Here is a 109,431-nt window from a genome sequence, read left to right on the forward strand (position 1 = left end):
GTTTTTCTTTCTCTGTCTGACTTATCTCACTTAGCATAATGCCACCAAGGCCCATCCATGTTGCCGCAAGTGGTAGGATTTCATTGTTCTTCATGGCTGAATAATATTCCACTGTGTGTGTGTGTGTGTGTGTGTGTGTGTGTATACACTTAGTTGTCCATATCTTGGTGATTGTAAATAATGTTGCTATGAACATGAGGGTTCAGATATGTTTTTTTTGTTTGTTTGTTTTTTTTTTTACGTCCTTCGGGCTCTCCCTAGGACTGTGGTGTATGTGTCTAGCACGACCCCACGTTTTTATTTATTTTTTTTTATTGCAGTAACATTGGTTTATAACATTGCAAAAATTTCAGGTGTACATCATTGTACTTCTATTTCTGCATGGACTACATCATGTTCACCACCAAAATACTAATTACAACCCATCACCACACACATGTACCGAATTATCCCTTTCACCCTCCACCCTCGCCCCTTCCCCTCTGGTAACCACCAATCCAATCTCTGTCCCTATGTGTTTGTTTATTGTTGTTATTATCTACTACTTAATGAAGGGAATCATACGGTATTTGGCCTTCTCCCTCTGACTTATTTCACTTTGCATTATACCCTCAATGTCCATCCATGTTGTCACAAATGGCTGGGTTTCGTCGTTTCTTATGGCTGAGTAGTATTCCATTGTGTATATATACCACAGCTTCTTTATCCATTCGTCCCTTGATGGGCACTTAGGTTGCTTCCAAGTCTTGGCTATTGTGAATAAGGCTGCAATGAACACAGGGGTGCATGTACCTTTGCAAATTGGTGTTTTCAAGTTCTTTGGATAAACACCCAACAGTGGAATAGCTGGATCATATGGTAGTTCTATCCTTGATTTTTTGAGGAATCTCCATACTGTTTTCCATAGTGGCTGCACCAGTTTGCACTCCCACCAGCAGTGTATGAGAGTTCCCTTCTCTCCACATCCTCTCCAACACATGTTGTTTCCTGTCTTGTTAATTATAGCCATTCTGACAGGCGTGAGGTGATATCTCATTGTAGTTTTGATTTGCATTTCCCTGATAGTTAGTGATTTTGAACATCTTTTCATGTGTCTGTTGGCCATCTGTATATCTTCTTTGGAGAAATGTCTGTTCAGGTCTTTTGCCCATTTTTTAATTGGGTTGGTAGTTTTTTGTTGTTGAGATGCATGAGTTCTTTATATATTTTGGAGATTAAGCCCTTATCAGATGTATGGTTTGCAAATATCTTCTCCCAATTGTTAGGTTGTCTTTTCGTTTTGTTGATGGTTTCCTTTGCTGTGCAGAAGCTTTTTAGTTTGATGTAGTCCCATTTGTTTATTTTTTCTATTGTTTCTCTTGCCCGGTCAGATGTGGTGTTAGAAAAGATGTTGCTAAGACCGATGTCGAAGAGCGTACTGCCTATGTTTTCTTCTAGAACTTTCACAGTTTCAGGTCTTACATTCAAGTCTTTAATCCATTTGGAGTTAATTTTTGTGTATGGTGTAAGGTAAGGATCTACTTTCATTTTTGCATATGGCTATCCAGTTTTCCCAACACCATTTGTTGAAGAGACTTTCTTTTCCCCATTGTATGTTCTTGGCTCCTTTGTCAAAGATTAGCTGTCCATAGATGTGTGGGTTTATTTCTGGGCTTTCGATTCTATTCCATTGATCTGTGTGTCTGTTTTCGTGCCAGTACCATGCTGTTTTGGTTACTATAGCTTTGTAGTCTATTTTGATATCAGGGAGTGTGATACCTCCAGCTTTGTTATTTTTTCTCAGGATTCCTTTAGCTATTCGGGGTCTTTTGTTGTTCCATATGAATTTTAGGATTCTTTGTTCTATTTCTGTGAAAAATGTTGTTGGAACTTTGATAGGGATTGCATTGAATCTATAGATGGCTTTAGGAAGTATGGACATCTTAACTATGTTAATTCTTCCAATCCAAGAGCACGGAATATCTTTCCATTTCTTTGTGTCTTCTTCAATTTCTTTCAGAAATATTTTATAGTTTTCGGTGTACAGATCTTTCACCTCTTTGGTTAAATTTATTCCTAGGTATTTTATTCTTTTTGTTGCAATTGTAAATGGGATGGTATTCTTAATTTCTCTTTCTGCTACTTCGTTGTTAGTGTACAGAAATGTAACTGATTTTTGTATGTTGATTTTGTATCCTGCAACTTTACCATATTCGTTTATTACTTCTAAAAGTTTTCTGGTGGATTCTTTAGGGTTTTCTATATATAAAATCATGTCATCTGCAAATAGTGACAGTTTCACTTCTTCCTTTCCAATTTGGATCCCTTTTATTTCTTTCTCTTGCCTGATTGCTCTGGCTAGGACTTCCAATACTATGTTAAATAGGAGTGGTGACAGTGGGCATCCTTGTCTGGTTCCTGTTCTTAGAGGGATAGCTTTCAGTTTTTCACCATTGAGGATGATATTAGCTGTGGGTTTCTCATATATGGTCTTTATTATGTTGAGGTACTTTCCTTCTATACCCATTTTATTCAGAGTTTTTATCATAAATGGATGCTGTATCTTGTCAAATGCTTTCTCTGCATCTATTGAGATGATCATGTGATTTTTGTTCTTCATTTTATTAATGTGGTGTATTACGTTGATTGATTTGCGAATGTTAAACCATACCTGCATCCCTGGAATAAATCCCACTTGATCATGGTGTATAATCTTTTTAACGTATTGTTGTATGCGATTTGCTAGTATTTTGTTGAGGATTTTCGCATCGATGTTCATCAGTGATATTGGCCTGTAATTTTCTTTTTTTGTGTTGTCCTTGTCTGGTTTTGGTATCAGGGTAATGTCAGCTTCGTAGAATGAGTTAGGGAGCTTCCCCCCCTCCTCAATTTTTTGGAAGAGTTTGAGAAGGATAGGTATTAATTCTTCTTTGAATGTTTGGTAGAATTCACCAGGGAAGCCATCTGGTCCTGGACTTTTATTTTTGGGGAGGTTTTTGATTACTGTTTCGATCTCCTTACTGGTGATTGGTCTATTCAAATTCTCCACTTCTTCTTGATCCAGTTTTGGAAGGTTGTATGATTCTAAGAACTTATCCATTTCTTCCAGATTGTCGAATTGGTTGGCATACAGTTTTTCATAGTATTCTCTTATAATCTTTTGTATTTCTGAGGTGTCTGTTGTAACCTCTCCTCTTTCATTTCTGATTTTACTTATTTGTGCCTTCTCTCTTTTTTTCTTGGTGAGTCTAGCTAAAGATTTGTCTATTTTGTTGATCTTTTCAAAGAACCAGCTCTTGGTTTTATTAATTTTTCTATTGTTTTTTGGTCTCTATTTCATTTATTTCTGCTCTGATTTTTATTATTTCCCTTCTTCTACTGATTTTGGGCTTTGTTTGTTCTTCTTTTTCCAGTTCCTTTAGGTGCATTGTTAGATTGTTTATTTGAGATTTTTCTTGTTTGTTGAGATAGGCCTGTATCGCTATAAACTTCCCTCTTAGAACCGCTTTTGCTGTATCCCATAAATTCTGGCATGTCGTATTTTCATTTTCATTTGTCTCCAGGTATTTTTTGATTTCTTCTTTGATTTCTTCGTTAACCCAGTCGTTGTTCAGTAGCATTTTGTTTAATCTCCATGTATTTGTGGCTTTTCTGATTTTCTTCCTATAGTTGATTTCTAGTTTCAAACCGTTGTGGTCAGAAAAGATGCTTGGTATTATTTCAATCTTCTTAAATTTATGGAGACTTGTTTTGTGGCCTAATATGTGATCAATCTTGGAGAATGTTCCATGTGCATTTGAAAAGAACGTGTATTTCGGTTTTTGGATGGAATGCTCTGTATATATCTACTAGGTCCATCTGTTCTAAGGTGTCGTTTAAGGCCAATGTTTCCTTATTGATATTCTGTTTGGATGATCTATCTGTTGGTGTAAGTGGAGTGTTAAAGTCCCCTACTATTATTGTGTTACTGTCTATTTCTGTTTTTATGTCTGTTAATAATTGCTTTATATATTTAGGTGCACCTACATTGGGTGCGTAGATATTTACAAGTGTTATATCCTCTTGTTGGATTGTTCCCTTGATCATTATGTAATGCCCTTCTTTGTCTCTTTTTACAGTTTTTGTTTTAAAGTCTATTTTGTCTGATATGAGTACTGCTACCCCAGCTTTCTTTTCATTGCCATTTGCGTGGAGTATCTTTTTCCATCCCTTCACTTTCAGTTTGTGAGTGTCTTTAGGTCTGAAGTGTGTCTCTTGTATGCAGCATATATATGGGTCTTGTTTTTATCCAGTCAGCCACCCTATGCCTTTTAATTGGGGCTTTTAGTCCATTGACGTTTAAAGTAGCTATTGATAAGTATGTACTTACTCCCATTTTTTAACTTTTTTTTTTTTTCCTCAGTGTTTAAGTAGTCCTTCTCTGTTCCTTACTTCTTCTATACAGAATTGATGGTCACTTTAGTTTGACCTCTGTCTGAAAGCTGTACTCTTTAACTACCCTCCTCCCTCCTTTTATGTTTTTGATATCATATCTAACCTCTTTTTGTGCATTTGTATCCATTACGTTCTAATCGTGGAAATAGATAATTTTTCCTATTTGTGGTCTTCTCTTTTCCCCTTAAATCAGTCCCTTTAACATTTCTTGTAACACTGGTTTCTTGGTGACAAACTCCTTTAATTTTTGCTTATCTGGGAAAATTTTGATCTCTCCTTCCATTTTGAACGATAACCTTGCTGGGTAGAGTATTCTTGGCTGTAAGTTTTTTCCTTTTAGCACTTTAAATATATCGTGCCATTCTCTTCTAGCCTGTAAGGTTTCTGCTGAGAAGTCAGCTGATAGCCTTATGGGGTTTCCTTTGTATGTAACTTGACATTCTCTTGCGGCTTTTAGGATTCTCTCTTTATCTTTAATTCTGGACATTTTGATTATGATGTGTCTTGGTGTGGGCCTCTTTGGGTTTATCTTGTTTGGGGCTCTCTGTGCCTCCTGTACCTGGATGTCTGTTTCCTTCCTTAGGTTAGGGAAGTTTTCATCTATTATTTCTTGAAATAGATTCTCTGCCCCCTTGTCTCGCTCTTCTCCTTCCGGGACACCTATAACACGGATGTTAGTGCGCTTGATGTTGTCCCAGAGGTCCCTTAGACTGTCCTCACTCTTTTTAATTCTTTTCTCTTTTACCTGTTCACCTTGGGTAATTTCTTCTAGTCTTTCTTCCAGCTCACTGATCCGTTCTTCTGTATCCTCTACTCTGCTTTTGAGTCCCTCTAATGAGTTTTTCATTTCCAGTATTGTATTCTTCATTTCTGATTGGTTCTTTTTTATATCTTCCATTTCTTTGTTGACATTCTCACTGAGTTCATCTATTCTTCTCCCCAGATCAGTGAGCATCCTTAACACTCTTAGTTTGAACTCTCTGTCAGGTAGGTTGCTCATTTCTGTTTCACTTAGTTCCTTTTCTGGGGTTTTGTCCTGTTCCCTTACTTGGAATGTATTCTTTTGCCTCCTCATTTTGCCTCTTTCCCTGTGCTTGTGTCTACGTATTAGGTAGGTCAGCTACGTCTCCTGCTCTTGGATAGGTGACCTTATGTAAGTGATGGCTTAGGAGGCTTCCAGTGTGCTTCCCTCAGTTCTCAATGTTCCAGGGGTTGCCCCTATGTGGGCTACGTGTGTCCTTCTATTGTGGCCTGTTAGCTCTCCCTATAGGCGCCCAGGGAGGCTGAGTTATGCTCCTGGCCAGCTGTTGTAATGCTCAGCTGCTTGTAGTTGTTGTGGGCCCTTCAGTCTCTTTATCAGGTGTGGGGAGCCCCAGCACAGTTGGCTGTAAGTTCTAATACCACACTTGTGTTGCAGTATTTCTTTTAAGTGAGTAGGCCCCCAGTGTGGCAGGTTGTTAGGCTCAGGGCCTTAGAATTGCTGTAAACCTCTAGCCTATTAGGTCTCTTGTTAGCTCTCTGAGGATTGCAGCTGGGTGGGGCTGGCCTCAGGCACAGGAGCACCCAATTGTTTCAGGCTTTGGAAGGTGGGGCAAACCTCCTATGTGGGTCTTTGAGAAGCACAAGTCTTCTGCAGCTGACAAGCCCTGCCGCCCAGAGGTCCACACACACAGTCAACACAGTCCTGCCCCGTGTGAGCGCCCCGACCTCCCCAAGCGGACCCAGTCTCTCCACGGCGGGAGCCCCACACACTCCGCCACCACCCCACACTCTCCACCCGCTCCTTGTGTACACCCTGCCCCGCTCAAGTCAGCTCAGTTGCCAGGCTGCAGAAAATCCAGTCACCAATCTATGCAGGCCCACACGTTGCCTGAGGGCTTGTTGTTAGGTGGGGCCAGTCTCTAGGGTGGGCTGCCTGCCATGGCTGAGCTGGATTAAATCGGTGCTCTAGTGGGTGGAGCAGACCCTGGGCTAGCAGGTCTCAGGGAAAACTCCAATGGCGTCTGTGTCAGCACGCTCACACCAGGCCACAACAATGGCCGCCGCCAATGTCCCAGTCCCTGGAGAGGTCTCACCCCTCACCGAGATGCACTCAGGGCCTATTAGGTGAGTCTCTTGTCACCAAAGCAGTGTGCACCTTTCTTTCTGGTGATTTTAGGATGCTTTCTGGAACGGGTGAGTTTATGCGCGGGCCCTTTAAGAGCCAGTTTTAGTTTCTTTGTGAACCGGGTTTTCTGGGGGTGCTCCCCAATGCTTTAGTAGCAGGCAAGGTCAGATATTATGCCACTGGTGTCAATTGTGCTGGGTCCACAAAATGCCCACAGCGGGGGCGCTCCCCGGCTCAGGGCCCCGCGCCTCCCGGGAGGCTGCGTACCTGTGAGCTGCTCCCGGCGGCCGTGACGCTGGCGGCTTGTGAAGGCGGCGATTTTCCTCTCCGGAAGGGAGTCTCTGCCTCTTCCACCCCAGTTAGGATTGTCCGTTGTTGCAGGAGTTCCTCTCATCCAGTTTTCAGTTCTGTCTCAGGGGTAATTTTTCCACGAGTAGTTGTAAATTGGCTGTGTCCACGGGAGGAGGTGAGTTCAGAGTCTGCCTACGCCGCCATCTTGACTCCCACGACCTCAGATATGTTTTCAAGTTAGTGTTTTCATTATCTTTGAATATATTCCCAGAAGTAGAATTGCTGGATCACATGGTAGTTATATTTTTAGTTTTTTGATGATCTTCCATACAATTTTCCATAGTGGCTGTACCAACTTATAACCCCACCAAGAGTGCACAAGGGTTCCCTTTTCTTCATATCCAAGCCAGCATTTGTTGTCTCTTGTCTTTTTAATGATGGCCATTCTAACAGCTGTGAGGTGATAGCTCATTGTGGTTTTAATTTGCAATTACCTAATGACTAGTGATGTTGAACTTTCATGTTGACGTTTCACATGTCTTCTTTGGAGAAGTGTTTATTCAGATCTTTTGTCCGTTTTTTAATTGGGTTATTTTTTTTCCTATTGAATTGTATGAGTTTTTATATATTTTGGATATTAACCCCTTATCAAATATATGGTTTACAAATACTTCTTCCCATCCCATAGATTGTCTTTTCACCTTGTTGATGGTTTCTTTGCTGTGTAGAAGCTTTTTAGTTTGATGTAGTCCTAGTTGTTTATTTTGATTTTGTTGCTTGTGCTTTAGGCATCATATCCAAAAAATCATTACCAGGACCCATGTCAAAGAGCTTTATTCCTATGTTTTCTTTTATGACTTTTGTGGTTTTATGTCTTAAATTGAAGTCTTTAATCCATTTTCAGTTAATTTTTGTGAGTGGTGTAAGATATGGGTCCAGTTTAATTCTTTTACATATGAATATCCAATTTTCCAAGCACCATTTATTGAAGAGACTGTCTTTTCTTCATTGAGCATTCTTGGCTCCATTGTCAAATATTAGTTTACTGTTTACGCTTAGGTTTATTTCTAGGCTCTCAATTCTGTCCCATTTGTCTATTTGTCTGTTTTTATGCCTGTAACATACTGTTTTGATGACTATAGCTTTATAGTATAGCTTGAAATCAGAAAATGTGATGCCTCTTGTGTGGTTCTTCTTTATCAGGATTTCTTTGGCTATTTGGGGTCTTTTGTGGTTTCACATAAATTTTATGAGTGTTTTTATACCTCTATAAAAAATGCCATTGGGATCTTGATAGGGATTGCATTTAATCTATAGATGGCTTTTGGTAGTATTGACATTTTAACAATGTTATTTCTTCCAAACCATGAACACAGGGTACCTTTCCATCTGTACGTATGTTCTTCAATTTCTTTTCTCAATGTCTTGTAGTTTTCGGCATACAGATATTTCACCTCCTTAGTTAAATGTATTCCTAGGTATTTTATTGTTTTTGATGCTATTGTAAATGTGATCAATTTTTTAATTTCCTTTTCATAAATTTTGTTGTTTGTATATAGATACACTACTAATTTTTGTATGTTAATTTTACATTCTGCAACTTTACTGAATTCATTGATTAGATCTAGCAGTTTTTTTTCTGTTGATTCTTTAGGATTTTCTATATATAAAATCATACCATCTTCAAATGGAGACAATTTTATTTCTTCCTTTCCAATTCTGATACCGTTTTATTTCTTTTTTTTTGCCTGGTTGCTCTGGCTAGTATTTCCAGCACTATATTGAAGTGATAGCGAGTTCCCTTGTCTTGTTACTGATCTTAGAGGAAAAGTTTTCGACCTTTCACCATTGAGTATGATGTGAGCTGTGAGCTTGTCATATATGGCCTTTATTAAATTGATATGTTCTTTCTATGCCTAATTTATTAAGAGTTTTTATGATGAACGGATGTTGAATTTTGTCAAACGCTTTGTCTGCATCTACTGAGATGATCATATGGTTTTTTCTTTCATTTTACTAATGTGATGTATCACATTCGTTGATTTGCATATCTTGAACCATCCTTGCATCTCAGGGATAAATCTGACATTATCTTTTAAATGTGCTGCTGAATTCAATTTCCTAGTATTTTATTGAGAATTTTTGCATCTATAGTCGTTGGGGATGTTGACCTATAGTTACGAGACATATTTTTAACAAGCAAATGTGTGGTTGTATAATTTATCAATTTAAAATAAGACATAAAACTTTTAAGTCATTTAAATGAGATATTAATACCAGCTCTATTTATAGAGACAATTGAACAATTTTAAGGAACTTAATAAAATTAAAAGCAAAAATTAATATAAGGTAATCTAATGTTGGTATAATAATGGAAATAACTAATATTTGCATAAATAATTACTTTGCACGTAGAAGTATATGAAGGGCATTTTTTGTTAGGTATTTCCAGTAGACCACATAATGTGTCGGGTGCTTTATCTGCTTTATCTCATGGAATCCTCCCAAAACCTGGTGAGAATAACTATGTTCATATTATAAAAATCTTAATGGATGTGTCCAACATCATAAAACTAATAACTGTAAATTTGTTAGAGAATTCCCACCTCAACACGCTCTTGTTTGATTGGAATTACTAGGGTGAAAGCAATGGGGAGTAGCAAGAATGAAAAAGAGTAACATATGTAAGTTCAAGACTCAAGATATAGGAGGTACTCAATGAATATTAGCTAGGCAGATATTTTACTGTTGTTTAACAGTACTGGACTGTATCATTGGCCAGAGACCAGCAGATTTACTCTTTTAGAAAGGACCTCTAAATACAATCAGCATCACTCACTTTTTCATCATTAGGAATTCAGGAACATCAGCAAGAAGGCTGGCAGTCTAAATACAGGCATACCTCAGAGATATTGTGTGTTCCATTCCAGACCACCACAATAAGGTGAATTTCACAATAAAGCAAGTCATATGAATTTTTTGGTTTCCCACTGCATATAAAAGTTATGTTTACACTATTCTGTAGTCTAAGTGTGCAATAGCATTATGTTTTAAAAATCAATGCACATAACTTAATTAAAAATACTTTATTGCTAAAATAAATGCCAATCATCATCTGAACCTTCAGCAAGTCATAATCTTTTTGCTGATAGAGGTTCTTGTAAAAAGGGCAATATCTGCGAAGTGCAACAAAGCAAAGCTCAATAAAATGAGGTTTGCCTGTAGTACTAATACTAAGCAAAAAATAAAAAGCAGAACAGAGAGAGCTGATAAGTTTAAATTGGGTGGGGAAAGGGGAAGAAAGCATCCAAGTTAGCTGTTTCCTAAGTCAGTTCTTCAAGGGCACATGTGATTTGCTTCAACAAGAAATATTGGTTCACAGCTCAGGATAGAATTCTCCACTGTTCAGGTTTCAGCTTCCTGCACCCTGAGGAGTAGCTATTTTGCATTTCATCCAGGTAGGTAGAATTATGAGAATCTTCAATTAAAACCATTTTAGTGTTCTTTATTCCTTTGGAGAAACTTTTCTGTCTTCTGCTTGATTCCTAGCTTGCTCTTGCACTATTCCTCAGAAGGATAAGAACAAAAAGGACATATGTTCAGTTCTATCAACCTCTCAAAGAAGGAAGTGGTTTGAACTTGCAGCCAGAGGCAAATGTGCAGCTCATTTTATGATTTTTCAATTTACTATCTATACAATTTTTGTTGTTATTACCTTTAAATAAGTTTGTTCTTAGAATATGTACTGTGGAATAATATGATGCCTGGAATTTACCTCCAAATAATCCACTGGAGGCAGGAGAGTGAGTAAAGGTGTAGATGAAATAAAAGTGGTCACAAGTTTGTAATTATTATAGCAGAGTGATTGATACTCAGAGGTTCGGCTGACTGTTTTTCTACTTTTTAGTATGTTTGAAATTTTCTATTAAACAGTAAAAAATTAAGATATTTCACAAAGTCACAGAGCCAGTGAGTGGCAGAGCTAGGATTCAAATTTAGTTGTGTTAAACTCCAAGACCAGTGATGCAATTTCAGGCCAGCCTGGAAGTGAAGATGGATTTAAGCTACTTCAAAAGAAGCAAGATCCTGAACTGTGAAGAACTAATAGTGTCTGAATAAAGACAGCCAGATCCACGGAGTTTCTTCATAAGATGTATCTTATAAAATGGATGGGAATACATGGTCTAATATGTGTGCCTGTTATTTTCTATCTGTGTAGATTTTGATCCCCATACTAAAAGCCTGCTGCTATCAATTCTTCAGGAAGCTTCTGGAAAATAAAAGGGGAAATCTGTGCCCCCCCACCCCGAGGTCCTGTGGGAAAGTCTAAGAGCCTGTCTAGAAGGAAACACTGGGATGTTGCTAGACACCATGGGGCCATAGGAGAGAGGCCATTTAACCAAGTGGAAGTAGCTATTCCTGTGGGTGCTCTGGATCTTATTCTTCAGCCATGTTCACCTTGTGCGTCTCTGTTCTAGGGCTCTGTGTCCTGCTAATATCGTTGGGAGGTGTTTCCAAGAAGACTGGAGGTGAGTATGTTCAAACAAATCCCATCCATCACCTGAAGCTGAGGAAAGGAACTTGACACTAGCAAAGACATTCCTGGGAGTGGTCTTCTTAGGCTTTGAGAAACTGACCCTGCTTCTTCTCTAAACTTCTGGTCTATTACCAAGGGCTCTTCTTTGTATGAAGACAGGCATCTCTTCCCTCCCCACCCTCCACCTTCTTGTTCTCAACTGGCAGCTGGCATCTTATAAGGGCCTTCAAACCCATATGACCATTACCCACAGCTCCCTGTGCTCGGTGCCTATGGAATGCGTATTGTACCAATGCCACTTTCTGCTGCTGTGACACTAGATTCACTTCTCTGTCTGGAAAGACCATCTTTAGCAATCCCCCGGAGGTCTGTACAGGTAAAGAGGCTAACGGATGGTTGAGGGGGTCATCAGAAATTTGGGGACATCTAGAGTCCTCAGACCATGAAGCAGACTGAAGTTCTTTGCCAAGGGTAGGAGAGAGGAGCCAAGAAACAGGGCAATCAGGTCTCATGGTCAATGGGTATAGTGTTTAGAGCTTAGGATTTGGAGCTGGACTGTCTGAATTCTAGCTGTATTACTGACCAGCTGTGTGAGCCCAAGCAAATTGTTTCACCTCCCAGTGTCTCAATTTCCTTATCCATAAATCAAGAGTAATGATAGTATCAACTCATTTATTTATTATGTGCTTTAAATTAATTAATACATATATGTGGCATCCATAGAAACACAAAGCAATTGGTAATTGCCAGGTGCTGGGTGAGTGGGGAATGGGGAGTGACTACTTAATGGGTAGGAGGTTTTTTTGGAGTGATAAAAATGTTTTGGAACTAGATAGTGGTGGTGGTTGCAAAACATTGTGAATGTGCTAAACACCAGTGAATTGTTCAATTTAAAATGGTTGATTTTATGTAAATTTCACCTTAATAAAAAAACATATAAATGATAAATTAATACATGCAAAACACTTAGAACTGTGTCTTGCACTTGATAATAAGTCAATACATTTTGTTGCTCTTGTTGTTAATTGGTCAAAGACAGAGGCAGCATGGTGAAGGAGGAAGATAGGGAGAGGACCATGCAGTGATCAGAGATTTGGGATGTTCCACCAACTCTAGTACTAGTTTGCAAGAAACTCCTTTTAAGCCAGAATCTCAGTTCCTCCATCCAAAATTAACTACGACATGAAATCACATGCCAGGATGGCCATTTGCCATTTGTAAAACACTATTTCTGAAATTAAAATTAATTTAAACCACACAATAACCAGATGAGTGGATACTATTATTATTCCTGATTTATGGATAAGGAAACTGAGACTTTGGGAGGTAGCTTGCTCAGGCTCACACAAATAGTCATACAGCTGGAATTCAGAAAGTGTTAATTTGAAGTTCATAAAGCTCTCAAACACTGCCCCCTAAGAGGCTCAGATCAACCCCTTGAGAAAGCCACTGCTGGTGCCATATTATACGTGAGGAAACTTGGGCCCTGAGAGGTGAAGTAACTCATCCAAAGTCACACAACGAGGAAGTGGTGACTCTGGACCCACATCTCAAACTACAGCATTCTGACTCCTGTCCAGTTGGCCATGAGTTGGATGAAATCAGAAATATTCCTACCATGGCATATCTATAGGCATTAAAATCATTTCTTATTTTTACATAGAAAAGTAGTCACAAAATATTTTAAAATCCTGGAATAACTTATGTATACCAAAATCTGTGGTCTGACTCCAGGGGAGGTGAGGGATAGGTGAAAAAATAGTCGTGCTGTCTTCATAATTGGTAAAGCTGAGTGATAGGTACACGTGTGTTCATTATACTGTTTTCCTCTTAAAAATTTTTTTTCATTCTCACTGGTTGGATATTTATGTGTTTTATGCATTTTCTGCTTTCCAAGTTTTCTCCTGTAAACACAGTATTTTGTTTAAAAAGAAAATACAAGTGGTAAAATTATTTAAATATGGTCGCTACCAATCCTAACCAGAATTTTGGATGCTCCTAGCAGTTCCCACTTGTGTTCCAGATATCAATGAGTGTGGCCCACCTTTACACATGTCTTGCAGAAGCCTGGAAGATTGTCACAACGTAGAGGGAAGTCACTACTGTGAGTGCAACTCTGGGTATGAGCTCCTTTCACAAGGCACAAAATTCAGAAGTGAGAAGGACAACACTTGTCAGGGTGAGTAGCTTCCCATGTCACATGTTCCCTCCACCTCTCTTCCCATGACACTCCCACACTCCACCTCATCGTGTCAACTCTAAGGAGCCTTGGAGCCGTTGTCACTTAGGTCTGAGAACACAGGATTGAGCTCCCTGGGGTCTGTTAGGGGCCCAATCCTCCAATTTCCTGTTCTTGTTTACACTTACAATGACATGTTAGGGTGTATTCAGAAGGTTCTTTATTGCAACATCATATGCAATAGTTAAAGATTGTAAACAACTGATGCTGAATAATGGAGAATAATTTAAGGTACAAAGATAAGTTCAGAACCTTTTCATTGACTTTTATTTTCCTTTTTGTGGACACTTCTATGAATTTTAACACATGTATAGATTTGGGTTACCACCACCACAATGAGGATCCAGAACAACGAGTTCCATTACCATAAAACACTCCCTCATCCTGTCTCTTTATACATATTGTCACCTCTACACCCCCAGGAATCCCTAATCTAGTTCCTTTCACCTATAGTAGTGTCTTTTGAGAATGTTATATAAATGGAATAATATAATATGTAGCCTTTTGAGTCAGGTTTTCTCCACTGAGTACAATGTTTTTGAGGTTCATCCATGTTTTGCATATCAATAATTCATCCCCTTTTATTGCTAAGTAATATTTCATTGTATGGCAATACCATAGTTTGTCCATTCACCCACTGAAGGATATTTGGGTTGTTTCCACTTTGGGGATAATTATGAATAGAGCTAAATGAGAAAGCTCTTGATGAACTAAATTGAAATGCTTTCCAAGCTCTGTTTAAAATAGAAAAACATGCTGCCAAGTGGTAACTATTGTATGCCAATGACTTTTCTTCTCCCTAATCTTTCTTCTTATTCATCTCAAGCATTTCTTCATAAATATATTTCAATCTTAAAACTCTTCACACCCCTTTTAGTAGTATTTAGACGATACTGTCACCATTGGTATGATTCGATTGTCTGTCACTGCTCTGAGCTGTGTGCCAAGGACTGCAAATCAACCTGTAAAAGATAATCCTAGTCTCCCGGAGCTTGTTCTCCAGTGAGCAGACAGACCTGTAGACAAATGCAATATCAATCAAAGAACTGTGAAAAGAAATAGTTGCCATTCATAAACCTTCCACTGCATGAGTAGATAGTGTCTTTCTCACAACTGCACTCCAGTGCCTAGTACACAGAAGGCACTCTAGAAATATGCATAAATGAATAACTAGGAAGAACTCTGGTCAGTAATCAGAGCTGTGGTCATACCTTGGCCCTGACACTTAGCTTTGATTTTGGCCAAGATTTTTGAAATTTATGGTGCTAGTTTCCCCATCTGTAAGTCAGGAACAATAATACCTACACTTGAAGAGGTTAAGTTTTTAAAAAACTGAATATTAAGCTGTTTATCTTATAAAGTTGAGTACAATACACTTTTAAGAAAAGTTTAATATACAGATTAATTGATGATTTTTAAATACATTATTAATTTTCACATAATTTCCACATAATATTTTTATTATTTATATAGTTGAGCAATGTTTTAAAGCATTTGAAATGACTAAGAGACAAGGGATATTTAGTATACACAAAAAGAAAAGTAAATTTTAAATCTTTCAACATCTCTTCAACGTTTTAAATCTTTTCAACATTTTCACATTAAGAAATGTGACAGCAATGTATTTGCTTTGAAAGGATTTCGTTTTTAAACATCAGTCTTGCTGGGAGCTTTATACTGTTTATAAGCTATTCACCATCCCCAAAGAAGAAAAATCTCTAATCTTAAGTTAAAAGGTGCTCTTCCTACACCACCATCTAAGTTACAGACAGAAAAAACTGTCACAAATATTGTCCAAGCTCCACTCTACTGGTCGCCAAATTAGCAAAAGAGGATCAAATTTCTCTCCTAACTAGAGAAGAGGGGAAGATAGATTTGAAGACACCCTCCCTTACTCAGCGCTACAACCACAATCATGTGGCTTCCTCATTTCTCATCCAGAAACTGCTCTGAGAAGGAACTTCCCCTAGATGAGAAGATAGCAGGGATGCCTGAGACATGTTGGGGCCAAAACCAGTTCCCCCTGGGTATGGCATTTATAACAGACCCACTCCACAGGCTGTGGGAAATTCTGAGGGCTGTGTGAGCCCAGAAACCTGGAGGGTAGAGCTATGGCTGGAGCAACAGAAGGTTGAAGGGAAGCATTACCAATGGGGTTGGGGGTTTGTGAGCTAGACAAGCACAGCTCCACATCACCCACCAAACACCTGTAGCAACACTAGCTGCTGATACCAATGCCATTTGGCTGGAAGCAATTCCCAGATAACTGAATGGACCACTGTTTTCGTCTCCTATTGCTAATATAACAAGTTACCACAGACTTAGCAGTTTAAAACAATATAAATTTATTCTCTTACAGTTTTGGAGGTCACAAATTTTAAATGGTTCCTTCTAGAGGCTCTAGGGGAGAATCTGTTTCCTTGCCTTTTCTGGCAGCCAGAGGCTGCTCACATGCCTTGGTTTAAGAATTCTTTTTCCTCCAATGCCAGCACCATATCTATCATCTCCTCTCCTCTCTGAACTCTTCCCTCCATCTTATAAGGTTCCTTGTCATTACATCAGGGACACCCAGATCATCCAGATTAATCCTCCTATCTCAAGACCCTGTTACAAAGTTCAAAATTCCTTTTGCATGAAAGGTAACATATTCACTGCTTCCAGGGATTAGGACTTGGACATCTTTGAAGATTATTCTATCATATCTATTATTCTATCATCCACCAAGCATCTCTGACCTGAGATATAACACACGTGCACACACACACACACTCAGTCACATACTTCCCCCTCTTACCTACCTTGCTTCAATGTAGGGACCAGCAAGCCCCTTCTGTAAAGGACCAGATAGTAAATATCTTAGGCTTTGTGGGCCAGAAGGTCCTTGTCACAACTACTCAACTCTGCCATTATATTGTGAAAGCAGCCACAGACAACATGTAAATGAATAGGTGTGATTACCTTCCAATAAGTTTTATCTATGGATACTAAAAGTTGAATTTCATATAATATTCCTGTGTCACAAAAAATGGCTCTTCTTTTGATTTTACTTTTGACCATTTAAAAACATAAAAAGCATTCTTAGGTCATGGACTATACAGAGACAGGCAGTCGCTGGGTTTGGCCTGTGGATGGTAGTTTGCCAACCCCTGCTCTCAGGTTGTTGGAGAGTAGAGAGCGCTATCACCAGATGGTGTCCATCTCCGCTGCGGTGGACTCCTTGATGGCTGACCTTGAGAAGATGGGGAAGGGAAGTAAGGCTGGGGGTGATGAGTAGACAGGAGGCCTGGGCAGGGCTGGGATAGGAGACTGACCCTCCTTTTTATGTCTCCAGACGTGGATGAGTGCAGCTCTGGAAAATACCATTGCCACAACTCCACCCACTGCATCAGTGTGAGGGGCAGCTACAGATGCCACTGCCGCCACAACTGAGTGGAGAGGTCTGGGCCTTTGAATGGTCCAAACTCTACTGTCTGTGAAGGTATATGGTCTGGACACACAAGTATGCCACATGTGCACACATACGTATGCACTCTCACACATACATTCACAAAAGGCAGGCACACACAAGCATGCTCACACACTCACAAGCATGCACGCACACACATGCCAATGGTACTCTTGCCTCTTTTCCCTACAGAGGTCCCTTTCTCCTCATGGACACAACCTTCTGAAGTCAACAGCCAGGTGAGTGAAGCCTCAGCGGAAGACCAGGAAGCAGAGAGAACTTCGCCAACACCATCTTGCGTCCGCCCTCTTCCCCAGCTCCCCCTTCAGGATCTCTGACCACCCCCATGTCCCCTCTCCCCAGAGCCTCTCCCACTTCTTTGACGAAGTCCAGCAGCTATTCCAAGACTTCAAGCCAGCCTTGGCCAAGAACACCAGCCAGGTAATTTCGGAACCAAAAAAGAGACAAGATATGGGAATCCTATAAAGACCTGGGTTACTTTGGTAGGGGTGGAGCTAAGTTCCCTTGTATGGACACTGAAACTGGCCCCTCACCCATGGGGGAGAGAAGGCTGGGCACTCAGATGTTTAGAAGCACTTCTAAAGACACCCAGGTGCACTAATTTATGGTTCTTTCCCTATTGCTGGTTCTGGATTTCGGGTGTATGTGATCTTTGGCATTCCCAGCCCAGTGTGGCCTCTGAGTGGCTGAGATCTAAGCAGCAAGGACCATCCAAGGAATCTAATTCAGTGCCACTGTTATTCTCTGAATAGATAGTCTCTAGTGTCTGTTCTCTGCGCTGGGTGGCAGGGTCTTCATGCAGACCCTTTGGTCCATTGCTCACTGGTTCTGTGTCCCTATCCCCCCAGGATGTCATAAAAGAGGTGTATAAGCTACTGGAGACCCCCGGGGACCTAGAGGTCCTGCCCCCTTCAAAGAAGCACTGTGTGGCCACTAACCTGCTCATTGGCCTGGACGATGTCCTGAGAGGGTTAAGCAAGGCCCTTTCCAATTGGTTGACCTTGAGTGCTCCTGCAGGCACAGGTAAGTACCTGGGTCTGCTCCAGGCTCCTGCTCTACCTGTTCACCACCTAACTCCTTCCTCTTCTAGAAAGACTGTCCCATTGGAGCCAAGTGACCACACTCATATCTCAGGATTTTATTCAGAAGAATTCAGAACTCACATAATAAAATGAAGCCCTGGGAAACAAATTCCTTTTTGTTTCAACCACAAAAGCTTAAAAAATTGAAAATTGATAAGCAAAAATAAACATATACAAATATCAATAACTATATCATTACAATATATCATTTATATAATTATAACATAAAATACCAGCAATTGTATTAATAAAAATAAGGTATTCAAACATAAACTAAACACTGCTTGGAAATGAAGAGAACACAAGTAAGCACGGAAAGTTGAAAATTACATAACTATTTTATCTATTTTAAGTACAATCTTAAATAACATTATATCAGTGGTTTCATTGTTGAAACACACGTTTATTTTTGTGCAATTTTCCCAGCTCTTTAAGCACCGGTAATATCCGGGGAGATGGTGGGTAGAATATTAAAAGCTGGCCACAAAATTGTCCTCTGACTCCTTTATCCTGAAATAATCTGGTAATTGTTTAATACTTTTCCACCTTTTCGGACTTTATTCCAGGCATTTTGAAAGGACTGCAATCATTTTATTAATGATTCTTATTTTTGTTTTAAAGAAAGCACGTCCAGACTTTTTTTTAACTTCACCATATGTAGATGGCAATTACTGGGCAGACTCACCTCGATCAAGTGCTTTTCAACAGTGTCATTGAGATAAAATTTACATACCATAAATTCACTCACTTGAAATGTGTAAGGCAATGGTTTTTAGTGTAATCACAAAGTCATGCAACTATCACCACTGAATAACTTTAGAACATTCTCATCATCCCAAAAAGAAATCACATACCCATTAGCAGTTGCTCCCCAGTCCCCACAACCCTCAGCCCCTGGAAACCACTAATCTGCTTTCTGTCTGTATAGATTTGCCTGTTATGGACATTTTATACAAATGGAATCATACAACATGTGGTCTTATGTGATTGGCTTCTTTCACTCAGCTTAGTATTTTTGAAGTTCATCTATGTTGTAGCCTATATCAGTGCTTCATTCCTTTGCTTTGCCAAATAATATGTCATTATATGGTTATACACCTTATATTTGTCTATTCCCCAGTTGGTGGACATTTGGCTTGTTTCTGATTTGGGGCTGTTATGAATAATAAAGCAATTAACATTCATGTCTTTGTATGGACATATGTTTTCATATCTTCAGGGTAGATACCTAGGAGTGGAATTGCTAGGTCATATAGTAACTGTATGTTTAACATTTTGAGAAACTGCCTAACTTTTCCAGAGTGCACCATTTATATTGCCACCAGCAATGTATAAGAGTTCCAGTTTCTCCATAGTGTTGCCAACACTTGTTATTTTTTTAGGTTTTGATTACAGCCATCTGAGTAGGTGTGAAGTGGTTATCTCACTGTGGTTTTAATTGTCATTTACCTAATAACTAATGATGTTAAGGATCTTTTCATGTTCTTATTGGCACTTTCTATATCTTCTTTGGAGAAATATATATTCAAATCTTTCACTTGTTTTTAGATTGGGTTATTTGTCTTGTTATTGAGATGTAAGTACTCTTTACATATTCCGGATACTAGACCCTTGTCAGACTTTGAATTGCAAATACCCACCTCAGATTTAACAGTCACTGCAATAGAAGCCTTGCCTTGTCCATTACCATTTTCTTCCTTTTCTTGTGATTAACAGGCTTAGTAGAATGCTTTCTAAATAACTGCAACCTTTGCAGACACTTTGGCTTTCAGCTTTTAAAAATGCTCAAATAACAGTGTTAAACCAGCGACATTACTCTTATTGCAGTACTTAAAGTTCCTGTGGTTTATCAGCATACTGAAAAATCTAATCCCATTATTCAAAGAAATAACCTGACTTTGTCCCATCCCCCAAGCCATTGCTGCTACTACAGAACTGTCTCTGAAGGTGCAGGAGCAAGGATTTGGTGATTCACCTTGGACCAAAGCTATGCAAAGATGCAGTTGAACTGGGACGTGGCACAGGAATCCAGTGACTCTGGTAATGGCTGAGTGGGGGAGGGGAAGGCCACTGAGATCTTGCAATGAGACAAGACAGCCAGGATGTGACACACAGAGATCTAGAGATTAAAGGAAAGTGTAGGGTGGGTGGAGCCAAAAATGAAGAGTCCATCTGAGCAGAAAATGTGTGGGGGAGGGGGCCCTGGTGGGGACTCTGAGATGTCAGTCTTGCCCTCGTCCTGCAGGCCCTTCTATGGTGCACCTTGTCTCCACACCAGGGATGGGTAAGTTGCTGGCTGAGGCCCCCCTGGTCCTGGAGCCTGGGGAGCAGGCAGTTGTACATGAGACACACAAGGACTTGCTGCAGGAAGTCTCCTCTGTCCTGCTCTCAGATGTCGTCACCGCCTTTATGAGCAACAATGACACCCAGAACCTCGGCTTCCGAGTCACCTTCATGTTTAACCACATGAGTCCAGGTGGGATGGAGGTGTGGGTGTGGAAGAGTCCTGAGTCCTGGGCACAGCCTCGGGGTTCAGGGGTGCTCCCCTGTGGATTCATCATCTCCCCAGGAAAGCCCTTAATGAGCCAGGTTAGGTCATCATTTCTGAGCACCGGAACCACTAGCTCACACCTTCACCCTGTTCCTACAGTCAGTGACCCCTGGGCCAAGGTAGAGGGTGTTCTGTGTCTTCTGGGAGCATGGCCAGAATGGAAGTGGTCATTGGGCCACCACAGGCTGCAGGGTGGTGGACACCAGAGACACCAGCACCACCTGCCACTGCACCCACCTCAGCAGCTTCACCGTCCTCATGGTCCCCTATGGCGTGCAGGTGAGGGCCCTGAGAGGAGCCATGGAGACAGGGATGCCTGAAGCTGCAGGGACCAGAAAGAAAACATGTGATGAGGGAGATCAGAGGGGAGCCAGTGAGACAGCTGCATCAAGGCTCAAAGTATTCTCCTCTCCTGGCCAGGTGATACGGCTACTCCTTTGGCAGCATCACCAGGAACTGAGATTCACCCAGGTGACCTTAAGTAATGGGGATCCACGTGAAACAAGGATGCGAACTCTCAGCTAAATGGACAGGCCTCATGGTCACCCAGAGAAATTCAAAGAATACCCCCAAAACAGTGTGTTTCTTCCTGCCACTTTGCCATAGACTAGAATGCATCATGCAAGTTTTCTAATTTAAATTTGTGAAGAAATAAAAATATTCACATAGTTTAAAACTCAAAAGGATCAGAGGGGTAACACTGAAAAGTCCCTTTCCCACCCCTCTTCCCCCATGACCAAGGTCTTTCTTAGAAGGAATCTCAGTTTCTTCTGAGCCCTTTTAGAGATATTTTGTGTATAAACAAGCAAATACACAATATGTAATTTTGTTTTCACTCAAGCCATTGCATACCATATTCACTCTTTTTCACTTAAAATATGAGAGATTTGACACCAATACATAAACAACTTTCTCCTACATTTTTACATTTACATAGCTTTCCATTCTGTGAGTGTTCCAGACTTTAACAAGTCTCTAATTTTAAACATGTTCTTTTCAATATTTTGCTTCTACAGTTTGGAAATAACATTGCTGGGTCAACTTGTAGCTGTAAATTTTTTGCGTACGTGTAAGGAAGATCAGCCCTGTGCTAACATCTGCTAATCCTCCTCTTTTTTTTTTTTTTTTTTTTTTGCTGAGGAAGACTGGCCCTGGACTAACATCCGTGCCCATCTTCCTCCACTCTGTATGGGACGCCACCACATCATGGCTCGACAAGCGGTGCGTCAGTGCGTGCCCGGGATCCGAACTGGTGAACCCCGGGCCACCGCAGCTGAGCGCTCACACTTAACTGCTTGCGCCACCGGGCCAGCCCTTGTAGCTGTAATTTTGATAAGTATTGCCATATTTCAACATATTTCTGTAGCTGCCCAATGGATTCATTCACAATTTCATGTTTGGTAACTGTACTAACTCCCACCCACCCATGCAAGGTGTTTCTTTAAAGTGTGTAAATTCGATGTTTCTTTTATTTTTGAAAATATGTCTTGAAATCTCTTTTTCAATATTTGCTCTCTTCGTTAACTGGATTTTCTTTGTTAAAGACCACACTTATGCGTATTGTGGCTCTCCTTTGCCTAATTCCCATATTTCTTTTTCCTGTGGTTCTTTTTTACCTCTTTCCTTACCTTAACTTAATTTTGCTCATTTTTTTCATTCCTGTCCTCTATTTCCCTTAAACTGTGTTTCAATCATGGTCCATTCTTAATGTGACCTCTATAATTTTTTCCTTAATTGCTAGTGTTTTCTTTCTTCCATTTATTTATTGAGATTTGCTCTTTTTTTCCTTTTTCTTTTCTTTTTTTTTGAGGAAGATTGATCCTGAGCTAACATCTGTTGCCAATCTTCCTCTTTTTTATTTTTTTCCTTTTTTTGTTCTCCCCAAAGCCCCAGTACATAGTTGTATATCACAGTTGTAGAGTTGTAGCTCTTCTATATGGGACACCACCTCAGCACGGGTAGGTCCGCGCCCGGGATCCAAACTGGCAAACCCCAGGCCACTGAAGTGGAATGTGCATACTTAACCGATGTGCCACTGGGCCAGCCCCCTGCTCTTTTTTTCCTTTGTAACATTTTTAAATTTTTTTATTTTACATATATAGTATTTATTCATTTATTTATTTACATTGGTTAATTGGTTAATATTACACAAATTTCAGGTGTACGTTATTATATTTCAGTTTCTATATGGATGACATTGTGTTCTCCACCACTAGTCTAGTTTCCATCACTCACCACACATACATACCCCTTTACCCCTTTCAAAGCCCTCTCACCCACTTCCTCTCTACTAACCACAAATCTATTCTCCTTATCTACGTGTTTATTTGCTTACCTTCCACGAATGAGTGAAGTCATACTGCATTGTCTTTCTGCATTTGATTTATTTCCCTCAGCATAATACACTCAAGGCTCAACCATGTTGTCACAAATGGCACAGTTTTGTCTTTTTTTACTGCCAAGCAGTACTCCATAGTATATATATACACCACATCGTCCTTATCTATTAATCCATTGGTAGGCACTTAGGTTGCTTACAAGTCTTGGCTATTGCGAATAATGCTGCAATGAACACGAGTGTGAATATATCTTTTCAAATTAGTGTTTTCATGTTCTTTGGATAAATACCCAGAAGTGGAATAGTTGAATCCTATTATATTTCTATTTTTAACTTCTTGAGAAATCTCCATACTGTTTTCCATAGTGGCTGCACCAATTTACATTCACACCAGCAGTGTACAAGTGTTCTTTTTTCTCCATATCCTCTCCAACACTTGTTATTTCTTGTTGTTTTTTTTTTTAATAATAGCTATTTGGACAGGTATGAGATGATATCTCATGGTAGTTTTGATTTGCATTTACCTAAAATTAGTGATGTTAAACATCTTTTCATGTATCTGTTGTCCATCTGTATATCTTCCTTATAAAAGTGTCTGTTCACATCCTCTGCCCACTTTTTGATCAGGTTGCTCGTTTTCTGCTGTTGAGTTTTATGAGTTCTTTATATATTTTGGATGTTACCCTTTATTGGATATGTGATTTGCAAATGTTTTGTCCCAGTTTATAGATTGTCTTTCATTTTGTTGATGGTTTTCTTTGCTGTGCAGAAGCTTTTTAGTTTGATGTAGTATATTTGTTTATTTTTTCTTGTGTTTCTCTTGCCTGAAGAGACACGATATTCAAAAAATTACTGCTAAGACCAATGTCAAAGAGCGTACTGCCTAAGTTTTCTTCTAGGAATTTTGTGGTTTCAGGTCTTACATTCAAGTTGTTAATCCATTTTGAGTTAATTTTTGTGTATGGTGTCAGATAATGGTCTACATTCACTCTTTTGCATGTGGCTGTCCAATTTTCCCAGCACCATTTATTGAAGAGACTTTCCTTTACCCACTGTATGTTCTTGGCTCCTTTGAAAGAATTAGGTATCCATACATGTGGGTTAATTTCTGGGCTCTCAGTTCTGTTCCTTTGATCTGTGTATCTGTTTTTTGCCAATACCATGCTGTTTTGATTACTATAGCTTTGTAGTATAATTTGAAATCAGGGAGTGTATTATCTCCACCTTTGTTCTTTTTTCTCAGGATTGTTTTGGCTGTCCCAGGTCTTTTGCTGTTCCATATAAAGTTTAGGATTCTTTATTCTTTTTTTGCGTGTGAAAAATGTCATTGGGATTGCATTGAATCTATATATTACCTTTGGTAATATGGACGTTTTAACTATGTTTATTCTTCGAACCCATGAGCACACACTATCTTTCCATTTCTTTATGTTTTCTTCAACTTCTTTCAATAATATCTTATAGTTTTCAGTGTATAGGTTTTTCACCTCCTTGGTTAAATTTATTCCTAGGTATTTTATTCTTTTTCTTGCAATTGTAAACGGGATATATTCTTGATTTGTCTTTCTGCTAGTTTGTTGTTAGTGTGTAGAAAAGTAACTAATTTTTGTATGTTGATTTTGTACCCTGCAACTTTACTGTATTCACTATTTCTACTAGCTTTTTTGGTGGATTCTTTAGGATTTTCTGTATAAAAAATCATGTCATCTCAAATAATGACAGTTTCACTTCTTCCTTTCGAATTTGGATACATTTTATTTCTTTTTCTTGCCTAATTGTTCTAGCTAGGACTTTCAATACCATGTCAAGTAAGAGTGGCAAGAGTGGGCATCCTTGTCTTGTTCCTATTTTCAGAGGAATAGCTTTCTGATTTTCACCATTGGGTACAATGTTGGCTGTGGGTTTGTAATATATGGCCTTTATTATGTTGAGGTACTTTTCTTCTATACCCATTTTATTGAGAGTTGTTTTTTATCATAAATAGATGTTGAATCTTGTCAAATGCTATCTCTGCATCTATTTAGATGATCATGTGAATTTTATTCTCGATTTTTTAATGTGGTGTATCACATTAATTGATTTGCAGATGTTGAACCATCCCTGTATCCCTGGGATAAATCCCACTTGATCATGGTGTATGATCCTTTTAATGTGTTGTATTTGATTTGCTAGTATTTTGTTGAAGATTTTTGCATCTATGTTCATCAGAGATACTGGCCTGTAAATTTCTTTTTCTGTGTTATCCTCATCTGGTTTTGGTATCAGGATAACGTTGACCTTATAAAATGAGTTAGGAAGTGTCCTGTCCTCTTCAGTTTTTTGGAAGAGTTTGAGAAAGATAGGTATTGAATCTTCATGAATGTTTGGTAGAAATCACTAAGGAAACCATCTGGCCCTGGACTTTTGTTTTTTGGGAGGTCCTTGATTACTGTTTCAATCTCTTTATTTGTGATTTGTCTTTTCAGATTTTCTATTTCTTCTTGATTCAGTTTTGGAAAGTTTTATGATTCTAAGAATTTATTCATTTCTTGTAGGTTATCCAATTTGCTGGCATATGGGTTTTTCCTAGTGGTTCCTTGTAATCTTCTGTATTTCTGTGGTATCCATTGTAATTTCTCCTTTTTCATTTCTGATTTTATTTATCTGAGTCTTCTGTTTCTTTCTTAGTGAGTCTAGGTCAAGATTTGTCAATTGTTTATCTTTTCAAACAACCAGCTCTTAGTTTCATTGATCCTTTCTCTTGTCTTTTTAACCTCTACTTCATTTATTTCCACTCTGAATTTTATTGTTTCCTGCCTTCGACTTATTTTGGGCTTCATTTTTTCTTCATTCTCTAGTTCTTTTAGCTATAGTGTTAGATTGTTTATTAGATATGTTTATTGTTTTTTGAGGTAGGCCTGTATTGCCATATACTTCCCACTTAGTACTGCCTTTGCTGAATTCTGTAAGTTTTGGTATGTTGTGTTTTTGTTTGTGTCCAGGTATTTTTTTATTTCATCATTGATCCAGTAGTTGTTTAGTAGCATGTTGTTTAGTCTCCAGATATTTGTGACTTTTCCAGCTTTCTTCTTGTAGTTGATTTCTAGTCTCATACCATTGTGGTCAGAAAAGATGGTTGATATGATTTTGGTCTTCTTAAATTTATGAGGCTTCTTTTGTTTCCAAACATATGGTCTATCTTTGAGAATGTTCCATGTGAACTTGAGAAGAATGTATATTCTGCTGTTTTTGGATGAAATGTTCGATTTATATATCTAAAAAGTCCATCTGGTCTAGTGTTTCATTTAAGGCCCATTTTTTTTGTTGACTTTCTGTCTGGATGATCTATCCATTGATGTCACTGAAATAATAAAGTCCCCTACTATTATTGTGTTGCTGTCAATTTCTCCCTTTAGGTCTGTTAATAGTTGCTTTATGTACTTTGGAGCTCCAGTGTGAGGTGGTGATGTATTAATAAGCATTATGTCTCCTTGGTGGAAAGTCCCTTTTTTCATTATTTAATGTCCTTTCCTATCTCTTGTTATCTTTTTTGGCTTGATATCTATTTTGTCTGATATAATTTTGGCTACACCCACGTTCTTTTGGTTGACTTTTGCTTGAAGTATCATCTTCATCCCTTCGCTCTAAGCCTATGTTTGTCTTTAGAGCTGAGATGTGTTTCCTGGAGGCAGCATATTGTTGGGTCTTGTTTTTTCATCCATCCAGCCAATCTGTGTGAAAGGAAATTCAATCCATATACTTTTAGAGTGATTATTGATATATGAGTGCTTAATACTGCCATTTTGTCTTTTGTTCTTTGGTTATTCTATATTTCCATTATTCCTTTTTCCTTGTATATCTGTCTGCCATTTCAGTTTGGTAGGTTTTTGTGATTTTTTTCTCAGTTTCCTCTTTATGTTTTGTGACTGGCTCTGATTTTTCATTTTGTGGTTACCATGAGGTTTGTATAAAAGATCTCATAGATGAGATAGTCCTTTCTTTGCTGATAGCATCTATCTCTATTAGCCTATGCAGGTTCCATCCTTTTCCTCTTCTCTTTCTCCTTCTTCTTCTTGTGACAAATTATCCTCTTTTCTATTGTGAGTTTGTTACCAAATCGAAGAGGTGATAGTTATTTTTAATGCTTTCTTTCCCTTTAGACTTTATGTTATAATTAAGTGTTTACAAACCAACTCTGATATAGAGTTTCAATTTTCTGATTCTGTCTATCACTTTTTGTTTCAGGTAGGAGGGCTCCCCTCATCATTTCTTGTAAGGCAGGTCTAGTGGTGATGAACTCCCTCAGCTTTTGCTTGTCTGGGAAAGCCTTTGTTTCTCCTTTATATCTGAAGGATAACTTTGCTGCATAGAGTATTCTTGGATGATAGATTTTGTCTTTCAACATTTTGAATACATCATTCTACTCTCTCCTAGCCTGTAGAGTTTCTGCTGAGAAATCTGCTAATAGACTGATGTGGTTCTTTTGTAAATTATTTTCTTCTCTCTGGCTGCTCTTAATATTCTTTCTTTATCTTTGACTTTTGGCAGTTTTAATATTATGTGCCTTGGAGAAGTTCTTTTTGCATTGAGATAACTGGGAGTTCTATTAGCTTCATGTACTTGTATATCTAGTTCCCTCCCCATGTTTGGGAAGTTCTAAGCTATTATTGCTTTAAATAAGCTCTCTGCTCCTTTCTCCCTCTCTTCTCCTTCTGGGATACCCATTAGTCTTATGTTGCTTTTCCTGACTAAGTCAGATATTTCTCTTAGAATTTCTTCATTTTTAAAAATCTTAGTTCACTCTTCTCTTCCACCTGAATCATGTCTAGATTTCTTTCTCCAAGCTTGGTAATTCCCTTTTCCTTATGGTCTGCTCTGTTTCCAGTGCTTTCTATTTTATTTTTCATCTCATTAATGGTGTTATTCATCTCCAGAATTTCTGTTTATTTCTTGTTTTTTGTTTTTGTTTGAGTTTCAGTCTCTTTGGTGAAGTATTCTTTCTGTTCACTAATTTTGTTCCTGAGCTCAGTGAACTGTCTTTCTGAGTTTTCTTGTAACTCATTGAGTTTCTTTGTGACAGTTATTTGAATTCTCTGTCAGTTTGATCACAATTTTCTGTGCCTTCAATTTTGGTTTCTAGAGTGTTGTCTTTTTCTTTCTATTCTACTGTGTTACTATAGTTCTTCATGGTGCTTGGGGAGTTGCTCCTCTGATGACACATTTGTGGCGGTAAGCACCTTTTCTTATTTGGGTGAGGCTTTGTTTACCTTGATTCTGAGCTGCTTATGGTTGTATTGGAGAGCCTGCACTTTCCACCCTCCACTGCCTCTGCCAGAGGTGTCGTCAGTGCCCTCCTTGTGCTGCTTGTGCCTCTGAGGTTGCTGGTTACAATGTTGCCACTGGAGTCACCAGGCTATGAGCACCTCTGTTGCTTCTGGGGTGGCCTGTGTCTCGTGTTCCTCCACTGGCTCTCCATTTGCTCTCCACAAGCTTGGGTGCTGCTGCCACATGCACCACTTGTGCTGCTGTTCCTGGCTTATCTGGGGTGGTGGCAGCACTGCTGTCAGTGGGACTGGGGTCATGGATGTCGCTGCCATTGCCAGGGGCCTGGGATCTTGTATGCAGCCCCTGCTGCTGGTAGGGCTGTTTTCATGTTTACTACCACTGGGGGCTGGGTCACAGGTTTTGCTGTGGCTCTTGAACCCTCAGGTCACACTTGCCACCTGCCACTGCTAGGGAAGAGGTAGGGGCTGTGACATGAGCACCACTGCTGCTCCTGCAGCCTCTAGTTTCTGGCTCTGGTGGACTTTTTGAAACCTCAGGTCAGGGCACCGTGGACCCTTCTGGGGGTATCCATGTTTTGGATGTAACCCTTGCTGCTAGCAAAACTGGCACTGGAGTAGCTGTTGCCTGAGGAGGGGGAGGGGGCTTGGTCACTGGCACTGCTGTGTTTCCTGAAGCCTCATGTCATGGGCAGCACCTGCCACCACTGGGGGAGGGCCAGGAGCTGAGCCACGAGTGCTATTGCTATTCCTGTAGCCTCTGTTCTTCAGCACTGGTGCACTTTCTGAAATATCAGGTCAGGGCACCACTGCCACTGCCAGGGGTATCTGCATTTTGGGTCGCTGCCACTGTGGGAGGTGGAGGCTGCTGCTCTCCTAGTTCCACTGCCTCCTGGAGGTCCAGCCCACTCACGTTCAGATGTGTAGATGCATGGATCTCTCAGGTGTTCTAGTGTGCTGTGCAGGGACTCCTTTGTTGGTCAGTGGATGTCTGACTCTTTGTAACTTAGAGAGAGAGACAATGGGAACAACTCACTCTGCCTTGATGCTGATGTCGCTCCCCTACTGAGCTTTTCTAATGCACAATTTCACAAGGTCTCACTTCTCTGAGGTCTTGCATCTCTGCTCTCATCTCTTGCTTATAAGGGCAAGTGCTTCCTTACATTTTTTAATTCATGATGAGTAATGTCACACTTTCATCTGCTCCATGTTAACAGTTATTTGGTGAGTGTTCCTTACAATTTTTCCTTCTTTTTCCTTTTTTTACTGTAATATTTTGTATAGATAGTGTGTTTCTTCCATTTGATTACTTACCTTTAGAGCAGATGGGTTTTCCTGGAGGAGTTATTTCTAAGATAGTTATGTGAAAATGTGTTCAAGGCAATATTACAGGGTATCACAGAGTTTTTATGTGAGTTTTTAAAATTTATCCAAGCAAAATGAAATGTCAACTGTGGGGCTTTCATATACAAAATCTGTTTTCCTCGACAGCCAGAGTCAGACTTCTTCCTGCACATGTGATTTATCTGTGTATAATTACACACTTAGCTTCAACTCCCCTAAATTTTTAAACCAGTGGTGTAAGGAAACTCCTGCCCACATCATTCCCACTGTTGTGACCACAAAACAGATTATTCAGGTCTTGTCCCACGTGCACCTCTAGTCCATCTTCTCGGATTTCACCATCTCTTCCAGTTATTCTCTAGTTTGGCAGAAAATAGAAATGGTGATTTTGTTTCTCATTATACCTGTGGCATTTGGATTATTTCCAAGAGGAAGTGAATGTGTTTGTGTGCAAACTTTGGGCCACAGTCTTCAGTACCAAAATAATTGACTGTTTCTTTTAATCAAGGGATTCATTAAAATTTTGATAAATATTAGGATTGGGAATGAATTTTTAGCAAAGGAGAGAGGGAAGTAGAGAAAGAGAGCCAGATAAATGCATGAGTTTTTGTGGCCTGTTATTTTTCCCAGCCCAAGAATATTATTATTTTTTACTTGATCTGGTACAAATACTCATGCAGGAGACCTCAGGTAATTGTGGTGGGTAGGAAATGGTGCTCAAAAGGAGCCTCACTTCTAGGAGAGCAACATGTAAGCCTAATAAGCTTAGCAATGCACAAATTTCAGCATCAAAATACAGCCCTTGTATTTTGGATCGATGTCTTGAAGGAGGGGTACCCTATCACACAGGTGAAGAAGCAGTTTGCAGGAGCTCTACCTCCCTTCTGGACTTCAAACCCTCAAGTAAATCATTTTTTTAAGTCAGCTTGATCATGGTACAATATACACTCAATAAAATTCAGATTATAAGTGTACAGTCCATGAGTTTTGACAACTGAAAACACCGTGTAACTACAACCCCAATTGAGACAGAGAACCTTTCTGTAACCCCAGAATGTCCCTCATTACACTCTCAGTCAGTGCTCCCATCCCCACCTCCAGGAAACCACAGATCTGATTTTTATCACCATAGTTTATTTTGACTATTCTAGAATCATTCTATTCCATAATAGAATCATTCTCTTTTGTGTCTGTCTTCTTTATCTCACCATAATGTCTATCGGATTCTTCCGTGTTATTGTGTATGACCATACACAATAGTTTTTATTGCTATATAACATCCCGAGATATGACTACACCCCAATATGTTGGTCTGTTCCCTAGTTTATGGATGTTTGCATTGTTTCCAGATGGGCTATTATGAATAAAGCTTCTATGAACATTCTTAAAAATTCATTTTGTGGACATTTGTTTCATTTTAATTGAGTAAATACACAGAAATGGACTAGCTGGGTCATATGGTAAGTGTATGATTAACTTGATAAGAAATTGCCAAACTCCATTCCAAAATAGTTGTTACCTGTTATGTTCTCACCCGAGGGGCCTGAGAGCTCCAACTGCCCATTTTGCTGGCACTTGGTACTATCAGTGTTTTTAAGTTTTGCCATTCTAGTCTGTGTACTTTAAAACCACAATTTTAACCCAGAGCAGGAAAGTGTGACTGTGCTCTCTTTGCCATTCCTAGGAGGAGGACCCCGTGCTGGCTGTGATCACCTACGTGGGGCTGGGCCTTTCTCTGCTGTACCTCCTCCTGGCGGCCCTCACCTTCCTGCTGTGCAGAGCCATCCAGAACACCGGCACCTCGCTCCACCTGCAGCTCTCCCTCTGCCTCCCCCTGGCCCACCTCCTCTTCCTCATGGCCATCAACCAAACCTAGATCAAGGTAATGACCCTGACTCAGTGGGCCCTCTGCTCTGCCCCAGGGGGTGCTGAGTCCATGGATCCATGCTGTATTGGATACTGTAATAAAATGATCTTGTGTCTTGGGGAAGGCGAGAAGGGTGAGTAGCCAATTTCACATTGACTGATGCGACTGGAAAACAAACCCTCTCTGACAACTCCTTCATACACTTCAGAGTCCTCCCTAGGGGCAAGGTACAGGAGAGGTCCTGGGCCACCCTCCACCCTGAATGTCCCACCTGGTGACACCTTCCTCCGCCCCCAGGTGCTGTGCGCCCTCATCGCGGGTGCCTTACACTATCCCTACCTGGCCTCCTTCACCTGGATGCTGCTGGAGGGCCTGCAACTCTTCCTCACTGCTCGCGACCTGACGGTAGTCAACTACTGAAATGCGAGCAGGTTCATGAAAAAGTTCATGTTCCCTGTGGGCTACAGGGTCCCGGCTGTGATTGTGGCCCTTTCTGCAGCATCCAGGCCTCACCTTTATGGAACACCCACCCGGTAAATGCAAATTCCCTCCGTCATCTTCTCCAGCAAGACCATGGCCATCATAGAACCAACAGAGCACTTTACTTTTACCAGAATATTATAGGCAGAGAAAAACTCTGTAACCACTCCATAGACGTCTTCTTGGTGTCATGATTGTATTCATTGAAGTGACTGTTTTAAGTCCTCAAGATTTAATTGTTTTAAATGTTAATTATATATTATTTTAATAGTTATAAATTTATAAGATATTAACTGTGCATTATGTTAGTAACTATACACTAACATAAATAAATGATATATTAATAATTATCCAGCCCTGGTGGTCTAGTGGTTAAGCTTTGGCACTTTCACTGCCATGTCCTGGGTTCAATTCCCTGTAAGGTAACCACACCACCGGTCTGTCGGTTGTCACATTGTGGCAGCTCCATGTTGCTGTGATGCTGAAAGCTCTGCCACCAGGATTTCAAATGGCAGCAGGGTCACCCATGGTGGACACGTTTCAGCGGAGCTTCCAGACTAAGACAGACTAGGAAGAAGGACCTGGCCACCCACTTCCAAAAAACTTGTCCATGAAAACCCTATGAATGACGGTGGAGCATTGTCTGACACAGTGCTGAAAGGTGAGGGGATGGTGCAAAATGACCAGAGCACGATTACATTCTGCTTTACACAGGGTCACTAGGAGTTGGAATCCACTTGATGGCACTAACAACAAATACTAATAATTATAAATAAACATATAGTTAAAATAAATGAGGTGATTGTTTTTGATCTTTTACATTGGATTAATTTAAATATTAATTTTATATTAATGTCTGTATTATACTAATACCTATAATACATGATATTGCTTTGCATCTTATATACTAGTGATTGTATATTAATATAATATTCATTGCTTTATTTGAGGGGACTGTTTTATTTCTTCTAGAAAGCAAAGTGAAATAAAGGGGTGATATTGGTTTGGGTAACCTACTTCGCTCTCCTAATTCTAAAAAAAAATGGAGGACGATTTAGATGATGAAATTATTACCAAGCTAAGATTTATAATTACTTTTGATATGCAGTCACTGTCCTAAATATTTTCATGTATTATCTCAAATCATCCACCCGAGAACCTACTGAGATGGAAATTAGTATTGTGCCAGTTTTAAAGATGAAGAAACTGAGGCAGAGAAAGACTAACTAACATGGTCAAGATTGCACAGCTGGTTGGAGTTAGAACTGGGATCAAATCCCATCTAACAGTCACAACATACTCCTATACTAATAAAATTAATGTTCACCTGCATCAGACGAGCCCTGGCCAGCTAGCCTTTCTGGATAGCTCAGCATAGAGATCAGAAAACTTTTTCTGTAAAAAGTCACATGGTAAATATTTTTGGCTTTGTGGGCCGTATGGTCTCTGTTGCAGCTACTCAACTCAGCCCTTGAAACATGAAAGCAGCCATAGACAACACGTAAGGAAGTGAGTGCAGCTGTGTCCCAGGAAAACACACCCACAAGGTCAGGCGGCAGCCCGACTTGGCCACAGGCTGCAGTTTGCCGCCTTTCTTTTCCATTCTTCACACTTTCTCTTCCATTCTTCTTGGTGGATCCACCTCTCCATGGTCCTCACACCTCCCTCCTCACTCTCAGTCCCCTCTCTTGGATCAGATTCCAATTCTGTCATTTCTATCAGTGTGGCCTTGAGTTACTGCCTCTGTTCCCTTCAGCCTCAGATGCCTGACCTGTGAGGGTTTGAGTACCTATGTCCTCGTCAGGAAGAGAGTCTGTAAAGCACAGGATCCCTGATCAGTACTGTGTCAGGGTAACCGTTACTTTTCATTTCTCTTCTGTCATGTCCCAAATTTTTTCACCTTGCCTACACCTACTCATCTTTCTTATCTCAGTGTAAACACCGTTCATTTCTCTCAGGAAACCTTCCCAACCCTCTGAGTCTCTACACCCCAGACTAGGCTATGGTTCCAGCTCCACGTTCTCACAGATCCTCATATTTTGATCATAAAACTCCTCATTTTGACTGTTTCTATTGTCTAATTATTGACCTTCCACCCAGCTGGGACCTCCCTGAGGACTGAGAGCCCTCTATCTTAATCACAACTGGGGCTTCCAAGCCACACACAGATCCTGACACAGAGGAGATGCTTAATATTTGTCAAAAAAACACAAATTAATTAACTTATTGATTTTTTTCTTCTAAAAAACAGATTTCTGTCAAAATTTCTGGACATCAAGACTAAAAAGAGCCCCTGAAAAAAATTTATCTTTTTTTAAACCACATTATTGAGATATAAATGACATGTAAGAAGCTATACTTTTTTAATATATACAACCCAGTGAGTTTGGAGATAAGTATACACCCAGGAAACCATCACAATAGGCAAGGGCATATACAAAGTTTCAGTTATTCAAAATAAGTTCAGAAGAAATACTGTAGAGCATAGTGTATATAGCTAACAATGTACAGTATGCTTAAAATTTTCTAAGAGCGTAGCTCTTATGTTAATGTTCTTACCAGAAAGTAATAATAATAAAGGAGGCAGGAGGAAACTTTGGGAGGTGAGGGATATGTTTGTTTATCAATTCTTGATCCACAAAGGCCAACATATTCTTGAATCTCTTTCATCTCTTTCTTAGATGCTGGCTCCACACACACGAAGGATTTATATGGACCTTACTGGGCCCCATCTGCACCATCTTCTCTGTGAGTATGGATGACATCAGGGCCTCCTACCTGCCCAGCTGACCAGGTGTATAAGGAAGATTACAGGCAGAGTCAGGAATCGTTCCAGTTTGCCCAGGACTGCGGGGGCTTCCAGGATGTAGGATTTTCAGTTGTAAAGCCAGAACTGAAGCGTTTCCTGAGACATGAGATTTCAGAGCTAAAACTTGGAAATTCCTATGCAAACTGGGACGAGTTGGTCACCCAAGTTACAGGCCAAGAATGTGCCTGAGTTACCAAGTGTTAGGTCTGATTTTCTAGGACTGCTGTGAAATATGAATCTTCTCACCTGCTGGGTTAGGTGTTGGATGAGCTAGGAGGAAGGTTGAGCAGATGTGGAATGTATTTAGTATGCCTTGTGGGGATATTCTTCTGCAGATCAATTTGGCTTTCTTTCTGATGACCTTCTGGATCGTGAAAAACAAGCTCTCCTCACTCAACAGCGATGTGTCCACCCTCCAGAACACGAGGTGGGGATGGATCACAGGGTGCACACCATCCCCCCCACACCAAACATGGTCCAGGAACAAGGCCATATGGCCCCAAGCTCCTGAAGTCCTTTCACAGGGACTCTGAGGGGACTGGAGGATAGAAGTGCACCCACTCTTCTTGGAAGTCAGCTCTGATACTGTAGTTTGCTGCTGACACCCAAGCCGAAAGCAATCAGTCCATCCATAACCCCCAGCGTGAAAGCACCTGAGCTCCACAGAGACTTGACTTTGTTCTGATAAACAGGGATTCCTTTTGTGGCTCTATGGAAATGGTCCTAAGAACACTGATATCTTTATAACACACGGAGGAAATCCCACCACTGTTCCCAGTGCCCAGCATGCCCTTTCACTCCCACACCTCCATGCATGCTCTTCCCTCTGCCCTCTCCCACCCTTCCACCTGAGGAAATCAGGCTCCTTTGCCACTTATTACCTCTTCTAAGAGTTTGGGGGTGTCCTTTGCTTTCCTCAACTTTGCACAGAATTAAGGTCTGTATTCGGAGCAAAGGCTGCTCTGGGTCAGTTCATGGAGAAGGTGAGCAGGGGAACAGTACTGGAGGGGACCAGGGCAGAGTACGTTGCACGTCACAAATGTTGTAAGTGATTATTTGTTTTCGTCCTTCTATTAGACTGTGAGGTCTGTGAAAACAGAAGTCTTGTCTTTGTTGTTGTCAATGCCCAGGTCCCAGTGTAGGGCCAGGTGCACAGAGGATCCTCAGTACAGCTGGTTGAATGAAATTAGGGATCACCATGAAACGCCACGATGTTTCTGAAACCCACATGATGAGGTGTCACTACCATACTCAGTCCAAGTCAAAATGCCATCCTAGACCCAAATAGCAAGTCATTTTAGGGAATCATGGACAGTAGAGGTCAAAGTTGATCACACTTAGTCAGAGGATCCATGGAGTGCAGATGACAATGGTTTGATTGTGTTGCTCTGTGTGCATCATGAGCCTCCTTCCTCCTCCTCCCCAGGATGCTGACATTTAAAGCAACAGCTCAGCTCTTCATCCTGGACTACACGTGGTGTCTGGGAATCCTGCAGGTGGGTCCAGCCACCCACGTCATGGCCTACCTCGTCACCATCATCAACAGCCTGCAGGGCGTCTTCATCTTCTTGGTGTACTGTCTCCCCAGCCAGCAGGTACCACTGTCTGACTCCCACTCAAGACTCTGCCCATCTCACTCCTCTCAGTGAGCTGATCCAGAGCCTGCTTTGCCTCTTCAGGTCTGGGGGCAATACAGGAAATGGTGCAAAGGAGTCAGGAAAACCAAAGTGGAGTCTGAGAAGTACACACTCTCCAGCAGAGCTGTGTCTGAGGCCTCCAGACACAGTGTGGTAAGATCATGCACTGCTCCCAGAGCACTTGACTAACAGATCTGCTTGATCAGCCCATGCATCCCACATGGGACAACCTGGTATACAGCAGGGGATGCCCTGGGGTGGCCCACACTTGGTTTACTCCTGGACTCACTTAAGACACTTCCTGTCATGAAAGGAGGTCCTCCTGCACTTTTGTACTATGTTTCTATGCTCACCTTCACCCTTGCACATGGCTACCTTATTCCCTTATGTGTAGAGCACCCACCTTGTGAGACATGGTCCATGTGCTTTTTAATTTTCTTTGGTAAGAAGATAGAAAACATTTACTCATAAGCAGAGAAAGATGCTATAGTAAGCTCTATAGGCAGGAACTAATGATCTGAAGCAGTGGTGCATGAGTTTCTCAGAGACACAGCACCGTCCTTTCTCCCAAGTCATTCCATGCTACCGCTCTATAAAAAACAGTAAATATATGGTATATACAGTCATAAAAGTAACTTGAAATAAGTATTAAGTTGGACTTGAGACTGTCCTTGAACCCTGCAACCGTTCCTGGTGTTATCAGCACACACAAACAATGCAAAACCAGGAAGGAGAATCATAGAGGACATAGAAGGGATTCGAGCAATGTGAATCGTACCAAGCATTTGTATTTTGGGGGTTTATATAACTTTTTCTCATATTTTTCTTCACATGATGTTCAGGTCAGCCCTTGGAGGTAAGTATTATTATGTTTCCACTTGGTATGTGAAGAAAGTGAGACTCATGCGGTCTATATTGATTGTCAAAGACTTGAGCCAATTCACTCTTTCTCCCAACTTTCATGAACCTCCCCCCAACCTTCCCTGGCAAGCCTTCTGCATTTCTCTCGTCCACCTGCTTGTCTATCCTCTATAACTGCTCATTCCCAAATTCTCCACTCCTCAGAGGTCTCATCCTTCTAACTCTTTCTTGTTCCCAGCAGATGTTCCTACCAACTTCGTCACAGGGAAAATAAAGTCACTAGGAAGAAGCAAGGTCAATGTAGTGATTTCAAACACACCAGACATATGGCATCTGGTTCATTCTCTTCTCATTCCATCTTGTTCCCACAGACAGACAAAAAGTTCTTCCTACTTTTTAAGGTTAATCCCTCTACCTGTATTTGATTCCTGACACCCTTGACTTCTCAATACCCTTACATTATTGCTCATACATTCTCTCTCTGAACCTGCACAGTCTCATTTCTCAAACAGCATCTTTTCCACCTTCATTGAAACATAAGTCACTCTCATTACAAATATTAATGTTGTGCATTTGATCCCTCCCTCTTCTTCTTCTATACACTCAAAACTGGCTTTGCCTCCTTCATTCCACCATAACAGCTCTCTCTTAAGCCTCCAATGAGCTTCATATCACTGGATGAAATAAATATATGGTCCTTTCAGCAGTATTGGATGCTGTGGTTACTGCCTCCATCATGAATCTTCTCTTTTTTTCCTGGCTTCTATGTCTCAACACTCCCTGGAATTCTTCTTATCTCTCTAGATGAGCTTTCTGCATCTTCTTTAGATTTCATCTACTGTACCTGGCTTAGTTCTAGAAACACTTCTATTCTCACATTATACCTGCCTCATAGACAATCTTGTCCATAGGACTCAATGAGCCATGCAGGAAATGATGGTCAAATATATTTCTCTAGCCCTGAATTACCTATGAGCCCCAGACCACTAATTCCATTTGCCTACTTGGTACCTCCACTTAGACATCTCAGAAGCAGCCCACCATAGTCATAACAGAACTTATCATCTTTTTCACCCTTAATCCTCTTCAGGATTTCTCATCTCTTTGAGTGGCATCTCCATCCATCTCCTTGCACAGTCAGGACCTAGAACATCCTTGATATTATCGTCTTCCTTACCCTGTTCCATCCTAAACCAATCGATTGCTAAATTGTGCTAATATTTCCTCCTCCATAGCTTACAAATCTGTCTTGTTGACACTGTCTCCGTCATCATCTCCCTAATTCCAGCTGCCAGCTTCCCTTGGCTAGATTGTAATAACCTCCTAACTGGTCTCATCCATCTACTCCTCTCCCTCTTCCAGTTAGTTTTCCACATAAAATTCAGAGTTATCTTCTCAAAACAAAAATTTGATCATGTACCACCTTGCATGAAAATCCCTCTTATAGCTCCCCATTGCCACTAGGAGCAAGACCAAAATATATGATGTCCAATTTCCCCCACATCCTCACCAAGACTTCTTACTGTTTTTTTTTTTTTTACCTTAGTGGGTGTGATATGGTGTTTCCATTACGGTTTTCATTTGCATTTTTATAATGTCTAACGATGTTTAGAATTTTTTCATGTGCTTATTATCCACTTTCATGTCTTCTTTGGGGAAATATCTATTCAAATCATTTCTCTGTTTTTAATTGAGTCATTTCCCTGTTATTGATAGATAGTAATAATTCTATATTTATTCCGAATACAATCTCTTGTCACATATATGATTTGCAGTTATTTTCTCCCATTATGTGGGTTCACTTTCCACTCCCTTGATACTGTCCATTGATGCACAGAAGTTTTTAATTTTGATGAAGTCCAATTTATGGATTTTTTGTTGTTCACTTGTGTTTTGAGTGTCACATCTAAAAAATAATTGTGTAAACCAAGGTCACGATGATTTACAAGTATATTTTCTTCCAAGGCTTTTATAGATGTAATATAGTTATTACATTTAGGTAGATGACATGTTTGGAATTAATTTTTTAAATAGTGTGAGGTTTTTAATATGGTGTGAGGTCCAATTCTTTTGCATATGGATATTCAGTTGTCCCTTCATCAGTTATTGAAAAGATTATTCTTTTCCCCAATAAATTGCCTCGACATCCTTGTCACAATAAATTCACCATAAATGTAAGGGTTTAATTCTGGACCCTTGACTCTATTCCGTTCCTCTACCTTGGATACTGTAGCTTTGTAGTAAGTTTGAAATCGAGGATTTGACTCTACAAATTTGCTCTTCTTTTTCAAAATTGTGTCAGCTATTCCGGACCCCTTGAATTTCTGTATGAATTTTAAGGTGTGCTTGTCATTTTCTGAGAAAAATGTAACTGAGATATTGATAAGGATTGTGTTAAATCTGTAGATCAATATGGGGGGGTACTGCCATCTTAATTATATTAAGTCTTCTGATCCATGAAAATGGGATGTTTTTCCATTCCTTTAGGTCTTCTTTGAATTCTTTTGACGATGTTTTATAGTTTTCAGTGTTCAAGTCTTGCATTTTAACGCAGGATCACTTTTATACCTTCCTTTTCAGGAGAATTAAATTAACAGCTAAACCAGATGATCTTGTATCCTGGAAAATGAGGAAAATTCTGAACTGTGAACCTTTGAACAAAGAGTATAAAAAATACTTTCTCATGTTTATTACAAGCAACTCTTCATGGCACCATTGTGGGAGAAAATGTGCAGGAAATGTTTGACATTCAGTTGCTGGAGAATTGGGCTTTTCTCATCCATACAGCATGCTCATCTCACTCCAAGCTGTGACACAATTCCTCAATTGACTCAGATTAAACCTTCTGCTCTACAAACCTCTTTTTCTATGAAGATGTTCCTCAAGTTGAAGACATATAACAAGGAAAACCAGCCTCAGAGGACTTTCTTAAAATAGCATAAGAGGGGAAAGTAATGTTCACATTTCTGCATGCAGTGTAAACAAGTAATCCAGTTGCCCAACTTTCCTGGTTTTAGTACCAAATGTCCTATGTCCCACGAAACACTTGGGCTACAAGCAAACTAAGACAGTTAGTCTCCCTGCATACATGCTTCAACTTCTTCAATCTCTGTTTCTAAAGACTTACTAATTTTTTCATTCCAAAGTATGTTTTTATTGCTCACCATGTGCCACACACAGACCAAGACAGATCCAATTCCTGATTTCACTGAGCTTACAAGTAAAAAATAATATTTCTTCTCTTAGTGTAAAATGTGAGCCCTGTGAATACAGTTTCTCCATCCTTACAGTTTATAAGCAGAGCTCTGGAAAAAAGCGTATTTTAATACTACACACTATGTGAGGTGGCCTTTGTATATCACATTATTTCATCCTCAGCGTGCAATCTAGGCAAGATCTAAAGCCAGAGAATTTACACCTACAATAAATTCCCTGTGGGCTCCCACTGACCTAATTTGCATCGATTTGAACACCAAGGAAAATGACTGTAAAAGATTATAACATATTAAACAAAAAATATCCATGAATCCATAGTGATACCTAATAATCAACCAATAAATGTGGAAGATATGATAAAATTAGAATATCAAATTTTTTTTCAACGTCCAGTAAATGGTCACTAAAAGCATTGGATGAAAGGCTGTTGGACAGGCCATGCCCACAGTGTCAAAGAATCACCTCACAGATTACTGATTCATTACAATGGCCAAGGTGTACATCTACAATGTGGAGATCTGACGGTCACCATCTGAGCTTAATGCTCAGGCTTTTCATCATCAATAGTGGGCAACCTGACGTTAGATATCTCCTGATAAGACATGAAGTTACAACATCCTATTTGTGGTAAATAAAGATTTACTTACAAATAAGTCTAACCTGAACCTAATCCAGCCTCTAGACCAAGGGCTGACAAACTGTAGCCTGCAGGACAAATGCAGGCAGCTGTCTGCTTTTGTAAATAAAGTTTTATTTGAACACAGCCACACCCATTCACTGATGTATTGTCTATGGCTGCTTTCATGCTACAGTGTCAGAGTTGAGTAGTTGTGACAGAGACTGTAAGGCCACAATGCTGAAAAAACATACTACCTGGCTCCTTATAGTCAAGCTTGCTGGTAGCTGTTCTTTCAGACCTAACTTTCAGTATTCATGAAATACAGGGGACAGAAGAACCAGTTAAATGACAATAATAAGAAACAATCAGGCAAGTCGAGAACTTGGGGCATTCAACCAGCCAATGGGCCCGGACCCTTCTAAAGTCAATATCATTTTAAAAAGTGACTGGAGGCTACTCTAGATTAAAAGAGACAAAAGCAACATAATAATCAAATTCAACATCAATTTTAGTGGGACTCTGGTTCAGACATACAGCCTTAAATGACATTTTGTAGGTAATTGGGGTGATTTAAGTATGTATAGGACATTAAAAGTTATTCTGCAATTGTTAATTTTCTTGGGAGTAATAATAGTAATGTGGTTATATAGAGAATATGCTTTGAAATCTTCAAAGTTTGTTGAATAAATATTGAAGAATGGAGCATCATGATGTCTGCCAGTGACCATCAAATGTTTTAGCATGACAATGTATTCATGTGTGCATATAAATTGATAAACATTTTTTACTGTGGCACTATGTTAATAATTGTCAAATCTACATGGAAAGTATATGAGTGTTTATTGCATCATTCTTCCAAATTTTCTCTATTTTTAAAAAGTATTGTAAATAAATGGTTTCAGAAATGTAAATAAATGTAGTAATTAGTTATTAATTCATTAAAGATATACCCTCATAGCTTCCTAAATGTTCAGATCAAGTGCCTTTTCCTCTGCACAAAACTAATTTTGTGAATAGATATTTTCTTAAATTGTGAATATTCATGGCTGTATAATGATGGATTTAAACCCTAAAAGTTAAAAATAAAGCAAAATTATTAAACATCAGGAGAAAATGGAGGCAATCTCCTTGTCCAGCTAGGAAGTAGAAAATGGAAATGAGTATCACTCCCAAACTAACGGTAAGAAAAATTTATATAAATTTAAAAATCATTAGTTTTCTTGAACCCATACGAAACCTGAGGCAACAGGACAACAAAATAGCCTAAATCTAAGAAGAGACAGGGTCGTCTGAGGACAGACTGTCAGGATCACTGGCCCCGCTATGGCAGAGCACAAGAGGTGGTGATCTGGGTGCCATACAAATTTCGTCTAATTTTTTTAGTGAATTGCTAAGCACCAAGTATAGCATGAAAGCATAGAATCTCTGAGGGAGAGGCAAGAATGTGCAGAGACCCTCTCTGACCTGCAGCCACACTGGGCAGATCTGCAGCTGAAGGTGGAGGAAGGAGGAAAACCCTCTGGCAAAACAGCCCCTCTGAGAGCACAGGATCACAAGGTAACGCGAGAGTAAATTGAAGCCCAGGGTGCAACAACTCCTGACCAGATGGACTCAAGCTCCCTCAAAACTAGCCTAGCAGAAGAGCAAGCCCACTTCCAGTAATGAATAATATACACCTCAGTGTCTAATGTCCTACACACACTGTCTAGCATTCAATCAAAAATTATGAAACACAAGCAAAAGTTAAAAAAAAATGAAGAAATCAACAGAACCAGAGTTAAAGATAAACTAGCAGACAGGGAATTTTAAATAACTATGACTAATATGCTAAAGGATCTAGTGCAGTAGTTCTCCCCTGAGGGACAATTTTGCTCCAGGGTACACTTGGCAATTTCTGGTGACATCTTTGGTTGCACAGCTGGAGGGGGACCTACCGACATTTAGTGAGTGAAGGCAAGGGATTCTGCTCAACATCCTACAATGCACAGGACAGCCTCAGCCACAACAATGCTGAAGTTGAGAAACTCTGCCCTAATTCCCTCACATTATGCAGATGCTAAAAGCAGGTGTTTTCCTTTTCTCCATTAGAAATAGGAAATTCTCCACAGCAACGTATAAGGTGTAAAGAGAAAGTAACGTTCGACAAGAAATTTCATATTCTTTTCTATTATCCCCAAGGTTGAGAAACCCTGTCCTACTGGCAAAAGTGGACAATAGGCATGAGTATATGGGAAATTTGAAAAGAACGTGGAGGCCACAATTTATAATTTCATTAATAACATCCTTTTAGTCAAAATCCAAAGGCATAGAAAAAAATTAACAACGTTAACTACTACTTAAAGTTTCTGGATAATAAATGTCACCATTAACAAAGCCAGAAAACAATACACTAAAATATTTGTAGTGTTAATAAGAGATTAATATCTATAATATACAAAGAACTTCTAAATTTCAATAATAAAAAGGCTAACAAAATATTAGAAAGAGAAATTATAGGTTATTAACAGAAAAAGAAAAGAAAATTGTCAATAAAAATGTAAAATTAAGGAAACTGAATTAATACAACAAGGAGCTAATATTGTCCAAAATCGATTGTAAAAATCTACAAGGTTGGATAACATTCAATATTAGTTAGACAGGGTGAAATGGATAATCCCACATGGTACCAGGGTAAGTTGATATAGACTATTCAGCAATTTGGTACTAGCTATAAAATTTAAAATGCACATACTCTAAGACCCATCAATCTCACTACTTTTAGTCTACCTTAGAGAAAAACTCCATGTTCATAGGAAGGTTTTTTGCAGCAAATTTACAAGAGTGAAAGATTGAAAAATATGCAAGCAATAGAATGGACAACAATAAGAATGAACCCTAGTGTAAACTGTGGACTGTGGGTGATTATGGAGTGTCAACGTAGGTTCATCAATTATAACCAATGTACCACTCTGGTGAGTGAGGTTAACAATGGGGGAGGCTATACATATGGAGGTGCAAGGAGTATATGGAAAAATCCCTGTGCTTTCCTCTTAATTTTGCTGTGAACCTAAAACTGCTCGAGAAAAATTGTTTTTTTAAAAATAGAGCAATTTGGCTGAGACCAAATGCTTCTCTTGTGGTTCCCATTTGCTCTCCTCTCCCATAAGGTTCCCTTGAAAGTACTACACTAAGACAGTCACCCTCACATTTTGGTTCTGAGCCCACCAGCGGGATGGGAGAATCCTTCCAAAGGACTGTAATCCTTGCCAAAAACGTAGGCCTCTTATGGGTATTTAAGAGTGCACATCGATAGTAGTCATACACTTCACGAAAAAATTAGTAAATTACAAATAATCTATTACTTGAGTAAAAATATGTATTTACAAATTAAGAGTAAGGTTTTTCTGAGTTAGGAGAGGATTCTAAATTCAGTCTTCTACCAAGAAACTTAGTCTCAATGCTTGGCAAGGTCGGGAAGTTCTTGCAGTACAGTGTGTTTGCAGATAATTGAACTCCCTACATTTGTGGGGAAGGATGCTTTCTCAGATGCAAAGTATCAGGACTGTTTTGAGTTGGTTATGCTTTGCAATTACTGCTATTCTTGCCTTCTAATTAAAATTTTATATTACTTTTTTTAAAGTATGCAAGCATGCATCAATAAAAAATTGCGAAACAATTGGGGGTATATCTGTATGAATAAAAAAGATCTCTTTATAGTATTGCTTCTATACTGAAATGAAGTATTCTCCAATATACATGATGAGTGAGAAAAAGCAACATGAAGTACAATATGCATGGCGTTATTGTGTAAATGTTGATAAATGGTAAAATATTGTATTTTTTACAATTATAAAGTGAAGAGCCTAAGTTTGGGGGCATTGATTAAAGGGTGTGATAACTTCTATAATGTCTGAGCTGTTTCAATAAGAATATAGTATTACTAATGTAACTTAAAAGTTATAGGTTTTGTCTTGAGTTTATAAGGAAGAATACACATCCTATTCATAAGGAGATTTCTGCTGAACTGGGACACAGTTCAAAAACAAATTTGGCAGAATCTCTAATTTGTGGGGGATTATTTAAAATTGCAACATAAGCGTATAGCACTTTGTATTTCACAATAAATGGATTGTAAAGAATCAAAGATGTCTTCTGGGTGTTTGGAAGAACAGTTAAACTTTTCTAGTAATTATCCATTTTTGTTTTGACATGAATATCAAAGAGAAAAACAGAAAAAGGCAATGCTAAAAAATTTTTCCAGTTTTATTGAGAAGTAATTGCATACACCATTGCATAAGTTGCAGGCATACAGCATGATGGTTTGATTTACATATATTGTGAAATGATTACCACAATAGGTTCAGAATTTCTAAGGAAGAGCAGTAGTGTGGGAACACAGGCAGCTCTGGGGACCAGCCTCCCCAGGCCTTGTATGTGTGACTGTAGGAGCCACTGGTCCCACCTCAGTGTGGGGGCCATGATGCTCTGGATGGTGCGGGAACAGTAAGATGTGAGTGTGCACAGACTCACCCTCTCCCCGCCCCTTCAGGAGAATTCAGTCTTAGGTCGTTCAGTTCTCCTGCTTCCCAGAAACAAGCCCTGAGTTCTGTATTAGATCATGGGCCTTAATTCTTCATATGAGGATAGGAGGTCAAGGATTTCACAGACAGGTATGGCGTCTCTCCTCTCCTCCACCCTCAATATCATGTCCATATGTCTGTCAAATAATCACCTATGCACCCAGTTCAGATTTCCAATTCCTCCTTCAAAACTAAAATATTTACTAGTAGGGAGCAGTTTAACAAATTAGAGTTCAACTATAGTAGGAAAATCTATGGATCTGTGAAAAAAATGGAAGGAATATGTTCATATGTACATAGAAATATTTTCATGCAAAAATTCTAGTCACAGAATGTTACATATAGTTAATACAGGTTTGTAAAATATATATACAAACATAAAAATATGTAGATGAATATTTAGAAAAATTGTTGGGTGCATTACAAAGTGTAAGTCATGAGAAGCTTTGTAACAGAGAAAGAAAATGCCTGTTCACAGGGGCCTGTGGATTGCAGGGTCAGCTTTGTGATACAGGGGAAATTTTTCATGTTCTGCTGTAAGCATACATTGCTTAAGTCATTTAAAAAGAGAATACTCATATATTTCTTATGATGTAAAAAATAAAAATAAAATTCTAGTTTGCTACAAAGCACAAAGAAAGACATCCACATATGTGGAAAACTATCCACTTCTCACATGAAAGTGTTCATATCTATAGGGGACATCTTCTCTAGATTATGGAGGCAATGTATAGTTTTTTCTTGGAGTGTTTGTATTTTCCAGACCAGTTACTATGCTCACAATCTCTATCCCTGGAAACCACTAATTCTCCACAAGGCACCCAATATCCATTGGACTGGGGTGAGGAGGAGCCACAGAACCAGACCCAGTCACCCAGTATGATATTTTCACTTCACTGCTTGAAAATGTCGAGCTACTTCCTGAAGCACACAGTATACAACAATTTTCCCAACATACAGACCCCCTGAAAACAAGCTACTCCCCAAAAAAACTATAAACAAAGCCCCAAGCAGTATTCTCAGATTCACCTTCTACCACGCTCTTAGGGTGTTTCAGAACTGGGAAATTCAGTTTGTACTGACTGGGGTTTAAATACTGGCTCACCACTTGGCTATTTATTTCACCTCAGGCTAATTATTTCCTGTCTAGATGTCTTAGCTCCCTCATCTCAAAGCCCTCTCATTATGTCCCCAAGTCTCCCAGGCGTCGCTCCAGATTTTCCCATCCAGCTCTTCTGAGCCCCCAACCTCTTCCGCCTTCAGTCTTTCACGTTCTCTCATCAGGGCTCCCACCCACTCTGGCTGGTCCCTCCCGGCCCACAACAGTCTTCCCCATTCTCTGACTCTCTCCAATTCCTTTCCAGGCTCTCCATTCTTCCAATTTCTCACACCAACCATGCATGGAACTCCAATGTCCTGGCTTCTCAGAATCCCCAACACCCAAGTGTTGGATTACTGAGTCGTGTTCCTGGATTCCTGGATGAACGGTACTGCGATTTCAATTCCTCTTAGTACATATGCCCTGTCTCCCATTTCCAGGTACAGTAAGAAGGGATTTCTGGTTCCCAGGCCCCTCTAGTCAAAAACTTCCGGTTTCCAGATTCAGAGGATACCACCCAGCAGGAATCAGCCGCAAGAGACTGAATTCTACTTCAAGTCCTGTTTCTCCGCCAGAACACACTGTTCACTGGGACTTGCGGGGGCGCTGCTCTTAAAAGCTTCTGAAGTAGGGAGTGGAGGGGAAAGCTGTCTGACCTCAGGGTATTCATTGCGGCATTGTAAGAGGGAAAATCACAAACCACTCAAATGATCCATCAATAAGAAATGACAAAATGAAAAATGATTCCAATTTTAAAGAATGCTGACCCGCAACCAGAGAGGCTGAATTACTTCTCTCTATATTGACACAGAAAAATCTCCATGTAAAATATAAAGAGAGAACAAGTTGTGGGGTCTTTTATACTACAATACCACATATTTCTAAAAGTTGATATTTATTAACATTTGAACTTAAAAGTTCAATTTCTAAAATATTTTTTAAAAATGTATATTTTTTGTTTAACTTTCATAATTAAAATATAAATTCTATGTTTAGCAAAATAAATTATATTTTTGTGATAGTTCGCTTCTTTTAAGGGGGTGAGATCGGGGTATGGATCAATCACATATCTCTTGTGTTTGAGGTCTTATATTTTTACAAAAAGAATGTATTCATGTTTTGCTTGTTATCAAAAATAAATTAGTTTTTAAAATAAAGTGCCCTATCAAGGTAAAGGCAAGAAAACAGTTGTTGAAAGAAGTCTAAGACATGACACATTCCAACCCTAATTCTTAACATGTGCTCTGCCCACAACCCTTCTTGAAACTCATTATGCAAACACAACATCTGCTATCTTTTCTTAAATTGCAGATCACAATTCAGTAACCATTAGGCTTTTACCTTTGTTTAGGCAGCAAGACTCACTGTGGAGAAACCTCATGGTCCAAGTGCTAAATACTCACTTAAAATACTTTGAAAATAGATACATGAATTGGCTCACAATTCTTTACTCCACCTCCAAGCCCAACCCAATGCAATGAGAAAAGAAAAAAAACAGGTACGTGTGCTTGAAAGAAAACAGAAAGCAGTCATTATATCGAGATCACATAATTGCCTACCAAGAAAACTTCAGAGAGTTCACTGAAAAATTCTGGGAGTTCAATGAGATGCCTACAGCAAGATCAACAAAAACAATTCAATGGTTTTTCTGTCAAAGGAAAAATCAATTTCAAAATACAATAGGAAAAACGGTTTAAAATAAAAAAAATTAAATCTTTCAAAACACCTAGGAACAATTCTACAAGAAATGCATGAAGCCCTCAAGGAGAAAACTGTAAAGTGTAAAACTGAATGAAATCATAACCTACATGACGAGAGAGTTATACTGATGGGGTGGGGAAATCTTAATATTATAAGGAAGCCATTACCTCCAAATTAATCTACACAATCAATGCAATCACCACCCAAGTTCCAAGACATTTTTCATGGAACTTTGTAAACTAGCGATAATGTTTATATAGAAGAAAAAATATAGAACAGGCAGCACAGCTGTAAAGAATCATCAGTGATCAAGTTTTCACATTTGCCCATTTCTAACCCTCTGCTTTGACTAAACTTTGACTAAAAGTTGACTAAACTTTTATCAGCTTCTCTCTTTCCTATAGGCCCTGAACTCTGCTTACCCTGAAGCCTGAACAAGTACAAAAAATGTGGAACAAAAAAAGTGGAACTGCTCCCCCTTGCCATTTTTTCCTGGGAATTGACTGACCACAGCAAGACTCTCTCCCTGTCAGACCCCACTGGTCATTTCCCTTATTTGTCCAGCTTCCCCTCCACAGATTCTGCTTATTCCTGCCTGCCTCCTTGTTTACTCTGTAAGAGAAGAACATTTTCTGTATGATTTTGAAAGACTTGCAGAGTTCTGAGATTGGAGCATTTTCCCTAATGTAATAGTCTTGCTAATTAAAGTCTCTTCTATCAAGGTCCAGATTTGGATTTATTTAACATGGAATACAGATATTTGCCTCATAGGAGCTATAAAATCACCAAAACTATAGCATTTTTTAAAGTGTGGTCTGGTTCCTGGAATACAAAAATGGATCAATGATTCAGAATAAAGAGTACATTATACATAACAATCTATGGTCAATAAAAATGGAATCTCAAAGCAATGTGTGAAAGACGGCATGTGAAATCAGTATAGAAACAATATTCTTTCCAATAAATGGTGTCAGGACAACAGGATATTCATTTAGAAAAATATTATTTACTAAACAACTTCCAGGTACATTAAAATCTACCAAAATTATTAAGTTATTAGAAAATGAAGGACAATAGCCTAGACAAGAACTAAAAGAAAAATCCATACAGTAAATAATGGAAAAACTGGATCAAAATAAAATGTAAGGTTTATGGTGACACTCCCCTCAATTTCCTTTTTATTCCAGTAGTCATGGGGATGACATTTAGCCAATTTATTTCAGTGTGAGCATCGCCGTGCAGCATCATTAAGTGAGACTGAGTTCCAAGACACTCCTGTCCCTGGCGATCGGAAACTGTGCAGTGAACAGGGTGTGCACATCTTCCTGGACCCAGTGCCCAGTGTTCGACCCTGACTGGTGGCATCCTTAGTAACCCTCCTCCCTGACAGCACGGTTACTGCTTCCAGTCCCTGAGGGCAGCCCTGAGCTACACTGGTCCATTAGCAATCAGATTCCAGTTTGGGGGGGCAGCTGGATTGTATGTCAGGTTAGTAAAGCACATGCTCTTCAGGTTCCTGGGGCTCCTGTTAGGGGTGGGAGAAGGGTTGACTGAAGGGAAAACAACTGTGATTGTTAACATAGTTTAATATAAAAATCTGCATTTGGAAGGAGTAACCTGGCCTTATTTTCTGTCTTAAAACCCCAATTGGTGTTGTGGGGTTGTGCTTCTTTATTCTTTTAACCCAGTGAAAATGGATGATCTTGCTCAGGGGAAAATTTAAGTCTTCAAACAAGGAAGTCCCAGCTTTCCCTTATGGATCAGAGGAACCTTAGAGACCTAAAATTGTTGAGACTGTTACTTCCAATTTAGCTGCTCCTCAAATTCAAGTGAATATTTTCTCTTCTCCCCTTACCCTTCCCCAGAAATAAAGCAGGTGACTGGATTTTCAGAAAAAAGATAAGTTATGGTGACATAATCAGAGTTTGAAGACGTGATATGATAAAAGTTTTGCATTATTTTTTAAATGATATATAGGCATAGATACCCACAACAAGTATACACACATCAAATAACAAATATATTTTTAAATCCTTAAAATCAGTAAGAAAAATACAACCAAAAAATAGAATATGTGCAAAAGATATGAGCAAATAGTTCACAGAGAGAACCATGAAAACGACAGAAATATGTGAAAATTTCAATTACACTAGTAATGAGAGAAATACAATTGATATGATATTAAGATAAATTGTTTGCCAATAAAATTGGGGAAAATGAAAACATTTGATAATGTATCGTTTCAAGATTCCAAGACATCTGTGATCCCTAAGCCTCCTAACAGTTAACTACTAAGCTTATGGAATCATAGAATTGTAAAGTAGAAAGGCACTTAACAAATCATCTAGTCTGGCCTTGTTGTTCTGTGGAGGGAGGGAACTGTGCATCCTCAGAGAGGCTGGTTTATATTCTTGAAGTCTTTGACTTCTCTCCATCCATATATATATATAATGAACATACGTTCCTGGCATTTTTAAGTTTTTCTATCTTTCTTCTTCTATTAATTTCCTTCTAAATGAGATAAATGATTGACTAGAATATGGCAGTCACTTAAGCTACAGGGCAACAAAATTTTTCATGTTAAAAATAAAACATAAAAAAGTATGACAGTAGTGTTGATTGGATGCGGGAAATTGATCCTCTCCTCTACCACCTGGGTAATTTCATAGGTTCATTAGATATAAGTGGGGCAGAAGTCATGACAATGCAAAATGCACGTGCTCTATGACCCAGTATTTTAACCACCTGATACCTATTCTAAGGAAATTTACAAATGTTCTCCCCTTGGTGTTTCTGAGACATTCACCGCAGAATTCTCATAGCAATGAGGAATAAGAGACCATCCTAATTTGCATCAAAAAAGGGAAGGGAAAAATACAATTTATTCATATTGTGTAATCTAAATATATGCAACAGCAGCCAAACAGAAGGATAGGGAACTACATGTATGACATGCAAACACTCTCCAAGAAATATTGTTGACTGAAGGACCAGTTGAGAACAAAGTGCATAGTGTGAAAAACTTCATGTTAACACATAACTACAACTACAGTAAATATAAATATTTCATATATAAAACAGCCATTAGAAGACTCTGAAAGGTGCAGAGAAAGCAGACAGCACAGGGACCCTGTGACTCAAGGAACTACACAATGTGAATTCCGAAGGTTTTCTTTTTTCCTCATATATCCCAGAGTTGGAACTGAAGAAGCTTGTAAACCAGAAATACCCATGGGTGCAGATTAAAAAACTGTCCCCAGAAAAGCCTGCTCTCTCTTGCCAAAAGACCAAGAAAGGGGCAGCCTAACACAACAGAAAATACTTCAACAGTAACTGCCCTACTCCAAACAAATGCCACAGAAAAAACTGCAGCCCCACGCTCACCCTCAACAGCAAAGATCAAGTGGGAAGCCCTGACCCCCACCCTCATCCAGCTGTAATGAAGCACTCCTCCCACCCCCATGGGGCTGCAGCATAGAAGGAGCTGGGACCTGCATCAGGCCCATTGGTAAAAGCCCCTCTCTGTGGTGTCAGTGGAGGCCATGTGGGGAGGCATCTCCACAGCCCCAAGTCGGGTGGTGTAAGCAGAGGCCTGGTTGTGAGTGAGAACACCCACCCCACCCAGCAGTAACCAGGTAGGCCTCCCCCACTGGGGAGTCAGTGGAGCCCAAGTGGGAAACCTGGATTCCACCATCACTTGCAGCACCAAGATGGCAGCCTTTTCCCCACTGGCACAATGTCAGAGGAGTCAGCCAAAACAGACTATCTTAATAAAATCCAGTTTTGAAACATAATACCTTAAAAATCTAGGATACAGTCAAAAATCATTGTCATCCCAAGAACCAGGAAACTCTCAACCTGAGATGACGTAAGTGTTAGAATCCTCTGACAAGTATTTTAAGGCACCTATCATGAAAAATTTTCCAGTGAACAAGTACACACGAACTTCAGAAATGAGAAAATAGAAAATTTCAGCAGAGAAATAGAAAACCTTGACAAAAAACATACGGTATAAAAAACACTTAAATGGAATTTTTAGACCTGAAAAATACAATAACTGAAATGAAAACTCTACTGGATAAGCCTAATAGCAGAATGGAGAGAAAAGAGGAAAAAAGTATGGATAAACTTGAAGACAGAACAATAAAAATTACCCAATCTGAACAACAGAAAGAAAACAGACTACAACAAAATGAAGAGTCTGAGGGACATGTGGGACTATAACAAAATTCTAATATTTGTGTCACTGAATTCCAGAGGGAGATAAGAGAATGTGGAGCTAAAAATTGTTCAGAGGAATAAATAGCTAAATATTTCTCAAATTTTCCAAAAGACAAAAACATATAGATTCAAGATGAGGAAACTCCAAACAGGATAAATTCAAAGAAACTCATGCCAACATACATCACCATCAAACTTTGGAAAACTAAAGACAAAGGAAAAAATCTTGAAAGCAGTAAAAATGAAACCTTATCTATAAAGGAAAAACTATTTGAATTACAGCTAATTTCTCATTAGAAACCAGTGCAATGTAGCACAACATTTTTCAGATGTTGGATAAAAAGAGTTGTCAGCCTGGGATTTTATATCCAGAAAAAATATCCTTCAGGAATGAAAAGCTTGTTTAGTTTTTCAAGTTTTTCTGATAAAAGTTGCTTTTTCCCAAACATTAAACGACACATGGTATTATGGACTGAATTGGATCCCCCCAAATTCGTATGTTGAAGCCCTATGTGACTCCCCCATGTGACTATATTTGGAGACAGGATCATTTAGGAGTAGTTAAGGTTAAATGAGGTCCCAAGGGTGGGGCTTTAATCCCATAGGATTGGTGTCCTTATAAGAATAGGAAGAGACAGCAGTGACCTCTCTCTCCCCCACTCTCTCTCCATGCATACAGAGGAAAGGCCACGTGAAGACACAGCAAGATGGCAGCCGTCTACAAGTCAAGAGACAGGTCTCACCAGAAACCATCCCCGCCAGCACCTTGATCTTGGATATCTAGACTCCAGAACTGTGAGATAATTAATTTCTGTTCTTTAAGCCACCAAGTTTATGCTATTTTGTTATGGAATCCCTAGAAAACTAATGCACATGACTATGTAGAAAACAAAGAAAATGTTAAAAATTCAAACAAAGGAAATCACCATAATTCCACCACACAGACTACTGGAAAATGTGGGGGGTATGTTTTTCTTCATCTTTTAAAACATATCATAAATATTTTCCTTTATCAATAAATAGCAATCTAAGACTTCTTTGATATTGTTGAAGAATAAAAAGCTACAGTTTTATACCTTCCAATATTTAGGGATGATGGGTTAGCATGAAGGCGATCTTTGTGGTGATGGAATGTTATATATCATGATGGCAGTGACAGTTACAGGCATGCACACGGGATAACATGACACAAAACTATTCACACACACTGTGCCAGTGTCAATTTCTTGGTTTAGATATTGGACTATTCTTACATAAAAGTAGAAGTTTTGCAGGAAACTGGGTGAAGGATACATCAGACCTCTTGGTATTATTTTTGCGACTTCTGTGGATCTATATTTTTTCTAAATAAAAAGAGAAAAATAAAAAGTTTCTTAAAAATAAATGTCTATTAATAGATAATAGATACATCTGTTCACTCTGAACTAAGGCCATCACGGTGGCAAAAAGACCAGTAGACTGATTCTTTATTTGGGGAGTTATTTTAAAAAACAATCACGTCTTCCTATATCAAAAAGTTTTTAAAACCGCCCTCAGGCAGGCTTTCATAACAAATACTAGTGATGCTGTGCAAATAATTAAAAAATAGAACTGTGAGTTTCAAAGAAGTTAATCATTGGGCAGATTAAGGGGAAGAAAGCATCCAGACCAGTGGTTTCCTAAATCAGCTCATTAGGCACAAGTCATACTTAAAATAAGAAGTCTCTTCACACGCACAGACCAAGATCAGACGTCCTCTGTGGCTGGGCTTGCTGGACTCTGCACCATGAGAAACAGATATCTAAGGTTGCTGCCAGGTAGGAAGAGTTATATCAGTAGAGGTGGAAGACTAAAGCTATCTGGGAACTATCCATCCAATTTGAGAATATTCTCCATTCTGTACTTGATTTCTGGCTTGTTTTCTAACTATCTCTGTAAGGGAGAGCAGGGAAGAAATGTTAAAAAATATATTAGCTCCATTATATTTAGTTCTCAAAGGAAAAAGTCAATGAAACTTATTCCTAGGGCAAAGGTGGAGATTTCTCGTTTTACTGCCTGTATTTTTCCAGGTTCTCCAAAAGCAGAACCAATAGGATGTATATAGAGAAAGACAGAGAGAGAGATTTACTTTAAGGACTTGGCACATGCAGTTGTGGATGTTGGAATGTCTAAAAGCTGCAGAGCGGGCAGGCAGGCTGGAAACCCAGGGAAGACTTGATGTTGCATCTTGAATCCAAAGGCAGTCTGGAAGCAGAATTCCCTGTTCCTCGGAGGAATTCAGTCTTTATTCTCTTAACGTCTTCAAATGATTGGATGGGGCCCATTCACATTATGGAGGGTAGTCTGCTCTACTCACAGTCTCCTAATTTAAATGTGAATATTTCCAAAAAACACCTTCAGAGCAAATCTAGACTACTGTTTGACCAAATATCTGGGTACTGTAGCCTGGAATAATTAATATATAATATTTTTTTCAGAAGAGTAGATAACGAAACTCTCTGAAAACTCTAATGCACTAAGAAAAACATCGTCCTTTATTCTATAGGCTTTCTGTGGGTCATGGAATGATTTGAAGGACAAGAATGGTAAATTAGTAAAAACTGATATTGGTGAGGTCAGCTTAATTCTGATTAGTCTGTATTTCCTTCAGTGCTTAGGATAGTACCTGCTACCAGGTAAGTTAGGTTTTTCTTCTATGTTGTCCTCATTGGTTGTATTTTGTTTCCTGGGTTTTATGAAAATAGCCATATTTCGTATCATCTGCTTTGAGGAACATGATTTTTTTAAGCTGGGCACATTTTGGAGGGTCCATTGTACCAAATGATGTGGCCATTTAAAAGCAATGGAGAGCAAAGTTAGTTTCTTCCAAATGTTTATGTTTTTAGGTGTCTGTGTACAACGTGCTCAGCAGACTAAATGACCTTATTCATACATATGGGACATTGGGACTCATCTGATCCTGCTCTGGTGCCACACTTTAGAAAACAGAAGTGTGGTTGGTGGGGCACCTGAGGCGTGGAGCGCCCGCACCACTTTCCCAAGGGGCAGCTCCAGGCTGGTTTGGACTCAGGCCATCTGGCCCGGGAGCCTGGCCCTCTGCAGCACTGGACAGAGCTGTAGGAGAAAAGGACATTTCATGGGCAAGGAGGGAAGAGTAGGGGTCTAGGACTCTGAGCACTGAGAGGACCAAGGTGAGCGTGTGATTCTGCCGGACCCTGGAGTCTGACCCAGACACAGTGGGTCTCAGGTACCAGGAAGGTCATAGAGGAGCCGGAGAGAAACTCTGCTCTTTGTTTTCTTCCTTTACTCTTTCTTTCCCTTTAGCCAATGTACGTTGTCTCTTTACTCTGTGTCGGGCTCTGTGGTAACCCTTTGTTAGTCTTCACTAATTTACAATCAGAATAAAGCTCTTCCTATCGTGATTACCATTATACCCATTTTTCATCAGGGAAATTGTGGTTGAAAGTTGAGTGGTGCTCCCAAAGCCACGCAGTCACCACGTAGACATCTGGGATGCAGAGTTGAGCATGTCCATCTCCAAATCCATCCTCCACCAGTGTTCTCTGTCGCCTTACACAGTGTGAACTGGCAGCACAGCTTTAAGAGGAATTCATCTTTGTCTTTGCCTAGGAGGAAAGATCCTAAGCGGACACAGATCTTAAAATATTTTCAGAAAGTTTTTGGTCACATGATTGGGATGACAGAATCTAATAGGTAGACTGGTTATTGCCTGTAAAGTAGATTTCATTCCTTCAACTCATAGTGGTTTTCACACCACAAAGCTTGTTGCTCTCAGTGACTCACTTCTCAGGACTGGACTGGGAGACAAAGTGGGAAGGCTGTGCCCTCAGTGAACTGCAGGAGGCCAGGAGCTCAGCTGGGGGAAGCACAGAAGCCGTGGGTGCTGCACCTGGAGAGTCCACTCACCAGGAGATGGTGGCTCCACCTGCAGGCTCCTTAGTTCCCACTCGTCACCTGTCATCAGCTCCCTCTTCTTGATTCCAGAGCTCCTGGCCCTGCTGATAGCACTGTGAGCTAGGGCTCACACTTTGGGCTCTCTGACCCCAAACCCGCGATCTTCTTGTATGCCCAGAAGGATGTACTCTAAACAGAGGGGTGATCCTGGAAGAGAATTCATTGAAGCAGATTTCTGCCATTGCCAGAGACCAAAGAACCTGGGTCTGGGCAAAGGCACCTCCAATCTGAGGACTTTCCCCTTCAAGATATCCCTCTCCACTGGGATTGGCTGGAGTTCCTAAGCTGTGTCCCTGTCATCAGCTGTCTGCGTATATTATGTCCCTTCACCTGTAGCACTTGAGGTTCCACGAGCTCTGTGTCTTTTGGTGACTGTCTCTTCAGGGAGTCCTGGGAGATGGAGGGGAAAGACATAGTGTTCAATTCTGTATAGAGTACAAGATTCTCGGGGAGTCTGCTGGACAGTGGTGGGCTGGAGGGCCAGAGCCACCTCCCCAGGAGGCAATGGCCGTGTGGACAAGGATTGAAAGTGGAGCTCAACTGTCCTCTCTTTGTCATCTCTCTGTTTTTCTGCCCCAGGACTCTCAGTGCTGCTGTTGTTGCCACTGGGAGCTGCAGCCCAGAGTGCTGGAGGTGAGTCACCCGAGCCAGCCCCATTTTGACAAAAGCTGGGGAGTCCCTGCTGGTGTGGGTCTTGTCACCAACAAGGTGAGAAAAGGAGGCTTATTCTGCAAGTGAGACTCAGAGACGGTCCTCTGAAGATAAGAGAAGCTGTTTCCTTCCTCCCTAAATGTCCAGAGTCTTCTGAGCTCTTCCACTTCCAATGGCAGCCATCCCTCCTCTTATGTCCTTTTCTCTACTCTTGGATCCCCAGCAGTCAGAGGGCTTCATCCATTTTTGGAGGCTTCTGACTATGATTTCCATCCCCACTGCTTCTGCCCCGACAGCCTGTGCTCGCTGGTGCCCTCCGAACCCTCCATGTGTCAATGCCCACGCCTGTCGCTGCCTTCTAGGATTCAGTTCTTCATCTCGAGATATCATCACCAGCCCCATGGACAATTGCGATGGTACAAGAACTTGGGGGTGGCAGAGGGGCATATGGAGATTGTGGAGGGGGGGATTGTGGGACATCCAGAGCCCTTAGCCCTGAGAGCAACACAGAAGCACTTTGTCAAGGATGAGGGTGGAGGCAGGGCAGGGGAGGGATGAGGGAAGTGAGCATCAGGTTTCATGATCAGTAGTGGAGTGTTGAGAACTTACACAGTGGAGCTGGGCTACGTGGGTTCAAAGCCTAGCTCTGCCACTGGCTGGTTCTCTGACCTTTAGGAAATTATTTCTCCTCTCTGTGCCTCAGTTTGCTTGTCTGTATGTTAGGGATAATCATTGTACCTACCCCACATGGGTGGTGTGAGATTTAATATTTAGACTAGTACAGAGCAAATTATCAACAAAGGTGAGCTATCATCATTGTTATTGCTGTTATTATTATTATTATTACTATTGTTCTCATGGCACAAAGAAAGGGGAAGAATAATGGCAGAAACAGGAGGAAAGAAGCACCAAGGGCCTGGAAGCTCAGGCTCTCCTACTAGAGGGAGCTCACCAGGAACTCCTGCCTGGCTCACGATCGTGGTCTCCCACCGCGTCCTCGCAGCAGACCCGTGAGGCAAGCAGAGCTAGGATTGTGGTTTTTTCCCCACTTGCACTCATTTCGTCCACTCCCTACCTCAGCCTCTGGCAATCACCAATCTGTTCTCTGTATCTATGAGTTCAGTTTTTCTTTTTTTAATGCCACATATTAGAGAGATCATATAGTATTTGTTTTTTTCTGTTTGACATTTCACTTAGCATACTACCCTCAAGGTCCATCCATGTTGTCACAAATGGAAGGATTTCCTTCTCTTTTTTGGCTGAATAATATTTCACTGTATACATGTACCACTTTTACATTATCCATTCATCCACCAAAAGACACTTATGTTGTTTCCATGTCTTGGCTATTGTAAATACTGCTGCAGTGAGCAGAGGGGTGCAGATATCCCTTCAAGATAGTGATTTCATTTCCTTCGGGTAAATACCAAGAAGTGTGATTGTTGGATCATATGGTAATTCTATTGTTAATTTTTTGAGGAACCGTCACAATGTTTTTTTTTTTTTAAGATTTTATTTATTTATTTTATTTCCTCCCAAAGCCCTATTAGATGGTTGTAGGTCGTAGTTTCACATCCTTCTAGTTGCTGTACGTGGGACGCGGCCTCAGCATGGCTGGAGAAGCGGTGCGTCGGTGCGCGCCCGGGATCCGAACCCGGGCCGCCAGTAGCGGAGCACGTGCACTTAATCCCTAAGCCACGGGGCCGGCCCTCCTTCATACTGTTTTTCATAGGGGCTGCACCAACTTAAATTCCCACCACAGTGCCTAAAGTTTCCTTTTCTCCACATCCATGCCAACACTTGTTATCTCTTATCTTTTTTGATAACAGCCACCCTAACAGGTGTGAGGTGGTATCACATTGTGGTTTTGATTTGTATTTCCCTAATTATTAGTGACGTCCAGTACTTTTCATGTGCCTGTTGGCCATTCTGATGTCTTTTTTGGAAAAAGGTCTATTCAGATCCTCTACTGATTTTTACTGGGATTCTGTAAGTTTTTTGCTGTTGAGTTGTATGAGTTCTTTATATTTTTTGGATGTTAACTCCTTATCAGATATACGACTTGCAAACATTTTCTCCAAAATTGTACATTGTATTTTCATTTTGTTGATTATATAGAAGCTTATTAGTTTGATGTAGTCCAACTTGTCTATTTTTGCTTTTGTTGCCTTTGCTTTTGGTGTCAAATCCAAAAAGTCATTGCCAAGAGTGATGTCAAGTAGCTTACCCTCTACATTTTCTTCTATGAATTTTAGGGTAGTATCATTTTTTAAATTATCAAATTTGGCTCAAAGAGATTGAGTGACTTGTCAAAGTCATACAACTAATAAGGTGGTAGACCCAGATCCAGGTCTAAAACTAAGGGGTTTTTATTCTTCAACAAAGTAGGATCATAAAAGGAAATTATAATATGCAAAAATGGTTAAGGTAGAAAATTTTGTGATGTGTATTTCACTACAATAAAAAATTGGGGGGAAATTGTACTGTTTTTACACAAAGAAATGGTCTTCATCTACTCAGAATAGTCTTAGATGCATATTTATTGATAATAAAAGAAAATATTCCTAATAGGTTTGAAAAGATGAGAAAAAATTCCACTAAATTTTCAGTAGTCTGTGTAGTGGACTTATAGGTGAAGTTTTTTGTTTTCATCTTTTACATTTTTTGTTTGTTTTCTAAGGATTCATGTGTTAGTTAATGTTTGAGGAAAAGTAGTTTGTATCAGAGGAAAAAAAAAGATCTTGTGACTACTGCGCAACCCATCCACAACCCTGGAGGTATTCCTAAAGGTTCCTTTGTGCATTGGCATGTGTGTGTCTCGTGGAGATTTGTAGACATGGTGACCATGGAGGGGAGACTCTGCTGCTCATGTAGCTGTATCCCAGCTCCTTTCTGGGAAGGCATTTGTCAGGTTGAGGAATTTCTCACCCTCAAGTCCTCCCCTCCCACACACATCAGTCCCCACTGTCCCCCACTCAATTCCACCCCATCCTGTCAACCTTGAAGACAGGTCTCCAGCCATCGCCACCATCTGAGGACAGAGGAGGGAAACCCCATTGCCCAGGTGGGGGCTGAACAGGAATCTCTCAGTGCGTGTCCTCTTGCTCCTGTCTTGTCCCAGTGCTGACACCCACAGCCTGGGCCTGGGGCCTTAGAAGGGAAATCTGTAGGTGCAGAGATGAAAACTCTCATCTGGGGGAAAGTAGGTACCTGCGTTGACTCATCATGATGCCGTGAGTCCTGTCAGGCTCTAAAGTTTTTGGTCCCCTGGTTTGATGTACAAGTGCCAAACTTTCTGTCCCTGCCTTTTAATTCATCTTATGTCCCTGTTTTTTCATGAAGCTGTTGCTGTTTTTAACCAACGGTATCCAGCCTCTGCTCTGTGTGTCACTGAGCTTCTCAAAGTAAGCCTGATTCATGGGCATCTTTCTTCTCATGTTTAAAGAACATGGAGACATAAGATGCCAAAAAAAAAAAAAAAAAAAAACACCCACATGACTCAGCTGTGAGAAGCTTAATGCTGCTTCCTCATTTCAAATCTGTGATGGGCTCTGATAAAAGGGGTTCCTTCAAGGGTATAGCAAGACTCCCCCAGAGACACCCTAAAGCATCTGGAAAAGGCCTGACATTGGGAGCTGGAGGAGTGCTTGATGAGGAGTGTGGGGTGTACTTGGGTCACTGTGAGTAAAGGGGGCTGGAAGCCAGCAGTGGGCAGGGGCCTGACCACCTGGCTGTATGCTCAGGTGTGAAATGATGAGTGTGACCCTGGACAGCCCCCCAGCCATGACTCCCTCCAATACCACAGAATCCAGGGCAGCCTTCAGTGTCGCTGTCACCCTGACTAGAGCCCAACCCCAGGTCCCCGATGGTGCAAACAGCAACACAAGGGAGGGATTGGAGCTCAGTGCCTCTGTCTACCCCAAATGGCCAGCAGATGGGATGCAGACCTCCCCCAGCCCGTCATGACACAGCAAAGTGTCTGAATCTGGGTGTCCTCAGACGCAGCCAGAGAACAGAGATGAGCAGAGCAGTCAGCAGACTTTCTGGAGCAGCTGGCTCTGGACCACCCCAGCCCCAAGAGTGCCAACCAGGAGCTGTGTTCTGTGTAGCCCCCACGGCAGGGTCAAGCTGGAGGCCAGGGTCTCTGTCCTGTGGGAACTCACGCCTTTGGGAAGTGATCCTTTGTCCCACTGTGTTGCAGAAATCAGCGAGTGTGAACCGCCTTGGAGAGTGTCCTGTAGGGTATATGCACACTGCCAGGACACAGAGAAAATCTACTGCAGGTGCACCCCAGGAGAGGAGCTTGTTTCTGAGGAAATGTTCACCGATGAGTTTAACAAAACATGTGAAGGTAAGAAGGACCCTGCATCTTCTATCTCCTTATCCACCAGGTTGGGATCACTTGCCCCACTGTCTCCAAGCACCAATGGCCTTGCTGGGCAATTACCTGGTGTCCTGTCCCTCTCAGAACCCCAAGGCCCAGAACCCTCCACAGAGTGCCAGTTTCCATAATTTTGGAAAGTCCCCCTGCTACCTGGCATCTTACTTTTGTAAAACAAAGAGAGGAGTGGCATTCAAGATACTTCAAGAGCTCACATGCATTGCATACCAGTGCAATATCCCTCCTATTCTTCTTCATCAGTGACTGCCAGGATAAGACCTTCCCCCACTGGAACCCACATGGGCTTGGCCATGCCAGGAGCCCTCACAGACCCTCCGGGCCATGATGGACCCAGGAAGCCTGTCCAGAAATGTGGGAGGGGTGAGATTCAAGGGTGGGCTAATATCCCACAGCAGACCTTGACCCAGGACAACAATCCCACCTGGAGAAGATGCCTCCTGGAACCCTGACCTGGCTTCTTGGCTGCTCAGTCTCCATCTATTTTCTACCCTGACCTGCAATAATTTATGTTCATGGACCCATGGGCAACTCAGATGACCAAGACCCCAGAGAATTTTGTGTTGGAGGAGGCGAACCACCCCACACACACTCAGATTGTCCTGTGAATGGAGGAGGCTCCCATCTGGACCAGATGAAAAGAGAAGGCATCACTGGGGACCATTGCACCAGACAGACCCTCTCCTGAGGAGGTCAACCCAGACCCCATGTTGACCCAGACCACTTGGGGACAGAAGATGGAGGCTGAGCCCCACTCAACAGGGCCCCCAGGCTTACATCCCTAGTGGGAGGCCTAAGGCCAAGAAGACAGAAACATCAGCCACCCCTCACCCATCAGCACCTGCTCCCTTCTTTAGTAACCCAGCACTCAAACAAGGCTGGCCTTGCTCAGACATCATTTCTCACCACTTGAAGCCAGTCTAGAGGATGCCTTCATGGGGATCAGAAAAAGGCACCTTCACTGCCCCAAGGCTGCAGGGCTGGACGTCAGCCTCCACTGTCCACCCAGCCTGGCGCCCACTGTCTTGATGCTCCTGGACTGTCCAGCATCATCTTCATCCTCCTCACCCTTTCCTGCAAGCTCCTTGAGGGGCCTGGCTTTATGGGTGGGTCCTGGCCCATCTCCATGGAGCTGAGGTCTGAGTTAGTGTGGATGGGAGAGCGCTGTCCTGCCAAGGTCATCAGGATTCCAAGGAGAACTCAAGCAGCGAGTAGCCACCTGGGGGAGTCAAGACAAAGGTCATCACTGGGAGCCAAGAAGGGTCCTGCTCACAGAATCCTGCATTTTCTCTGGACTCAGCTCCCAGGAAGGCCCACCCTGGCCTTTCTCCAAATGCTAAGGGAGGACACAGGCAGCTGTGATGTCCCCATCCCAGCTGCGAGCTGCCCAGGGAGGCTGAGGGAACCAGGGCTGGCAGAAAGGGAGGATTCAGGCCACTTCCACCCACATCTGGGCAACAGAGCATCTAGGCCGCCACACTCACCCATAGGACACCTCCATGTGAAGAAGAAAAGGCTCCCACTCAGCTGGGAGGAGACAGTGGGGCCTTCTCAAAGTAGATTTCTGCCATCATCAGAGAACAAAGAACCTGGGTCTGGGCAAAGGCACTCCAATCTGAGGACTTTCTCCTTCAAGACTTGCCCCCTCCATTGGGAGAGGTTGGAGTTCCTAAGATGTGTCCCTGTCACTGGCTGTCTGTGTATGTTCTGTCCCTTCACCTGTAGCACCTGAGGTTCTGCGAGGGCTGTGGCTGCTGGTGACTGATTCCTCAGGGAGTCCTGGGAGATGGAAGAGAAAAGCTTAGCCCTCAATTTTGTATTAAGTACAGGAGCCTCAGGAAGGCTGCTGGAAAGCTGTGGGCTGCAGGGCCAGAGCCACCTCCCCAGGAGGCAATGGCCATGAGGACAGTGGTTGAAATTGGAGCTCAACTCTCCTCTCTTAGTCATCTCTCTGGTCTTCTGCCCCAGGTCTCTTTCTGCTGGTGAAGTTGACATGGAAAGCTACACTGCACAAACTTATAGGTGAGTCTGCCCAGCAGCCCTGTTAGTAACATAAGCTAGGAGTGCCTGCTGGGGTCTGGGTTCCTTCACCAACAAGGGAGGGAAAAGAGGCTTATTCAGCAGGTGAGGCTCACTTGAGGACCCAGAGATGGTTCTCTGGGGATAGAGAAGCTGGTTTTCCTCCCTGAATGCCCAGAGTTTTCTGAGCTCTCCCTCTTATGATGGGAACCATCCCTCTTTTCCCTCTCCTCCTATACTCATGGACCCCCAGCTAGCAGCTGGCTTCCACCATTTCTTTGGTCTCTGATAATGGTCTCTGTCCCCACAGGCTCTGCCCCCACAACCTGTGCTCAGCAGTGCCCTCCAAAATCCTTATGTGTCAATACCAATGCCTGTCGCTGCATTCCAGGATTCATTTCTTTGTCTGGGGAGATCATCACCAGCCCTGCGGAGAGCTGCGATGGTACAGGAGCTTGGGGGTGGCAGAGGGGCATATGGAGATTGTGGGGGAGATTGTGGGGCATCCAGAGTCCTCAGCCCTGAGAGCAGCACAGAAGCACGTTGTCCAGGATAAGAGAGGAGACAGGGCAGAGGAGGGATGAGAGAAGTGAGCATCAGGTTTCATGATCAGTAGTGGAGTGTTGAGAGCTTACACAATGGAACTGGGCTACATGAGTTCAAAGCCTAGCTCTGCCACTGGCTGGCTCTCTGACCTTTAGGAAACTATTTATCCTCTCAGTTTGCTTGTCTGTAAATTGGGGATAATCATTGTACCTACCCGACATGGATGGTGTGACATTTAATATTTACCTGTGTGATGAACAGGTAAAGACCAGTACAGAGAAAACTGTCAACAAATGTGAGCTATCATCATTGTTACTGCTTTTATTATTATTATTATTATTATTATTATAGCACAAAGAAAGGGGATGAATAATGGAAGCAAGAGGAGGAAAGAAGCACCCAGGGCCTGGAAGCTCAGGCTCTCCTGCTAGAGGGAGCTCACCAGGAACTCCTGCCCAGCTCACGATCATGGTCTCCCACTGCATCCTCACAGCAGACCAGTGAGGCCAGCAGAGCTAGGACTGGTTTTTTTTTTCCAATCTTCACCCATTTCACACACTCCCTGTGCTCTCATCTCTGACAAAAACCAATCTGTTCTCTGTATCTATATGCTTGTTTGGTTTTTTGGGGGGGATTCCACATATAAATGAGATCATACAGCATTCATCTTTGTTTGTCTTTTTCACTTAGCATAATGTCCTCAAGTTCCATCCATCTTGTCGCAAATAGCAGGATTTTCTTCTATTTTATGGCTGAATAATATTTCACTGTATCCATACACCACTTTTTCATTATCCATTCACCCATCAGTGGCCACTTAGGTTGTTTCCATGTCTTGGCTATTGTGAATAATGCTGCAATGAAAACAGAGACGCAGATATCTTTTCAAGTTTGTGTTTTTGTTTTCTTCTGGTAAATACCCAGACATGGCATTGCTGGATCATATGGTAGTTTTATTTTTAATTTTTTGAGAAACCTCCATTATTTTTTCCATAGTGGCTGCATCAATTTACAGTCCCACTAACAAAGTATGAGGGTCCCCTTCTCTTCACATCCTCTCCAACCCTTATTACTTCTTGACTTTTTGATCATAGCCACTCAGATAGGTGTGAGGTGATATCTCATTGTGGTTTTGAATTGCACTTCCCTGAAGATTAGTGATGTTGAGCATCTTTTCATGTACCTGTTCGGCATCTGGATGTCTTCTTTGGAAAATGTCTATTTAGATCCTTTGCACATTTTTAAATTGGATTGTTTGGTTTTTTCCTACTCAGTTGAATGATTTCCTTATATATTTTGAATGTTAATTGCTTATCAGGTATATTATATGCTAATGTTTTCTGCAAAACATTATGTAGGCTTTTCATGTTGTTGATGATTTCCTGTTCTGTGCAGAAGCTTTCTTGTTTGATTAGCCCCAGGCCTCTATTTATGCTTCTGTTGCCTTTGCTTTTGGAGTCAAATGCAAAAGATCGTAATCAACACCGATATCAAGGAACTTACCACCCATGATTTCTTCTAGGTGTTTTATGGGTTCAGGGTAGCATCATTTTGGTTTTTTTTGGTTTGTTTATTTGTTTTTGTGAGGAAGATTAGCCCTGAGCTAACATCTGTTGCCAATCCTCCTCTTTTGCTGAGGAAGATTGGCCCTGGGCTAACATCCACGCCCATCTTCCTCTACTTTATGTGCGACGCTGCCTCAGCCAGGCTTGACGGGCGGTGTGTAGGTCCGCGGCTGGAATCCGAACCTGTAAACCCCAGGCCTATGAAGCGCAGCACACACACTTAATCCACTACACCACCGGGACAGCACCACCATCATTTTTAAATGATCATAATTGAGCTCAAAGAGATAGGGTGATTTATCCAAAGTCACACAATTAATAAAGCAGTAGAACCTAGATCCAGGTCTGAAAGTAAAGAGTTTTCATTCTTCAATAATACAAGATCATAAAAGGAAATTATATTACTTAAAAATGGTCAAGAAGGAAATTTTTATCTTTTATGCATTTTATGAGAATTTTAAAAAGTAGGAAAAGGGAGAATTACATGGTTTTTTCAAAAAGAAATACCCTTCATCTGCTCAAAGTAGTCTTAGATGCATATTTATTGAAAGTAAAGGAAAATATTCCTAATATGTTTGAAAAGATTTTTAGAACCCCTAAAATTTCCAGTCATCTGTATAATGAACTTATCTGTAATTTTCTTTGTTTTCATTCTTTACATTTTCTTTATTTTCTAAGTATCTATGTATTATTTATTGTTTAAGGAAAAGTAAATTTTATCAAGGGAAGGAAAAGATGGTGTTGTGACAACAGCCCAGCCTATCCATGACCCTGGAGGTGTTCCTAAGGGTTCCTTTGTGTGTTTGCATGTGTGTGTCTCATGGAGATTTGTAGACTGGGTGACCACGGAGAGGAGATCCTGCTGCTAATGTAGCTGGATCCCAGCTGCTTTCTGGAAGAGTGCTTGTCAGGTTTAGGGATTTCTCATCATTGTGCCCTCTCCTCCCACACACACCTCATGCCCAACTGGCCTTGAGTCAACTCCACCCTTCCTCTCAACCTTGAAGACAGGTCCCCAGCCATTGCCACCATCACAGAACAGGAGGGAAGCCCCATTGCCCAGGTGGGGGCTGAACAGGAGTCCTTCAGTGTGTGTCCCTCCTGCTCCTGTCCTGTCCTTGTGCTGACACCCGCAGCCTGGGTCTGAGGCCTTAGAAGGGAAATTTGCAGGTGCAGAGAAGAGAGCTCTGATCTGAGGGAGGCCAGTTGCCTCCCCTGACTCATCATGATGCTGAGAGTCTTTTCAGGCTCTAAAGTCTTTGGTCCCCTGTTTGGAATGTACAAGGGCCATTCTGTCCCTGCATTTTGATTCATTTTTGTGTCTGTGGTTCTTACTAAGTTGATGTTGTTTTTAGCCAATTTGTCCAGCCCCTGCTCTGAGGGTCCATGAACTACTCAAAGGGGACCTGGGTCATGGGCATCTTTCCTCTCATGTTCAGAGAACTGAAAGAGATAAGATGCAAGAAAATACACTCTGTGACTCATCTGTGAGCAGCTTCATGCTCCTTCCTCATTTAATATTCATGACAGGCTCTGATAAGGGGGGACTTCCCTTAGGGGTAGAGATAGGAAGACTACCCCAGAGGCATCCTGGGACATCTTGAAACGGCCTGACATTGGGAGCTGGGGGAGTACCTGATGAGGACTGTAGGGTGTACTTGGGCCACTGTGAGTAAAGGGGACTGGAAGCCAGCAATGGGCAGGCTCCTGACCACTTGGGTTTATCCTCAGGTATGAATGAGTCCACCTGGGCATGAGTTCTGTCATGTCCCCATGACTGGGTCAGGCTGGAGGCCAGGGTCTCTGCTCTATGGGAACTCACACCTTTTGGAGGTGACCCTTTGTGCTGCTGTGTTCCAGACATCAATGAGTGTGAAACTCCCTCGACAGTGTCCTGTGGAAAATTCGCAGATTGCCACAACACGGAAGGGAGCTACTACTGCACGTGTAGCCAAGGATACAAGCTTGTTTCTGGGGCAACATTATTCTGGAATGAAAAAGAGAACACGTGTCAAGGTAAGAACCACTCCGCATTTTCCATCTCCTCGTCCATGAGGTTTGATGTCATTCACTCCACTTTCTCCAGGCATCAGAGGGCCGTCCTGGGCACCTACCTGATCCCCCTCCCTCTCAGAACCCCAAAGCTCAGGACCCTCCACAGAGGGTCACTTTTGGAAGTTTAAAATATCCCCCTTGCCCCCCTGGCATCTTATTTTTGTAAAACAAAAGAGAGGGATGGCATTCAAGATACTTCAGGAGTTCACAGTGCATCGTGTTTCAGCACAACATCCCTCCTCTTCACCATCACCAGTGACTTCTGGGATGATGCCGTCCCCCACCAGCACCCACATGGGCTCGACCACACCAGGAGCACACTCAGACCTCCCAGGCCATGATGGACCCAGGGACCCTGTCCAGAAACCTGGGAGTGGTAAGATTCCAGGGTGGGTCCACCTACCCCAGCTGGCCCTGTCCCTGGCCAACAACGCTGAAACCCTGACCCCACTTCTCAGCTGCTCAGCCTCCCTCTAAATCCCCACACAAGGCTCTGCCCCGACCCTCCCCAATGATTTCAGTTGACAAGCCTGAGGGCAGCATAGATGACCAGGACCCAGGAGAATGTTGTGTCGAGCCTGAGCAGGGTGACAGGGACCCACCACACACAAACGCATCAACAGTCAGAACAACAGAGAAGGATCCTGTCAGGACCAGATGGCAACAGAGGGCATCCTCAGGTACCATTGCCCCAGGCCCAACCCTCTCCCAAGGAGGTCAATCCAGGCCTCATGGGGGCCCAGAACACTGGGGGACAGAAGACGGGCACCTCCTCAGGGGGTCCACAGGTATGTGTCCCTGGTGGGAGGCCAAGAGGTCTGATGACAGCAATGACATACAGCCCTCACCCATCAGCACCTACTCCCTTGTCCAGCCAACTTGCCCTCACCCACCGCTGGCCTTGCTCAGATGTGAGTTTTCATCACTTCCTGCCAGGCCAGGGGATGCCTTCATGGGGATCAGAAAAAAAAGAACCCAGGGCTGCCTTGCTGGACGTCAGACCCCACTGTCCACCCAGACCTGGTGCCACTGTCTGGGTGGTCCCGGCCTGTCCAGCATCTTCTTCATTCTCCCTGCCCCAGCCCTATGGCCTCATCCTAGGAATCCTGGCTGAGGGGCACTTCTTGGTCCATCTCTATCAAGCTGTCTCAGAGTTAGTGTGGCTGGGAGAGCACTGCCCTGACAGGGTCCACGGGATTCCAAGGAGAACTCAGCCAGCAGAAGCCACCCAGGGGGAATTAGGACAAAGGCCATCATGGGAGCCAAGAAGGGTCCTGGTGGGGAAATGCTGCACTCCAGTCCCAAGAAGGCCCACCCTGGCCTTTCTCCAAATGCTAAGGGGGGACACAGGCAGCTGTGACGTCCCCACCCCAGCTGGGAGCTTCCCAGGGAAGCTGAGGTCAATGGGGCTGGCAGACAGGGAGGACTCAGGCACATTCCACCCACATCTGGACAACAGAGCATCTAGGCCACCACATTCACCCATAGGATGCCCCCATGTGTAAGAAAAGGCATCCACTCACCAAAGGCTTCTCTGCCCAAACTGGGGTCTCTGAATAACCAAATGACCATGTACCTGGCCTGACCTGACCCCAGACCCCTGCCCTCAATGCGCGCGCACACACACACACACACACACACACACACACACACAGAGATGCTCTCGCATCTAATGTACCACTGTTCTATCCCCTGCAGGGACATTCCGCACCTGGAATCCACCCCGTGGAATCAAGAGCCAGGTGAGTGGCTCCAGCAGGGAACAGAAGGAAGGAAATCCCTCAGCACAGCACCACAGCAGCCATGCGTTTTCCCCAAGCTCCCCCACCCACGCGTGATGCTCTCTAACTCCCTCCTTTCCCCTCTCCCCAGCGTCTCTCCCACTTCTTTGGAAGAGTCGAGGATCTGCGCAGAGACTTCAAGTCAGTCCCGGCCCAGGACACCATCCAGGTGAGGGCAGGACCCAGGGGAGGCAGGGGGAGGCACCCATAGAGGCGGAGGAAGCTGTGGTCTGGTAGGAGGGGGACCCCAACACAAGGGCGCCCTGCTCAGAGGCCCCACCTCTCCTGGGGGGTGGGACGAGCTGACAGCAAGTATTTGTACTCGGTTAGACACCCATGTGCACCTGCTGACACCTTCCCTCTTGCTTTCCTGGACTTTGGGTTTATAGCATCCTTGGCATTTATGAACAGGGTTGAACTCTGATTGGCTGGATTCCAGGGACAAAGACCCAGGGAATCCCATCCAGTACCACCTTTATCCCCAAATAGATAGTCTCTAGTGTCTGTTCTCTGTGCTGAGTGGGCGGGGTCTTCATGTAGACCCTCTGGCCCATGGCCCACTGTCTCTGTGTCCCCATCCCCCAGAACCTCATGCAGGAGGTGGATGTTCTGCTGGAGACCCCAGGGGGCCTGGAGACCCTGCCCCGCTCAGAGCAGCACTGTGTGGCCTCTAACCTGCTCTTTGGCCTGGAGGATGTCCTGAGAGGGCTGAGCACTGCCCTATCCAATGGGTCATTGACCTTCAATTCATCTGCAGGAACAGGTAAGTACCCGGGTCTGCCCCAGGCTCCTGCATGACCTTCTCCACCTCATTCCTTCCCAACCTCACTGGAGTCGAGTGACCACGCTTGTATCTCAGTGTTACTCTCATTAACAAATGTTAGAAGGAAATGAATAAATTATTCTAAGTGAAATAAGTCAGATTGGTATTTGCCAGAGTTGAGGGGATGGGTGAAATGGATGAAAGGGGTCAAAAGTTACAAATTTCCAACTATAAAATAAATAAGTCATAGGCATGTAAAGTACAGCATGGTGACTATAGTTAATAATACTGTATTGCATAATCAAAAGTTCCTATGAGAGTAAACCTTAAAAGTTCTTACCACAAATTTAAAAATTTTTGTAACTACGTATAGTGATGGATGTGAACCAGGCTTATTGGGATGATCATTTTGCAATATATACAAATATCAAATCGTTAAGTCGTACATCTGAAATTAATATAATATATCAATTATGCCTCAATAAAAAAAGAAATGAATAAAACTGTAAATAATATGCATTTTCATTGTAAATAAAATTATGAGCAGATTAAATAAAGAATTTAAGGTAAAATAGAAATGACTTCAAAAGAAAACAATTTGTTTAATTTAGAAGAATACACATTTAATATTATTTGATATTTATGTGTGATTTATTTTATTGAGGTAAAATTCATGTAACATAGAATTCACCACGTCAACCAAAGTGTACAATTCAGTGGCATTTAGTACATTCACAGAGTTGTGAGCCATAGTCTCTATTTCTGAATTATCTTCATCACCCAGAAGTAAGCACTGCACCTGCTAGGCAGTCACTCCTCATTCCTTCTCTCCCCCAGGCCCTGGCAACCACGATTCTGCTTTCTGTCTCTATGGATTTGCATATCCTGGACATTTCACATGCATAGAATCATAGGACATGTGATCTTATAGTCCAGCTTCTTTCACCTAGCATAATGTTTTCAAGATTCATTCATGTTGTAGCATGTATTGTATCTCTTTCCTTTTTATGGTTGAATAATATTCCACTCTGCATGGATATACCACCTTTTGTTAATCCATTCATCCATTGATGGACATTTGGTTGTTGCCACCTTTGGACTATTTTGAATAGTGCCACTATTAATATTGGTGTACAAGTTTCTGTTTGAATAACTTTTTCAGTTTTTTGGAGTACATACTTAGGAGTGGAATATCTGAGTGATATGGTAATTCCATGTTCAACTTTTTGAGGAACCAGGAAACAATTTTTCCAAAGTACTATTTTTCCACTTTCCACTTCCACCAGCAATGTAACCAGGGTTCCAATCTCCTCATCCTCAACAACATTTGTTACTTCCATTTTGTTTCATTTTTAATACAGCCTTTCAGTGTATGTCAGCTAACATCTCATATGGCTTTGATTTGCATTTCCTGGTGGCTAATGATGTTTCGCATCTTTTCATGTCATCATTGAACATTTCTGTACCTTTTTTGGAGAAATATTTTACTCAAGTCCTTTGCCTATTTTTTAATTCAGTTGTTTGGTGTTGGTTGTTGAGCTGTAAGAGTTCTTTATATATTCTAATACTAGTAGACCCTATGAGACATGTCATTTGCAAATATGTTCTCCCATTCCACAGATTGTCTTTTCACTTTCTTCATGGTATTTTCACTTCAATGAATAGCTGTTTCCATGTTTACGAAGTCCATTTTATCTATATTTTCTTTTTTTTGCTTGTGCATTTGGTGTCATAACTAAGAATCCATTTCCAAATGCAAGGTCATGAAGATTTACCTCTATGTTTTCTCCTAATTGTTTGAGTTTTAGCTCCTAAATTTAGGTCTTTGACGCATTTTGAGTTAATTTTTGTGTATTGTGTGAGGTAGGGGTTCAACTTCCTTCTTTTGCTTGTGCATATCCAGATATCCCAGCACCATTGAAGAGACTATTCTTTTCCCATTGAAGGGTCTTGGCACTCCTTGCTGAAAATCAACTGACCATAGATGTATGGGCTTATTTCTGGACTCTCAATTCTGTTTTATTGGTCTATCTGTCTATTCTTATGCAAGTACCATAGTGTTTTGATTATTGTAGGTTTGTATTAAGTTTTGAAATCAGGATGTGTGAGTCCTCCAAATTTGTTTCTCATTTTCAAGATTGTTTTGGGTATTTGGGCCCCTTGCAATGCCACATGAAATTTGGGATGAGCTATTCCATTTCTAAAAAAGATGAATTAATAAAATGATGTTGGAATATTGATATGGATTACATTGAATCTGCAGATTATTTTGGGGACTATTGCCATCTTAATAATATTGAACCTTCCATCCATGAACAAAGGATGTCTTTCCATTTATTCAGCATTTTTAATTTCTTTCAACAATCTTTTGTAGTTTTCTATGTACAAGTTTTTAGTCTCCTTGGATAAAATTATTCCTAATAATTTGTAGAATATATTTGCATCTATGTTCATAAGATATATTGGTCAGTGGTTTGTTTTGTTGTGATGTCTTTATCTGGTTTGTTTTCAGGGTTATGGTGGCCTTGTAGAATTATTTAGGCTGTGTCCCTTTCTCTTCTATTTTATAGAGGAGTTTACAAAGGATTCATGTTAATTCTTCCTTAAATGGCTGATTAAATTCACCAGTGAAGCCATCTGTTCTGGGCTTTCCATTTTAGGAAGTTTTTGATTAGTGATTCTCCTGTTACAGGGCTGTTCTGATTTTCCATTTCGTCTTAAGTTTGTTTTGGTAATTTGTGTGTCTCTAGGAATTTCTCCATTACAACTAGGTTATCTAACTTGCTGTTGAATAATTGCTCATAGTATTCTTCTATACTCCATTGTAAATTCATATGCTACACATACATATATATCATTATTATGTATATCAAATACCATGTGTAATATTATTACTATGTGTACCAATAATACCATTATGTGAACATAATACATAGTATATATGTACATACACAATTACTAATCTAACTCCTTTATGTAACTGACACAACTCATAGAATTGTCCCTGGAGGTGCTGGAGCAAGGAGACAGGAGTATCACCTTGAGTCAGAATCAGGCAAAGATGCTGCTGAACTGGGACCTGGTGCAGGAATCTGGTGACTCAGGTAACAGCTGAGATGGGGAGAAGGTCACTGAGGCTTCACAGTGGGACAAGTGCCGAGGGATGTGACATATAGAGAATTAAATGCTAAAGGGAAGTGTGGGGTGTTGTGGGGCCACGAGGAAAGAGTCCATCTGAAGAAGAGGCCCTGTTAGGAATGCTGAGATGTCAATCTTGCCCTCCTCCTGCAGGCCCTTCTGTGGTGGGCCTTGTCTCCACTCCAGGGATGGGTAAGTTGCTGGCTGAGGCCCCCCTGGTCCTGGAGCCTGGGGAGCAGGCCGTTGTACATGAGACGCATAAGGACTTGCTGCAGGTAGTCTCCCCTGTCCTGCTCTCAGATGTCGTCACCGCCTTTATGAACAACAATGACACCCAGAACCTCAGCTTCCAAGTCACCTTCGTCTTTAACCATGTGAGTCCAGGTGGGATGGGGGTGTGGGTGTGGAAGAGGTCTGAGTCCTGGTCATAGCCTCGGGGTTCAGGGAGGCTCCCCTATGGGTGCATCATCTCCCCAGAAAAGCACTACATGAGCCAGGTTAGGTCATCATTTCTGAACACCAGAACCACCAGCTCACACCTTCACCCTGTTCCTACAGTCAGTGACCCCTGGGCCAAGGCAGAAGGTGTTCTGTGTCTTCTGGGAGCATGGCCAGAATGGAAGTGGTCATTGGGCCACCACAGGCTGCAGGGTGGTGGACACCAGAGATGCCAGCACCACTTGCCAGTGCACCCACCTCAGCAGCTTCGCCGTCCTCATGGCCCACTACGATGTGCAGGTGAGGGCCCTGAGAGGGCTGCATTCAGTGTGCATCTCACTGTAACAAATTCCCACAACATAGCAGTTCAAGCAAACCACAAATGTATTATCTCCCAGTATCTGAAGGTCAGCAGTCCTCCGTGGTGTAGCTGGGTTGTCTGCTCAGGATCTTACGAGGCTGAAATCATTGCATCAGCCAGGGACACAATCTCATCTGAGGCTTGGGGTCCTCCTCTAAGGCCCCTAGTCGCTGGCAGAAAACAGTTCCTTTCGGTTGTCAGACTGAGGCCCCACTTTCTTGCTACCTGGCAGCTGGGGACCATGCTCAGCATCTGTGGGCTACCTGCATTCCTTTTCACGTGGCCCTCTTCTAGGCTCTTTCACAAGCTATCAGTGTTCCTTTCTGGAGGCCAGAAGCAGAAGCTCCCTCACATCAAAATTCTCTCAAACTTTGAATCTTGTTCTCCAGGAAGTGTTCACATTTCTTAAGGGCTCACCTGATTAGATCAGGCCCACCAAGGATAATCTCCCTCTCTTAAAGTCAGTTGATGTAGCACCTGAATTCCATCTGCAAAATCCTTTCACAGCAACACCTAGTCTGGCTTTTGATTGAAAATCTGGAAGAAGGTATTGTATACCATGGGGTGAGGATATGGTTGCAAGATTAGAATTATGCTTACCACAGGGGTCTTTAGTACAGCAGTGCTCAGGGGCTGCAGAAAGGAAGATCTGGTGATGGCAGAGGTCCGAGGGGGCCGGGGGGCCAGTGAGCACAGGTGGGTTAGGAGCCATGTTGGCCTCCTCCCCTGGGCAGATGGGCTGCTGACTTCCTCTGGATCACAAAAACCAGAGACTCAATCAGGTGGCCTCTAAACAAAAATAGGCCCTTGTGAGTCCAGGGCTTGGTGCAGGGTCTGAGTTAATCAATTCAGAATCCCATAGTATTCTAACATTCTGAACCTCTGGGTACTTAGCCATAAACATCATAAATTTACCTGGCTCCTCCATATCTAATTTTTCTATGCCCAAAAATAAAAATAAAAATGGTGGAAGCAGGAGCAGGAAGGCGTGACTGTGGATCTCTTTGCTGGGTCCCAGGAAGAGGACCCTGTGCTGGCTGTGATCTCCTACATGGGGCTGAGCCTCTCTCTGCTGTGCCTCCTCCTGGCGGCCCTCACCTTCCTGCTGTGCAGAGCCATCCAGAACACCAGCACCTCGCTCCACCTGCAGCTCTCCCTCTGTCTCCTCCTGGCCCACCTCCTCTTCCTCACGGCCATCGACCGAACTGAGATCAAGGTACTGACCCTGTCCCAGTGGACCCTCTGCCCTGCCCCAGGGGTGCTGAGTCCACGGAGCCACGCTGCACTGGACACTGTAATAAATGATCTTGTGTCTCGGGGAAGGTGAGGGGTGAGTAACCTGTTTCACATTGACTGATGCAACTGGAAGACAAACCCTCTCTGACAACTCCTTCATGCTCCTCAGAGTCCTCCCCAGGGGCAAGGTGCAGGAGAGGTCCTGGGCCACCCTCCACCCTGACTGTCCCTCCTGCTGACACCTGCCTCCACCCCCAGGTGCTGTGCGCCCTTATCGCAGGTGCCTTACACTATCTCTACCTGGCCTCCTTCACCTGGATGCTGCTGGAGGGCCTGCACCTCTTCCTCACTGCTCGCAACCTGATGGTGGTCAACTACTCCAGCGCGAGCAGCTTCATGAGGAAGTTCATGTTCCCTGTGGGCTACGGGGTCCCGGCTGTGATTGTGGCCATTTCTGCAGCATCCAGGCCTCACCTTTATGGAACATCCGCCCGGTAAATGCAAATTCCCTCTGTCCTTGTCTTCTCCAGCACGACCATGGCCATTGTAGAACCAACAGAGCACTTTACTTTCACCAGAATATGACAGGCAGAGAAAAACTCAGTAGTCACTCCAGAGATGTCTTCCTGGTGTCATGACTGTGTTCATTGGAGTGACTGTGTTAAGTCCTTAAGATTTAATTGTTTTAAATGTTCATTATATTATGTTAATAATGATATATTTATATAATATTGTGCTTTTTATTAACTAAACACCAATATAATATTGATGATATATTAATAATTATAAATTAATATATAGTTAAAATATATGAGTTGACTGGTTTTGATGTTTTAGATTTGATTACATTAAATTTTAATTTTTATGTTATATTAATGACTATATTATACTAATGCCTATAATACATAATGTCAATTGCATTTTATTATTAGTAAATGTATATTAATATAATATTCATTGCATTAATTGAGGAGACTGTTTTAAATCTTCTAGAAAGCAAAACTGAAATGAAAAGATCACAATGGTTTGTGTAATCTACTTCTTTCTCAAAATTAAAAAAAGACAGTTAATTTAGACAACGAAATTATTGGTACCAGAGCTAAGATTGATAAATCACCTCTGATGTGCAATCACTGGTCTGAATATTTTTCACGTATCAGCTCAATCATCGTCCCAACACCCTCTGAGTTAGAAACTAGTATTATGCCAATATTACAGATGAGGAGACTGAGGCACGAAGAGATTAATTGACATGGCCAAGATCACAGAGCTGGCTGGAGGCAGAGGTGGGATCAAATCCCATCTGACACTCACAACGTAGTCCTATACTGATAAGTTAATGTTCACCTGCGTCAGATGAGCATGGACCAGCTAGCCTTCCTGGATAGCTTACCGTAAAAGTCAGAGAACTTTATCTGAAAAGGCCAGATAGTAAATATTCTGGCTTTTTGGGCCGTACGGTCTCTGTTCGAACTGCTCACCTCTGTCCTCGTAGCACAAAGGCAGCCATAGACAACACGTAAGGGAGTGAGTGCAGCCGTGTCCCAGGAAAACACATCCACAAAGTCAGGTGGCAGCCCGACTTGGCCACAGGCTGCACTTTGCCGTAGCAGCTTCCTCTTCCGTTCTTCCTAGTGGATCCACCTCTCCATGGTCCTCACACCTCCCTCATCACTCACAGTCCCCTAATTGGGATCAGATTCCAATTCTGTCATTTCTATCAGTGTGGCCTTGAGTTACTGCCTCTGTTCCCTTCAGCCTCAGACATCTGACCTGTGACATTTGAGTACCTATGTCCTCGTCAGGAATAAAGTCTCTAATGCACAGGAGCCCTGCTCAGTACTCTGTCAGGGTAACTGTTACTTTCTATATTCTCTGCTGTCATGTCCCAAAATCTCTCACCTTGTCTACACCTACCATGTACTCATCCTTCATGTCTCAGTGTAAACACAATTCATTTCTCTCAGGGAACCTTCCCAACTCTCTGAATCTCTACACCCCAGACTAGGTTGTGGTTTCAGCTCCATGTTCTCACAGATCCTCGGACTTTGATCATAAAGCTCGTCATCTTGACTGTTTCTATTACCTGATTGTTGACCTTCCACCCAGCTGGGACCCCCCCAGAGGACGGAGACCACTCTATCTTAATCACGACTGGGGCTTCCGAGATAAGCACAAATACTGATATAGAGGACACACTCCATATTTGTCAAATAAGCCATAAATTAATTTATCCATTGATTCTTTTTCTTACAAAGTTTGTATTTTTTTCTGTCAAGATTTCTGGGGGCCAAGACTTAAAAGAAGTTTTTTAAAGGAATTTAAAAAAGAACATTTTGTTAAGGTATCATTGACATGTAAAAAGATATACGTATTTGATGCATACCACCTGATAAGTTTGGGGACAAGTATAGACATGTGAACCCATCACCACCATCAAAACTATATACAAGGTTCAGTTATACAAGATAAATAAGTTCAGGAAATCTACTAAAGAGCATACTGCCTATAGCTAATAATATTGTATACTTAAAATTTACTAAGTGGTTACATCTTACGTTAAATGTTTTTTACCCAAGGAAAGCAATAATAATAATAATAATTGGGAACTGAGGGATATGTTTATTTATGGATTCTTTGAGCCATAAAGGCCAGCATGTTCTTGGATCTCTTTCATCTTTCTTAGTTGCTGGCTCCACACACATGAAGGATTTATATGGGCCTTCCTTGGCCCTGTCTGTACCATCTTCTCTGTGAGTATGGATGACATCAGGGCCTCCTACCTGCCCAGCTGAATGTCATTAAAAGACCAGGTGTATAAGGAGGGTTATGGGCAGAGTGAGAAATTGTTCCAGTTTCCCAGGGCTGAGGGGGGCTCTCAGGATGCAGAAATTTCAGTTTTAAAACAAGGAATGAAGTGCTTCCTGAGACATGGGACTTTTCTTGCTATATCATGGAAATTCCTATGCAAACTGGGACAAGTTGGTCACCCAAATTACAGGACAAGAAGGTGCCTGAGTTACCAAGTGTTAGGTCTGATTTTCTAGGACTGCTGTGAAATACGAATCTTCTCACTTGCTGGGTTAGGTGTTGGATGAGCTAGGAGGAAGGTTGAGCAGATGTGGAATGTATTTAGTATGCCTTGTGGGGATATTCTTCTGCAGATCAATTTGGCTTTCTTTCTGATGACCTTCTGGATTGTGAAAAACAAGCTCTCCTCACTCAACAGCGATGTGTCCACCCTCCAGAACACGAGGTGAGGATGGATCACAGGGCGCACACCATCCCCCCCACACCAAGCATGGTCCAGGAGCAAGGCCATATGGCCCCAAGCTCCTGAAGTCCTTTCACGGGGACTCTGAGAGGACTGGAGGAGAGAAGTGCACCCACTCTTCTTGGAAGTCAGCTCTGATACTGTAGTTTGCTGCTGACACCCAAGCCAAGGGCATTCTGTCCATCCATAACCCCCAGCATGAAAGCACCTGAGCTCCACAGAGAATTGACTGTGTTCTGATAAACAGGGACTACTTTTGTGGCTCTATGGAAATGGTCCTAAGAACACTGATACCTTCATAACACACGGAGGAAATCCCACCACTGTTCCCAGTGCCCAGCATGCCCTTTCACTCCCACGCCTATATGCATGCTCTTCCCTCTGCCCTCTCCCACTCTTCCACCTGAGGAGATCAGGCTCCTTTGCCACTTATTACCTCTTCTAAGAGTTTGGGGGTGTCCTTTGCTTTCCTCAACTTTGCACAGAATTAAGGTCTGTATTCGGAGCAAAGGCTGCTCTGGGTCAGTTCATGGAGAAGGTGAGCAGGGGAACAGTACTGGAGGGGACCAGGGCAGAGTACGTTGCACGTCACAAATGTTGTAAGTGACCATTTGTTTTCATCCTTCTACTAGACTGTGAGGTCTGTGAAAGCAGATGTCTTGCCTTCGTTGTTGTCAATGCCCAGGCCCCAGCGCAGGGCCAGGTGCACAGAGGGTCCTTAGTACAGCTGGTTGAATGAAATTCGGGATCTCCATGAAACATCATGATGTTTCTGAAACCCACATGATGAGGTGTCACTGCCATCCTCAGTCCAAGTCAAAATGCCATCCTAGACCCGAATAGCAAGTCTTTTTAGGGAATCATAGACAGTGGAGGTCAAAGTTGATCACACTTAGTCAGAGGATCCATGGAGTGGAGATAAGAATGGTTTGATTGTGTTGCTCTGGGTGCATCATGAGCCTCCTTCCTCCTCCTCCCCAGGATGCTGACATATAAAGCCACAGCTCAGCTCTTCATCCTTGGCTGCACGTGGTGTCTAGGAATCCTCCAGGTGGGTCCAGCTGCCCACGTCATGGCCTACCTCTTCACCATCATCAACAGCCTGCAGGGCGTCTTCATCTTCCTGGTGCACTGCCTCCTCAGCCAGCAGGTACCAATGTGTGACTCCCACTCAGGACTCTTCCCATCTCACTCCTCTCAGTGAGCTGATCCAGAGCCTGCTTTGTCTCTGCAGGTCCAGGAGCAATACCGAAAATGGTGCAAAGGGGTCAGGAAAACCAAAGCCGAGTCTGAGAAGTACACGCTCTCCAGCAGGGCCATGTCTGATGCCTCCAGACACAGTGTGGTAAGATCATACACTGCTCCCAGAGCATTTGACTAACAGATCTGCTTGATGAGCACATGCCTCCCATGTGGGACCACCTGGGTATACAGCAGGGGATGCTCTAGGACAGCCCACACTTGTTTTACTGCTGGACTCATTCAGACACTTCCTGTCGTGAAAGGAGGTCTTCCTGCACTTTTGTACTGTGTTTCTATGTTTACCTTGACCCTCGCACGTGGCTACCTTTTTCCTTCATGTGTAGAGCACCCACCTTGTGAGAATTGGTGCATGTGCTTTTTAATTTTCCTTGGTGAGAAGATGGAAAACACTTACTCATAAGCAGAGAAGGATGCTATAGTAAGCTCTATAGGCAGGAACTAATGATCTGAAGAAGTGATGCATGAGTTTCTCAGAGACACAGCGCCATCCTTTCTCCCAAGTCATTCCATGCTACCCCTCTATAAAGAACAGTAAATACATGGTATATATAGTCATAAAAGGAAAGCAAAATAAGTATTAAGTTGGATTTGAGACTGTCCATGAAACCTGCAACCGTTCCTGGTGTTATCAGCACACACAAAGCAAAACCAGGAAGGAGAATCATAGAGGAGATAGAAGAGATTCCAGCAATGTGAATCATACCAATCATTTGTATTTTGGGGGTTTACATAACTTTTTCTCATATTTTTCTTCACATGATCTTCACGTCAGCACTTGGAGGTAAGTTTTATTATGTTCCCACTTGGTAGGTGAAGAAAGTGAGACTTATGGGGTCTGTATGTATTGTGCAGGGACTTCAGCCGATTCATTCTTTCTCCCAACTTTCATGAGCCCCCCACTCTACCTTGCAAGCCTTCTGCATTTCTCTCACCTATGTACTTGTCCGCCATCCACAACTGCCCCTTCCCAAAATCTCCACTCCTCAGAGGTCTCATCCTTCTAATTCTTTCCTCTTCCCAGCAATTGTTCCTGCCAACTTCTTCACAGGGAAAATCAACTGAGTGGATGAAACAGGGTTAACTTTGTGCTCTCAAAAACACCAGGCGTTTGGCATCTGGTTCATTCTCTCCTTATTCCATCTTATTCCCACAGATGGATAAAATCTGCTTCCAACTTTTTAAATCTAATCCCTCTGCCTGTATTTTTAAAATTATTTTATTGAGGTCATATTGGTTTATAACACTGTGTAAATTTCAGGTGCACATTATTATGTTTCAGTTTCTATGTAGACTCCATCATGTTCAGCACCAATAGTCTAGTTTTTATACATCACCATACATATGTGTCCCTTTACCCCTTTCACCCTCCCCCTACCCCCTTCCCCTCTGGTAACCACCAATCTGTTCTACTTATCTATGTGCTTGTTTATTTATCTTCCACATATGAGTGAAATCATATGATATTTGTCTTAATCTGTCTGCCCTATTTCACTTAGCATAATACCCTCAAGGGCCATTCATGTTGTCACAAATAGCACAATTTTGTCTTTTTTTCATAGCTGAGTAGTACTCCCTTGCATATATATATACCACATCTTCTTTATCCATTCATCCTTCGATGAACAGTTGGGTTGCTTTCACATCTTAGCTATTGTGAATAATCCTGTGATGAAGGTAAGGGTGCATGAATCGTTTTGAATTATTGGTCTCATGTTCTTGGGTTAAATACCCAGGAGTGGGATAGCTGGATCATATGGTATTTCTATTTTTAATTTTTTAAGAAATCTCCATACTGTTTTCCATAGTGACTGCGCCAGTGTGCATTCCCACCAGCAGTATATGAGGGTTCCCTTTTCTCTACATCCTCTCCAACACTTGTCATTTCTTGTCTGTTAATTATAGTCATTCTATGGATGTGAGGTGATATCTCAATGTAGTTTTGATTTGTATTTCCCTGATAATTAGTGATGTTGAACATCTTTTCATGTGAAGTTTCCTCAGCTTGTATTTTTTTCCAGACACTCTTGACTTTTCCACACTTTACAGTGTTGCTCATACATTCTCTTTCTGGACCTGTACAGTCTCATCTTCTCAACAGCATCTTTTCCACCTTATTTCATCATGTTAAGTCACTCTCTTTGCAAATATTAATGTTACACATTTGATCCCTCCCTCTTCTTTCTCTACACACTCAAAACTGGCTTTTGCCTCGACCATTCCACCAAAAAAGCTCACTTTTAAGCCCCCGATGAGCTTCCTATCAGTCGATGAAATAAATAACTTTTGTTCCTCTCAGCAGTATTGAATGCTGTGGTTACTGCCTCCTTCGTGAAACTTCTCTTTTGTGTCTGACTTCTATCTCTCAACACTCCATGGAATTCTTCCTATCTCTCTATCCAAGCTTTCTTCATCTTCTTTAGATTTCATCTACTGTACCTGGCTTGGTTCTAGAAAAACATCTATTCTCACATAATACCTGCCTCAAAGAAAGCCTTGTCTGCAGAGACTCAATGTGCGATGCAGAAGGAAATGATGGCCAAATAGATTTCTCTAGCCATGAAGTCCATAAGAGCCTGAGACCACTACTTCCAACTGCCTGCTTGACATTCCCACTTAGATATCTCAGAGGCAGCCCAACATGGTCATAACAGAACTTATCATCCCTTTCACCGACTTAATCCTCTTCAGGGTTTCTCATCTCATTGCGTGGCATCTACATAACATCTTTTTGCACCAGTCAGGACCTGGAACATCCTTGACATTATCCTCTTCCTTACCTTGTTCCACCACAAGCCAATCCATGGCTAAATTGTGCTCATATTTCCCCGCAGTAGCCCACAAATCTGTCTTGTTGATGCTGTCTCCAACATCTTCTCCCTAATTCCGGCTGCCGTCTCCCCTTGGCTAGATTGTAAAATCCTCCTAACTGGTCTCTCCTCTACTCTTCTCCCTCTTTCCATTAGTTTTCCACATAAAATTCCGAATTATCTTCTCAAAACAAAAATTTGATCAGGTACCACCTTGCCTAAAAACCCCCTAAATGTTTCCCCATTGCCACTAGAAGCGAGATCAGAATATATGAGGGTTCCAATTTCCCCCACATCCTCATCAAAACTTGTTATTGTTTTTTTATACCCTAGTGGGTGTGAAGCAGTTTTTCATTATGGTTTTGATTTCATTTCCCTAACGTCTAATAATGTTGAGCATCTTTTCTTGTGCTTATTAGCCATTTACATGTCTTCTTTGGGGAAATGTCTATTCAAATCTTTTCTCTATTTTTAATTCAGTGATTTCTCTTTTATTGGTAAGTTGTAACAATTCTATATATGTTCTGGATACAATTCCCTTGTCAGATATATGATTTGCAATTGTTTTCTCCCATTCCGTGTGTTGACTTTTCATTCTCTTGATAGTGTCCATTGATGCACAAAAGTTTTTAATTTTGGTGAAGTCCAGTTTCTCTAATTTTTTGTTCATTTGTGTTTTGGGTGTCATACCTAAAAAAGAATTGCCTAACCCAAGGCCACAATGATTTATACATATGTTTTCTTCCAAGACTTGTGTAATTTTAATTACATTTAAGTGTATGATCCACTTGGAATTAATTTTTTTAAATGCTGTGAGGTGTGTAATATGGTGTGAGGTCCACATTCTTTTGCATATGCATATTAGGTTGTCCCACCATCCTTCATTAGAAAAAATATTTTTCCCCCAATTAACTATCTTGCTTCCTTTTCAGAATAAATTCACCATAAATATAGAAGTTTATTTTTGGACTCTTAACTCTATCCCATTCATCTATCTTGGTTACTGTAGCTTTGTAGTAAGTTCGAAGTTGGAGTATTGACTCTACAAATTTGTTCTTTGTTTTCAAGATTATTTACATTATTATGGACTCTTTGAAGTCCAATATAAATTCTAAGATGTGCTTGTCAACTTCTGAGAAAGATTAAACTGAAATATTGATAAGAATTTTGTTGAATCTGTAGATCAATTTGGGGGTGCTGCCATCTTAACATATTAAGTCTTCTGATCCATGAACATGGATGTTTTCTGATTTCTTTAGGTCTTCTTTGACTTCTTTTGACAATGTTTTATAGTTTTCAGTGTTCAAGTCTTGCAGTTTTTAACACAATATCATTTTTTCACTTCCCTTCTCAGGAGAATTAAATTAACAGCTAACCAGAAGATTTCATATCCTGGAAAATTCAGAACTGTCATCCTTTCATCAAAGAGTATAAAAAACCCTTTTTCATGTTTGTTACCAGTTACTCCTCATGACACCATTGAGGGAGAAAGTATGCAGGAAAGGTTTGATATTCAGTTGCTGGAGGATTTGGGCTTTCTGGTCCATACGGCACGCTCATCTCACTCCCAGCAGAGTCAAGGAGCTGTGACCCAATTCCCCAGTTGCCTTGGAGGAAACACTCTGCTCCAACCTCTTTTACAACAAAGACGTCCTCAAATTGAAGATATATAATAAAGAAAAGCAACCTCAATGACTTTCTTAAAATAGCATGAAAGGAAAATATTTTTCAAATTCCTGTATGTACTGTAAATAATTAATCCAGTTATCCAACCTTCCTGGTTTTAGCACCAAATGTCCTACGTCCCACGAAACACTTGGGCTACAGGCAGAGGAGGAGAGTTGGTCTCCCTGCGTACATGCTTCGACTTCTTCACTCTCTGTTTTTAAAGACTTACTAATTTTTTCATTCCAAAGTATATTTTTATTACTTCACCATGTGCTACACACAGATCAAGAAGATCCAATTCCTGATTTCACTGAGCTTACAAGTAAAAAATAATATTTCTTCTCTTAGTGTAAAATGTGAGCCCTGTGAATAGAGTCTCTCCATCTTTACATTTTATAAGCAGAGCTCTGGAAAAAAGTGTGTTTTAATACTACACACTATGTGAGGTGTCTTTGTATATAACATTATTTCATCCTCAGCGTGCAATCTAGGAAAGATCTAAATCCAGAGAAGTTACACCTACAGTAAATTCCCTGTGGGCTCCCACTGACCAAATCTGCATCAATTTGAACAGCAAGGACAATGACTGTAAATGATTCTAACATATTAAATAAAACTATGCATGAATTTATGGAGATACCTAAAACATGAGCCAATAAATGTGGAAGAGATGATAAAATTAGAATATCAAATTTTTTTTTCAATATCCAGTAATGGTCACTAAAAGCCTTGAGTGAAATGCTGTTGGAGGACAGGCCAGGCCTACAGTGCCAAAAATCACCTCACAGATTACTGATTCATTACAAGGGCCAAGGTGTACATCTACAATGTGGACCTCTGACAGTCACCACCTGAACTTAATGCTCAGGTTTATCGTCATCAATAGTGGGCAACCTGAAATTAGATATCTCCTGGTAATATGTGAAGTTACAGCATGCAATTTGTGGTAAATAAAGATTTAGTGACAAATCAGTGTATCCTGAACCTAATCCAGCCTCTAGGCCAAGGGTTGGCAAACTATATTTGCAGGACAAATGCAGGCAGCTGTCTGCTTTTGTAAGTAAAGTTTTATTGGAACACAGCCACACATTCATTGATGTATTGTCTATGGCTGTTTTCATGTTACAGTGTCAGAGTTGAGCAGCTGTGACAGAGGCTGTAAGGTCACAAAGCTGAAAATACTTACTACCTGTTCTTTCTAGAAAAAGCTTACTGGCACCTGGTGTTTCAGACCTAGCCTTCAGTATTCATGAAATACAGGGGACAGAACAGCAAGTTAAATGACATCAAGAGGAAACAATCAGGCAAATCCAGAACTTGGGGCATCCAACCAGCCAACTGGCCTAGACTCTTCTAAAGTCAATATCATTTTAAAAAGTGACTAGAGGCAGCTCAAGATTAAAGGAGACAAAAACAACACAACAAATTGTTGTTTTCAAGTTCTTTGGATAAATACCCAACAGTGGAATAGCTGGATCATATGGTAGTTCTATCTTTGATTTTTTGAGGAATCTCCATACTGTTTTCCATAGTGGCTGCACCAGTTTGCACTCCCACCAGCAGTGTATGAGAGTTCCCTTCTCTCCACATCCTCTCCAACACATGTTGTTTCCTGTCTTGTTAATTATAGCCATTCTGACGGGCGTGAGGTGATATCTCATTGTAGTTGTGATTTGCATTTCCCTGATAGTGTTCATTGCAGCATTATTCACAATAGCCAAGACTTGGAAGCAACCTAAGTGCCGATCAAGGGACGAATGGATAAAGAAGATATGGTATATATACACAATGGAATACTACTCAGCCATAAGAAACTATGAAATCCAGCCATTTGTGACAACATGGATAGACATTGAGGGTATAATGCAAAGTGAAATAAATCAGAGGGACAAGGTCAAATACTGTATGATGTCCTTCATTAAGTAGTAGATAATAACAACAGTAAAAAAACACATAGGGACAGAGATTGGATTGGTGGTTACCAGAGGGGAAGGGGGGAGGGAGGAGGGAGAAAGGGATAATTCAGTACGTGTGTGGTGATGGGTTGTAATTAGTATTTTGGTGGTGAACATGATGTAATCTATGCAGAAATAGAAGTACAATGATGTACACCTGAAAAAAAAAAAAAGCAACATAACAGTCAAATTCAAAGTAAATTTAAGTGGGACTGGGTTCAGACATACAGCCTTAAAAGACATTTTGGAGACAATTGAGATAATTTGAATATGTATCAGACTTTAAAAGTTGTTATAAAATTGTTAATTTTCTTGGGTGTAATAATCATATTATGATCGTGTGGAGAATATTCTTTGAAATCTTCAACATTTGTTGAAGAAATATTGAAGAATGGGGCATTATGAGGTCTGCCAGTGACCATCAAATGTTTCAGCAAGAATATATACGTGTGCACATAGATTGAGAAAGAGTTTTTACTGTGGCACTATGTTAATAATTGCTGAATCTAGATGAATGTCTATTGTATCCCTCTTCCAAATTCTTTCTGTGTTTAAAAATTGTAAATAAAAAATGTCTGAAAGGTAAATAAACATGTTATTTAGTTATTAATTCATTAAAGATATACCCTCATAAATTCCTAGACATCTAGATAAAATGCCTTTTCTTATGTGCAAAACTAATTTTGTGAAATTATATTTTATAAACTATGAACTTGCATGGCCGTGTGGTGATGAATTTAAAATCAAAAAATTAAAAATAAAATTTTTTAAATATTAGAAGAAAATAGAGGAGATCTCCTAGGAAATAGAAAATGGAAATGAGTATCACTCCCAACTTAACAGGAAGAAAAATCCATATAAACTATAAAATCATTCATTCTCTTGAACCCGTAAGAGAACTGAGGCAATGGATAATAAAGTAGCTTAAAGTCTAAGGAAAGACAGGGTCATCCAAGGAAAGACTGTCAGGAGCACTGGCCCCCTATGGCAGAGCACAAAAGGCAGTGGTCTGGGTGCCACACAAACGGTTAAGAAGAATTCATCCACATCTTTTAATGAATTGCTAAGGGCCAAGGTTGGGCCATCGTGAGAGTGTAGACTTTCTGAGGGAGAGGCAAGAATGTGCAGAGACTGTCTCTGAGATGCAGCCACAGTGGGCAGATGTGCAGCTGAAGGTGGAGGAAAACCCTCTGGCAAAGCAGCCCCTCTGCAAGCACAGGATCACAAGGTAACATGAGAATAAACTGAAGCCCAGGGTTCAAGGACTCCTGACCAGATGGACTCAAGTTCCCTCAAAACTAGCCCAGCAGAGGAACAGTGGGCACATTTCCAGTAATAAATAATATATCCCTCAGTGTCTACTTGTGATGAGAAAACAGCTATGTTGAGTTGCTGCCTGGGCAATTTATAGTATGACAACCCTGCTCACACCCACATTCTGGACATTTACATAAGGATCTGAGCTTAGGATTCCTGTCACAGGTTCACCCCATTTTGTCCTTGGGTCAGCTTTATAATAACTCCTTAGAGTTGAGCCCACAAAAAGTTAGTGACCTCTGCCCCAACCACCTTATAAATAATGGGTGCTTGCTACCCTGCTCTATCTCTTGCTCACTGGTGACCTGGGACAGAGGACTGCCTTTCCCCCGTTCATTGCACCCCCCAGTTCTGAGACCTGTAAATAATAAATCTCTTTCTTTACTTCCTTTGTGTGAGTGTACTGAAATTGTGCCTTCAATCAAAACAACGCTGTGGTTTTCGCTTCCTCAAAGTGGAAGCTTGGATGCTGAGGGTGCTATCCACAGACCCCGTGTGGGTGGCTTGTGCCTCCTCATTCAGCAGGTCATAATCTGCATATTCTTAATTTAATACACCAGCTATGGGCCACCCAACACACTACTGTCCTACACACATTGACCAGCATTCAATCAAAAATTATGAAATACAGAGTAGAGAAGTCAAGATGGCAGCGTAAGCAGACTCTGAACTCACCTCCTCCCACAGACACAGCCAATTGACAACTACTCGTGGAAAAATTACCCCTGAGACCGAACTGAAAACTGGATAAGAGGAACTCCTGCAACAAAGGACAATCCTAATTGAGGTGGAAGAGGCAGAGACTCCCTTCTGGAGAGAAAAAACACCGCCTTCACAAGCCGCAGCGCTTCACAGCCACCTGGGAGCAGCCCAGAGGTACGCAGCCCTCCCTGGAGGAACGGGGCCCTGAGCCGGGGAGCGCCCCCACTGTAGGCATTTTGTGAACCAAGCACAATCGAGACGAGTGGCATAATATCTGACTTTGCCTGCTACTAAAACATTGGGGAGTACCCCCAGAAAAGCTGGTTCACAAAGAAATTAAAACCGGCTCTTAAAGGGCCTGCACGCAAACTCACCCATTTCAGAAAGCATCCTAAAATCAACAGAAAGAAAGGTGCATAGTGCTTTGGTGAAAAGAGACTCACCTGATAGGCCCTGAGTGCATCTTGCTGAGAGGTGAGACCTCTCCAGGGACTGGGACATTGGCGGCGGCCATTGTTGTGGCCTGGTGTGGGCATGCTGACACAGACGCCATTGGAGTTCTTCCTGGGACATGCTATCCCAGGTCTGCCGCACCCACTAGAACACCGATTTAGTCCAGCTCAGCCAGGGCAGGCAGCTCACCCTAGAGACTGGCCCCAACCAACAACAAGCCCTCAGGCAACTTGTGGGCCTTCATAGATTGGTGACTGGATTCTCTGCAGCCTGGCAACTGAGCTGACTTCAGCTGGGCAGAGCGTGCACAAGGAGCGGGTGGAGAGTGTGGGGCAGTGGTGGAGTGTGTGGAGGTCCCGCCATGGAGAGACTGGGTCCACTTTGGGAGGTCGGGGTGCACACACGGGGCAGGGCTGTGTTGACTGTGTGTGGGGACCTGTGGGCGGCAGGGCTTGTCAGCTGCAGAAGACTTGTGCTTCTCAAAGACCCACATAGGGAGTTTGCCTCACCTTCCAAAGTCTCAAACAATTGTGTGCTCCTGTGCCTGAGGCCAGCTCCACCCAGCTGCAATCCTCAGAGAGCTGACAAGAGACTTAAAGGCTGAAGGCTTATAGCAATTCTAAGCCCCTGAGCCTAACAACCTGCCACGCTGGAGGCCTACTCACTTAAAAGAAATACTGCAACACAAATGTGGTATTAGAACCTGCAGCCAACTGTGTTGGGGCTCCCCACACCTGATAAAGAGACTGAAGGGCTCACAACAACTACAAAGAGCTGAGCATTACAACTGCTGACCAGGAGCATAACTCGGGCTCCCTGGGCACCTATGGGGAGAGCAAACAGGCCACAACAGAAGGACACATATAGCCAATATAGGGGTCACCCCTGGAATATTGAGAACTGAGGGAATCACATGACAGAAGTCCTAAGGTATCACTTGTATAAAGTCACCTATCCAAGGGCAGGAGACGTAGATGACCTACATAATATGTAGACACAAGCACAGGGAAAGAGGCAAAATGAGGAGGCAAAGGAATACATTCCAAGTAAGGGAACAGGACAAAACCCCAGGAAAGGAACTAAGTGAAACAGAAATGATCAAGCTACCTGACAGAGAGTTCAAAGAGTGTTAAGGATGCTCACTGATGTGGGGAGAAGAATAGATGAACTCAGTGAGTTCATTAACAAAGAAATGGAAGATATAAAAGAGAACCAGTCAGAAATGAAGAATACGATACTGGAAATGAAAATTTCACTAGAGGGACTCAAAAGCAGAGTAGAAGATACAGAAGAACGGATCTGCGAGCTGGACGAAAGACTAGAAGAAATTACCCAAGCTGAAGAGGTAAAAGAGAAAAGAATTAAAAAGAGTGAGGACAGTCTAAGGGACCTCTGGGACAACATCAAGCACACTAACATCCGTGTTATAGGTGTCCCAGAAGGCGTAGAATGAGACAAAGGGGCAGAGAATCTATTTCAAGAAATAATAACTGAAAACTTCCCTAACCTAAGGAAGGAAACAGACATCCGGGTACAGGAAGCACAGAGAGCCACAAACAAGATAAACCCAAAGAGGCCCACACCAAGACACATCATAATCAAAATGTCTAGAATTAAAGATAAAGAGAGAATCCTAAAAGCCGCCAGAGAAACAGAAGTTACATACAAGGAAACCCCATAAGGCTATCAGCTGACTTCTCAGCAGAAACCTTACAGGCTAGAAGAGAGTGGCACGAATATTTAAAGTGTTAAAAGGAAAAAACTTACAGCCAAGAATACTCTACCCAGCAAGATTATCATTCAAAATGGAATGAGAGATCAAAAATTTCCCAGACAAGCAAAAATTAGAGGAGTTTGTCACCAAGAAACCAGTGCTACAAGAAATGTTGAAGTGACTGATTTAAGGGGAAAAGAGAAGACACAAATAGGAAAAATTATGTATTTCCATGATAAGAGGGCAATGGATACAAATGCACAAAAAAGAGGTTATATATGATATCAAAAACATAAAAAGAGGGAGGACGGGAGTTAAAGAGTAGAGCTTTCAGACAGAGGTCAAACTAAAGAGAACATCAATTCTGTATAGAAGGAGAGAGGAACAGAGAAAGACTACTAAAACACTGAGAAAAAAAGTTAAAAAATGGAAGTAAGTACATACTTATCAATAGTTACTTTAAACGTCAATGGACTAAATGTCCCCATTAAAAGGCATGAGGTGGATGATTGGATAAAACACCAAGACCCATATATATGCTGCATACAAGAGACACACTTCTGACCTAAAGATACTCACAAACTAAAGTGAAGGGATGGAAAAAGATACTCCACGCAAAAGACAATGAAAAGAAAGCTGGGGTAGCAGTACTGACATCAGAAAAAATAGACTTTAAAACGAAACTGTAAAAGGAGACAAAAAAGGGCATTACATAATGATCAAGGGAACAATCCAACAAGAGGATATAACACTTGTAAATATCTACCCACCCAATGTAGGTGCACCTAAATATATAAAGCAATTATTAACAGACGTAAAAAGAGAAATAGAAAGTAATACAATAATAGTAGGGGACATGAACACTCCACTTACACCAATGGATAAATCATCCAAACAGAAGGTCAATAAGGAAACATTGGCCTTAAATGACACGCTAGAACAGATGGACCTAGTAGATATATACAGAGCATTCTATCCAAAAACCGAAGAATACACGTTCTTTTCAAATGCACTTGGAACATTCTCCAGGATTGATCACATATTAGGCCACAAAACAAGTCTCCATGAATTTAAGAAGATTGAAATAATACCAAGCATCTTTTCTGACCACAACGGTACAAAACCGGAAATCAATTATAGGAAGAAAATCAGAAAATCCACAAATACATGGAGATTAAACAAAATGCTACTGAACAAGGACTGGGTCAATGAAAAAATCAAAAAATACCTGGAGACAAATGAAAATGAAAATACGACATGCCAGAATTTACGGGATACAGCAAAAGCGGTTCTGAGATGGAAGTTTATAGCAATACAGGCCTATCTCAACAAACAAGAAAAATCTGAAATAAACAATCTAACAATGCACCTAAAGGAACTGGAAAAGGAAGAACAAACAAAGCCCAAAATCAGTAGAAGAAGGGAAATAATAAAAATCAGAGCAGAAATAAATGAAATACAGACTAAAGAAACAATAGAAAAAATTAATAAAACCAAGAGCTGGTTTTTTGAAAAGATAAACAAAATTGACAAACCTTTAGCTAGACTCACCAAGAAAAAAAGAGAGAAGGCACAAATAAGTAAAATCAGAAATGAAAGAGGAGAGGTTACAACACACACCTCAGAAATACAAAAGATTATAAGAGAATACTATGAAAAGCTATATGCCAACCAATTCGACAATCTGGAAGAAATGGATAAATTCTTAGAATCATACAACTTTCCAAAACTGGATCAAGAAGAAGTAGAGAATTTGAATAGACCAATCACCAGTAAGGAGATCGAAACAATAATCACAAACCTCCCCAAAAATAAAAGTCCAGGACCAGACGGCTTCCCTGGTGAATTCTACCAAATATTCAAAGAAGATTTAATACCTATCCTTCTAAAACTCTTCCAAAAAATTGAGGAGCAGGGAAAGCTCCCTAACTTGTTCTATGAAGCCGACATTACCCTGATACCAAAACCAGACAAGGACAACACAAAAAAAGAAAATTACAGGCCAATATCACCAATGAACATCAATGCAAAAATCCTCAACAAAATACTAGCAAATCGCATACAACAATACGTTAAAAAGATTATACGCCATGATCAAGTGGGATTTATTCCAGGTATGCAGGGATGGTTCCACATTCGCAAATCAATCAAAGTAATACACCACATTAATAAAATGAAGAAAAAAAATCACATGATCATCTCAATAGATGCAGAGAAAGCATTTGACAAGATACAGCATCCATTTATGATAAAAACTCTGAATAAAATGGGAATAGAAGGAAAGTACCTCAACATAATAAAGGCCGTATATGACAAACCCACAGCTAATATCATCCTCAATGGTGAAAAACTGAAAGCTATCCCTCTAAGAACAGGAACCAGACAAGGATGCCCACTCTCACCACTCCTATTTAACATAGTATTGGAAGTCCTAGCCAGAGCAATCAGGCAAGGGAAAGAAATAAAAGGGATCCAAATTGGAAAGGAAGAAGTGAAACTGTCACCATGTGCAGCTGACATGATTTTATATATAGAAAACCCTAAAGAATCCACCAGAAAACTTTTAGAAGTAATAAACGAATACAGTAAAGTTCCAGGATACAAAATCAACTTGCAAAAATCAGTTGCATTTCTATACACTAACAACGAAGTAGCAGAAAGAGAAATTAAGAATACCATCCCATTTACAATTGCAACAAAAAGAATAAAATACCTAGGAATAAACTTAACCAAAGAGGTGAAAGATCTGTACACCAAAAACTATAAAACATTGCTGAAAGAAATTGAAGAAGACACAAAGAAATGGAAAGATATTCCATGATCTTCGATGGGAAGAATTAACATAGTTAAGATGTCCATACTTCCTAAAGCAATCTATAGATTCAATGCAATCCCTATCAAAGTTCCAACAACATTTTTCACAGAAATAGAACAAAGAATCCTAAAATTTATATGGAACAGCAAAAGACCCCGAATAGCTAAAGGAATTCTGAGAAAAAAGAACAAAGCTGGAGGTATCACACTCCCTGATTTCAAAATATACTACAAAGCTATAGTAACCAAAACAGCATGGTAGTGGCACAAAAACAGACACACAGATCAATGGAATAGAATCGAAAGCCCAGAAATAAACCCATACATCTATGGACAGCTAATCTTTGACAAAGGAGCCAAGAACATACAATGGAGAAAAGAAAGTCTCTTCAACAAATGGTGTTGGGAAAACTGGATAGCCACAGGCAAAAAACTGAAAGTAGACCCTTACCTTACACCATACACAAAAATTAACTCAAAATGGATTAAAGACTTGAATGTAAGACCTGAAACTCTGAAACTTCTAGAAGAAAACATAGGCAGTACGCTCTTCCACATCGGTCTTAGCAACATCTTTTCAAGCACCATGTCTGACCGGGCAAGAGAAACAATAGAAAAAATAAACAAATGGGACTACATCAAACTAAAAAGCTTCTGCACAACAAGGGAAACCATCAACAAAACGAAAAGACAACCTAACAATTGGGAAGATATTTGCAAACCATACATCTGATAAGGGGTTAATCTCCAAACTATATAAAGAACTCATGCATCTCAACAACAAAAAAACTACCAACCCAAATAAAAAATGGGCAAAAGACCTGAACAGACATTTCTCCAAAGAAGATATACAGATGGGCAAGAGGCAGATGAAAAGATGTTCAAAATCATTAACTGTCAGGGAAATGCAAATCAAAACTACAATGAGATATCACCTCACGCCCGTCAGAATGGCTATAATTAACAAGACAGGAGACAACATGTGTTGGAGAGGATGTGGAGAGAAGGGAACTCTCATACACTGCTGGTGGGAGTGCAAACTGGTGCAGCCACTATGGAAAAGAGTATGGAGATTCCTCAAAAAATCAAGGATAGAACTACCATATGATCCAGCAATTCCACTGCTGGGTATTTATCCAAAGAACTTGAAAATACCAATGCGTAAAGATACATGCACACCTGTGTTCATTGCAGTGTTATTCACAATAGCCAAGACTTGGAAGCCAAGTGCCCATCAAGGTACCAATGGATAAAGAAGATGCGGTATAAATACACAATGGAATACTACTTGGCCATAAGAAACAATGAAATCCAGCCATTTGTGACAACATGGATGGAAACTGAGGGTATAATGCAAAGTGAAATAAGTCAGAGGGAGAAGGTCAAATACCGTATGATTTCCTTCATTAAGTAGTAGGTAACAACAATAATAAACAAACACATAGAGACAGAGATTTGATTGGTGGTTACCAGAGGGGAAGGAGGGAGGGAGGAGGGTGAAAGGGATAATTCGGTACGTGTGTGTGGTGATGGGTTGTAATTAGTGTTTGGGTGGTGAACATGATGTAATCTATGCAGAAATAGAAGTACAATGATGTACACCTGAAATTTATACAATGTTATAAACCAATGTTACTGCAATAAACAAAAAATTTAAAAAAAAAGAAGAAATTTGGCAGAACCTGTAATTTGTGGGTAGTTATTTAAAACTACAACATAAGCAGACAGTATTTATGTACAATAAATAGAGGTTACAATAAGAGGTGTCTTCTGGGTGTTTGGAAGACTAGTCAGGTGTTCTCAGTAATTATCCATTTTTGTTTTGACATGAAGATCAAGTAGAAATACAGAAAAATGTCAATGCTCAAATTTCTAAGGAAGAGCAGTGGTGTGGGAACACAGGCAGCTCTGGGGACCAGCCTCCCCGGGCCTTGTATGTGTGACTGTAGGAGCCGCTGGTCTCACCTCACTGTGGGGGCCATGATGCCCTGGGTGGAGGGGAACAGTAAGATACGAGTGTGCACAGACCCTCCCTCTCCCCACCCCTCCATGAGGATTCAGTCTTAGGTCGTTCAATTCTCCTGCTTCCCAGACACAAGCGCTGAGTTCTGTATTAGATCATGGGGCTTAATTCTTCATATGAGGATAGAAGGTCAAGGATTTCACAGACAGGTGTGGGGTCTCTGCTCTCCTCCACCCTCAATATCATGTCCATATGTCTATCAAATAACCACCTGTGCATCCACTTCAAGTTTCCAATTCCTCCTTCAAAACTAAAATATTTACTAATAGGGAGCAGTTTAACAAATTAGAGTTCAACTATAGTAGGAAAATCTATGGATCTGTGAAAATAGCTTGAAGGAATATGTACATATGTACATAAAAAGAATATTTTCATGTGAATATTCTAGTCACAGAATGTTACACAAAGTTTGATACAGGTTTTTAAAACACATAGAAACATAAAAATATGTAGATGAATATTTAGAAAACTTATTGGGTGCATTACTATGTGTAAGTCATGAGAACCTCTGTAACAGAGAAAGAAAATGCATGTTCACATGGGCCTGTGGACTGCAGGGTCAGCTATGCGACGTAGGGAACATTTTCATATTCTGCTGTATACATACATTGCTTGTCATTTAAAAAGACAACACTCATATATTTCTTATGAGGTGAAAAAGAAAATTAAAATTCTAAGTTTCTACAAAGCAAAAAGAAATAAATTCACATATATGGAAAACTGTCCACTTCTCACACGAAAGCGTTCACATCTACAAGGTACATCTGCTCCGGATTATGTGGGAATTTACAGTTTTTTCTTGGAGTGTTTGTATTTTTCAGACCAGTTACTGTGCCTGAAATCTCTCTCCCTGTAAACCACTAATTCTCCATAAGGTACACAATATCCACTGGACTGGGTCAGGAGGAGGCACAGAACAAGACCCAGTCACCCCAGTATGGTATTTTCACTTCACTGCTTGAAAATGCCTAGCTGCTTCCTGAAGCAGACAGTACACAGCAATTCTCCCAAGATGAAAACCCCCTGAAAACAAGCCCCTCCCCCAGCAAAAACATCTACAAACAAAGCCCCAAGTGGTATTCTCAGATTCACCTCCTACCGTGATCTTACGGTGTTTCAGAGCTGGGAAATTCAGTTTGTACTGACTGGGGTTTAAATACTGGCTCACCTATTGGCTCTTTGTTTCACCTCGGACTACTTATTTCCTATGTGGATGTCTCAGCTTCCTCATCTGAAAGCCCTCTCATTACCTCCCTAACTCTCCCAGGTATCACTCCAGATTTTCCCATCCAGCTCTTCTGAGCCCCAACCCTCTTCCCACCATCAGTCTTTCACCTTCTCGCATCAGGACTCCTCAACCACAGACGTCACACTTGCTGGTCCCTCCTGGTCCACAACAGTCTTCCCCATTCTCTGACTTGCTCCAATTCCTTTCTAGGCTCTCCACTCTTCCAATTTCTCACACCAACCATGCATGGAACTCCAATGTCCTGGGTTCTCAGAATCCCGAACGCCCCAAGCATTGGATTTCTGAGTCTTCTTCCTGGATTCCTGGATGAACGGTACTGCGATTTCAATTGACATTACTATAGATGTGCTTTCTTCCGTTTCCAGGTATAGGAAGAAAGGATTTCTGGTTCCCAGCCTCCTCTAGTCACCAACTTCTTGTTTCCTTCAGCCACAAGTTGCTGGGTCCTAGCCAAGGTCCTGTTTCTCCACCAGACCACACGACGTATTTACTGGGACTTAGGTGGGTTTTGCTCTTAAAACCCTCTAAAGTAGGGAGCTTAAGGAGAAGGCTGTCTGACCTCAGGATGTTCAGTGCAGCATTGTAAGAGTGAAAATCAAAATTCGTTCAAAGAATCCATCAATAGGAAATGACAAAATTGGAGACAGCCCAGTGGCATGGTGGTTGAGTTTGCGGAATCCACATTGGTGGCCTGTGGTTCTCAGATAGAGACCTAGATACTGCTCATCAAGCCGTGCTGTGGCGGCCTCCCATGTACAAAATAGAGGAAGATGGGCACAGTTGTTGGCTCAGGACTAATCTTCCTCAGCAAAAAGAAGAGGATTGGCAATGGATGTTAGCTTAAGGCCAATCTTCTTCACCAAAAAAAAAAAAAAGACAAAATGAAAATTTATTTCTATTTTAAGGAATGCTGCCCCAAAACCATAAGACTGAATTATTGCTATCTATATTGACATGGAAAACTCTCCATGTAAAATATAAAGAGAGGTCAAGTCGTTGGAGTTTTTTTAGTACTATACTATGTAATTCTAAAAGTATATATTTATTAACATTTGAACTTTTACAAGGATATATTCTTATTTAACTTTGATAATTAAAGATTCTATGTTTAGTAGTATAAATTTTAATTTTGTGGTAGGTTGAGGATACTTCTTTTAAGGGGGGTGAGATGAGGGTAGGGATCAATCAGATCTCTCCTGTTTTGGGGTATTATATTTTACAACAAAAATTTATTCGTGTATTATTTGTTGTAAAAAAATAAATCAAAGTTTTAAAATAAACAATGTGCCCTATCCAGGTAAAGACAAGAATACAGTTGCCGAAAAGCAAAAATAAGGTGTAATATATTCCAATTCTAATTCTTAATGAGTGCTCTGTCCAAATGTTTCTTGAAATCATTATGCGAACACAACATCTGGTGTCTTTTGTTAAATTGCAGATCTCAATTCAGTAACCATTAGGCCTTTACCTTTGGTTAGGAAGCAGGACTTACTGTGGAGAAACCTCATGGTCCACGTGTTAAATATTCATTTAAAATACTTTGAAAACGTATACATGAATTGGCTCACAATTCTTTACTCCACCTCCAAGCCCAACCCAATGCAATGAGGAAAGAAAGAAAAAAGAGATGCACGTGCTTGAAAGAAAACACAATGCAGTCATTATTTGCAGATAGCATAATTGTCCACCAAGAAAACCTCAGAGAGTTCCCTGAAAAATATTGAGTTGAATAAGCTATCTATAGCAAGATCAAAATACAAAATACAATGGTTTTTCCATCAAGGGAAAAATTAATTTCAAAATACAATAGCAAAAACAGTTGAAACTAAAAAAATAATATTTCAAAAATACCTAGGAACAATCCTACAGGAAAGGCATCAAGCCCTCAAGAAAGAAAACATAAAGTTTAACTGAAAATCACCGTAACCTACATAAAGTCAGAGTTATGCTGATGGAGTGAGGAAATCTTAATTCCTGAAGGGACCCATGACCTCCAAATTAGTCTACACAGTCAATGCAACCACTCTCAAAGTTCAAAGACATTTTTCCTGGAACTTAGTAAACTAGTTATAATGTTTACATAGAAGAAAAAATATGAAAAGAGAGGTTGCACAGTTGCAAAGAATAATCAGTCATCAAGTGTTCACATCTGCCCATTTCTTGCCCTCTGCTCCACCTTGACCAAACTTTAATCAAGCTTCTCTCTTTCCTGCAGGGCCCTGAACTCTTCTTACACTCAAGCCTGAACAAGAACAAAGAAAGTGGAACTGCTCCCTCTTGTCATGTTCTCCTGGGAATTGACTGCCCACAGCGAGACTCTCGCCGTGTCAGAACCCACTGGTCATTTCCCTTATTTGCCAAGCTTCCCCTCCACAGATTCTCCTTATCTCTGCCTGCCTCGTCCAGTACCCCATGAAGAAAAACATTTTTCTCTGTGATTTTGAGACACTTTCAGATGTCTGAGATTGGAACATTCTCCCTAATATAGTAGCCTTTCTAATTAAAGTCTCTCCTTATCAAAGTCCAGTTTGGGTTTATTGGACATAAAATATAGAGATTTGCATCTTAAGACCTAGAAAATCATCAAAACTATAGCATGTTTAAAAGTGTGGTGTGGTTCCAGGAATAGAAAAATGATCAATGAAACAGAATAAAGAATATATCATATATGACAATTTAATATTCAACACAAATGGAATTTCAGAGCAATGTGTGAAAGATGGCTTATGAAATCAGTATAGAAACAACACTCTCTCCAATAAGTGGTGTCGGGACAACAGGCTATTCATTTATGAAAACATTGTTTACTAAAAAATTCCAGGTACGCTAAAATCTACCAAAATTATTAAATTATTATGAAATGAAGGACAATGTCGTAGACATGAACTAAAGTAAAAATCCAAACTGGATCAAAACAAAAAGAAAAGTTTGTGGTGACACCACCCTCAATTTCATCTTTATTCCAATTGTCACAGGAATGATATTTATCCCATTTACATCAGTGGGAGCATGGACATGCAGCATCATTAAATGAGACTGAGTTCTAAGATATTCCTGTCCAGGGTGGTCAGAAATTGTGCAGTGAACAGGGTGTGCACGTCATCCCGGACCCAGTGCCCAGCATTCTACTCTGACTGGTGGCATCCTTAGTATCCATCCTCCCTGACAGCACAGTTAGTGCATCCAGCCCTGAGCTAGGCCAGTCCATTAACAATCAGATTCCCGTTTGGGGGGCAGCTGGATTGTGTGTCTGGTCAGTAATGCACATGCTCTTCAGGTTCCTGGGGCTTCTGTTAGGGGTGGGAGAAGGGTTGAATCAAGAGAAAACAACTATGATTGTTAACATCACTTAATGTAAAAATCTGCGTTTGAAAGGAGTACCCTGGCCCTATTTTCTGTGTTAAAACTCCAATTGGTGTTTTGGGGTTGTGGTTCTTTATTCTTCTAACCCAGCAAAAATGGATGATCTTGCTCTAGGGAAAAATTTAAGTCTCAAATCTCCAAACAGGGAAGTTTCAGCAATCACTTATGGATCAGAGGAACCTCAGAGACCTAAAATTGTTGAGACTTTTGCTTCCAATTTAGCTGCCCCTCAAATTCAAGTGAATATTTTCTCTTTTCCCCATACCTTTCCCCAGAAATAAAGCATGTGACATGGTTTTCAGGAAGAAAAGCTTATGTGACAAAAGACACCATAATCAGAGTTTGTAGACATGTGATACAATAAAATGTTTTGCATATTTAACAAAAGATATATAGATATAGATACATATGACACACAAACACACACATACACCCACATATTGTTTACTTCTTAAAATCAATAAGAAAAATAAATGAATAAAACAGAAAGTGTGCAAAAGAAATGAGCAGATAATTCACAGAGAGAATCATTAATACAAAAATACATGAAAATTTGTTGACATTTACACTGGTCAATGACAGAAGTACAAATTGTTAAGATAGTAAGACAAATTGTTTACCCATCACAATGGGGAAAAATGAAAACATTGAATAATGTATCATTTGAAGATTCCAAGACATCTGTGATCTCTAAGCCTCCTAATGGTTAACTGCTAAGCTTATAGAATCTTAGAATTGTAAAGTTGAAAGGTACATCACAAATCATCTATTCTGGCCTTCTCATTCTATGGATGAAGGAGCCTGTGCATCCTCAGAGAGGTTGGCTTTTCTTCTTGAATATTTTTCCTATCCATAAATATATTATGCTCATTATTTTTATTTAATTATTTTATTGAGATCATATTGGCTTCTAACATTGTGTAATTTCAGGTGTACATTATTGTATTTAAGTTTCTGTACAGACACGTCTAGTTGAAGTCTAGCTTTTATCCCTCACCATACATATATGCCCCTTTACCCCTTTTGCCCTCACCCACCCTCTTCCCCTCTGGTGACCACTAATCTGTTCTCTTTATCCATGTGTTTGTTTATCTTTCACAAGTGAGTGACATCGTGCAGTGCTTGTCTTTCTCTGTCTGGTTTATTTCATTTAGCATAATATGCTGAAGGCCATCCATGTTGTCACAAAAGGCACAATTTTGTCTTTTTTATGGCTGAGTACTATTCCATTGTGTAGATATACCACATCTTTATCCATTCATCAGTTGATGGGCACTTGGGTTGCTTCCATGTCTTGGCTATTGTGAATAATGCTGTGATGAACAGAGGGATGCATTGATCTCTTTGAATTCTTGATTTCATGTTCTTTGGAAAAATACCCAGTAGTGGGATAGCTGGATCACATAAGATTTCTACTTTTAATGTTTTGAGAAATCTCTGTACTGTTGTCCACAGTGGCTGCACCTGTTGCATTGCCACCAGCAGTGTACGAGGGTTCCCTTTTCTCCACATCCTCTTGAACATTTCATACTATTTGTCTTGTTAATTATAGCCATTCTGATGGGTGTAAGGTGATAACTCATTGGAGTTTTGACTTGCATTTCCCTAATAATTAGTGATGTTGAACATCTTTTCATGTGCCTCTTGGCCATCTCTATATCTTCTTTGGAAAAATGTCTGTTCATAGCCTCAGCCCATTTTTTGATCAGGTTGTTTGGGATTTTATTGTTGAGTTGTATTAGTTCTTTATATATTTTAGAAATTAACCCCCTGTCAGGTATATGATTTGCAAATATTTTCTCCTAGTTGATAGGTTGTCTTTTTGTTTTGTTCACGGTTTCCTTTGCCTTGCAGAAGCTTTTTAGTGTGATGTAGTCCCATTTATTTACTTTTCCTCTTGTTTCCCTTGCCTGAGTAAACATGGTATTCCAAAAGATACTTCTAAGACCAATGTCAAATAGCGTTCTGTCTATGTTTTCTTCCAGGAGTTTTATGGTTTCAGGTCTTACATTCAAGTCTTTAATCCATTTTGAGTTAATTTTTGTGTATGGTGCAGAATAATGGTCTACTTTCTTTCTTTTGCTGTGGCTGTCCAGTTTTCCCAACCTTATTTATTTATTTATTTATTTATTTATTTATTTATTTATTTATTTATTTATTTATTTATGAGGAAGATCGGCCCTGAGCTAACATCCAATGCCAATCCTCCTCTTTTTTTTTGCTGAGGAAGACTGGCCCTGGGCTAACATCTCTGCCCATCATCCTCTACTTTATATAGGACACCGCCACAGCATGGCTTGCCAAGCGGTGCGTCGGTGTGCATCTGGGATCTGAACTTGCAAACCCCGGGCCGCCGCAATGGAGCATGCACACTTAACTGCTGCACCACCGGGCCAGCCTCCAACACCATTTATTGAAGAAACTTTCCTTTCTCCATTGTATGTTCTTAGCTCCTTTGTTGAAGATTAGCTGTCCATAGATGTGTGGTTTTATTTCTGGGCTTTCAATTCTGTTTCATTGATCTCTGTGTCTGTTTTTCTGCCAGTACCATGTTGTTTTGGTTATTGTAGCTTTGTAGTATATTTTGAGGTAAGCGTTTACGATACCTCCAGCTTTGTACTTTTTTCTCAGGATTGCTTTGGCTATTCGAGGTCTTTTGTTGACCCATATAAATTTTAGGATTCTTTGTTCTATTTCTGTGAGGAGTGTCATTAGGATTCTGATTGGGATTGCCTTGAATCAGTAGATTGCTTTAGGTAATATGGATATTTTAACTGTCTTTATTCTTTCAATCCATGAGCATGGAATATCTTTCCATTTCTTTATGTCTTCTTCAATTTCTTTCAATAACGTCTTATAGTTTTCAGTATATAGGTCTTTCACCTCCATGGTTAAATTTATTCCTAGATATTTTACTCTATTTGTTACGATTGTAAATGGGATTGTATTCTTGGCTTCTCTTTCTGCTAGTTCGTTATTAGTGTATAGAAATGCAACTGATTTTTGTATGTTGATTTTATCCCTGCAACTTTGCTTTAGTTGTTGACTATTTCTAATAGTTTTCTGATGGATTCTTTAGGATTTTCTATATATAGAATCATGTCATCCACAAACAGTGACCGTTTTACTTCTTCTTTTCCAATTTGGATCCCTTTTATTTCTTTCTCTTGCATAATTGCTCCAGGCAAAATTTCCAGTACTATGTAGAATAAGAGTGGTGAGAGTGGGCACCCTAGTCTTGTTCCTGTTCTCAGAAGACTGTCTTCCAGTTTTTCACTGTTAAGTATTATGTTGGCTGTGGGTTTGTCATGTATGGCCTTTATTATGTTTATTATGTTGAGGTACTTTCCTTCCATATCGATTTTACTGAGAGTTTTTATCATAAATGGATATTGGGTCTTGTCAAATGCTGTCTCTGCATCTATTGAGATGATCATGTGACGTTTATTCCTCATTTTGTTAATGTGGTGTATCACGTTGTTTGATTTGCAGATGTTGAACCATGCCTGCATCACCGGAATAAATCCCAGTTGATCGTGGTATATGATCTTTTTAATGGATTGCTATATTCATTTTGCTAATATTTTGTTGAGGATTCTTGTATCTATGTTCATCCGTGATATTTGCCTGTAATTGCCCTTTTATGGTTTTGGTATCAGGTTAATGTTGCCCCATAGAATGATGTAGGAAGTGTCCCATCTTCAGTTTTTCAGAATAATTTAAGAAGAATCGGTATTAAATGGTCTTTGAACGTTTGATAGAATTCTCCCGAGAAGCCATCTGGTCCTGGAATTTTGTTTTTTGGGAGGTTTTTGATTACTGCTTCAATCTCTTTACTTGTGATTGGTTTATTCAGATTCTCTATTTCTTCTTGCTTTAGTTTTGGGAGATTGTATGATTCTAAAAATTTATCCATTTCTTCTAGGTTATCCAATTTGTTGGCATATAGTGTTTCATAGTATTCTCTTATAATCCTTTGTAATTCTATTGTATCCATTGTAATTTCTCCTGTTTCATTTCTAATTTATTTATTTGAGCCTTCTCTCTTTTTTCTTAATGAGTCTATCGAAGGGTTTGTCAATTTTGTTTATCTCCTCAAAGAAACAGCTCTTAGTTTCATTGATCCTGCTACTCTTTTTCTTATCTCTATTTTTTTTATTTCTGCTCTAATTTTTATTATTTCCCTCCTTCTACTGACTTTGAGCTTTGTTTCTTACTCTTTTTCTAGTTCTTTTAGGTATAGTTTAAGATTACTTATTTGAGATTTCTCTTGTTTGTTGATGTGGACCTGTATTGCTATTAATTTCCTTCTTAGTACTGCTTTTCCTACATCCCATAAGAGTTGGGATGCTGTGTTCTCATTTTCATTTGTCTCCATGTACTTTTTGATTTTTCCTTTGATTTCTTCATTGATACATTGGCTGTTCAGTAGCATGTTGTTTAATCTCCACATATTTGTCGCTTTTCCGGCTTTTCTCTTGTAGATGATTTCTAGTTTCATAGCATTGTGGTCAGAAGAGATGCTTGATATGATTTCAGTCTTCTTAAATGTGTTGGGGCTTGCATTGCTTGCCAACATATGATCTATCTCTGAGAATGTTCCATGTGCATTTGAAAAGAATTAGTGTTCTGCTGTTTTGGGATGGAATGTTCTCTATATATCTAGTAAGTCCAATTGGTCATGTGTTTAATTGAAGGCCACACTTTCTTTGTTGACTCTCTGTCTGGATGATCTATCCATTGATGTAAGTGGGGTGTTGATGTTCCCTACTATTACCGTATTGCTGTCAATTTCTCCCTTTAGGTCTGTTAATAGTTGCTTTATATACTTTAGTGCTCCTGTGTAAGAACATATATATATTCATAAGTGTTATGTCCTCTTGGTGGAATTTCCCTTTTATCATTATATAATGTCCCTCTTTGTCTTTCATTATCTTTTCTATCTTGAAGTCTGCTTTGTCTGATATAAGTATGGCAACATCTGCTTTGTTTTGCTTGCCATTTTCTTGAAGTATCATCTTCCATGCCTTCACTCTGAGCCTATGTTTGTCTTTAGAGCTGAGATGTGTTTCCTGGAGGCAGCATATTGTTCGCTCTTGTTTTTTAATCCATTCAGCTACTCTGTGTCTTTTGCTTGGTGATTTCTGTCCATTTACATTTAGAGTGATTATTGATATATGATGGCTTAATACTGTCATTTTATCTCTTGTTTTCTGGTTGTTCTATGTTTCCATTGTTTCTTTTCCCTTCTATTTCTGACTGTCATTTCAGTTTGGTGATTTTCTGTGATAGTTTTCTCACTTTTCTCTTTATTTATGATTTGTGGCTCTGTTCTGATTTTTGTTTAGTGGTTACTATGAGGTTTGTATAAAAGATCTCAGAGATTAAAAAGTCTGTTTTCTGATAGCCTCTTATCTCCATTAGCCTAGGCAGATTCCATCCACTTTCCTCTTCTCCTTCTGTGTTATTATTGTCACAAATCATTCTTTTTTGTGCTATGAGTTTGTGACTAAATTGAAATGTTTATAGTTATTTTTGATGCTTTCTTTCTCTTTAGCTTTTAGGTTATAATTAAGTGTTTGCTAGGCTATTCTGATATAGAGCTACAGTTTTCTGATTTTGTCTATTCATCTCCTTGCTCAAAACTTTGTGAACCCTCGCCTTTTTGTTTCAGGTAGAAGGGCTCACTTCATTGTTTCTTGTAAGGCAGGTCTAGTGGCAATGAACTCCCTCAGATTTTGTTTATCTGTGAAAGATTTTATTTCTGCATCATATCTGCAGGATAATTTTGCTGGACAGAGAATTTTGGCTGATAGTTTTTGTCTTTCACTATTTTGAATATTTCATTCTATTCTCTCCTAGCCTGTAAGGTTTCTGCTGAGAAATTCACTGAAAACCTGGCGGGGTTCCTTTGTGGGTTGTTTTCTTCCGTCTTGCTACCCTTAATATTTTTTCTTTGTCATTGACTTTTGACAGTTTTAATATTATATGCCTTTGAGAGAGTCTTTTTGTGTTGATGTAATTAGGAGTTCTATTGGTTTCATGTACTTGTATATCCAGTTCCTTCCCCAGGTTTGGGAAGGTCTCAGCTATTATCTCTTTGAACATGCTTTCTGCTCCTTTCTCCTTCTTTTCTCCCTCTGGGATACCTATAATCCTTATATTTCTTTTCCTAATTGAATCAGATATTTCTCAAAGAATTTCTTCATTTGTTTTAAGTATTAGTTCCTCTCTTCCACCACCTGAAGCATTCCTAGATTCCTCTCTTCCTGCTCACTAATTCTCTAGTCCATACGGGCTGCTCTGTTTTTTATGCTTTCTACATTATTTTTTATCTAATTAATTGTGTTATTCATATCCAGAATGTCTATATAGTTTTTTTAAGGGCTTCAGTCTCTTCGATGAAGTAGTCCTTCTGTTGATTAATTTTATTCCTGAGCTCATTGAACTGTTTTTCTGAGTTTTCTTGTAACTCATTGAGTTTCTTATGATAGCTATTTTGAATTCTCTGTTAGTTAAACTCTAATCTTCCGTGACTTCAGGTTTGTTGAAGAAGAGTTGTCATTTTCCTTCTATTCTGGAGTGTTACTGTATTTCTTCATGGTGTTTGATGAATTGATCCTCTGCCAGCACATTTGTGGAAGTAATCACCTTTTCTTATTTGGGTTCAGCTTTTGTTACTTTAGTTCTGGTCACCTGGGTCTCATGCTCCTCCACTGGGTCTCCGTGGCTCAGACACTGCTGTCCTGTGCACCACATGCACTGCTGTTCCTGGGTTGTCTTGGGGTGCTGGTTGCACCACTGTCAGGGGTGCTGGGTTCACGGGTGTCACAGTAGCTGGTGGGGGCCTGGGGAACTGGGAAATTGTATACACCCCCACTGCTGGTGGAGATAGTGTCTGGATTTCCACCACTGGGAGCTGGGTCACAGGTGTTGTTCTGGTTCCTGTTACTTCCACCTGCCAATGCTGGGAGGATGGGTAGGGACAGCATACTATGTTTCCACTCCGTCTGCTCATAGTTGTGCCAGTTGGGCCACTCTGCATTTGCACAAGCTGGCCACAGCTGCTTGGCTGGTCGTGCTCACACAGGTTGGGCCGTTGAGTTCAGTAGTCAGGTCCAGCCCGTCAGCTGAACTCAGCGGGTGGAGTGCCTTTGCATGGGCTGAGCCACTGTCACTCAGTGGGGAACATTTGTGTGGGTGGGGCCACTGCATCAGGGTGGTGCTCCCGAGGGCTGGGTTACCACTCTGAAAGTGTCACAGGTGGGCCAGGCTGTCCCCGCCTCCACTCACAGTGGCGCCCGCTGCTGTGTGAGGATCTTCAACCTAGATCACTGCCACAGGGGAGGAGAGGGGTGCACTCACCTAGTTCCACTGTTTCCCAGGGGTCCAGTCCCCCCACCTTCAGATGCACAGCTGCATGGATCTCTCGGGCACCTGTTGTGTTGTGAATCTTCTGTTGGTTAATGGATGTCCATTTAATTGTAACTTAGAAGGGAGAGACAAAGGAAAAAGCTCACTCTGCCATGATCCTGATGTCACTCCCTTGACATTTTAAAATCCCTATATATCTCTTTCTTATATTACTTTCCTTCAAAATGAGACAAATGATTGATTAGAGCATAGAAGTCACTTTAGCCACAGATCAACAAAAGTATTCATGTTAGAAATGAAAAATAAAAAAGCGTGATAGTAGTATATTGACAGGATGCAGGAAATTGATCATCTCCTATACCACCTGGGTAATTTGATGAGTCCCATTAGATACAAGTTGGGCAGAATTGAGACGATGTAAAATGTATATGCTTTATGAACACTTATTTGAACCACTTGATACCTATTCTAAAGAATTTACAGATATTCTCCATATGATGTGTTTGAGATATTAAAAGAAGAATTATTGCAGCAATGACAAACAAGAGGTCATCTAAATGTACATCAAAAAAGGGAATGGCAAAATATAATTTATTCATATCCTGCAATCTAAATATACGCAAGAGCAGCCAGAAAGAAAGATGTGGGTCTGTATGTACAACATGCAAAACTCCCCCAAAACTGTTGTTGTCTAAAGGACAAGTTGAGACCAAGGGCATAGTGTGAAAACTTTATGTTAAAAATAACTAAAGTTAAAGTAAATATAAAAATTTCATACATAAAACAGCCATAAGAAGACTCTGAAGGGCGCAGAGAAGGCAGACAGCACAGGGACCCTGGGACCCAAGGAAATACACAATGTGAATTCCGAGGGTTTCTTTTTCGTCACATACCCCAGGCTTGGAACTTAAGAGGTTGCAGCCCTGAAATACCAACAGGTGCAGATAAAAAATGTGTCCCCAGAAAAGCCTGCTCTCCCTAGCCAAAGACCAAGAAAGGGGCAGTCTAGCAAAACAGGAGCCACTTCAGCAGCAACTGCCCCGCTGCATCCAATCACCACAGAAAGAACTGTGGCCCCACCCTCACCCTGATCAGCAAAGATCAAGTGGGAAGCCCTGACCCCCACCCTTGCCCAGCTGTAATGAAGCACTCCTCCCACCCCTATGGGGTTGCAGCAGAGAAGGAGCTGGGACTTGCAACACGCCCGTTGGTAAAAGCCCCTCTCTGTGGTGTCAGTGGAGGCCATGTGGGGAGGCATCTCCACATCCCCAAGTCGGATGGTGTAAGCAGAGGCCTGGTTGTGAGTGAGAACACCCACCCCACCTAGCAGTAACCAGGTTGCCCTTCCGCACTGGGGAGTCAATGGAGTCCAAGTGGGAAACCTGGATTCCACCCTCATTTGCAACACAAAGATGTCAGCCTTTTCCCCACTGGCATGATGTCAGGGGAGTCAGCCAAAACAGAAGCTTTTAATAAAATCCAGTTTTGAAAGATAATACCCTAAATATCTGGGATACAGTCAAAAATCATTGTCATCCCAAGAACCAGTAAAAATCTCAATTTCAGATGACACAAATGTTAGAATTATCTGACAGATATTTTAAAGCACCCATCATAAAAAATGTTCCAATGCTCAATTATGAACAAACTTTTCTGAATAAATAGACAGTCTCAGCAAAGAAATAGAAAACTCTGACAAATACATGTGATATAAAGAAGACCTAAATGGAAATTTTAAATATGAAAAGTCCAATAACTGAAATGAGAAATCTACCAAATGGGCTCACTAGCAGAATGGAGACAAAGGAGGGGAAAAAATAAGTGAACTTTAAGATGGAACAATAGAAATTA

At 40.9% G+C, this 109,431-nt stretch overlaps 1 protein-coding gene and 1 pseudogene across 2 annotated transcripts; both read left to right on the plus strand.

The window, feature by feature from the left end:
* Window positions 1-6,356: 6,356 nt before the first annotated feature.
* Window positions 6,357-42,033, plus strand: LOC101400758 (adhesion G protein-coupled receptor E2-like; annotated as a pseudogene). Its single transcript, XR_015550172.1, has 17 exons — window positions 6,357-6,519; window positions 11,290-11,340; window positions 13,412-13,527; window positions 16,919-17,065; window positions 17,225-17,271; window positions 17,396-17,473; window positions 17,902-18,076; window positions 20,069-20,175; window positions 20,381-20,605; window positions 20,790-20,965; window positions 31,314-31,511; window positions 31,794-32,029; window positions 34,658-34,724; window positions 35,121-35,212; window positions 36,212-36,380; window positions 36,465-36,575; window positions 39,864-42,033. The product of XR_015550172.1 is annotated as an adhesion G protein-coupled receptor E2-like (transcript).
* A 12,430-nt stretch (window positions 42,034-54,463) lies between these two features.
* On the plus strand, window positions 54,464-80,259 carry LOC101401024 (adhesion G protein-coupled receptor E2-like). Its single transcript, XM_087425270.1, is given in 22 exon segments — window positions 54,464-54,494; window positions 57,232-57,285; window positions 57,600-57,719; window positions 61,505-61,654; window positions 61,946-62,065; window positions 63,671-63,724; window positions 64,032-64,166; window positions 67,693-67,848; window positions 68,409-68,491; window positions 68,493-68,688; window positions 69,586-69,629; window positions 69,760-69,837; window positions 70,254-70,431; window positions 73,428-73,535; window positions 73,723-73,943; window positions 74,128-74,307; window positions 75,387-75,584; window positions 75,863-76,098; window positions 78,291-78,357; window positions 78,769-78,860; window positions 79,860-80,028; window positions 80,113-80,259. Coding segments are annotated over 22 exon segments (2,817 nt in total).
* Window positions 80,260-109,431: the final 29,172 nt, after the last annotated feature.

The sequence above is a fragment of the Ceratotherium simum genome, chromosome 39 (genome assembly GCF_057802395.1).
Source record: "Ceratotherium simum simum isolate JZ-2026a chromosome 39, ASM5780239v1, whole genome shotgun sequence".
NCBI classification, from domain to species: domain Eukaryota; kingdom Metazoa; phylum Chordata; class Mammalia; order Perissodactyla; family Rhinocerotidae; genus Ceratotherium; species Ceratotherium simum.